At 33.9% G+C, this 143622-nt stretch overlaps 12 protein-coding genes, 2 long non-coding RNA genes and 2 pseudogenes across 26 annotated transcripts in view; 11 read left to right on the plus strand and 5 right to left on the minus strand.

Moving 5' to 3' along the window:
* Nucleotides 1–23171, plus strand: part of LOC100780733 (transcription initiation factor TFIID subunit 1) — a 26573-nt gene extending 3402 nt beyond the window's left edge. For 3 of the 4 annotated variants that reach the window (XM_041005104.1, XM_006587579.4, XM_006587581.4), the window contains 17 exons: nt 307–555; nt 1426–1544; nt 7958–8114; nt 8365–9481; nt 10260–10462; nt 10604–10841; nt 11592–11928; nt 12207–12416; nt 12855–12947; nt 13509–13712; nt 15454–15660; nt 16273–16759; nt 16924–17108; nt 17268–17390; nt 20392–20454; nt 20786–21838; nt 22586–23171. In XM_041005104.1, coding sequence (XP_040861038.1) covers nt 307–555; nt 1426–1544; nt 7958–8114; nt 8365–9481; nt 10260–10462; nt 10604–10841; nt 11592–11928; nt 12207–12416; nt 12855–12947; nt 13509–13712; nt 15454–15660; nt 16273–16759; nt 16924–17108; nt 17268–17390; nt 20392–20454; nt 20786–21838; nt 22586–22951 — 5411 coding nt within the window. In that variant the 3' untranslated portion in view covers nt 22952–23171. The remainder of the gene's footprint in view (nt 1–306; nt 556–1425; nt 1545–7957; nt 8115–8364; nt 9482–10259; nt 10463–10603; nt 10842–11591; nt 11929–12206; nt 12417–12854; nt 12948–13508; nt 13713–15453; nt 15661–16272; nt 16760–16923; nt 17109–17267; nt 17391–20391; nt 20455–20785; nt 21839–22585) is intronic. The other variant, XM_041005105.1, reaches the window with a different exon arrangement.
* Nucleotides 23172–23912: 741 nt separating this feature from the next.
* Nucleotides 23913–33722, plus strand: LOC100781274 (formin-like protein 14). The gene is made up of 17 exons (XM_003533417.5): nt 23913–24369; nt 24441–25144; nt 25520–25741; nt 25872–27424; nt 27644–27770; nt 28233–28304; nt 29429–29527; nt 29888–29929; nt 30006–30086; nt 30179–30229; nt 30304–30385; nt 30515–30609; nt 31120–31191; nt 31296–31412; nt 32546–32614; nt 32807–32873; nt 33129–33722. Exons 1-17 carry the CDS (start codon nt 24297–24299, stop codon nt 33281–33283), a joined length of 3681 nt encoding a protein of 1226 aa, XP_003533465.3. The 5' UTR covers nt 23913–24296; the 3' UTR covers nt 33284–33722.
* A 710-nt stretch (nt 33723–34432) lies between these two features.
* Nucleotides 34433–48468, minus strand: LOC100782358 (uncharacterized; the record flags this gene model as incomplete). Its single annotated transcript, XM_014762320.3, has 22 exons — nt 34433–35415; nt 35846–37032; nt 37110–37210; nt 37636–37740; nt 38244–38352; nt 38488–38681; nt 39016–39136; nt 39253–39340; nt 40027–40096; nt 40221–40341; nt 41742–41909; nt 43878–44063; nt 44286–44372; nt 44504–44646; nt 44747–44915; nt 45211–45306; nt 45960–46042; nt 47106–47223; nt 47323–47460; nt 47544–47612; nt 47744–48046; nt 48343–48468. Coding segments are annotated over 22 exons (4392 nt in total), but the record flags the coding sequence as incomplete, so codon positions are not given.
* A 9423-nt stretch (nt 48469–57891) lies between these two features.
* On the plus strand, nt 57892–67966 carry LOC100817635 (ATP-dependent DNA helicase Q-like 2). Of its 3 annotated transcripts, none has more exons than XM_003534277.5 (20): nt 57892–58062; nt 58215–58435; nt 59118–59264; nt 59378–59590; nt 60687–60791; nt 60899–61003; nt 61141–61263; nt 61779–61867; nt 62343–62379; nt 62468–62501; nt 63179–63231; nt 63562–63639; nt 63786–63851; nt 64498–64564; nt 64645–64698; nt 64872–64979; nt 65388–65452; nt 66343–66421; nt 66863–67080; nt 67582–67966. In XM_003534277.5, exons 1-20 carry the CDS (start codon nt 57999–58001, stop codon nt 67741–67743), a joined length of 2088 nt encoding a protein of 695 aa, XP_003534325.1. In that variant the 5' UTR covers nt 57892–57998; the 3' UTR covers nt 67744–67966. The 3 variants fall into 3 exon arrangements, with proteins under 3 accessions (XP_003534325.1, XP_006587645.1, XP_025979616.1); XM_006587582.4 differs by having other exon boundaries at nt 63786–63836; XM_026123831.2 differs by lacking the exons at nt 66863–67080; nt 67582–67966 and having other exon boundaries at nt 57903–58062; nt 66309–66421.
* A 4811-nt stretch (nt 67967–72777) lies between these two features.
* Nucleotides 72778–74476, plus strand: LOC100783435 (F-box/kelch-repeat protein SKIP25). The gene has a single exon (XM_026123832.2). It carries the CDS (start codon nt 72960–72962, stop codon nt 74064–74066), a length of 1107 nt encoding a protein of 368 aa, XP_025979617.2. The 5' UTR covers nt 72778–72959; the 3' UTR covers nt 74067–74476.
* A 9416-nt stretch (nt 74477–83892) lies between these two features.
* LOC100818162 (ankyrin-3-like) lies at nt 83893–86173 on the minus strand. Its single transcript, NM_001254637.2, is given in 3 exon segments — nt 83893–84425; nt 84771–84942; nt 85672–86173. Coding segments are annotated over 3 exon segments (519 nt in total). The 5' UTR covers nt 85804–86173; the 3' UTR covers nt 83893–84210.
* Nucleotides 85995–88343, plus strand: LOC121172856 (trihelix transcription factor GT-3b-like; annotated as a pseudogene).
* A 1117-nt stretch (nt 88344–89460) lies between these two features.
* Nucleotides 89461–92104, minus strand: LOC100306387 (uncharacterized). The gene is made up of 2 exons (NM_001364580.1): nt 91893–92104; nt 89461–89790 (listed from the first exon to the last, which is right to left on the minus strand). The coding sequence occupies exons 1-2, from the start codon at nt 92013–92015 to the stop codon at nt 89707–89709; spliced, it is 207 nt and encodes a 68-aa protein (NP_001351509.1). The 5' UTR covers nt 92016–92104; the 3' UTR covers nt 89461–89706.
* A 1159-nt stretch (nt 92105–93263) lies between these two features.
* LOC100783969 (uncharacterized) lies at nt 93264–100397 on the plus strand. Its single transcript, XR_001382830.3, has 9 exons — nt 93264–93375; nt 93574–93642; nt 94080–94127; nt 94224–94310; nt 96711–97124; nt 97204–97287; nt 97530–97775; nt 98067–98234; nt 100020–100397. It is a non-coding gene; the product is annotated as an uncharacterized lncRNA (long non-coding RNA).
* Nucleotides 100398–103188: 2791 nt separating this feature from the next.
* On the plus strand, nt 103189–104718 carry LOC102660230 (cytochrome P450 89A2). The gene has a single exon (XM_006588248.4). The coding sequence runs from the start codon at nt 103189–103191 to the stop codon at nt 104716–104718; it is 1530 nt and encodes a 509-aa protein (XP_006588311.1).
* A 4009-nt stretch (nt 104719–108727) lies between these two features.
* Nucleotides 108728–117845, plus strand: LOC100819230 (LRR receptor-like serine/threonine-protein kinase FEI 1). 3 transcript variants are annotated; one of them, XM_006586654.4, is made up of 14 exons: nt 108728–109088; nt 109653–109868; nt 110283–110418; nt 111027–111098; nt 111197–111268; nt 111715–111786; nt 112164–112235; nt 112340–112411; nt 112882–112976; nt 113342–113509; nt 113617–113949; nt 114967–115212; nt 116399–116532; nt 117138–117845. In XM_006586654.4, the coding sequence occupies exons 2-14, from the start codon at nt 109772–109774 to the stop codon at nt 117354–117356; spliced, it is 1788 nt and encodes a 595-aa protein (XP_006586717.1). In that variant the 5' UTR covers nt 108728–109088; nt 109653–109771; the 3' UTR covers nt 117357–117845. The 3 variants fall into 3 exon arrangements, with proteins under 3 accessions (XP_006586717.1, XP_040860768.1, NP_001239788.1); XM_041004834.1 differs by having other exon boundaries at nt 108876–109084; NM_001252859.1 differs by lacking the exon at nt 108728–109088 and having other exon boundaries at nt 109772–109868; nt 113357–113509; nt 117138–117356.
* Nucleotides 117846–120971: 3126 nt separating this feature from the next.
* LOC100819767 (SH3 domain-containing protein 2) lies at nt 120972–125568 on the plus strand. Of its 3 annotated transcripts, none has more exons than XM_006587585.4 (11): nt 120972–121214; nt 121383–121454; nt 121785–121898; nt 121997–122066; nt 122155–122303; nt 122884–122985; nt 123064–123264; nt 123467–123529; nt 123675–123818; nt 124340–124414; nt 125087–125568. In XM_006587585.4, exons 2-11 carry the CDS (start codon nt 121395–121397, stop codon nt 125195–125197), a joined length of 1089 nt encoding a protein of 362 aa, XP_006587648.1. In that variant the 5' UTR covers nt 120972–121214; nt 121383–121394; the 3' UTR covers nt 125198–125568. The 3 variants fall into 3 exon arrangements, with proteins under 3 accessions (XP_006587648.1, XP_003534329.1, XP_006587647.1); XM_003534281.5 differs by having other exon boundaries at nt 120972–121204; XM_006587584.4 differs by having other exon boundaries at nt 120972–121454.
* A 1263-nt stretch (nt 125569–126831) lies between these two features.
* On the minus strand, nt 126832–128008 carry LOC112997792 (uncharacterized; annotated as a pseudogene).
* Nucleotides 128009–130099: 2091 nt separating this feature from the next.
* Nucleotides 130100–131613, plus strand: LOC106794653 (uncharacterized). Of its 2 annotated transcripts, none has more exons than XR_001382831.3 (2): nt 130100–130797; nt 131148–131613. It is a non-coding gene; the product is annotated as an uncharacterized lncRNA (long non-coding RNA). The 2 variants fall into 2 exon arrangements; XR_005886406.1 differs by having other exon boundaries at nt 131195–131613.
* Nucleotides 131614–135203: 3590 nt separating this feature from the next.
* LOC100820300 (putative class VII receptor-like cytoplasmic kinase) lies at nt 135204–140165 on the plus strand. 2 transcript variants are annotated; one of them, NM_001253116.1, is made up of 6 exons: nt 135440–135865; nt 137532–137667; nt 137782–137915; nt 138037–138160; nt 138560–138942; nt 140106–140165. In NM_001253116.1, exons 1-6 carry the CDS (start codon nt 135440–135442, stop codon nt 140163–140165), a joined length of 1263 nt encoding a protein of 420 aa, NP_001240045.1. The 2 variants fall into 2 exon arrangements, with proteins under 2 accessions (XP_006586718.1, NP_001240045.1); XM_006586655.4 differs by lacking the exon at nt 140106–140165 and having other exon boundaries at nt 135204–135865; nt 138560–139238.
* Nucleotides 140166–141934: 1769 nt separating this feature from the next.
* The window catches only part of LOC100775393 (protein NUCLEAR FUSION DEFECTIVE 4), a 4731-nt gene continuing 3043 nt past the window's right edge, over nt 141935–143622 (minus strand). For both annotated transcript variants that reach the window (XM_003534283.5, XM_041005107.1), the window contains exons 2-3: nt 143355–143622; nt 141935–142792 (exon numbers count right to left, since the gene is read on the minus strand). The exon at nt 143355–143622 is cut by the window's right edge. In XM_003534283.5, the coding sequence (XP_003534331.2) occupies nt 142315–142792; nt 143355–143622 (746 nt within the window). In that variant the 3' untranslated portion in view covers nt 141935–142314. The remainder of the gene's footprint in view (nt 142793–143354) is intronic.

Genomic DNA, 143622 nt, shown 5'->3' on the forward strand with positions numbered 1-143622 from the left:
ATTTGGATCTCATAATTTATTCATTGAGGTTCTTTGACAGATTTACAGAGGGTTTTGAGAGTATTTCAGGCTGATCTTCAGTTATTTTGTTATTGTTATTTTCTGTTGGGAGGATTCTTGACCCTTCTGCTCTAACATTTCTTTATCCTTGGAAATTTCATTTGATAAAGCTAATTCACATCGAAGGCATTTGTTGTCTGTAAAATAGTATGAATTTGATGAAATGAAGCATTGGTTGCAAAATAAGCCATCTCTTTTCCCTCCCCTGTAAAATAGTTTACTAACTGTGATTCTTTTTAATCTTAGACTGTGATGTAAAAGCTGAAGACGCTGTTGATTATGAAGATATTGATGAAGAGTATGATGGTCCAGAGACAGAAGCTGCCAATGAAGAGGACTATTTATTGCCAAAAAAAGAATTTTTCTCTTCTGAAGCCTCTGTATGTTTGGAATCCAAAGCTTCTGTCTTTGATGATGAAAATTATGATGAAGAATCTGAAAAGGAGCAAGACTTTGTGAATGACGATTCTAAAGTTTATAACATCCCTTTAGCTGGTAATATTTTTTTACATGAATTGCACCACTTTGTTATTGCTGTTGTGCTTTGTTTTGTCTGCTTTTAACTTACAATATAGATTTACATGTTATGTTGGTTTCAGTTCTCATAAAGGTGAAGAAGCTATGGTTCATGTAATCTAGCTCTAGCATATTGGCTGGAGACAGATGTATTGTTTGTCATGCATGAGAATGCTTTGATTTTTTACTTTTTAATTTTTTATGGCTCTCCTTATTTGAACCTTTAAGATAGTTCTCTTTCACTTTCGCTGAGGACTGGTTTGGAAGTAGATGCTGTTTGATTCATAGATGGTCTGTTAGGCATTTTGTCCATTGCCATGTGATTGTTTAATCATATCCAGTATGCTTTACCAGGTCCTTTATGATTTATAATCCCTCCTGAACCTGTGGATGACATGTTTGCATTCTGTTTGACACTTCCAATTTAGAAATTGAATGTGCATGAGTGTGACTATGCACAGGTTCTATTGTGAACTAGTTTCATATATTTTAATTCAATTGACAAAGGCAAAGAATACCTATCCTTTGGGAAATTGATTTGCGCTGTGCTGGAAATGCATAAAAAAGATTAAAAAACCCTACTTATTAATGGTGGTATTTGAATCCAACTAGTGTATAGGTTTGGATCTTAACAATAATAGCTTTGTGTTTGAGCAAAAGCTGATACCTTATCATTCAGCGCAACTCAGCTCAATTCAACAACATATGATTTTGTGAGGATTGAGGATTGAAGCTTGAAAATCTTTGGAAAGAAAATTAAAAATGATTGGTTTTCCTGAATGAATGGTAGATGGACCTCATTTCATATTGGACTCTTGCAGTTTACATATGCCAGCTTTGTTCTTTCAGGGGAGCAGGAAGAGAGTTTTGTGGATGCATCTAAAGAAGAGAGTTCGCTTGAACATGAATTACATGTTGACTCACCGCAGACTGAAGAGTTGGATGCTGATGTACAAAAACTTGAGGAGGTTTGTTTCATTTTTGCTACCTCCTAAATATTTCTTTTTGCCTTTTGATGTTTATTCTCGTTCAAATTACAGGGTTTTGGGTATAAGGGAGGGAAATGACATAAAAGAGATTGAATGCATTGAGATCAATATTTTTTGAGTTGATTTCATGTAACGTGTTACAATGGTACAAAACATAAGGCAAAACTTGTTCAAAAAGAAAATGTAAGTCAGAACACATAAGTAATTTTTGACCTAAAGCTGCCTACTCAGCGAATGCATATGCCACATTAGTATACTTAGTACTCAAACTACACTGATGTGAATATTTATAGTTGTGTGGCTTGAGCCTGTGACCACATGATCATTCTTCATAATTTAGTCCCTTTTTGGTCTTGATTAATTTTAGGGAAACATAGCTCCCCCATACTGATCTCAAATCCCCCCCTGCCAAAAAAGAAAGAAAGGGTCTATCTGTTTAATAATAAGTTGTTTTGAACATCAGATAATATAAATCTCAACAGACACTAAATTGAAACCTAAAATGAAATGCTCTTGGGGACATTATGGTGCTGTTTGATCCTTGCTTTTTTTTTTTATCAGCTAAAATATGTATATATAGTATTAATAATGAGTAATAACTGTTAACAGTACCAGAGGTATTGTTTTCTGTACATTCTGCCACACTATTACCATCTCTATTCCAGTTTGGGAGTCTAATATATATTGCAAGCAGTATATTTTAGAGTGCCAAATCCCTGTGATGTAAAGCATGTTAAATCCCACCCGCAAATGAACCTTATCCCGGCTACAAAAGCCAAGCTTTAATATTACTGGTCCATACATGAAATGGTATTTCAAAATCCTTTTCCATGTTTTTCAGCCACAACCAACAAAAGAAAACCACCTCCTCCAGCACTTTCTGACCATCAAATTCTTCATTGGAGAAAACCAACCTGTTCCTATAATGCCATATACGCCATGTCAAAGCTACCCACAGTGTTTGCCACCTATTCTGAATCACACCTTCCATACAGCAGTATGAGTGCTGTAAGAAGTGTTCCTTTGGTGCTTGTGGCAATACTGTAGACACTCCTACCACATTGGTATGATCCTATTAGAGTTAAAGAATAAATGTGAATCTTCATCCATCGACAAACATGACGGACATCTGGAATCCTGTAGATCCACATTTCTTCTTAATAGATTCACCCTTGTTGGAATTCTGTCCCTCATCAATCCCATCAGGCCCTCAACCACGATCTCAAACAGATAAGGGGCTAATGGGTCCCCTTGCCTGAGGCCTCTTTGGGGGAGGAACTCATCTATGTATGGGGCTCCCATTAACCAACACTGAGACTGTAGAAGACTTCAAGCATCCTGCGATCTATCACACCCACTTTTCACAGAATTCCATCCTCTTCATCATGTAAAGGAGGAAATCCCTACACACAGAATCGTATGCTTTTTCGTAGTCCACCTTAAAAACTAAGCATTTCTTTTGTTTCTCCTCGCCCTGTTAACAACCTCATTAACAATGACAACGCTGTGCAACAAGTGCCTTCCTTCTATAAATGCGCTTTGACGCTCATCGATGATGCATGATAAGATTCTCTTTAGCCTCCTTGATAGAATCTTGGCCACAATTTTATAAATACACCCTACCTAGTAGATAGGCCTATACTCATTAAGACCCTGTAGATCTTGAACTTTTGGAATCAAGGCCAAAAAAGATGCATTGCTTCCTTTCGAAAAGATGCCGTTTGCATGAAATTCCCCAAGAAATCTAAGAAACTCTGATTTAAGAACCTCCCAGAATTCCTTGATGAATTTGAAATTGAGCCCATCTGGACTTGGACTCTTGGAGCTTCCACATTCCCACACAGCTGCCTGACCTCTGCTTCCTCGAAAGGGGCTATCAGCATGACATTATCTGACTGATCAATAGTCTTGAAATCAACCCCATCCAGCAGTGGCCTCAACTCAGGAGATTCTTGAAATCTGGTCCTAAAAAATTGCCTCACTGCCTCCTTTACGCGTTTAGGCTCCTCAATCCAAGCTCCTCCAACAGACACACCTCTCGGCATGTTATGACGATGTTTCCAATTGACTAGCAAGTGGTAATACCATGAGTTGCAATCGCCCTCCTTCTGTCATCTAACCCTTGTCTTCTGTCTTAGGATAGATCCTTTTGGGTGTGCTGCCTACCAAAGTTCACCCTGTAATTTCCTTCTTAGCTGCACTTCTTCACCACTCAGTGGGCCGTTTTCCCCCTTCACCTCAAGCTCATTCAACTTTTTCTCAATGGTGGAGAATTTTTGCTGAACATCATCAAATTGGTCCTTGTTCCACGCTTTTAGATGTTGTTTGAGCCTCTTCAGCTTTTCCTTCAATATATATCCCCCCAGCCGTGGACCAAACATCCATCCCAAGCTTTGACAAATTTCTTAAATGATGTATCTTGGAACCAACAATCTAATGTGCTTAAAGGCTTTGGCCCCAATTCGCGTTAGAAATCTTAAGCAAAACGGGGCAATGATCCGAGAAATTACAGTCCAAGATAAATTATGTACTCCCTTGCCATTTTAGTAGCCATTCCAGAGATATTTTGATTCTGTCCAGCCTGCTTTTTGCTAACCCATTCGGCCTGTACCATTATATTTTTGCCCCACAACATGGTACGTCCTCAATATCCATGACAACAATCTAGTCATTGAACTCCTTCATAGGTCCTCCTTCGTGCTCCCACTGATTGAGGCCCACTCTTTCTGATGGCCTTCTTATACTGTTGAAGTCCCCTACAACACACCACATTGCAACTTGACTTGCTTCTTTAATCCGCTTTATTTCTTCCCACAGATTTCTTTTCAGTGCCGAAACACATGGTGTATAAATATTTGCAATGGTAATTCTTTCGCCATCACACCTCCACACTCCCTCCAATACAATGAATCTAGTACCAATGATCTTCCTTTCAACAAAGAAAGTTGACTCATTCCACAAACACCACACACTTCCAGCATTATTGATTGTTGGACTCTCTGCCCAGCATACCTCTGAATCCCCCCACAATGCTTGACATACCCACTTATCCACCCAATCTCGCTTAGTTTCCTGAATACATAACAAATCCACTTGTTCCTTTACCACAATCCTGCACATAGAACTCCACTTAACCCCCCTCCCAAACCTCTAATATTATAAGTTATAATTTTCATTAATCACCCATACTGCTTCCCAACCTTTCCACCACTCCTCTGTTTTTTTCCTTCTAAGATAGCAATCTTGGACATCATTTTTCCTTCCTCTGCTTCATAACTGACCCCCATATCTTTTGCCATAGTCCAAGTGTTTGTTGCTTCCTTCAAGGTCTCACTTGAAACAGAAATCGAAACCTATTGCATTGTATGACCAACATCCTTTTTTCTGTTATTTCTGTCCCACAAGGCCACCTCTTTAAGCCCACTCCCGCCTTTCATCAAAATAGGTGATCCATTTTCTTTTGATGCAACAGGGCCTTCAGAGTTGGCCCAATTCTCCTTTTTGGTCACTATGTTATTTTCCCCTCCTATACCACCACTTGACTTCGAAGGCCCAATTTCCCCTTTTTGTTTTCTATTTCTACTATAAACCATCAATACAAAATTAGGCCCATTACTTTGCTCCAAAGCTGTTATTCTCTTAAAAGGACTTTCCTTGTCTGCTAACTCAACATTTGTTGGCCCCACTAAAACACCTGATTGAGTTCTCTCTCCCCTTTTGTCCTCACTTCCATTGCTTTTAGACTCAGGCTCGCCTTGAAATCTTCCCCTAAGAGACTACAATCTTCTTTTTTCTCTGCAAGAGTAGGTGCGCCGCGCTCAACAAAGAAGGGTTGTTGTTACCTGCTGATGTCGCCATGTCTTTCTCTGTATAGGTATGGTCACCCTGTACCCCGCCAAAAGCATGCACTTGCTCTTCCTTTTCTACTCCTCCTCGCACAGTTTGTGTGGGCTCACATGTCACAAAATTTTGAACCACTATGCCCTGGTTGACCGATTTCAACGTGACCGTTGTGGGAGCCCTTTTTGTCTCGCCACCCTACCTACTACCGTCCCTAGAGTTTCCCCTACCTTTTCCACCGCTGGCCTTAACCCTGACCGGTTGAAGTTTTACGTCGAACTGAGAGAACACCGACGCCACCTCCATACAGACATCACTCTTGCGAACGAGATTTTCTCCAATGAATCTAGAAAGTTCCACCTACTACATCTACATCTTCTTGACTTATAGCAAGTCTCCTCTACGATTTTGACGGCAAAATCGACGCCATTGATTTTTGCTGTCACGGAGTGGTTAGTCAGTGGTGACCATACTGTTTTGACGAGAACTCTAGTGCGATTAACTCTTCATAGGTTCTCAACATCATCATCAACATCTTTAAATTCTCCAACACTCCCTACTATCTTCTTGGCGTTCTCTGTATCCCAAGCACGAAGAGGGATACCCCAACACAACACTCAAACCATCCTAAAACTTGTTTTCATCTCCGGACTCTGCTTCTTAAGAGAATGGAACATAGATAGCCCACTTATGACACCCTCTTTGCAAAGCTCTTGGATTCTATCTTTGCACACCCTGTGATCAGAATCATATCTCCTCTGCACCGTCCTAGCAGAGTTCCTCATCCAAGTTGTCAAAGTACATTGGGTTCCTTAGGTACCCAACCCAAGCTTTTTCCAACCATGCTTTGGTTTCCATCGGCACCGATAGTACGATGGAAGAGTGCGACTTGTGAAATCCCCTATTTGAAGATGTCTTGTTTTGCTGGTTACACCTAGATAGCCACCTCTTCTCTGGGCCCTTGCTGCTACTCTCGGGTATTGCCGCCTTCGCGCTTGTACCTGCTTATTTGTTGTTGGTTTGTTTATCCTTTTCGCTATCAAGAGCTGTCGTTAGCGATGTTCCAGTGTCCTTCCATGCCACAGCCTTTTGAACAACACCTTTGCCAAGTTGCATGCTTACCTCCGTTGCTTTACCTTTATTGGAAAAAACCCAAGTCTTACATCGACTAAAGATAAAGCCAAGTAAGAGTATATAAGTGAGGGAAAACCCTCACCCCTTGAGCTAGCTTTTAGGGTTGAGTTAGGACTAAACTCACATTTTAAGAATCTAAGATGGTATCAGAGCATATCCAATATTATTCAAAAGGCTCACCCACCATTGTTATTCACGCACCAAACCCAAGAAGTGTTAGGCGTGAGGGGGTGTATTGGAAAAAACTCAAATCCCACATTGGCTAAAGATAAAGCCAAGTAAGAGTATATAAGTGAGGGGTAACCCTCACCCCTTGAGCTAGTTTTTGGGGTTGAGTTAGGCCTAAACTCACATTCTAAGAATCTAAGAACCTTTGTCCTTCATGATCGATACCGCCTTAGCAGCATCGTCTTCATTTCCAGCCTCCCTTTTGTCTCTACCATATTTTGGCACGTTCACGTGCAGCTTCAAGCCTTCGAGAATAATATTGTCAAGCTGTTGTTCCAAGTACCGGACGTTTGAAACACTTATGAACCTGACGAAGCCATATCTCCGACCACTTCTATTTTCTCACAATATAAACTTCCTTGACGTCCCCCCATTTCTTGAAAGCTCGCCATAAGTCTATTTCTCCAACTCTGTCAGGGAATCGGGTGAAATAGAAAGAAGATATGTCAGAAGAATCCCTCCAATTTCTGTTTCTCTCCGATCACTGCCAGTCATGTGCCATTGCCGTTGTTGTGTCGCCGTCGTTCCCTCTCCTGGTGAAGCTAACACGGGACTTCTCTCTCACTGTCTCGTGAAAACTCTCTATTTCTCTCTCTACCTCTCATTCTCTCTCTGCCTAAATGGAGCTTATGTTGATGTTTTGATATTTGTTGTCATGCTGTTCTAACCTCTATCAATGGTTTTAGACCAACTATGAAATTGGTGAAGGTACTAGTTCATAGTACATGGTTGAATCAGCCTCTTTTATCCTTGTATCCAACCCTGCCTAGTGGGAAAAAGCTTGGTTTTTGTAGTGGTGATATGGGGGCATGCTAGAGATATAAACCTGTGCCAAACTTAGTTTTTGGAGGTTTGCTACTTGAGAAATATGCAAAATATTAGGATGCTGTTTCAGTTTGGTACTGAATTGATTGTACATAACTAAAGTGGGGTGGGGGAGTATGAAAGAGTAAAAGGATTTCTGCATGATGAATGCAGCTTCGCTCCATTTGTGTGTGTTTATATTATTAATTGTAGGTTTAGTACATGTGTACTATAGGTGTAGTACCCTGCTACAAGCCCAGCCAATTAGTAATGAACACACTAACATGTATTTCTCTAACATTGATGATAATTATTGTTGATAGGATTATAAATTTCATGGTTGACTTTCTATTGACATGTTAATGTCTTAATTGATGAAAAAACAGGATGGCCCTGAAGTTCAGAAAAGGTCTATGGCTATGCCATTGCCTGTTTTATGTGTGGAAGATGGTGTGGCAATTTTACGTTTCTCTGAAATCTTTGGCATTCATGAACCTCTCAGAAAGGGAGAAAAGAGAGAGCATCGACATTCTATTCCTAGAGGTAGTTGGAGATTGGAAATGTTTATTTGAATTTTGTCTTCATTTGTCAGTCTATTATATCTTGTAGGAGAGGTATCGTTAGAAAACTTAAATAGTTGTTGCACAATTTATACAATATGTGAATGAAATTTAGAATTGTCAATGATGAGATTTGATTTGAATGGCAAAATGAATGCTATCTTTCTTCAGTGTTTGTCAGTGTGGCTTCTGCCTTAATTGACTCCCCCCCCCCCCCCCCCTCTTGTTTACAGATATATACAAGTCTTTCGATTTAACTGATGATTTTGTAGAAGAGGATGAAGAGGAATTTCTGAAGGGCTTCTCCCAGAGTCTCTCTCTTTCTAAACAGGTTTGTGTAGTTCATAATGATGTATCAGAAAGCAATGATGTTGACTTGGAGTTTCCAAAATTTGGATTTCTTCATGCGGATGCCTCAGTGGACAGGAAAGATGATCAACAATCAAAGGACTCGTGTCATAGTGCTGAACCGATGAAAGGGGATTTTGTAGAAGATCATTTCTGGAAAGATCATCCTTTCATGTTGGCCAACTTTTATCCTCTTGATCAGCAAGACTGGGAAGATAAAATCCTTTGGGGCAATTCTCCTGTTCCAAGTTATAATAATGTTGAAAGCTGTGAAATTTCTGGACCCGAGTTGGGAGCTTCTGGTGGCAGTGAAATAGAAATTGAAAGTGGGATCCATAATATTCAGATGGAGCCTCAGAAGGTACTGGAGGATAAAAATCATAATGTCTTAATGCGCAGCTCTCCTGTCAAATTGGAGCCCTTTGGCTCAAGGGATTCTTCTGGAGCTAAGACCAATTTAATATCCAGAAGTCTCTTTCACCCCCAACTTCTAAGGTTAGAATCCAGATCTGAAGTGGATAGTTCTAGTCTTGCAGATGGAAGAGATGCAGAGATATCTGAGCATAATCAAAGTGGTCAAGTGAAGCGCTTTACCAAGGTTATATCACAAAACAGAGACATGATGGAGGGCTCCTGGTTAGACAAGATAATATGGGAGGAGCTTGATCAGCCTTCAGTGAAACCGAAGCTTATCTTTGATCTTCAGGATGATCAAATGCACTTTGAAGTTTTAGATACCAAGGATGGTACACATCTTTGCCTTCATGCTGGGGCTATGATTTTAACTCATTCTTTAAAATTAAGCAGCGGGGATTCTTCTGAGTTACCAGGACATGGAAGTCAATATGGATGGCGATATGTTGCTAATGACAAACACTATTCAAACCGTAAAACTTCTCAGCAACTGAAATCAAATTCCAAAAAACGCTCAGCTCATGGTGTCAAAGTTTTTCACTCACAACCTGCACTGAAGCTGCAGACAATGAAATTGAAATTGAGCAAGTAAGAATTTATTTGTTTGGAGGTGGTAACACTTTTGGTTTGTACTTTGTAGCATGTCTAACCTCTTTTGAGACATTCTTGCTTAGTTAGAATATTGTGTTTTTTGAAATGAAGTTCTGGTTGATTCTTACATGTAAGCTTGTTTGATGTTTGTTTGGCTAATTGATACCTAATTTGGTTAGAGCACTCTATCTCCAAATATTTTGGGCTTTCTATTTTTCTTGGTTTTTATGCACTATTCTTGAAGAATATAACTTGAGTCCACAGTTTTTCATGAACCAGGTTCTTTTGGAAAAATTGTATTTATTCATCTGTCTTGGTGTAGGTGAACTTTTGTTGGTACCACAATGTTTTTCATAATATAATTAGTATATTCAATGTATACACCGAGCTTAATAGGGTACATTGTAGAATTTTCTTACTAATTGTCCTAGACTAAGCTTGACAGTATATATTTACAAAACATCCCAAAGTTACCCGAGATGTGACCACCTATGTGAACTGTACTGAAGGTCTTCATTGTTAATAAAGGATTCCATTGCTTGCTCATAATCAGTCACCATTAGACTAGTTCGTTCATTGATCTGTTAGTTATCTACAACAGTGTTTGGATTTCTTATGCCATATATCAAGTTCTTGCAAAACCTTTATTGATTTGTGTATAAGTGAGCCATGCCATTGCTTTAATTTTATCTGGCACTTTAATATCTATTGTGAGTATTGTCTACATGTGCATTCTAGATTTTCTGTCATTATAATCTTACCAACTCTTTTGCAGTAAAGATATTGCAAATTTTCACCGGCCAAAAGCACTATGGTATCCCCATGACAATGAGGTGGCTGTCAAAGAACAAGGGAAATTGCCAACACAAGGACCCATGAAAATTATTATAAAGAGTTTGGGTGGCAAGGGGAGTAAACTGCATGTCGATGTTGAAGAAACTCTCTCTTCTGTTAAAGCAAAAGCTTCCAAAAAGCTAGGTTGTGAATTTTTTCATGTATAATAAAATTTCTTATCTCTGTTATGGAATTAAAATCATAATTAAACTGCAAGTTTATTCTGGTCTTCAGCGTACTGTCTCCTCTTCTGTATGACTGACCTGAGATTTTTTTGGGGGGTAGATTTTAAGGTATCAGAAACAGTGAAAATATTTTATTTAGGGAGGGAGCTTGAAGATCACAAGTCACTTGCTGCACAAAATGTTCAACCAAACTCCTTGTTACATCTTGTTCGTACAAAGATACATTTGTGGCCAAAAGCACAAAGGGTTCCTGGTGAGAACAAGTCCTTGCGTCCTCCTGGGGCATTCAAGAAAAAGTCTGATCTGTCTGTAAAAGATGGACATGTTTTTCTGATGGAGTAAGTGACCTGAAACTCTTATGCTGCTATTACATGTTTGCTTTCCATTGGGGCAACATTATTTTCATATTTTGTGTTAAAATTATATAGTTTTAGATATTGAGGGAGGAAAAGAGATAAAAGAAAATTAAGCACTGAATTAATATTAGCTTAGAATTTCATTAGCATTTTGTGAATTGGGCAGTGGCTCGGTTATTGAAAGGGGAAATCCTTGAATATTCAATATTCAATAATAAAAGCATTCTCTTCTCATTTATTTTCTGGCTTCCTAACATACTGTGTAATAGTTAATCCCCATCTTAAAACATAAATTATTGCAAGCCTTGCAATTTATGTTTTTTCTGCATAGAATATATCTCAAGCATGTTATCATGACTCCAAATTTAATACATCCAAGAGCAATGTTGTTTCCGCAATTGATTTTAATATTTTGTTAATTTCTTATCTGCAATGGTCATACTCTTGTTACTTTGTTTCTCCTTCGGGCTTCTCTAAATGAATGAGGATTGTGGATACTCCACTGAGATTCTGTGGATTGCATTGAATATTATAACAGTGTTTTACTGTAATGTTGTGTGTCAAGGATGGCCACACTAAGCCTTTATTTATGATGAGCAAATAGGATTAGTATTGATTACATAGGATTAATCTAATAATGAGTTATAAGGACTAAATCACTAATTACTATCTAATCATAAATAACAGAATAATATGTAATCTTAATTCTTAACAAATATGTTCTCTTTGTAGGTATTGTGAAGAAAGGCCTTTACTTTTGAGCAATGTTGGAATGGGTGCAAGACTTTGTACATACTATCAAAAATGCTCACCAGATGACCAATCTGGCTCCTTATTACGCAACACAGATAGTAGATTGGGGCACATTATTTCCCTGGATCCTGCTGATAAATTTCCTTTCCTTGGAGATTTAAAGCCTGGTTGCAGTCAGTCATCACTAGAGACAAATATGTATAGAGCACCCATATTTCCCCATAAAGTTCCATTAACTGACTACCTGCTGGTTCGTTCATCAAAGGGAAAGCTATCATTAAGGCGCATTGATAAAATTAATGTTGTCGGACAGCAGGTCTGTATATTCTTGATAAGTGCTTTTTGTTAATTGTCTACTTTTAAGTTTTTTGAATCTTTGAGTTAGTTGTTTGGTAAAATCTTAATGGATGTGATATTTTGAGTAGTCATACTCATAATTGTGGTATTTATATCTTGACTAACTTTTCTTTGTTTCATATGCAATTTGCCTACCAAAGTCCCAAGTTATGTCTCTGAAAATTTGACAGTGGCATGAAAAAAAGTGCATCTTATAATTGTGATGTGTGATAATAATTTTTATACTATGCTTTGCAGGAGCCTCTCATGGAGGTATTATCACCTGGAAGTAAAAATCTTCAGACTTACATGATGAACAGGCTATTGGTACACATGTGCCGTGAATTCCAAGCAGCAGAGAAGCGACATTTGCCTCCGTATATTGGTGTTGATGAATTTCTCTCACAGTTTCCTTACCAATCAGAAGCATCATTCCGTAAGAAAATCAAGGAATATGCCAATTTACAGGTATAAGAGAGTCACAAAGCTTGCCACCCAAGCAATTTATAAGAAATGGATGCTTAATAGAATTCCTTAGGGCTTGTTTAGTTTTTGAAAATGTCTTCTGTTTTCATTTCTTGCTTTCATAAATAATTACAAAAAAAGTGACATTGTTTTCAAAGATTTACATAGGAAACAGTGGAAATAACAAAATTATTGTTTTCATTGTTTTCTGTATAGATTCTTGAAAACAAGAAATAAAGTAAAAACATTGTGAAATTTTTGTAATTATTTATGAAAATAGGAAATGAAAAAAAAAACATTTTCTCAAACCAATTATTTTCAAAGAGAGAAAAATGAAAATTTCTGCCAGACAATTTTATATTGGAATTACAATCTTTTTTTTTCCTGATTACGTTTGCTGTATACCTGAATGCTTCATTCAATATCTATTATTTACTGCAGAGGGGAACAAATGGACAGTCAATTTTGGTTAAAAAGCGAAATTTTCGCATTTGGTCAGAGGATGAATTGAGAAAAATGGTTACACCAGAGCTTGTAAGTTATATCATATGACATTCTGTTTTTTCATTTATAAATTAAAACATGTCATTCTGTTGAAATGCACTATTAATAGCAAAATAAATCATCTTTAAAACATGCAATGGAGATTTGGAACTTGCATTGTAAAACTTAATCCCTCAACAGCATGATTTGTAGAGTTCTTTTTGGTTCATATCTGATGCTTTTGGGTTGTTGAAAAAATGAGGCTTCAAAAAACAATACGGCTAAATTACTCTCTTGGTTCCTCTTTTTATTTAATTTGTTCAATTTGGTCCCTTAAAATTAAATAAAGAGAGGGACCAATGGAGTAATTTAGCCAAACAATAATGCATTTTATTGGATGCTCAGTGTGCTTTGTATGCTCGCCTTCTATTATTTTTTATGATTTTGTAAGTTTGATGGTCTGTAATCTACATGCTGCTTAGCTTGGGATGCATTTGTGTGTTGAAAGTGAATTAATTGCTTTGTTGTTTATTTGTTATAAGATCTATCTGTTATATTGCTTCATTTAATATGGTTTCTTCTTTGTCTTGTTTTTGTTATACATTTTTTTAGGTTTGTGCTTACGAAAGCATGCAAGCTAGCCTCTACCGTCTAAAACATTTAGGAATTACTGAAACACACCCGACTAATATTTCATCTGCAATGAGTCGTCTTCCTGATGAAGCAATAGCATTGGCTGCTGCATCACACATCGAGAGGGAACTGCAGATTACTCCTTGGAACTTGAGTTGCAATTTTGTTGCCTGTACAAGCCAGGTGATCTATGCTAAATCTGATTTTGAGTTTATTTGGCATTGGCATCTATCCTGGTTATGTGCTGAAAATTTGTTTATATATGTCCATTTGATTATTTTGAGGGTAGAAGTGAAAATGGGTTTATAAAGTAAAAGGAAAATACAGGAGGAAAAATTAAAGAAAGCATAGTTGACCATCAAGGATGAACCAACTTCTATAGAATGATCTCATTGTAGGTATTCTTGTCTGATGTAAAGTATAATTTCTCCATAATTATTTACTGACTTGTGTAGGTTCTTCATACATTTGCACTTGTTTAAAATTTTATACAAGATCTTGAAGCTTGAAAACATGCTATTGTTTTTCACTAAGAATCTTGTGCCAAGGCTTGAGAATTGTGTGCCCTCTAAGATTTCTTTAAAACTTTTTTGATAAACAAAAAATATTTTAAAATAGACTTTTAATTACACTTAGTCTGGACTGAGTGTAATTTTGGTCCCTCAAGTTTTTTTTTCATGACAATTAAAATGAAGCAATCAAAAGCAAAAAACTTATCTTTCTATCTTTTGACCTCTCATTTATATTTTGCAATTTGAAAATTGCACCAGAAAATAGAAGCTCACTGCAGTATGTTATAAAGGTGACCTCTTCTGCTATGTTATGTTTTGATAAGATGGTATTGCTTCTTGACATTTGCATGAAGCAAGCGACTTGTCCTGAAAGATATTAGTTCTGCATCCACAAGTTACCTAGAATTGCTGCAATTCTTCCATTTGAGTGTCATATGAATCCTATAAAATTTGAATGGAAAGTGTAAAAAATAGTTGTTATAATTGAATTTAGAAACACTCAGCAATGGAATTCATGCATCCGTTTACAATTGTAGTGATAATTTGCTTCTGTGTGTAGAATTAATTGGCGGTGCATTATTTATTTGAGAAATGTTTCTTGTACATAATTGTACAACAATTTGTACAACTAAAAGAGAGAGAGAGAGAGAGAGAGAAATTTGAGATGTAATAAATGATGTAATGAAGAGAGATGGACATAAAAAATGTTGTACAAATTATTGTATGTGTATTACATCTCTGTTTATTTATTTTTTATTTTTTGCTGTTCAAAATAGGAGTTATGTTTTCAGAAGATAGGGATTATTATGATTTATTTCTTCTTTTTAATCTAATGAAAATTTACAACACCCTATGATGCATAGATACGATACGAGTATCGGATGCAATATGTATTCGATACGACGATATAATTATTTAAAAATATATAGGATATGATCCATGTAGGATACATATTTAGAAATATGTACAAATTCATAAAACATAATAAATAAATATATACTTAAAATTCAGCTAATCCAATTTAAAAACATATTTTCTTGGATATTACTAAAAACAAAAATAATTTACATATAGGAACAGTACTATCAATCTCATTCCTTTCTTGAAATCATTCATAAATAGAACAATTTCAATTTTTGGTTCATTAAGGGACAATGTTTCTATATTATACATTCTAATGTGTTTGACTATTTGGATACTTCACCAATACGTATCGGTGAAGTATCCAAGCTTTTAAAGCATCTTATGAAAATCCAATAGTATCAGTATCCATTACAGATTCGTGAAACAAATTGAAAATCGGTGCTTCATAGACTACACTGCAATAAGTATGTTTGTTATTTTTTGTTCTAGTAGTTGACTAAATTAATCATGAGTTTTCATCCCCTGTTGGTGGAATTGTTTTTTGACAGGGTAAGGAAAATATTGAACGAATGGAAATTACTGGTGTTGGTGATCCTTCTGGTCGTGGCATGGGTTTTAGCTATGCTCGGGCACCTCCAAAGGCACCAGTGTCTAGTGCAATGGTGAAAAAGAAAGCAGCTGCTAACCGTGGAGGTTCTACTGTTACCGGTACAGATGCTGATCTACGTAGATTAAGCATGGATGCTGCACGAGAGGTGTGTGGTATTTTCGTGATCTGTTCTGAACTGTATGTATTTATGTAAGCTATAGAGCTTGACTTTAAAAAAGGCTTTACTTTCCAGCAGGTGAAGATTTTCCTCGCATATTGTACTTAGTTGTGATATGAATAAAGATGAGATTAGTGGAGAATCTTGTTTTGTAAACTTTAGAAATGAAAATTTGTGCAGCAAAATGTTCTGATCTCTAATGAATATCTATATCAATAAATGGTGTCTTGAAAAGCCGTGGATATTTGATTTCATTAATGTATTATTCTAGTATTCCATTTACTTGAATATGAAATTATGAATAGACAAGTATTTGGCAAGAGCCTATTTGATTGCCCTTCATTCTTTTATCCTTTTCATTAATCTCAGCTACAATTGAAAACTGAATTTGGTTCCGCGATATATGCTTATTTTGCTTATTAGTATTCTTTGTTTCTATATAGTATTTTTTTCTTTTTGTCCAGATTTTATTCCAAACACTAGTTTGGTTTGTCTTATTAGTGTCTAGTTGACTTCTGAGTGCAATTATAAGGATGGAATAGCATTGCATATTTACTTCCTAGGATTCCTGCTTTTAATCTCAAGTATGGTCTTATCCAGGTTCTTCTTAAGTTCAATGTTCCTGAGGAAGTCATTGCAAAACAAACTAGGTGGCATCGCATTGCTATGATACGGAAACTTTCAAGTGAACAAGCTACATCTGGGGTTAAGGTTGATCCAACAACTATCAGCAAATATGCTCGTGGCCAGCGAATGTCCTTTCTTCAGTTACAGCAGCAGACCAGAGAGAAATGCCAGGAGATTTGGGATCGACAAGTTCAAAGTCTGTCAGCTGTAAATGGTGATGAAAATGAGAGTGATTCAGAAGGGAATAGTGATTTGGATTCTTTTGCTGGAGATCTGGAAAATTTACTTGATGCTGAGGAGTGTGAAGAGGGAGAAGAGGGTACCAATGACTTAAAACGTGATAAGGGAGATGGCGTTAAGGGTCTTAAAATGAGAAGACGCCCAACTTTAGCTCAGGCAGAGGAGGAAATAGAAGATGAAGCAGCTGAGGCTGCTGAATTATGCAGGCTGCTTATGGATGGTATGACATTTCATTGATTATTGAACTATTATTTCCAGATCCTGTTAGGGCTGCTCTAATGTAATGACTATAAGTTATTAATTGGATCAATATTTTGAAATTGAAGTCAAAGACGCTACTTGTCATATTTGACTTTTTTTTTCTTTTCGCAATAATATGTCCAGATTATGAAGCTGACAGAAAGAAAAAGAAGAAAGCTAAAGTTATGGTGGGAGAAGCAAGATTGGTACCGAAGATGCAATCAAAATTTTCCTTTGACAATGCTGAACAAGTTAAGCAAATAACTAATACTTTACAATTAGATGGAACTAATCACTTGAAAGAGGATGCAATCACAGATCTTAGGGAGGTAAGATGATAATTAGTTTATTCGCATTGTCTTGTCATTAGCATCTTGTTTAAAACACTTTCAGAAGATATTTGAAGATCTGATCATAAATATGTAAAGAATTAATTACCTATAAATGAGGCCTAATTATTTTATATTTTTATTACACGTTTTTGGCAGGAGGAAAACGTTCCTGCTAAAAAAAGCAAATCACTGAAGGTCAATAAAGCCAAGAAGAATGATATTATGCCTATTAGTATACCCAATAAAAAAATCAAATTGAATATGGGAGAAGGAATTAAGGTAAGTGATCAATTTTAATCTGTTTCGTCACTCTTTTCTCCTCATAGATAAATCCTTTTAAATAGTTGAGTTTATGTATAAGCAATAGTATTAAACACTGATTATTTTGTATAGAAACACTATGAACACACTCTTATGGATACACTCTCTTATTGGTTGAAATTTATTGAAAATGACAATTTTGTGGGTCTCAAATCGTATTTAATGATGCTCTCTCCTAATTTTGTAGTTTTCAATATTTTTTAACCAATTAGAGAAAGTGTGCTTAAATGAGTGTGTTCTTAGCACTTATCTTTTTTGTATAATAGTATGACTGTTGATAAAGAGAGCAACAAGTGCATTCATGACTGTACCCAAGTTTTGTGGGTTTTTTGCTTTGTCTTTTAGTTTTTTGTGTTATAAAAATATTTTTTATCTCATATTTTGAATTACGACGAGGGCGATCACAACAGTAAAGTTGTCATGACCCTATCCTAGGATCGTGACTGGCGCACAAACTACAGTTTATCCAGTCTGGCTAGTCTGAGGGTAATACTATATCAAGACACAAATAAAAGATAACACGGGGTTACCGAAAATCTGATAAAGCCTCCCCTATAAACATAACAATCCATATCTTGATTCATCAACTGTGAAACCATACAAACTATATATAGATATATATCCAACCCAACAATCAAGTGCCAGAACAACTATAGAGAGCATCACAACTTATGTCCTTGACATACACATAGCTCACTATTTCAAGTAGTTAGTAATCATATAACATAGTACTAGATGGAATGGTGTAAGCTACTGCAGGAGGTCAGCAAGAGGAATGGTGTAAGGAATTATGGAAGATAAAAATCCCTAGTAAGATTGCGGTTTTTGCTTGGTGGCTGTTAAGGGACAAATTACCAACAAAGAAGAATCTGCTCAGGAGACAAATGCAGATTCAGGATATGTGTTGCCCTTTTTGCAGAGGTGCTGAGGAGGAGGTATCTCACCTGTTCTTCCACTGCATCATGATCCAACCAATTTGGTGGGAATCGATGTCTTGGTTGAATATTAAATGTGCTTTCCCCCTCAGGCCTACACAACATTTTCTCCAGCATATAGGTATACAGACAGAAGGATTAAGAGGCAAGAGATGGAGGTATTGGTGGTTGGCGATAACATGGGCTATTTGGAAGCTTAGAAACAGAATGTTGTTCTCCAATGCAGAATTCGATGCTAATCGATTGTTTGATGAAGCTATTTTCTTGACCTGGATTTGGCTTAGACATTTTGAGAAAGATTTCACAACCCATCTAAATCAATGGTCAAGCAATATTAGACAGGGTTTTGTTTATGTAATGGGTGATACTAATAGAACAAATTAGATGTTCTCCTAATATCTAGAATACCATTCATCTCTGGTGTCTAGATGTAAGGACTGTATATCCCTTTTGTATTAGTACCTCTGGTACTTTCTTAATCCTATATATATAATACATTTATTTTGCTGATAAAAAAAAAATATAACATAGTACTAATCATAGCTTTTTAAAACATCATAATTACTCGTAGAAATCAAAATCACCAAAATATATTATTTTGAAATTTACTTTCTTCTCCTAAAATCAATCAAAAGTTCCACTAAGTAGATTAGCTACTCACAACCGAAGAGAACCAAATCAAACTCTTCAATGCCGTTGGGAGGAGCAACCACTGTATTTTCCAAGGAATCTAGGCATTAAGATCAAAAGAACAAGAGATTAGACAAAATCCCCAAATTAAAATGCCTATGGTTTTTAGGAAGTCACAACAATTAAATTTCCAACACCTCACACATAACCCATTACTAATTACTAATCTATGCTATAAATTTACCATCTACCCTTATGGATTATGGGTTTACCTCCCAAGAGCTCATCTAGAGTGTTTTAAAGAGATTGGTATTGTTCCCTTTAATCACTTTCCCATGCTTGGGTACGACAAGGCTGTAAGGAACTTTTGAGACAAAAGGGGGAGGGAATGGGTGAGAAGGAAAGAGATGCATATGGGGTTGGAGAATGGGTCAAGTGAGGAATGAAGGGGGGGTTGTATTTTTAGAAAACATGATGTTGAGAAGTGGGAGTGGGGGGTCTCGGGTTTGTTTTAAAATAAACCAGGATTTTTTTCCCTCTTCTTCCACTTAAAGTGGAATGGTGCATTTCACAAATTGTCTTGATGACCAGTTGGTCATGGGTTCCGGAAAACTCTTCGGGCACTGAGATACGTTACTTAGTTATAATATTTTTTGAATTCTAACTTTAATTTGAATTTGTAACTGCTGCATGTATTTTCAAATGGAGTTTAAGTAAATGTTAATTATGGTTTTACTTGCCAAGCTTCCCCTTCCAAAAGTTACACAAGATCTTGATTTTGACAACCTTGGATCAACCTTAGGCAACTAATAAAGAGGGAATTTGATCATTAAGGTTAAATCCAAAGTGTATATAGTAGTAGTTACATTTTATTCTATTGAATGATGGAGAAATTAGGGCCGTCCTTCTTGTCTGGAACTGCTTATGATTTTTACAGTAATTGCTAGAGTGGAACTAAATACATGGAAGGTTTAATTACTCATTTGATGTCTATGGTTACAAAAAAAACTTTCAGTCCCTATACATAAAAACAACTCCTTTTAGTTCCAATACATATCATTTTTAATCCCATTTACACATATCATTTTAATCCCTTTCAGTCCCTATGGCGAAGACTAAAATGGATTTAAAATGGTATGTTTTTAAGTATAGGGACTAAAAGAGAAAGTTTTTTAACTATAGGGATCAAATGAGTAATTAAACCTACATGAAAATAGTCTTCTTGATGCATGTTCAGAAATGCAATATATTATTGTGTATATTGCAGATGTGCTAAAAACTTATTGATCTATGTATGTGTTTGAGTTTTGTGTTCACATTCTTTCAGGATGATTGTAATAATGTTTTTAAATTTTACTCTGCCTCCTGAAATTATCTTTGATTTATGTCTGAAGAACCAGGTATTTAAGGAGAAAAAACCATCAAGGGAAACTTTTGTTTGTGGAGCATGTGGTAAGGTGTGTATCTTGAGTTGTTTACAGCCTATTTACCCTTTACAATTAGTTTTTGACACATGCTGCTTATGGTTTGATGCTTTTGATAACTTTTTTTCTTACAAAAAATATTTTTAAAAAATCATTTCTGTAGATGTAAAGTTAAATTGTTACTTCGCAAGTGTATTTTGAAAACAAAGCATGATCAAGAAACCAAAATAAATCTAAATTTTCTACATTAATAAATAAAAAGATATCAATTAATTTAAAATAGAAGGGTATATTTAGTTACGTGAACGTTTTGCCCCATTCTTTGATATATAGTATTATTGTAATTATTTTGTTGATGAACCAGGCTGGGCACATGCGAACGAATAAGAACTGTCCAAAATATGGTGAAGATCTAGAAACTCAACTTGAATCTGCAGACATGGAAAAATCATCTGGAAAATCTAGCTTTGTGGATCCCTCTAGTCTCTCCCAGCATAAAGCTCCCTCCAAAAAGTCAATGTCTAAAAGCGCAACAAAAGTTGCTCCTGTTGACAATTCAACAAAAATTCCATTGAAATTCAAATGCAGCTCCACAGAGAAATCTTCTGATAAACCTGCAGTAGAAACCCTGCAGAGTTCTGACAAGCCAGTCACTTCTGACTCAGAAACTGCAAAGTCTGCTAAGGTTAATAAGATAATTATTCCCAAGAAAGTGAAACCAGATGATACGCTGGCTGAATCTCGTAAGCATGCTATTGTTATACGGCCTCCTACTGATTCAGGTAGAGGACAGGTTGATTCTCATAAGTTCCCAATTAAAATACGCCCGCCAACAGAAATAGATAGGGAGCAAAGCCACAAAAAGATTGTTATAAAGCGTACAAAGGAAGTTATTGATCTGGAACTGGACAGTCCTGGTGGAAACACTGGACTTCAACACAGAAAAACTAAAAGAATTGTTGAATTGTCAAATTTTGAGAAACAAAAGAAACAGGAGACTGTGTATGGAACTGAAGGTTTTAAAAAATGGAACAGTAAAGAGGACAGAAGATGGAGGGAAGAGCAAGAGAAATGGAGAAATGATGCAAGGCTTCGAGAAGAAGACAGAGCAAGAAGGCATCACAAAGAAGAAATCAGGATGCTCAAAGAGCAAGAAAGGTTAGACGAGATAAAAAGATTTGAAGAAGATATTAGAAGAGAAAGGGAGGAGGAAGAGCGACAAAAAGCTAAGAAGAAAAAGAAGAAGAAGAAACCTGAGTTAAGAGATGAGTATTTAGATGACCCCAGAGCAAGAAGACATGATAAGAGAATGCCAGAAAGAGACCGAAGTGGAAAAAGGAGATCTGTTACTGAGTTAGGAAAGATTGGTGCAGATTATATGCCGCCAACAAAACGCCGAAGAGGGGGAGGGGGAGAGGTACATTTCTATCCTTGTTCTTCATCTTCATACATGTTAATTAGACACAAATTAGCAATAGCTACTTGGTCATTTATGACATGAAAGTGCTAATATCTGTCCAGCAGTTGAGGAAAGTTGAGGAAAATATTGAGGACTGGAAAGAAAACAGTCCTGGAGCCAAATTCATGTCATTGCCATGATTATTTTTGTTGTGAATTCAAGATTTTGTCTAGAATTGTAATTCAAATGTTAGCAGCCTGCTTTTTTTCTTTTTTCTTTAGTAGTTCAAATTAAGCTACAAATACCTTTACATTCTGCAAAATGAAGATCATAATGATTTATTGATTTACATTAGGGATGTCATCAAGTTGAGTGCAGGGGTGCCCCTCCTGTGGGAGTATAACCTTCACCCCTTGACAGAGGCTCACCTTGTTTTCTTACTGAGCAGTCCTATTTTTCTATTTTCTCTATGTTTCTTGATAGAAGAGTTTAGTCTTCAGTATTGTTTCTTAAGCTTTGAAAGACTGCCATTTTTATTTTGAGCAAATAAACTATGCAAATGCCCAAAAGAAACAATGTCATTTAGTTGTGTTTATGATTTATGCAGTAAAACTATGATATATGATTTTGGTTAGAAATAGTTTTGAACTTATTTGTATGGCTGCGGTGCTAGTGCTTGTCTTTTTTACTATGGTTTTGTAGCATTTATTGTGTGTTTCACTTGGCTTGAGCTAGCTCTATCTTAACTTAAATTTTCCTATGAAGGTTGGTTTGGCAAATATCTTGGAGAGCGTTGTGGACACCATTGTGAAAGATAGGTATGATCTATCGTATCTTTTCTTGAAACCGGTGTCGAAGAAGGAGGCTCCCGACTACCTGGACGTTATAGAGAGGCCTATGGATCTTTCCAGAATCAGGGAGAGAGTACGGAATATGGAGTACAAGAGCCGAGAAGATTTCAGGCACGACATGTGGCAGATTACTTTTAATGCACATAAATATAACGACGGGCGAAATCCAGGAATTCCCCCGCTTGCAGATATGCTTTTGGAATATTGTGATTATTTGTTGAATGAGAATGATGATAGCCTCACTGAAGCAGAAGCTGGCATTGAAATTAGAGATTTCTAAGCCATTTCAAATTCAGATCATGATCTGGAGGTCTGTTTGGTAGAGCTAAATGATTTTTCAAATGTTGTGTAAATATGGTTTTAAAAGATACCAAAATGCCTCCTGTATTTTTATTAACGATATGCAAAGAGGGTTGCAAGTTGTAAACAAGGGTGATGTATCAACCATGTAGCTCGTTAAATTTTCAGCGTGTAACAATGTAGATTGAGACCACTAAAAAGAATTCTTTTAGATGATAAACAAACAAAATAAAAGCAGAATAGCAGTAGTTATGGACATATGTATTTACTATCAGTAATCTTTTTTTTTGGAGAACTTCACTATTATTTAACGATAGTTTTTCTAATGGAATTAATCCTTTAATTTTACTAATTGTTGCAATTAATTTTTTTCGTCATTTTCTTACTTCAAATTTCCGTAATTAAAACAATTGATTGATGTTGAACATTTTTCGTTCAAAACTTATTTACTAAATCTCATCTTTAGTTCTTAAAAATAACAATATTTTGTATTTTTAATTTATCATATTTTCTTAACTATTTTCGTAAGAAAATAAAATTGAGTGTTAAAAGTTAACGAAAATTGACAAAGACTTTTTTTTTCTGAACCTTGAGATAGTTGATTTCTTTGCGGTCTACGATGACCACGGCGGGTGCTGGTGGCAAAAGCTTGCAGCTTATGGAGGCTGGAGGGAAGGGTTGATGGGGACAAACTGGAATTACTAAGTTTGGGATCAAATCTCAATCCATAATCAAGGGACACAAGTGGTTTATAAGTGTTAAGTTACTTGTTCCAACAATTTTTATTTAATTATTAAGTTTAATAGCAAACTTTGAGTAATAAAAAATTGACAATTATTATTACCATTCATAATTAACCAGATTAAGATATCACAAAATTCACCAAAAGAAAGATTAAAATATCACAATCATGTAACTGTTGGGAGAGAAAATTGGATTAAGAACAGACCAACACAGATTTGTTGTGGATAGAAATAAGCTGGTGGAGAAAAAAAAATCAACTGTCCAATTCAAAACGAAAAATTTAACCCCTCCTAATCCGTTTTCCCCTTTCTTACCAAACAATACGTTACAAAAGTGAATGCAAATCATAACAATCGATCCAATTCCATTTCCATGCTATGGTTGGTGTAGCAGCAAAATAAATCACTCTTCCTTCCCCTCTCTCTCTCTCTCTGTTTAATTACAATCCCATTTCAAATTTCAAAACCAAAACTCTCTCTCTCTCTCTCTCTCTCTCTCTATATATATATATATATAAGAACTCCATAGCTTGGAAACTTCACTCTCTGAAGCTCCATTCTCCTTCCGTCTAAGCCACAACCATGTCCCTTCTCAGCCGATTCTTCTACAAGCGCCCCCCTGACGGCTTACTCGAATTCTCCGACAGAGTATACGGTAAATTCCCATTTCAAATTCCCATTTTCATTGCATCAAAATCTCATTTTTTTTTTTTTGTTTTGTTTCAGTCTTCGATTCCTGCTTCTCGACGGAGGCACTCCCGGACGGAATGTACAGCCTCTACCTCCGCCAAATCCTCTCTGACCTCCACGAGGACTTCCCGGAATCCTCCTTCGTGGCCCTCAACTTTCGCGACGGCGACCACCGCAGCCGTTTCTCCCGCGTCCTCTGCGACCTGGACGCCACATTCGTCGTCGACTACCCAAAGCAGTACGAGGGCTGCCCCCTCCTCCCCCTCTCCCTCCTCCACCACTTCCTCCGCCTTTGCGACTCCTGCCTCGCCGACCCCGGCGCCCTGATCCTCCTCCACTGCGAGCGCGGCGGCTGGCCCCTCCTCGCCTTCCTCCTCGCCGCCTTCCTCGTCTTCCGCAAGGCCGCGCAGACCGGGGAGCGCCGGATTCTCGAGATGGTTCATAAGGAGGCGCCGAAAGGGTTGCTGCAGCTGTTGTCGGCGCTGAACCCGCTGCCGTCGCAGCTGCGGTATGTGAAGTATGTGGCCAGGAGGAACATTGGGGCGGAGTGGCCCCCACCGGAGAGGGCACTGTCTTTGGATTGTGTTATTCTCAGAGGGGTTCCTGGGTTTGATGGGGGCAATGGGTGCAGGCCACTGTTTAGGATTTTTGGCCGGAATTTGCTTAGTAAAGGGGGGCTTTCAACACAGATGATTTATAATATGCATAAGAAGAAGAAGACTTTGAGGCACTATAGACAGGTTTTGTGTGTGGTTTTGGTTGTGGGACAACACTTGTATATACTTGTTTAAGTGCTTTTGGTGTTGTTCTTCAATTCTGTGTGTGTGTGTTTGTGATTGGTTGAGTTTGTAGTGGGGCAGAACTTGTATGCAGTTCTTTAGGTGCCTTTGGTGGTTTTCTCTAATTAGAATTGGAGCTTTACTTTTTATAATTTGAAAATAAAGGTTAACTTTGATTGCTGAGGTGAAACTCTAATTCTAATTGGAATATATAGTGTTAGATGTAGCTAAGGAACTGTATCTAAGTTTTGTCCTTTGTTGTGTTGGTTTCTAATTTTGTGTGTGCACGCGTGCATATGTTGAGGTTGGAATGAATGAGTTGTGTTTTTATCTCAGGCAGACTGTGATGTGATTAAGATTGATATTCAATGCCTAGTGAAAGGGGATGTGGTGTTGGAGTGTGTCCATTTGGATTTGGATCCGGAGAGGGAAGTGATGATGTTTCGGGTGATGTTCAACACGGCGTTTATTCGGTCCAACATTTTGATGCTGAATTCTGAGAACTTGGACATTCTTTGGGATTCGAAGGAGCGGTATCCGAAGGGCTTCCGGGCTGAGGTGAGTATGTGTTATAGTATTGTATGGCTTGTGAAAAGTTAAGACTTTGATTGCTTGTTATGTTGGTTGTGGTTTTTCTGCGGTAAGGTTATTGGTTGTTAATCTGATCATGAAAAGCCTTGAAATTTAGGTTTTGTTTGGGGAGGTTGAAAGCATAAGTCCTCCAAGGGCTCAAACAAGTATTTTAGATGGTGAGGTGAAAGGTGGATTGCCTATTGAGGCATTTTCGAGGGTTCAAGAACTTTTTAGTGGTGTAGAATGGGTTGAAAGTGGGGATGCTGCTGCTGCCTGGCTGCTCAAACAGCTTACAGTCTTAAATGATGCCAAAGAGCTTTCAAGGTTTCAAGGTAGAGGAAGTTGGTATTCATCACCTGCTGACTCTGACTCTGAAAATAATGAATCAAGCACAGCTGATAGTTCAGATGAGGCCTTTGATGTTATTCCCAAGTCTTATGCTGATCCTTCAAAATTATTGATATCTGACAACCCTGATTTGGTCCATTTAGCTTTTGAGAACAATGGTGGAGATTATGTAAATCTCACTTCAAGAACACCTGATCAGTCATTGACTGATAATGTTTCATTACCTCATCATGCTCCCAGAAAGGAATATTCTCCTTGTTCCTCTCCACCATCACCTTCACCAGTTCCCGCTACTCAACCTTTTCCAACACCGGCACCACCACTTCCCACATCAATGCCTATACAGCCAGATTTAGCTCCTCCCTTGCCTCCGCATCAGATAGATCAGAATGTGAACAGTGCTTCTACATTGCCTTCACCTCCTCCTCCTATAGTTTCCAATGCTCCTAGTCAATCTCCACCGCCTCCTCCTCCTCCTCCACTTCCTCCACGATCTGTACAAACTGGTTCAGCTCCACCTCCTCCAGGACCTGTACGAACAGGCTCGGTACCACCGCCTCCACCTCCTCCAGGATCTGTACAAACTGGTTCAGCTCCACCACCTCCACCTCCTCCAGGTCCAGTACGAACAGGCTCGGTACCACCGCCTCCACCTCCTCCAGGATCTGTAAAAACTGGTTCAGCTCCACCACCTCCACCTCCTCCAAGTCCAGTACGAACAGGTTCAGCCCCACCGCCACCTCCACCTCCTCCATGTCCTGTACGAGCAGGTTCAGCCCCATCTCCTCCTCCTCCTCCTCCTCCTCCTCCAGGTCCTGTACGAACAGGTTCAGCCCTACCTCCTCCTCCTCCTCCTCCACCTCCTCCAGGTCCTGTACGAACAGGTTCAGCCCCACCTCCTCCTCCTCCTCCTCCTCTAGGTCCTGTACGAACAGGTCCAGCCCTACCTCCTCCTCCTCCTCCTCCTCCAGGTCCTGTACGAACAGGTTCAGCTCCACCACCTCCTCCCCCTCCAAGTGTACGAACAGGTTCAACTCCACCACCACCACCACCGGCACCAAAACCTCCAGGTGTTCTTCCTCCTCCACCTGGCCGTGGTGCATCACCGATGCCACCTCCACCACCTGCAGCTAGGGCCCCTGGTGTGGCACCACCACCAGGCAAAGCTTCAACAGCAAATGTTGGAAGAGGTCGTGGTACTGGTGGTACTGTTAATGCTCCTAAGAAAACTTTGCTAAAACCCCTACACTGGGTGAAAGTTGCTCGAGCAGCCAAGGGAAGTCTATGGGCTGATTCACAGAAACAGGATAGTGGAACAAGGTACCAATTATTGAATTTTCATATGGATATCTGCATGATTTTCCTAATAGCTTTTTTATAATCACTGGAAATTGCCATTTTTTTTGGGATCACAATATGTATTGTAGTTGTGCGTACTTTTGCTTAACTTCCCTTCTTTTAATAGGAGTTGAGGAGGGTGGGATGCAATGCCTTTGCCTATTTAACATTTCTGATTTTAAATAATGAATTGTTTGTTAGGGCTCCTGAGATAGATATTTCAGAACTTGAGAGCCTGTTTTCAGCAGCATCTACTTCTGATGGGAGCAGCACTAAAGGTGGAGGTCGGCGTGGTCCTAATATTAACAAACCTGAGAAAGTACAATTGGTAAGCTACTCCTTGTTGGCATAAATTATTTTATCAACTGTTGCTGAAGAGTTTATATGCACGATTAGAATTATCCTATAATGGGAATTGGGAATTACTCTGGTATTAAAATGGTTATCCAAAGAGGCAATAAGCATCAAAACTGTTATCTCTGGTAGATTTTTTCTACTCTTGCTAATTGCGTGTTAAATAAGAAAGAAAAAAAAAACCAGAAAATTTTATGGCTAAAAAAGTTTATATCATATTGAATTGATGTACAGTTATCTGTTGAAACAAATATTCAATATTGCCCTTTGCCCTTTGCAGATCGCATGTGTGTTAGGATATGATATGAGCTGATAAACCTACTTGTATGCAGATACTGGAGCATTTTCCTTTTAATTTTGTCTGATTTATTGTATTTAATTAGAAAAAGAAATGTATAACTAATAAACCCAAATTCCTTTTTTCCTTTACTGTCAGGTTGATTTGCGTAGAGCATATAATTGTGAAATAATGCTCTCTAAAATCAAAATTCCTTTGCCAGATATGCTTGTAAGTTTCCCTATCCTTGTGCAAAGTTTACTTGGGTCTTGTTTACTCAATAAATTACCTCTTTTATATAAGTTTCTGGTGTTCTTTGCCGCATCATATTTCAAATCTGGAGTTGTCCTAAATTTTTTTAGCACAAACACTCACTTATTGTATTTAGAACAGATACCAACACGATCAATTTATCCATGTGAATGCTAAATCATATTGACCATATTGGAGAGTTAAGGCTCAACTCAATTGTATAAAAAGATACCTCATGGGATTGGATTTGACAACAGGATTCCTTGTGCTTCATTTCTGTTTTTCTCTGTTCATTCATTAAATTCTTCTTTTATCACAAAAAAGGACAAAATAAAAACCTAATGGAGGAATATGCATTATGTATCTATTTTTCGTAATTAGTGTGAATGCATCCAAGTATTCTAGTTTGGCTCTGTAGCAGGACATTTTGGAGTGATAAAGGACATTTATTGAAATTTTGTTGAAGGCTACTTGGAGTGGGAACTTTGATCCATTTGTTGAATTGTCATTACTTTATATTGAATCCTCAAGCAAAAATGGAATGTTAACAAGTACCGTGGCAGATTGGTTTTACTCCTTTTTTAGTTGAAAGCAAAGTCCAAGCATAGGTACTGAAATATAGCCACAAATGTCATTAATTGATGCTTCTAATTTTCTTCGAGTAAGTTGTTTATTCTTGTTTTGGTTTGCTTTAGTAACTGTCAATATGATTTTACTTACTTTTCTTGTTTATTTCCCTATACAAATTCTTTTGTATGAAAAAACTTTGTATAGGGTTTGTCATTTATTTGGAAGTCTATTTTTCTAGCTTCACTTTTACAAACCCATGCATTTGAGTTAATGTGAGTTCAGATTAGCTTATTTTGAGGTCAAATTTTTTTCTCTTTGGGAAACTTCCTGAAAGAGTTTTTGAGAAAAAAAGAAAGCTTTCCTAAACATTTTAAGAAAAAACTTGGGTAGTGAGAACATTTTAGTTTTATCTAAATATTAATTCACTGACACTTCCATTTGTGATGAAGGTTGATTTTAGATGGGCATTTTTTACCATGTTTGCTCTTTTTCTTAACTGTTGTCATTTTTGTGAGTTTTGTTTTTGATTTCAGAAAGCAGTCCTGGCATTGGATTCTGCAATTCTGGATATTGATCAGGTTGAGAATCTCATCAAGTTCTGTCCTACAAAGGAAGAGATGGAGATGTTAAAGGTTCTCCTCTGCCCTCCTTCCAGTGCAGGAACCTATAAAAAATTGTGTTAACTGTAATATGTGACTTCATTTAATATCATAGTATTTTGGTATTTTGTGTGAATAGTATCTTGGTTGCAATGTTTTAACCATATTCCTTTTTACTTGGTTCCAGCTTCAAAATCTTGAATCATATAATTGTATATTTGTTTGTGTATACATGGAGGTTGCCATCTTAGCTTCGTTCAATCGCAAATTTTAAAAAATACATGAAGCATATTTTCCTATGGCGTTGATGTTAATTTATTTTGTTAGGATTTCAAATATGATAATTTCTTCATTATATGATCTAAAGGATGGCTAAAATCTTTTTGTTTTCAGAATTATACAGGAAACAAGGAAATGCTTGGAAAGTGTGAACAGGTTTTTTCCCTGATACTCTTTAGTCAATGAGTTGTTAATTATTTGTGTTGATTTTAACATTTTTTTATCTCATCAGTTTTTTATGGAGCTGATGAAGGTTCCACGTGTGGAATCCAAATTAAGGGTTTTTGCTTTTAAAATCACCTTTTCTTCTCAGGTATGTAGTCTAGGTTATGAACTTATGATTATCTCTGTATGGTTTTGCTATAATATTTCATGCATAAAGATTTGTTTTTCATGCTTCTTCAGGTGAATGATTTGAAGTTAAATTTGAACACAATCAACAATGCAGCCAGAGAGGTACTGTTTAATTGCTCTTGGTTGACAAACATGGAGGTATTATTGGGCTGCTTCTTTATTACTCATGCTTACAGGTGAAAGAATCTGGAAAATTGCGTCAAATAATGCAGACCATTCTTACTCTGGGCAATGCCTTGAATCAAGGAACAACACGAGGTATCTTTTTGTTAACTCTCATTATTTGAGATGGATTTGTAGTTTCCATTTCACCTCACCATCATTGGCAAAATGGGAAAGTTTCTGCAATGCTGTTTAGGTTGAATCCTTTTATGTTGCTCATTGCAGGATCAGCTGTTGGATTCAAATTGGATAGCCTTCTTAAATTATCTGATACCCGTGCAAGAAATAACAAAATGACTTTAATGCATTATTTGTGTAAGGTAGATATGTCAAAATCTTCAAATTATATTTAGCATTTAACTATTGTATCTTTTACGTAGTTGTGGTCTTTTATACCCAGTGTAAATATACTCAGATAAAAACTATGTGAAAGAAAAGAATTGTACTGTTTCTAGGCATTATTCAAGGCTTATGGAAGAAATCTAAATCTCTTGTTTTCCTTTACATGGCTACATCTATCTCTCACTTAAGACCCAACTATTTGTATAGGATTGTAGTTTGTGCAAGGTATTATCCCAACCTCTTTTGGTCCCACAGGGAAAAAAATAATTCTACCAATTGGGAAGGGTCATGAGCCACACTAACTTTGCTATCAATTGAGTTCTTTGCCTGATAGTCAATTGTAGCAGTGTGCTTGGGAGACTAATAATTTATTAGCTCTATTAAGATTTTCTTTGGGCCTATAATTTCCTTATATTAACTATACAATATTCAAGTTCTAACATCATTTGTTTGTCATTGATTCTGCTTTTGATATGATACTCTTTTAGCTTCTTGCTGAGAAAATGCCAGAATTGCTAGATTTTGATAAGGATCTTGTCCATTTGGAAGCAGCTTCTAGGGTATTCTCTGTCACTAATGTTTTCATTGTTGATATTGATGTATTACAGATGATTTTATGTAAGATTACTTTGCTTATGATTGGTATTCTCTGTCCAATATCTAGATTCAACTAAAAGCATTGGCTGAAGAAATGCAAGCTGTGAGTAAAGGTTTAGAGAAAGTTGAGCAAGAACTCGCTGCTTCTGAAAATGATGGTGCTATATCTACAGGATTTCGTAAGGTGAGAAGTAAAAAATATTGGCTTTTGCCCATATGTGATATACTGCTCTTATCTAAGATACTTCTCTACTAGAGGGCATGAATGTTTGTCCTATTCAACACAATATTAGCAGCTTTAAAACATGCTTGTATTATATTTCTTTTATCTTTTCCTCAGCATCCCCATTTTCGGTACCTCAACACAAAAATATACAAAAAAGAAACAGAAGCCTCAGCAACAATTCTAGCTTGACTCTAATTCATTCTATGTAAAAAACTAGATGTTTCAACTAGATGGTTCCTTTGGCTATTTTGCTACATGATAACACCTACATGAAAACTAGTGCTGTGATCTTCAATAGATTGTAATATGGTTAGCAACTGCTAGCTATCATGTATCTAGGTAATTTTATGTCTTGTGACATGGCCCCATGGTGAAAACCTTTATTTGATTAATAAATCATTTGACTGTATACACTTGTGATTTTCTCGGCATAGTTATTAGAATCTTACTAGATTTGAATCCTATGATTTGATAGGATTTGGCTACCTATCAATTTGTATCATAAGATGAATCTCAAGCTCAAATGACTTCGAATCTTATGATACAAGAAAAAATCAATGTAATTTTGTATCCTTAATACGTATCAGACAATTCAACAATTTGTTATTTTTTTCATTTTTTTAACTTTAATTTTGTCAATTCTCCTGAAAGAAATTGGAAAGTCATAAAAAAAAAAAAAAAACTTCGTACCCCATTGCCCAGAGGCTCTTCGCTATGCGAAGGTATGGGGGAGGGATGTTGTACGCAGCCTTACCCTTGCATATGCAAAGAGGCTGTTTCTGGATTCGAACCCATGACCAACAAGTCACCAAGGCACAACTTTACCGCTGCACCAGGGCTTGCCCTCAAATTGGAAAGTCATATAAACTTAAATTGTTAAATGAACAGGAATTGAAAGAGCAATTTTGAAGTTATCCTATTTGATTATTCCACTACTTTATTTGTGACTCATCCATTCAATGCATGCATTCTATTTGGCTATTTCATTGCTTAATTTCCATTCTATTTGGCCTTATGATTCATGATTCAAAATTTAGCTTAGCATTCATGTTTTGGAAACCTTGTTTCACAGTTATGTTTCTCATGTTCAGGTGTTGAAGAATTTTCTTGATATTGCTGAAGCTGATGTGAGGTCTCTTATATCATTGTATTCTGAAGTGGTGAGTCCTGTTAAAGTTATATTTCATCTCTTCCTCCTTTTTCCTTGGTGTTGCTATTGACTTGTATTTTGCCTGCTCAGAGGAGAATTTGATGCACCGTCCCAGATAATAGTCATTAGTTTGGACTATGTTGATAACCAAGTCTGCCAACTACTTATTTTTTGGTTTTGGTCTTGATTCTTTCTTTTCCAGGGAAGAAGTGCAGACTCTTTGTCCCAGTACTTTGGAGAGGATCCAGCTAGATGCCCTTTTGAACAAGGTCTGATAGTCTCTACAATCTAGACACATGCACAACACCTGAGTTTTTTTAACATTGTTTTTGGTAGCAATGATTAATTATATAGAAGGGCCCTTGTTTTGCGTTGGGTTTTATGAAATTCAAAATCTTGCATTGCTTAAGCAGTGTGAATATGCCTGGAGGAAGAGAATAGCCACTTGACTGCAACAGTAAAGCTGAGTTTTGGTTTCTTTTATGAAGATTATGTTGACTGCTAAAGTTGTGGTCTTGTTGCAGTGACACAAATCCTTGTTGTCTTTGTCAAGATGTTCAACAAGTCAAGGGAGGAAAATGAAAGGCAGGCGGATGCTGAAAAAAAGAAATTAGAGAAAGAAGCCTTGAAGGAAAGGACAGCAAATAACTTGCATTCCAAAAAAGATGGTGTTCGATAGGATGCCTATACAAGCAAGCCGCATGGTTACTTTCAGTTCAAACAAACTGCGCTATACATTTTGGACTATCTCAAATGCATATTTGCATGCACCTTTGGGATTTATTCCTTCTGAAGATGATGCTGGCCGTTGGACGCAAGTGGTTTAGTCAGTTCCTTATAGTTGGATCAACGTGCCTCTCCCATTGTGCTGCACTGCTGCTAAAGGAGAAATACACCGCGACACGCTGGTGGTCTTTTGTAATTATACCACAAGGCAACTAATATAGAAACTTCACGCTTTTTTCCTCTTTAAAATATAGAGGCCATCATATATTATTTTAAGTTCAAATTTTCTTGTGCTTTAGAACATTGCACTTCTCAAAGCTGCAGATAATTCTTTGTAATTCAAAAACACTTTGGATATATGATAACGAGTTCTTCCTGTGTATGATATAAAACCATAATTTGCAATCATTATTATAGCTGTGTAAAGGTGTCAAACAGCTGTGTGTTTACAGAACCTAACCAATATCAGGATCTCTAGCTCTTGCAATTTCTTTTTCTCGCAGATCAATATCCCTTAATTTAATTTAATGGGCTTTTTAATTGAGTCTGACTTATTAAATATGAGAATTTTACTTAAATGTTGAGGATTTAAAACTGATTCTTGAAACTTCTTAAAAGTTTTATGAAAAATTCTTGTTAGTCTTCGTTTAAAACATAATCATTATAACATCAATGCAAAAGGTATCAATAACATAGTATGTCACTCAAATTTTTTATTTATATCTTTAATTTTTTTTTAAATGTCTCTTTTTCCTTCTTCCCCTCATCTCTTCTTTCCCCGTTCTTCCTCCCCTTTTATCCATCTGATTCAACCTTTTTCCCACTCTCAAACAAATCTTCATCTCCCTCTCCCACATTTAGCGAGAAACAACAACAAAGACACAACACATGAGAGATAGCAAGCAGCGCAACACAATGTGCAGCAGCACCACCACCCCCCTTGCATTGTTCCTTCTCAATGCACCACTCCTTTTCGCTTCCACACCAACCATCAGCAACAGAAGAATCATCCACCAACCCTTTCTCCCCCAAATTAATCAAAATATAAGACAAAATTACCCGAACAAAGTATTTTACAGTACATTCCTCACTCAAATTAAAATTCCCCATCCAAACAGTGTAGATTAAATTAAAGACCTGATTTTAAACAAACTACATATCATAGTTGTACAGAGTGACATTTATGCACAAACCTAAGTAGGTGACTTGACTGACATAACGTTGGTTAACCTCCAAGAAGGAAAAACGTAATGCTTCCATGTGAAGATAAAGAAACTAAGACCACAATATATCTAAGACAATTAACCACATTTCTCGTCTGTTTCACATCTACAATGTCTTCAATAAAAGGATGAATCTCAACCGGAATTTGGGCAAAACTCTCATGGGCTGATTTCTAAGATGAAGGGTGAGCTAACATGCTATCATGGTCAGAATGTTATGCATCAGCATGCTCCGGACATAAAGGATCACATTCAATTGATTTGTCTCTCGCGGAAACCCAGAGCCTTTGGAGCATCAAAGTAATTTTCAGGAGACGGACACATTAAAATTGCATCAGGAAATGCTAGTTCACGCAATTTGGCCTTCAAAGTAATTTTTCCAGCATAATCAAGTTCCTGAAATTGATTGTGCAAAGCATCCACTTCACGTTGCAACGCTAACTCGAGCCCCTCATTGTTCATTTCTTGGTCACTGAAGTTTAATGTCCTCCAATGAACATGAATTGCTTGCAAGGGAATTGGGTGCCACGTCCTACTATACTTAGCAAGTTCACACGCACAAGGTAGACCATGTGTAGTTCTAATTGTGCATCCACATAAAGAACCATCAATATCAATACCAACGGTCTTAACTCGGTCATAATGGTCAGCTATATAACTCAATGCATTCCTTGATACAAATCCCCGCAGCTTGCTATAGAATGGATCATTGTATTCCACAATGTTTATACTTTTCTCAAACGACACCTTAATCTGTGTGTGTTGCAATTTAATCATGTTGTTCACAGCATCCCAACAACTACACATATCCCCCCCACTATCTTGAAGCAAGTTCTCCAGCCTCCAATGTGCTGTTTCAAACCTGTGAAGTAAAACATAATAGTTATCATTATAACTACTAGGGGCTCTCTAATTTTTTCAAAAAAAAAAATAGAAGTAAAATACAGTTAATAAAAAATTACAAAATAAAAAAAAACTAATAATATAAAAGTAATGAAAAGTTAATGTAAGTTAGAAGAAAAATTTGAAATTTAAGTGGTTCAAGGGTAAAATTGTATAATGAAATGTGTGCACCAAATGGGGTAATTCTCATTATTAATATTTATTATAGGTTATTAATAGTTATAGATATTTATAATAATAATAATAATAATAAACGTAATAAATAGAATAATAATAATTAACATAATAAGCAGCATAATAGCACATAATAATAATAATTAACATAATTATAATATATTGTGATCAATTATTATTATTTATTTATTATTAATATATAAATTTAAGCATACCTGTCGATTGTAGTGTTACCCAAATGCATCACTCGATCTACCCATGCCATAACAAATTTTTCCTTGTGAGGAATCAGCCATGTATTTTTCACATAATCGCCAAAAGTAGGAAAATCTGAGCAAACCTTTTCAAGTAATGTCAACCGTTGCATATACTCACCCTCGTTGGGAGAATTCATCACACTATCCCATGCATCCATCACCAAGTCATATCTCTCCTTCGGATGAACTATCAACTTGCATTTAGCCTTCACATTCTTGCTTATATGAAAACGACATAACAAATTAGAAGAGCTAGGAAAGACCACCTGCACTGCATCCATCAGAGCAATGTCTCTAACAGTTATAATTACTGGAGGCATCTCGTTGTCTTTGACAATCAGTTCTCTTAGCTTCTGTAGTGCCCAAGTGAAGTTATCAACTTCATCCGACTCCATATAAGCAAATGCAACAGAGAATGTTAACTCTGTGGATGTAACACCAACAATCTCAAGCAGTGGCAATTGATACCTGTTGACTTTATAAGTATTGTCAAGGAACAAGACAGTGTGGAAAGAACCTAAAAGTTTGATGGCATCTGGATGTGCCCAAAATATATCTCTGATAGCATCAGAATCGTCCACCTTTCTACTCCAACACACATATTGATCATGTTCCAATAACTTTAGTAGGTGTTGCATTTCTGTCCTAGGACCTTTCTGAGAAGATCGATATGCTTGTCGAGCATTGTAAATATGCCTGATAGTAGTGTCATTATTGTGATCCTTCAATGTTAGTAGTATGTTTCTCGGCTCCACCATTTTCTTTGTCATATCAATGACCAATGACTTCTCTTCAGCAGTTAGTCGACCAGCATATGAATGACCCACCACTAATGTTTCCCCTAAGTCGTGGTTGTGATAACCACACATTACCTTAACAATCCACCCTTCATCCTTGTTCAAAGCTTTTCCCTTTAGCTTGAAGGGGCACTCACATTTTTTGGAACTAGTCACCTTAGATAATGTATTCTTGTATGGTCTATATTTTCCACTCCTTTCACAACCCAGAATTACATATGTCTTCCCTCTAATATTCTTTTTATTACTTCCTGTATGTGTTTCTGACCTCAAAATAGTAAGGACAAATCCATTCTCTTTTGCAACTTCTCGAGCCCAATTCAGCACAGCATCTCGGGAAGGGAAAAGCTGAAATATAGATAAAAGATAAGAATTTTATGGTCACATGTCAATAACATAACAAGATTAATTTACCGTTCAATTACCTCTGTAGTCTTGAATGCGTCACTACAATCAGCAATATTTGTCGCTCCATCAGTTGGCGTACTTGCCTCCTCAGGCGTCTGACTAACATGGTCTTCTATGTCTAGTCACAACAAAAAATGAAAATAAAAATTGTAACCTCTTTAAAAAATTATAATAAAACAAAACTTGAAATCATATATTCTGTGGGTCAAATATAGGTACTACATTCTTCTATAGATATGGACTACTCTCCATAAGTGATGACAGAATTCAATTTTTCCAAAGAAAACAATTGCATAAAATCTTCTAATGTTGAATCCCTAAAAAATGAAGAGGCAAAATTGCAATGGAGCTACTTCCATTGTAATTGAATTGTTTTGGTTTGAAAATTACCAATTGATCTTAATAGAAATATCAACACAAGCTACTTGTACATTTCCAATTACTTGAAAAACAAATTAAACAAATTGCTAATGACGATGAACGTATGCATGTGTCACGTAGATAATTCTACCCGCAATTCAAGGAACATTAGATTCCACTCACCACTTTGCTGTTCAATGGGAATTCTTAAAATCTGTGTTTCCATGGGTCCAGAAACCTCTTCTACTTCTACTTCTACTTCTACATCAGGAATTGGAGTTGCATTTTCTGCCAAAAAAAAATTGCAGAAAGTAGCACACCTTGATATACAATTGGCATTTTTAGGATTATTGAAGGCATGTTACATAGAATTCAGATGTAAAATACAACATAATTTGCAGAAGAAAACCAGTAGTCAGCATCCACTCTACTCAAGGACATGATAAGAGAACTAATACCCATGCAAAAAAATCAATTCAGACAATTCTCAACCAAGGGAAAAGAAACCATCGGCAGATAATAAAGACATGGAAACTGCGGAATAGAAATTGTAAGGTGAATATCCAAACCAAGAAATATCTTCAAAATTGACATGTTAGATCATAAAACAGGATTGTCTAAAACCGATAAACAAACTACAAAACACTATACTAAAGAATAAAATGTAGCATTAGCAGAGAAAATGATGCTCAAGAAAATAAGAATTGGACAATTGGTACAACGCATACATAAATATCATATATATTAATATTCATAAACCAGTCAAGTAAAATATTTGAACAAGGAAATACCCAAGCGGTCCTTGTAATTCTTCTCACTAGTAGATACTAGCTCCGACACCTCATCTTCCGAAGGCAAAATTAGTTGCAGAACTTCTCCATCAGTTCCCCATGTATCAAGCTGTTTAAAAAACATAAATTATATAAATATTAAGATCAAGTATCCAGTAAAGGATGGAATCAAGCAGGGGGTTTTCACAGTTTCTTTGACACGAGTTTCAAATTCTGTGGTTTCATCTCACAGAAAAGCACATACCATTGCACCCCCACCCAGCAATAATTGAATATGCAGGCGGCGTTTAGGTCTTTCCCATGACCCTTCAGTTTTCTGGACACTCACAGTAAGAACTGATGATTTAAGTTCAGCCACATAATGTGTTAATAAATAATTGCCTTTTGTGAATTCGTATCCATCACCATCATCTTCAAATAGAACACCTTCAGCTTTCCCTGTCAATGATTAAGGGTGCATTTAGGTAAAGAACTTAATCAAAAGTTCAATAAGTTCTTATCATGTAAGGGCTTATGCCATAAATTTAACCATAAAATTTATTCATACGTTAAAAAGAGCTTATTTTGATAAATTACGTCAAGAAGCTTATAAAAATAAGGTAAGAACTTATAGGAGTCATAAACTGTTTTCATAACCTCAAATTAGCTCCTCAAACAAACCGTAAATCTTATTCATACAGCCTTTAAGAGCAACATGTCAATCTGAAGAGTACAGACATTATCAAGATAGCTGTAAAAGCATGCCAAGGGAAAATTGAATGCATTGACTTACCATGATCATCTAAAGCCACAAAAAGAGTCAAGTCATCTGAAGGATTAGCCTCTTCAACATGTTCATGAGGGAGGCCCACAGGAATAATCGAGCCACCTTTTAAGTATAAAGCTGGCAAATCCTGACATGCCCCAGACAGAACAAAAAACAAAGGAAAGCAAATCATTTTTTGTGAAAGAAAATAAATTAAAATACTATTAAAACAAAATGAAAACCAAAAGAACAGGAAAAAAATACCGGATGTGCATCGTTGAAATCAAAATTCAGCCATATCCCCTTAGGTAAAGTAATCTCCAACTTATCCAAACCCTGTCTACGTAAGGTGCTGATCAAGATACAAATAACATGTTAAATCAGCACAAATTGTACAGCAATGTGTAATACAGCATTCTATCAAACTTGAGAGCTGCTACCCAAAAAAGCATCAGATCCAAAGACCACAAATACTTACAAATATGAATTGTTAATGAATAAGAGAAAACATTACACATTATTAATATTTACATTTAATAATGCAAAATGGACATGGTCAGATAAAGTTGGAATGGGGAATCAACTTAAATTCAAAGAAATGCACACAGACACAAGAGGAGCAGAAACCAGTAGTTAACATCCATAGACAGCTTATATCAAATCTCAACGAAGATAGATAAGCTGGGCTTTATATTACAGTAATTTATTTTTGCTTCTCTTGTGCAGTTGTGCTAAATAGTATCATTTCTAATTCCTATATGCACATTGTTAATTTTTAATGAATTTAATGTTTTCTTCTTAATAAAAAAATGAAGGATGAACATATCAGGGGATTTACCATGAGCAGATTTAATTGTTTTAAAAATTGGAAAAGAAATATGTAATTTTTTTTATCATTCATCCTTTCTCGATGACTAAAAGCTATCGGCAGTAAGTGTGCATAGAAGCATCAGGAAAACCAGCCTATTTCCTGCAAAGGAATCTCAAGAAAATATAGCAGTTTTATCTAGATTGATGATAGACAAGAAGTAGAAGAACCTTGCAAACACTAAGATTGGACCAAGCAAAAATGAATTTTCAAGCTTCCTCAGGCTAGGATCTTTTGGATCTGCAAAAGCAAAAAAAAAATATATATATATATATATATATATAAATCATGATGTACATGAAATATGCTCAAATATCATAACAAGCCAAAGACGCACAAATTAGTAAACAGAACATGAACCCACCAGCAAAGAAAGTAGGGGTTGCCACTGGTGTGCCCCATGTATGAGCAAAATAAAAAAGAGTGTAGATAAGTGGGATCAGGCGGTAGCGCCTCTTCAATGCCAATCGGCAAACTTCTTCACACTAAAAGTTTGAGCTGAAGTTAGTGATGCACAAATTACAGAACACCATTTCATTATGTGAGAAACTTAAAGACTGTAAATTGACCCATCTTCTCATTCATCACAGAAATGTGTCCTAAGCCTTTATGAGATAGTGCTAGGTTTGCATAGATAAAAATTAACGGTTTTTATAATAAAGAAAGAAGAGGGATCAACTTACTCCAAGAGTAACTCTTAAGAGAGTTACTCCTCATCCTCACCCTTCATTTTATTGTAATCTATTGTAATCTAACGGTTGAGATGTGTTACTCTTCAGAACCATTAGATTACAAAAAAGTGAAGGGTAAGGATGAGGAGAAACTCAGTTAAAGGTACTCTTGGAGTAACTTGATCCCTCCTCATAAAGAAATATATTGTTCATGTATAATATAGTCAGAAGGTGCTAGCAAATATTAACAACAAATTACTCCTATAAAAATAAAATCCAGATTAGGCCAGTAGCAGAATACAATTTAAAGTAAATGCTCTTGAATACAACGCATGATGATGAATGCAGTATTTTCTTATGTCATCCATCCTAGATTTCTTTAATGGAAATAAGTTCCACTGAAGGGAAAAAATGGCCCTAGAAAAAATTTAAATTTTGGCTTAGTGTCTGACCCATCCTCACAAAATTGGCTTATAAGGTAAGGATTACCCAAGCTTTATTTAAGCCATTACTCTAGTCAATGCGGGACTAAACACCACCCTTGAGGCCACAAGTAAGGTGGGCTATGAGTAACCACAAGGAAGCTTTAACACTCCCTCATGCCCAAGGCTACCAATGTAGAGCATGCAATGCAGGTGGCCCAACAATGGATCTAAGATAGGCTCTGATACCATCTTAGAATGTGGGCTTAAGGGCTAACTAAACCACAAAACTGGCTTGTAAGGTGAGGATTGTCCAAACTTTTTAAGTTCTATGTATGCCATATTTTTAGTCCAAACAAGGGAACAATTTTCCCCTCCACTCCATTCTCTTCCGTCAATTCAAACAAACCCTAAATATCACCCTTAAGGTTGTAATTAAGGCAACCCCAAAGAGGCTGCAACTAAGGCAGGCTAGGGGTGACTGCAATTAAGACACCTTGCCAATTAAAATAAACACATAATAAGATAATAACAAATGTGCACCCCCAGAACTTAAAGCACAAAATGAAATATATGTGAGATTATGCACTAATTGTCTCATGAACTCAAATTTGTTAAGTTGATACCAAGCTAATGATCGAGCTTAATTTACAGCCTTCATTATTCATTATTTTTACTCCACGTGATATATATTGACGAGAAATTTCAACTTAGAATTTAGATAAATGTCCAACATATAACAAGTTGGAAACCACAAGAATATTGATTTTATACACACAAAGATGAACTAACCTCTTCCCCAAAAGACCAAGGTACATGGTCAGTGGTGCAAGCTTCAGAATGCCCTCTGCAAAAGGGAAACAAGGAACCAACACCCATCCACCTTCCAAAAAGTCTAGGTGATGCATTTCCAGCAAATCCACCAATATCCGCACCTGAAAGTGGCTGACCACTAAGTCCCTGAATACAAGAAAAGCAAACTATTAGGGGAAATATAACATATATTCAAAGTGATTATTTAATGTCTTGAACCAACAACTACAAGAGCTTAAACTATTAGGAGTAGACAAATGAATGACTTTATAATATATTAGGAAAAACCCAAGTCCCACATCAGCTAGAGATAGTGCCGAGATGGAGTATATAAGTGAGGGGCAACCCTCACTCTATGAACTAGTTTTTAGGATTGAGTTAGGCCCAAATCCAAAATATAAGACGGTATCAGAGCCTTTAACGGCAAACTTACCATATTATCCATGCAACAAGCCCAATAGTGTTGGGCGTGAGGGGTGTATTGGGAAAAAACACAAGTCTCAGCTAGAGATAGTACCAAGATAGAGTATATAAGTGGAGGGAAACCACACACCCTATGAACTGATAGGTTTAGACAGAAGCTGAATAAGTTTCTCATTGATTGAAAAAAAATGAAAAGCCAAGTTACACAATTTTGTTACAGCTCTTTATATAGGGAGTGTAACTGAAAACTAACTAACAGTTACTAACTACAGTAGTTAGTAACCTAACAAACTGACAGCTGGCCATAGACTACAAACGAGTAAGAATACTCTAATATGAACTAGCTTTTAAGGTTGAGGTAGGTCAAACACAAAATATAAGACATTATATTTCTGACACACCGCATGCACGAAACATTTTAGACTTTTAAGTGTGAACAGCCCACAATTTTCCCTATCTTAATAAAAATTCATCAATTTATTAGAAGAATGGGGGCAGCAAGGAATGAACTCTATACAACTTGGTCATAGAGACTTTAATACCATGTCATGAACCCATAATCCCAAAATCTTAAGCTACTAGGTGAAGACACATGAATGGGTTTTATTTTTTTGTTTCTCATAGTTATCCTCCCTCAGAGGGAATCTTGTTCGAGGCACAGTTGATAACTAAATGTAGGCACCTCTGCCAGTGGAGGTTTTTTTTTTATCGGCAAAACTAGATATATATTATAAATAATAGTGAAAGCAGTACAAGTGGTACTGATTTACATACAGCATAGCATCAACAGGAGCAGAACTATGGTTAACTAATACAATATACAGAACAAGTATTAGGGAACCAAAGATCTTGCTGTAAACTAGGTAACCACCGACACACAAGATCTGTAAATTTTATATACTATTCCCCCCAAGTACAAAAAACATCCCTAATACTGCTAGACCAAGAATGAAATGGGATATCAAATCCTTAGTTCAATGCATTGTGACTTGTGAGAGACTAATCCCTTCTGCTAGACCCAACCCCAATAACTACATGAATGGTTTAATGTTACATATCTAATACACTTAGTTTTGCCAATATATATTTTACTGTAAATACAGCATTGTAATTCATTCAGATATTGTTCAGAAATAATATTATTTCCTATCATTCAGGTTTTATGCTTAAATATAAAGTAAATATTAGATTATAGGAAGACAATGACATCGAATTTCATCTGGAACTGAACCACATTTTAAAAATTATGAAAAAACCTGCTACCAATGAGACAATATAAAAAAAATATCACTCTCACTGCAGATAGTTCTCATAAAGAATCTTAGCAAAACTCCAATGCCAAAAGCATCGTACAGAATAAAGGACATCACAACTCTAAGAAAATGGAAAAGGACAATCCATGACAATATTAATATAGCCTTTGTGGTCATGACTGCTACTTGCAGTCAGACGTCTTGTCTTATGAGGATACTATCGTGTAGCACCTATTTAAAGTATCATTTATCATTTGGGTGACAAATGTTTCGAAAAATTAAGCTAACAACTATTTATTATAACTTAGATCCAGCTACACATATACTGTGTATCCATAAATGCTTCACAAGAAACTGCAGAAGTTAATTAATGGCACAAAGACAACATCAAACATGTTGCTCAAGGGAAGTAGGATCCTTTCCACTAATGTAATCTTACCAGCTGAAGTACCATGGAGATACTCATATGAAGATGCTCCCAGGTTGAAAGATTATCTCCAGTCCATGTTGCAGCATACCTTTGGCTGCCAACAAATCCAGCTCTTGAAAGAACAAAAGGACGCTTCTTTTCATTAGCCAGTTTCATGCCTTCATAGGTTGATCTTGCCATCAGAAGACCATACACCTATAGAGAACAGTCATAATAATTGAGAAACTTCATAACTACAAGGTAAGGCATCAAAGCACACAACAAATTTAAATTCAAACACTAGCAACAAAATCAAGATGCAGGCAGTATCTAATTATATAATCCAAGTGCCTCCCACGAATGTATGCATTGTCAAAACAAGCTTATCATGAAATAACGTGCGAATCCAAAATCAAAATAAAGGGCAAAGTATATTACATTGTGATAGAAAGAATGATTCTGACAGCCTCCAAGTTCACTATCTCCACTATGAACATTGCTATCAGGCATTGTTTTTGTTACATCCTAAAAAAGAAATGAGTGCAGAAGGTAGAAATGGAACAAATCAAGAGTCACAGACTCACAGTTAGTAGGATTTGGATCAAATATTGTTTCAAAATTATTTGAAGAAAAGAAACCAACGAGATTAGAAATACCTTAAAGATAGATGGTTCATTCATATCATTCCATATACCATCAGCACCTTTGGATATGAAGTCTTTAACTAAATTTGCCCACCATGCACGAACTTTTGACTGTGTATAGTCAGGGAAGACACATCGAACAGGCCACACCTCTCCTGATAATGTATATATGGGATAATGTATCACAGAAAGGAAAGAAGAAGGCAAGAATGAAGTACAGAAATATTTGTGTCTAAAAGACAAGAAAAAAATTACCAACATAAGGATTTCCATCTTCCTTTTGGACCCAAACATCTTTTTTAGAACCATTATCATATACAAAATAACCCTCTTCCTGCTTTATTCCAGGATCAAGCATCCAAATAGCTTTAAAACCACTATAATGGAGATCTTTCACTAAAGACGTGGGATCTCGAAAACGCTCCTGAAAGATATCACAATACTTACTTTTCTAAACAAAAATATATTGTCATAGACAATAAAATGGACAACCGAAAAGTTTACTAAGTATTTTTCAAATTACCTGTGCAGGTTGGACAACTAATGTTAGCCAATAAAAGGAAATTATATTATAATCTATGCAATACATCACTTTAATTTATGTGACACAACATAAATGTACTAAACACTAAATTAATTCATGTGCACAATTAGAAAGATTTATAATAAAAATTATGATACTGTAGTTGATTCTTTTTTCTAGGAGTAAAAAAACCTGCCTTGTCAAAGGTGAAACAACGAAAACCATCCATGTAACTGTTATCCATCCATATCACATCACAAGGTATGCTCTTTTTCCGGAATGTTTTTGCAACCTGCAAATTTTAATTGTTAACAAATCAAAGACAAAACATGCTTTGGAATAACTCACAACCAATAATGTTAGAATGTAAAGAACTAAGTTGATAGCAATGCAGAATTCCTAAATTCCTAGGTATTTTGAATGTCTACATGTAAAGAATATTATCTGGAATGCATGAAAATTTTGGAAAACCATGCTTAGTATGAGAGCCGAAAGTTATTAAAGATTCCCGACATGGGGTAAAGTCTAAATTTTGCAGTTCATTCAGATTTTCATATTCAATTACAAATGCATTATTTAAACTGTGTTTATATGCTTAAGATTCCCAGCATCTAAGATTCTCAGGTTTATTGAAAGGTATGCCCAATATGAAGAAATTCGATATCCTGCCACGTTCTTCTGTTTAAATATTACCTTGGCGGACATCAAGCATAGGCATGCAATCATCTCATCCAAAAACCCCAGATATCTTACACATTAAAATACAGGTATACCAAATAGAACTTTAGAAGATTTCAATTTTTCTTAACCAAAGAAGCAGTAAAGACAAAAAGACTATAGCAAAAACAGACAGAAATTGGAACACATGCATATTCAGAGTCTCCAGTTTTCTACATATGAATGCAACTAATCCCAGAATCACCCCACTGAGAAAACACCAAGTACCTCCAGAACTCTCTCGTCAGATAAATATCTCGAATGGCATTGATGATAGCCTAATGACCATTTTGGGGGCATAAATACAGTTCCTGACAAAGAACAAAAAATCTGTAAGAAAGAATTTATAAATAAAATGATGATACTAGAAAGTGTTGTACTATTGGGAAAAATCCAAGTCCCACATTGACTAGAGATAAAACAAAGATAGAATATATGGGGGGGGGGGGGACCCTCACCTAGCTTATGGGGTTGAGTTAGGCCCAAACCCACATGTTTAGCTAAGATGGTATCAAATACTATCCTAGATTCATATAAGTGAGTCACCCACCAAGCCCAAAAGTGTTGGGCGTGAGGGGGTGTATTGGGAATAGCCCAAGTCCCAAATTGGCTTAGAGATAAGACAAAGATAGAATATATAAGTGGAGGACAACCCTCACCCCATGAGCTAGTTTTTTGGGGTTGAGTTAGGCTCAAACCTACATTCTAAGATGTATAGAATAATGTTTGGGGGTGAGGGGGCAAAATTTACCACAAGCCAGGGACAAGTAGATTTGATACTTAGGACCAAATATTAGAGGGGGTGAATTTTTAGTTTTACAATAAATGTTAAAAGGCTTTGTCTAGTTTTTTGGGGGTGGTATATACTCACACCTAGTTCCATCCCTAAATTACATGCTTGAAATTTTAATTTGAAAATGATCTCTTCTTGAATCTTGTACATAAATTATAGTTATGGAAATATAACAGAATATAATAGTACACTCACATTACATGCTTTCTCAATTTGAAGATTATAAATAAATAAGCATATAAGATTATCAATATTATTCAATCATTGATAATGTCTTTATTTTTATATATAAAAATTAGCGGCTCCAAGTATAATAAAAACACACTACATGTTACAAACAAATGTTTATGAACACACATAAAACAATAACATGTGTTGCATATGAAATCATATTTTTGGTGGGTCAACTACAGGTACTAGATTCTTCTACAGAAATGGACTACTCTCCATAAGTGAAGACAGGCTTCAATTTTTACAGACAAACTAATCGCATAAAATTTCCTCCCCTCAATGAAAATGAAGAGCCATAATTTCTATGGAGCTACATTAATTATAATTGAATTTTTTTATTAAAAATTTACCAATTGCTTTTGATAGAGATATCAACACTGCCGTGGGTGAAGCAAAAGGACCAAATGTAATGACAGGATATGCGGATGGAGCAACAAACTGTATTGTTGATTCTTTCCTCAGATCAATCTGCTTACAAACAAAATAAATGACCATCAAACAGATTAACATTACAGCATAAACGTCTCTTCAAGGTTATAGATGAAGAAAACCCAAATGTTACAGCACCTCACAGCGCCTTGTAGTGTCGGCAAGAATTCCTATCGCCTCACCGTTTGGAAGAACAGCTAACACCCATGGATGTGATTGGTACAAGGAGGTAGTTCCCGGTCCATAACCCCATGCATCCGTGTTCCATGTGATAACCTGCAAATGAAATTTAATTGATGATTAGCCAGATAACAAGTAAATCTTTTTTTAAAACATGTAATTCCATAAGATTGACTTACTCTTTTGCCTGTCCTCTCGAGCTCACCACTAGCTTCTCCCGTTCCATAAAGGGAAGAACCTACAGGCAGCTGGTTCAAAAACAATTTAATTAATTTATGAAGACCAGAGAAAAAGATAGTACATAAACACATTATCAACATTGTACGATGACAAGTTGACAACCAAAAGATATGAGCCAGAAGCTAATTAAGTAACTAACCTCAAGTTTGACAACCTGCTTCTCTGAACGACACGCAAACGTCGGGGTATAGAGCGGAACCTTCTCACTATAGATAGATATGTCTCTATCATTGGTATTCAAAAAAGAAATACTGGGGGGTACTGCATCTCTAACATTTACAGAACAATCAAAACGGAACACTCCTTCTTCCAAAATAGGCTCGAAAGTCATAGTCCCGGGTCTGACATTGCTACCACTGGTAAACCTCCGTCGTTTGGATCTAGCCATTTTGGATACAAGCCTCTCACAAACCCCTTTTCTTCTGCAGATAAAAAAAGTGCCCTAGTGACAACCATGCGCGTGTTCAATACAGTTGTTGTAATCAAAATAAAAATAATCACGACAACACTTTCACTTCAGAAAGAACAGTTAGCAGTAGCGGGAACGAGTTAGTTGGCTCTCTCTTGCTCGATTCCAAGGAAATCACTTAACGCTGACTGAAAAGTTACTCGAAATTTCACTATCTAAACTACGATTGGCGGCTAAACAATGAAAAATTAAAGAAAACGCTGGCATTGCAAAGAGGAATTGCAGTAGCACAGTGTGACGCGGAAAAGCGAACGAAAGAAGGAATGAACCTGAGAGCGTTTATCGTAGACGAAAATGGCGTGTTCGGAAGAAGATGGAAATTGAACACCGGCTTTGGTCCGCGCTAGGGCTGTTCCTGTCTCGCTGATTTGCCCGGACTCCAAGCTAATTTTTATTCATCGGGTTTATAAGTTATGTTATATCAATATTAATACTTTTTATATTGATAAAATATAACCTTTTTTTTGTCTCTAATAACATTCTTTTAAAAAGTAATTTAAATAAGATTTAATTATTATCTTAGTTCCTAAATTTAAGGTGTATATTTTTTATTCCTTAAAATTAAAAATTATTTTTTCTTTAAATTTTGATAAATTATTATTTTTAATTTCTGACTTAATAAATTTACACTTTATATAATAATTTTTAATTATCATAAAATAATTTTTATTTTTTAATCACTTGAATTTACATTTTTAAACTATGATCACGTGCTAAAAAAAAATACCCCAAAATGCTAAAAAATACCATAGTGTTAATTTATCATGTTAGGAACTAAAAAGAATAATTTGTCAAAATTAAAAAAAAAAACATTTTTAAATTTTAGAAACTAAAAAAAAACACCTCCAAATTCAGAAACTAAAATAATAATTTAGGATTTAAATGATTACACATAAATAATATAGCTTTTTGACTTAATATATAATATATAATCGTGCGGTATATTATAGTTGAGATGGGGTTACCAAGTGTAAGTCTTTTAGACTTATACCAAATATTAGCAACTCAATCTAGATTTAAACACTGAAATTAATTATTTAAAAGTTTTTAAAAATGCTTACTAGTATCTCAGGTGACATGATTTTGTCTTATCTAATTAAACCTCTAATTAAAAGTTGTTGTTATCATATTTGGTAAGATCGGTTGCTAGGATTTTTTTGTGAATTTCTTCAAAAATTATGGTGGAGGTACTTGAAAATATACTCTCACGTTCAAGTTAGATAATTAAAAGTATACAAACAATAGTATAATAGTATGTGAGTTTAAATTAGAAAATGTTTTATCAAAGTCTCAATGGTCTCTTATATAAGGAGAGATTGGATTATCTGATTTTTATCTTCTCCTTTTAGATAATGTGAATAGGGGGTAATGTAATTATCTCATCTTTTCTCTAATAAAAGATATTTTAGGATATTAGCATTATATTTTTATCTTGTAGCTAAGAGATAAAGTTTCCCTCTTATTTTATTAAAATCATCTAGATATTTGGGATCTTATTCGACTACCGAGTACAATGATTATTGAGTCTGAGTAAATAAAAAACTTATCTTGTAACACTAGGATCAACAACAGTTGATACAAGTTGTGTCATTTAATTAAGTGGTTCAAGTTCAAATCACGTTATCCCTTGAGTATGAAATAAATAAATTGTGTTAAAGGAGAGAAATATCATCATTGTATACTCATAGTTTGTGATAGATATTAATCATCATTTTTAACATGGGAACTAGTTGGTACCAATAATATGGTAAGAAAAAAAAACTTTTAGCACTAGGACAGTATTTCCCAATCTTATTTTGATCAATAACATGTATTATCCCGTTTGCATTTACATTTCATCAAGTCCTAATCTGGACACAACAACTCCAACTTCAAAATGTGGTCTTTGAAATAGACTATAAGTTCATTCAGGATACTCTTAAAACAACAAAACAAGGTCTAAATGAATTTCATACTATTCTAGCCAGATGTAAGGCTCTTTTAAATTCCCTGCAAAAACTTGTGTGACTCTTTTAAATTCCTCGCAAAAACTTGTGTGAGTTTAGTTAAGAGGCAAGCCAATGTTGTTGCCTACAAGTTTACGAGGGCATCAATACCCACAAAACGTGGCATTTCATCTGGATTCCTCAATATGTATTATTTTCTTTTATATCCTTAGTGAAATGACATTAGTTTGTTTGCTTAAAAAAATGTTCAGATCTCGCTTTGCTAATCGGAGATTCTACCAATTGTTAAGCTAATATTGGAATTCTTTTTGGCCATTTTCCTAATCTATTTTTAATTCATCAATTTTGCCCAAGAGTGAAACAAAAAGGATTGAGTAGGATCACCATTCCTATTGGCTTGAACCGCATAAGGTTGATCTAGATGAATTGTTTTTATGCATATTGATCACCGACTCATTAGAGTTTCTTGGAGATGGATTTCAAACAAGTAAAAAAGGAGTGATAGGCCTCGTGGTGCTTGCTGGATTCGAGGACCAGCTCCTCCAGAAAAGGGATTAAGGAAGAAGAAAATAGCACAAGGGAAATAGAGGTAATAGTATGATTCTTATTATCTTGCTTGTTATTACATAGCATATATATAAGGATCCTCGTAACAGAATTTGTGTTGATGTGTGCCTAGGAATATTTTCATAACAGATTTGGTTATCCTTGTCCCCCTGAGGGTAGACAATTGCCAATCAAGCAAGATTGCACTGCTAGCTTTGTCCTTTTCCTTCAAACGTAGTCATTGAGGTATGTAGGCTTAGTGATCCTCCTTTTGGGTTTGTTTGCTACTTGCACCCCTGTTTCTGCCTTTGTGTTCATTGCTTGAGTGATTCCCTTTGCTGCCCCTGTTTCTGTATCATCCCTCGACCCTTGCAAAGTCACCTTGTCCTCAAGGTGAAAGTCCTGACATAGCTGGGGCCAATCCTCCCAAGATGTCTCGTATGAGGATAGGCCGTGCCATTGCACCAAAACTTTCCAAGTGGCGTTAGGTTCTGAAGATCTGCGACGATAGTCCAGAATTGCCAAGGGAGAGATAAGAAGTTGGTTGTTAGTAAAAGTTGGGGGTAGCTCTATTGGCTTTGTCTTTTCCGGTGATCCTTTGAATGGCTTGAGCATGGAGCAATGGAAGACAGGGTGAATTCGCGCTCCCTTCGGCAATTGTAGGCGGTATGCCACTGGGCTTATCCTCTCTTTAATTTGGAATGGCCAGTAATACCTCTTCACCAATTTGCCTGTAATTGCCTGTGTTCCTTTAGCAGATGTCTATTGATATGGTCGGAGCTTGACCAAGACCCAGTCATCGGAGCCATAATTGACCTCCCGGCGCTTCATATCAGCATATGTCTTCATGCGTTCTTGAGCTTTCAAGAGCTTCTTTCGAATTGCCTAGAAGGTGGCCTCCCTTTCTGATAGAATATCTTCCATAGCTTCCACCTTTGCAATCCCCGCAATGTATTCTGGAAAATTAAAGGACTTCCGGCCGAAGGTTATCTCAAATGGAGTGGTGCCTGTACCTGCATTCCATGATGTATTATGGGACCACTCGACCCATGGGAGAAGCTTGCCCCAAGCACTTAGCCGGCGGTGCACGAAAACCCAGAGATACTGTTCAATGATGCGGTTCAGGATTTACTTTGAGGGTGATAGCCTCAACTCATTCGCAGTTGGGTGCCACTCAAACAGAAGAGTTCTTGCCAAAATCTGTTGATGAACAACGGGTCCCTATCGAAGACTAAACTGTTAGGGATACCGTGAATTTTGACCATAATTTTGACAAATAAAGATGCCACCATGAGTGCAGTGTGAGTCACTGGTAACATACCCAAATGGATCCCCTTGGAGAACTTATCCACAATGACGAGAATCACGGTGTTACCATGATAAGGGGGTAAGCCGACGATGAAATCTAATGACAGGTCCACCCATGGTCGAGAAGGAACGGAAAGGGGACACAATAAACCCGCTAGCCTCTTGGCTTCATATTTTGTTACTTGATAGTCCACGCACTTAGCCACAAATTGAGCAACATCCTCGTGGAGTCCTGACCAGTAGAAGTTCTCTAACACCCAAGCTATGGTCTTAGCAACTCCAGTATGACCTCTGGTAGGTGTGGCATGATATTCAGTAAGCAAAGTGGCGATCAATGGAAGTCCACGTGGTAACTAGAGGCGGCCTCTGTACAGAACAAAGTCCTATGAGATAGAGAAATCATGGTGATTAGCTGGGTAATCACGGATTTGTTGAAGCTGATGTTGGTACTCTGGTGGTTAGCAAGCTGTCTGCGAAGTTCCTCCATGAATGTTAAACAGGGCATTGATAAAATCATAAATGTTGCTTGGTCTTGCTCTGGCAATCGCGACAAGGCGTCAGCTTCCTGATTATGGTTGCCAGAACGATACTGAATGGTGTAGTCGAATCCCATTAGGCGTGCCAAGTACATATGTTGCTCTCAGGTTTGTATCATTTAGGTTAGTAGCTCCTTGAGGCTTCAGTGATCGGTGATGATGGTGAAATGATGGCCAAGAAGATACTGCCTCCATTTCTTGACCGTCAATGTGATAACGACTAGTTCTCGGACATACATGGACGCTCGAAGGAGCTTTGGAGTGAAAGGTTTGCTAAAGAAGGTGATGGGGTGTCCCTGTTGAGACAGAACGGCCCCTATCCCTACTCCCAATGCGTCTGTCTCCATGATGAATGGAAGTCGAAAGTCCGGTAAGGCCAGCACAGGTGCAGTAGACAAAGCATGCTTGAGGTCGTCAAAGGCTAACTGAGCCTGGGATGTCCATTGAAAGGGTTTAATGGTGGTAACTTTGACCAAGGGAGCTGCTATCATAGCATAGCCGCGAATGAAACGGCGATAAAATCCAGCGAGTCCAAGAAAGCTCCGCAGGGTTGTGGCCATTGATGAATAACAACAATTTTCGAAGCAACAGGTTCCACTCCCTGGTGTGAGACCACATGGCCTGGGTACTCGACCTGAGATTGAGCAAACAAGCACTTAGATAATTTCAAAACAAATTGGTTGTTGAGAAGCACCTGAAAAGTGGTATACAAGTGATGTAAGTGATCTTCGAAGGAACCTCTATAGACAAGGATATCATCAAAGAATACAATAATGAACTACCGGAGGTGTGGCCGGAAGACGAGGTTCATCGTCGCCTGGAAGGAAGAAGGCGCATTGCACAACCCGAATGGCATTACTTTAAATTCGTAATGGCCATGGTGTGTCCGAAATGCTATCTTAGGAACATCATTTGTCTGTATTCGAATTTGGCGATAGCCCTGTAGCAGATCCAATTTCGAGAAACATCGTGTTCCCCCCAATTCGTCCAAAAGCTCATCAATCATGGGAATAGGGAACATGTATTTGATGGTGAGTGCATTCAAAGCGCGATAATCAACACAAAATCGCCAGGAACCGTCGTGCTTCTTGACTAACAGCATCGGCGATGAGAACAGGCTCGTACTAGGTTGAATAAGGCCTTTCTGCAACATGGAGTCCACCTGAAGCTCTATCTTGTGTTTCTGGTAGTACGAGTACTGTACGGGCGTACGTTGATCGGAGTTGATTGCGGTAGGAGATGGATGTGGTGATCAGTGTCGCGTGCCGACAGTAAACTATGGGGAGGCTGAAACAGGGAATCGAATTTAGTGAGGAGAGCTTGTAACTCAGGGGTAAGGTTGTCATAAGGTGTCTTCACAACTTAGTCCGAGAGAATGGAGATATGGAAGCAAAGTCCATTGCCCTGTTTACGACATAGTCGTCGGAACTGGGGTGAGGTCAGCAACCCCAAATTCGCATCATGGTTCCCTTGTAGTTCAACCAACTGCCCCTCATGGAATAACTGCATACAAAACGTGTTAAAGTTCGTGAGAATGGGGCCCAAAGATTTGAGCCATTGGACACCCAAGACAACATTGGCACCAACTATCGGCAAGACATAGAGGTCCACCATGAATGGTGTTGCTTGAATGTAAATTGTAATAGCCTCACAAAAGCTAGTGCATTCCAGGTGTTGACCGTTTCCTACCATGACCTTCAATGGTGTGGTGTCACGACAGGGAAGACCGAGCTGGGTAACGAGAGCCTGTTGAATAAAATTGTGGGTGCTCCCCCCATCCACCAACAGGAGCACGACCTGGCCGGCGATTGTTGCAATCAAACAAAGTGTTTCCGGTGCAACGTGGCCCGCGAGCGAATTAAAGTTGATTTAGGTCAGGTACAGGTCAAGCCCTTCATGTAGAGCTGGAGTCGGGTTAGTGGGGTCTATATTAGAAGGGGCTGGGTCTGGCAGGTCATCCTCTTCCGCGATTAAGAGATGAACCCTAGAGGCGCAACGATGGCCTCTATGGTACTTCTCATCGTAGGTGAACCAAAGCCCACGCTCGGGGCGTGAGGCCAATTCCTTCAGTGTCAAGCATCAAATTGTCAGAGCTGGAGGTGAGCGCGATGAAGAAGGCAACAGAGGCGGTAAAGGCGGAAGACAAGGGGAGGGTAGTGAAAGTGGTGGCGAGGGTGGCGGTGGTGACGGTCGGGATCGTGGTGGCAGGCGGGAATCATGGAGCTTCTCTTCTTACAAGCGCGCAAGGCCTGCAGCCTGGACCAACGTCAAGGGTTGGTGGGCTTGCACCTCCCGTCGGATATCGGGGGTGAGGCCAAACACAAAATAGCTCAGAAGAAACGGAGCCGGAATACCAACGACGCGATTAGCCAAGTCTTCAAACTCATACAGGTAATGAGCGACTAATCCCTTTTGTGTAAGTTTGAACAATGAGCCTGTGGGGTCTTCGTACTGGGATGGGGCAAACCTAGTTTGCAGAGCTTGTAGAAAAATAGGTCAAGAAGTAAATTGGTCGTTGCTTGTCATCCATTGGAACCAAGCAAAGGCCCTTCCTTCCATGTAAAACCCCGCAATGGTTAAACGATCATGATCAGTGGTTCCATGATATTTGAAAAACTGGTTAATCTTGAAGATCCAACCAAGTGGGTCAGTGCCATCGAATCTGGGCACCTCTAACTTCATTTTGTGGGTTGATGCAAGAACAGGTTGGCGGTGGTGGAGGTGGTGGGGAGAAGGTTGGGGAGACATGATTGAGAAGTTCCTCAATCTTGGAGGTAAGGTGAAGTTGTTGTTAGGTGAGGCGAAACAAAACATCCCCAAGGCGGTCTGATGGAGGAGAAATGTTTGCAGAATCAGTCATGGGAGCAACAACGAGAACACCAAATGATAGGCCTCATGGTGCCTGCTGTATTTGAGGACCAACTCCTCCAGAAAAGGGATTAAGGAAGAAGAAAAAAGCACAAGGAAAGAGAGGTAATAATATGATTCTTATTATCTTGTTTGTTATTACATAGCATATATATAAGGATCCTGGTAACATAATTTGTGCTGATGTGTGCCTAGGAATATTTTCATAACAGAATTGGTTATCCTTGTCCCCCTGAGGGTAGACAATTGTCAATCAAACAAGATTGCACTACTACCTTTGTCCTTTTCCTTCAGACGTAGTCATTGAGGTATGTAGGCTTAGTGATCCTCCTTTTGGACTTGTTTGCTACTTGCACCCTTGTTTCTGCCTTTGTGTTCATTGCCTGAGTGATTCCCTTTGTTGCCCTTGTTTCTGTATTAAGGAGCAAGCCGTTTAAAGGGTCGACTGCGTGTAAGATGGGAAAAAAATGTTTTATGACAGGATTCTAGACATACCTGACTACTTATTCATATTTTTTTAGTCTATATATATAATGGCCCGTTCGATCCATTCGGATTAAAGGTTAAACTTTGGTATAAGTCTAAAGACATTCACATGATATAAATGGATATTATCCCATTATAATTATATTATATTATAATATTTCACACATTATAATATGTTGATATATTAATTGCCAAAAAAAAAAAACCCATAATAAACGCAACCTCGTTCTACTATTTTTTAATAAGAAAAATGAAATTTTCAAACATTTATTATAAAATATATCTTAGTTTTTGTTATATATTTCTTTAATTTTACAATTTAATTATAGATAATGGCGAAATTAACATATTATCTATAACCTATAACTATTAATAATGAGAATTATCCCATTTGGTGTATATATTTCATTAGACAATTTTACCTTTAAACTACTTCTTAAATTTTAATTTTTTCTTCTAATTTACATTAACTTTTTACTAATTTTATATCTTAGTTTTTTTATTCTATCATTTTTATTATTTGTATTTAACTTCTATCATTTTTATTATTTGTATTTAACTTCTATTCCCTAGTGTTCATAAAATGGATTAAACTATTTTTATCTCGTTGCGGTTTGGGTCTTAATTAGATCAATTTTGAATTTAAACATATGATCTATCAAAATTACAGGTTGGATAAGGACACAAATATACTTCTTGTTTTTTGTCCTTAGTCATTTGATTAGCCTTGGAAGTACCATATATATAATTTTATGTTAAATTTCAGGTGGCTTTTTTAGTGATATTTATTGTTGTTGGAGTTCTCATTGATGTCATTGGAGAGTTTTCCAATTGGCTCTTTGGGTATGCCATTCCTTCGTTTTCGTTTTGCTCTATACAATCTGAAATTTTTACGTTTAGACCAAGTGTTTGCATCACCAAAGTTGCTTGAATCAACAAAATTGAGCCAAAGCATTTAGCTGTTCAAACCAGGTGCGACGCTGATGCGACCTATCCCTTAGGTGAGTTAAATGCTTAACAGGCTCCCCCATAGCAAAATCTAAGGTCCTTCCAAAAGCTTGAAATGTTGAAACCTAGATCCCAAAGAGAGAAAGCGAATAACTATCGAAGACAAGATACAAAAAGAGTTTTTTCTTTGTGGCCCTGTTAGTGTGCGCGTAGGATGAATGAGGAGGGGCAACACATGGAAGGCTAACTTTGGAAAGGGAACAAACTTTAAAATGTTAAATTAAAGGGTAAATAATGACAAATTTATTTCAAAAAATGAAAATTTAAATTTTAGTTTTTGAAAGGGAAAAAATACAACAAATTCATCTATATATTAATTTCCTTAATGAAAGAGTCTAACTTATGCTTATTAATTAATATTATGTTTATTAATATGTTTATTCTAATTTATGTTTTTTTAATTATTTTTTTAAGTGTTTATTGTAATAATGTCATGCCTGTAACAATTTAAAAAAGACTAGATGAATATCAAATCATATTTTGATTAAATAGTCATTTTCATTCTGAATATGTAAAATATTCACAAATTAATAAGCATAAGTTAGACTCTTTTAGTATCGATAATGAACAAAACTAGTAAATAAATTTGTTACACTTTTTTCACTCTTGGAGAATAAAATTTAAACTTATCTTTCGGAAACAAATTTATTCATACTCTACATATTTAATGACAATAATAATTACTTTTTTTCTATTAGATCAAACTTTGACAGTTAAATGTTGCTTTCTAAAATTTAATGATTTGAAAGATAATTCAGGATGTACATGGCTGAGGATATATTATATTTCATTTCATTTTCAATATCTATAGTCTGAATTTTAATATGCTTAAATAACGTTATCAATAACTAAAAACATCATATTACAATATAAATTATTTACCATAAATAAAAAACTCAATTTAATTAATTTTAATATAATTTATATATTAAGAACTGTTTTTCCTATAAATTTAATCATACGAAATAAATATTTATTCTATGCAATGTCGATACTAAAATACTAGCATTGTAAAAATTATCATTCAAAGTTAAAATATTTTTAAAAAAATTGAAAGTTGAAAAATGATTTTTTTAATAATTTTACACTTTATTTATTTATTTTTCTTTTTGAAAGCTGCAGGCTGCTGCAATTTTTTCTTGCAACAATACATAAGCATCGAAGTTCAAGCAAGCGTGGGGGTTTTAGGGTTGCTTCGCCGTGCCCTCACACTCACACTGTTCTGAGATGGAGAATAACGAGATTCTAGAGGAGCTTCTCAACATCGAGGTTGAAATTCAAGATGTCCAAGGTGCTTCTTCCCCCATTTCACTCAACATCACTATCAATGTTAATAGTTAATGCCATGAACGAAACGGTTGCGGTTCATGCAAATGACTCTGTTCGCCAAATGGTGCAGACGAAGTTGTTACTATTTTAAAATGAAATTATGTATCTGTGCAGAACAAATAAGGGCTTTGATCGAGAGGCAAGAGAGTTTGTACGAGAGAAAATCGGAGCTGAGTGCTATTCTGGAAGCGTGTAAGGAATCTGGAAACGAGGCCAATAATGCGGCTTCGAGCGCTGCGGAAAATTGGAGTGGGGAATTTGAATGGGATTCTGAAGCTGATGATGTTAGGTTGAATGTTTTTGGCATTTCCTCCTACCGTGCAAATCAAAGAGAGGTAATAACTAAAGGTGGAAGTTTGAAAATAAAATAAAATTCAAAGGGATAGAAAAATGAGAATGTCCATCTCTTGTTCCTTTGAAATGAACTGAAGTTATCTGGAAGTTGAGGATTGAGATTGTACATTCTCTCCCTCTTTCTCCATATCCATTAGCTGAGAGAAAGGAAGTGGGATATCATAGTAAAGGGAAGATATGAATGTGCTGTCTTATGTAGAATTGCACCTCTTGTTAAGAGTATAAATGTCGTATTACCGTGATTTCTTAATTTTGCATTGGCTGCTGGAGCTCCAGCTTCTTGCTAAGCCTTGTGGTCTGGGTTCAAGGCTTTAAGCCCCATGCTGTTTGTTATTGATTAGTTAAAGAATCAGGCTTTAAAATTTTTCTTAATAGTGATATAATATCTGTACAGGGTTACTTACCTGATTTACGTGTCATAATGGTTAGTTTCTTTGTGTTTAACTCTTATTTTAAGATTTGTGATGCTCTCATTTTTAGACTCTATTTGCTTTCTAAAAGTTGGGTAGTGTATTCTTTCTGTTTTCTAATGCTGTCATCATAAGTGTATTGATTATCAAAGAATCATAATCAAGGGCTTTAGTTTATGATTTTTTTTTGGTATATATAGGGATTGTGACTTTTGGGTAAAACTTTGTTAACAAGTAGTAATGTCGATGACAGATAATTAATGCCATTATGAGTGGAAGAGATGTTCTGGTGATTATGGCTGCAGGTGGTGGCAAGAGCCTCTGCTACCAGCTTCCTGCTGTTCTTCGTGATGGAATTGCTCTAGTTGTCAGTCCTTTGCTTTCCTTAATTCAAGATCAGGTGCATTTCATTATGTTAAAATCCAATACAAGTTTTTGGTCAATGAAAAATTTCTTGAATTTAAAATGTGTTTTCTGCCTCTTTTATTCCCCTGGGTGGGGGGATTGCTTCAGGTAATGGGTTTGACCGCTTTGGGCATTCCAGCGTATATGTTGACTTCAACTAATAAGGGAGATGAGAAGTTCATATATAAGACTTTGGAGAAGGGAGAGGGGGAACTCAAAATATTGTATGTCACTCCAGAAAAGATTTCAAAAAGCAAGAGGTTTATGTCAAAACTTGAAAAATGCCATCATGCTGGTCGTCTCTCTCTAATTTCAATTGATGTGAGTTCATAATCATATGCTCTATAGACTTGTTCTGAATTATATTTGTCAAAATCATCTTTTTTATGAATGCCTATGGTTGCTGACAAGTTGATTTTAAGAATGAATGCAAAAGCGTTATGGGGATATTTTTGTATTTTGCATCATTTGCTGGTTTACTTATTAGCCTGTTTTGACTAAATGCAACTATGCATTGATTCATCGTAGATTGTTAAATTGTGATTATCAACAATGAAGACAAAGTTATCTGGACATCTGGATTGTTAGTCACTTGTCTTTTGTGTTTGTTTTGCAGTTTAGAAGACTCTGATTAGACTTTCCATGGTGGAGAGTTAGTGGCTCATGAATATTTCCCTTCAAATAATACTATTAACCTTTAATCTATTTAATAATAGGATTTGACAGAAAGGATTTGGGTCATTGCCCATATTTTACAACATCACTTGACTTTCATATCTAGTTGTTATTTATATAATTGCCTAGACTTGGATGACATCAGATGGTATATCATATGTTAGAGATAAGACCATTCCTGTGCCTCCACCTACACTTAGTAGCTTAAGTTTTTTGGTTGATCTAGTTCTTGACTTAGATTGGAGTACTATGGTCAAATGATTAAGAGTTTTATCCTTTCTGATCCCATTCTTCAAAATTAAATGAAATTAAATTTCAGTACAAATAAAGTGGGCTTGTGTGTGTTGTCCTTTCTTCAAGGCAAAGGTTATTGCATGAAAGGGGGGAGTGGTAATTATAAAAGCCTCCTACTAATAGCTTATTAGAGTTTGGTTTTCTGTTAGCACAAATCCCCAAACACAAAACAAAAAAGTAATAAGGTCTGTTAAAATAATGCTCCTTGCTTCCACAAGGTTTATTTGGCTCTTGACTCAGGACCTACATTTGCTTAATTAACTTCAATATTTTTTTGTTTTTGGCTTCTAGCATGTTGTCTGTTTTTAGCTTTATTCACTATTAGCATTTTACACATCTACATGTCTAGACTCACTATTTCCTCTATCCTTCAACAGTCTCAGAGTTTCATAGCAATGCTGTGTTAGTTGTATGACAATATAATTCCTGGTTATGGTTTGCATTGCAGGAAGCACATTGCTGTAGTCAATGGGGTCATGACTTTCGACCTGACTACAAGAGCCTCAGTATTCTCAAGACACAGTTCCCTCGTGTTCCTATTGTTGCTTTGACTGTACGTCTTTATCTCAAGTTTCTGTTAAGTATTGCAAATAAAATTATTAGATTTGATATGCTTTTCATACTTAATTTTGATTTCTATTAATGACATTTATTTTTCAGGCAACTGCTACTCAGAGGGTCCAAAATGATCTGATAGAGATGTTGCATATTCCTAGATGTGTCAAATTCGTCAGCACTGTCAATAGGCCAAACTTGTTTTATATGGTATATTTGTAATTAATATCTATTAACAGAATTTTTTACTTTTTATATTGATGCTCCCCCCTCCTCCAAGGAAGTTATACCCTTGGCTTTAATGACAAGTTTAAAGGAATTGCATAATTTCGTATTTTATACTGCAGGTAAAGGAAAAGTCATCCGTTGGGAAGGTAGTCATTGATGAAATTGCAGAATTCATTCAAGAATCTTATCCAAATAATGAATCAGGGATTGTATATTGCTTCTCAAGGAAGGAATGTGAACAGGTATGCTTGATTATGGCTTTCTTCTGACAATTAGGCCTATGTATTTTGAATGTCAAATATTGCCCTCAAGGAAGCACAATCCACACATTTCTTTTGCCCTTAAATTTTCTTTGGGTTGGGATTGTGTTTTTTTCTCCACCTTTCAGCCTCTTTTTGGTGTGCTACCCAGCTGTTTTGTGACATCCACATAATTAACATTAGAGTTTTGGTGGTAAACATCAAACAACAAATCAACTATATTACTTTTGTCTTTTAGAATTACAAAAGTTTTCTTCCATCGGTTCCATAAGGATATACTAACTAACCATTCACTTGACTACATCAAAGCATGCTGCCTTATTGTTCATACATTTGAATTTTGCATTATAATATAAATATTCTCGCAAGTTAAACTATCTTCTAATATAGTGTTTGCTCTATTTTGTTCAAATGTGGATATGTGAGTGCCCCTTTATCATATGTTCCTTGTGAGGTAGAGTGGATACTTATCCCTTTTGTTGTCAAGATTATTTTAGGTTGCAAAGGAGTTGAGGGAGAGAGGAATTTCAGCTGATTATTATCATGCCGATATGGATGTAAATGCTCGGGAAAAAGTCCACATGCGGTAAAGTAATCATCAGAATGTTGTCAGCTTTACATATTGATACAAATTTTCTTCAAAAATAAGTAATGTGGTAATGCCTTTTCTTTTATGTGTGTGTCAGTGCTGAATATGTCACTGAATGCCTAAGTTTTACTTGCATGCGTTTTAGGAACTAAATGAATACAGTTGCCTTGATTTCAGTATTGGCCGTGACTTGTTAGCTCTGTCTTATCCATTAATCCACGAATACTTAATTTAGAAGAACTTGACTGAATTTGAGTATAGGTTTCAATTGGCCTGTCTGGGCCCTGTTAAATGGTATGAAAGCAGTTTGAGAGACAGTAATATGGCTCCTGTCTTAGATCTTATCATATCATTTAAAATTTGAGGCCCAACTGGTTTTTGTGCATCATTCATATTTGTGCATATATAATAGATTGTAAGTGATATGATGTTGGCATTACCAAACGAGTTAATGGAGATTTTGATCACACAGGTGGAGCAATAACAAGCTGCAGGTCATTGTTGGTACAGTATGTATCATTACAACTGTCACCCTGTGACACATGCTTTTGTTACTTTTGGCCTTTACAACATTGAACTTTTTTTAATACATTTCAGGTAGCTTTTGGTATGGGAATCAACAAACCAGATGGTTAGTATTGCAATGCTGTCTCAAAATTCTTCAGCAGTATCTTATCTATAATTGATGTGTTATGCTATTGATAACATTTTTGCAACTGTAATTGTTTTCTATATGAAAAAGATAAATGCAATGGAACTGTATAATTTCAAACTTCAGTGTCATACTATTGTATTATTTTCCTAGCTTTTAATGCAGATATGAACACAAACATACACTTAACTTCCAAACTTGCGCCTTCTCTCTTCCAGTTCTCTCCCTCTCATTTTTTTTTTTACTTTTATTTTTTCATTGTTAACGTGCATTTGTATTTTACTTTTTTGCATTACTGATGTATTGTTCGACAAGGCTTCTTTTTATGACTGCATAAATCAATGTTTTTTTTTGTGTCTGTGTGTGTGGGGGAGGGGGGGGGGGGGTATTGATGTGATGACTTGTAATCAGTGATGTGATGTCTCTTTCAATCTGAACTCTGCTGGAGTCTTGGAGATATCTTTATCAAGATTCCTTACATGATTGAATTGTTTCAAATTGATGCTTGCATGGGTGGACTATGAAGCTTATTTTGTTGCATAGAGAAGCCTGCTTATGAATGTTTTTGCAACTGACATCCCCAGTGGACGTGCATATTGTATTTGCTTTACCTTCATTGAAGCTGATAACATTTAATGCTAGATATTTTCATGTAGTCAGGTTTGTCATCCATCACAGTTTGAGTAAATCAATGGAAACATACTACCAGGTTTTGCCCTGATCCTAATAATATTTTCTCCTATTAGCTAACCTCTCTATGTTATCTGTCAAGATCCAATCATCCTAGAAGCTTAATTTGTTGGGTGAAGGCCTTGGAATGGTTTTTATCTAACATAATCTCATGCAAAAGTATTTTGGGCTTGAAGCATGGATAAAGCCCATGCTTCCCAAACCTTGTGCTAAAAATCAATTTAATGAAGATAAATGGGGGCTGCATAGACGTTTTAATAATTAATACAAAGAACCATTGATCTTAAATGCTTAAGCTGGCAGTTGAAAGAAAGCCAAGGGATGGTTTTTATGTAACTTTTCTTGACAGGAAAGTGGTCGAGCTGGCCGAGATGGACTTCCTTCTGAATGCCTACTGTACTTTAGACCCGGTGATGCTCCACGTCAGGTGAAGCTTTGCAACACTTTTCACTTTGAGTTTGTGCTTATTTCTGTCTATTTATCATTTTCTGCAAAAAAATGGAGCTTGCTGGAGATCAGGCATATTGTTCCATTGCTGAATTATGTGATCAAATGTCATAACAATTTTCTCAGAGCTCAATGGTCTTCTACGAAAATTCAGGACTGCAGAATCTCTATGACATTGTACGATATTGTCTGGTAATTTTCTTCTGTGATATTTAACTTTTGCTGGTAATTGATCTCCTCAGTCAATACTTATTCATTCCTTCAAAGTTTTTAAAGTTAGAACATTGATTTCTTTCTCCTTCCTCTTCTTGTTTAGGTGAGGGTTCTTAAATATTTAGGCTTATTGATTGCCTATCTGTGGATGTGTGAATACATACAAAACAACATATTAAAGTTTCATTTTCATCTTTGATGATTTCATGAGCATATACATTCAGTTTTAGTCCTTTCTGTATGCTGTACTATGATCGGACTGAGTGCCTTTCTTTCACCTTTTCATTTTCGTGATTATGGAAGATGATTATGCACATTAAGTCATAGATTTTTCATAAATTAAATTGATATAATATCTACAAATAAAGAAGAAATGATGCATAATTATGTTACCCATTTTTAGGACCCTTGTCTTATTCTTAGGGATTTTACTTTCGGGATTTTATGAGTTCCTTTGATTAATCAGGATTAAGAACCAAGTATTTAGCATAAATAGAACTCTTTGGTTAGTATTTTGTATCATGTCACAATACATAAGAATATTATTTGAGGTCTCTTTTCTCTCTTTTCATTCTTACACTTTACTTTCAACAATATTTGTAATTTTCACTCTCTTTAATGCCAGTCCAAAAGACAATGCCGACGAAGTGCCTTTTTCCATCATTTTGCTGAGCCACTTCAAGAGTGCAATGGTACCTTTCAATCTTGTCATTTACTTCTCTTTTATTCTTTGCCCTGTTGCTGCAGGCTTTATATACTCTCAATGTTACAGGGATGTGCGACATCTGTGCATTCTCAAGTGAGGTGAAGGAAGTAGATGTCTCTGGTGTGTTGTTTTGACTTTTGGCTCAATTTTTACCTTCTACATCTCATTTCCCCTATATTTCGTATTATAGTAATTGATTTCCTTTGTTTTTTCTTCTTTCGGATCTCTCAACTTTTTCCTATTTTCTTCCTCCTTTTTTATTTACACAAAATTTTGCATGGGGGTATTTCCAGGTCATGCAAAACTGATGGTTTCATTGTTGCAAGATATGCAAGCAAATGATCAAAGGTCAACAATGTTGCAATTAGTTGATAAAATGAAAATAAAACAGAAGGAACTAGGTTGGTTTGTACTCTGCTCTGTTTATGCTTTATATTTGGCTAGATATATTTTCTATAAAGTATTAAGAACTTTGGGCCTAATCAGTCTTCTGCTCTGGTTTTGTCCAGCCACCTAACATGGTTTAACAATAAGAATGGAGGAGTTACATGAGGCATAAAAGTCAAAACCCAATTGTAGTGTGAAGAGACCAAATATAAAAAGAATAAAAAAAGAAAACAACACCAAAGCTGCTGATGTGTGTGAACTGCTCTTGTAAACTTCATTGAAAATAGAAATACTCTCCTCCTTTAGTTTCCATAATTCATGAAAATTGCAATATTTATCTTATATCAATCTTAACCTGTTTCTTGAATGTAATTTATCACAAATATGAATCTCATCTCATCTTGCTACATTGAATTGTCCAGGTTCTGAATTGAAACGGGAGGAAATTGAGCAGCTCATCTTACACCTTTTACTGGCACGGTTTTTGGTAAATATATTGTTCCCTTGATACTGAAAGTTAGAAACATTTCTTGTTCTTAAAATTAATTGTGTATATGGTAGACAAGGCAAGACAACTTCATTACATTTAAAAGTCAAAATTAAAGAGCAAACACTAATAGACATATATGAAGACCATGCTTGAGTTTTCTGATTTTTCCTTTCATCAACTTCTGAGGCTAAAATGTATGATCATTATTGATGTCCATTTGTTAGTCTGTTGTTCTGTTATGGTACAAAAAAAACAGAGCTGTGGGTCAGAGACAAAAGTTCAAAGTCCTTGTAGGTAATAAACTTATTGTCTATTTGTCTATACTCTATACCATACAAAAACAATCCCACTTTCTTTGCAACATTTGAAAATCACCAGTCTTAGCTTTCTGTTTTGCAGTGAAACTTCACTTTTTTTCCCATGATTTGTACTGAACAGCTAGAATTCAATCTCCAATTCGTTTAGTCCCTTGCGAAAAACAAGATTCATTTGAAGCACAAATGTGTACCTCAAACACGACCCAGCTATAAAACTAGTGAACAATGAATTTTCTGCTTTCCATTTACATCTTAGACATGGAACCAGTTTTGCAATCACAATATCATGATTATGCTATTAGTTTGATTCAAAAGGAAAAGAAAAACAGCAACCCCAACCCAACAAAAAAAAAGTAAGATAAACACAAAACATTACTTTACACCATGTGAAATTTGAATTGTAAATATAAAGGAATGTATTCAATAATAATTTTTCTCTGGATTGCATTGACTATCAGTTCTAACTTCTAATTTTAAAGCATCAACCATTCACAGTTGACCTTATAGTAAAAAAATATATACTTCAATATTTTTAGTGGGTGATTTAGAGCCAGCCTTTTCTTGATGTAGAAAGAAGAATTTCAGCATACACCTTATGCCACAAATGCTTACATTGCTGTGGGGTCATTGGCCAAGCAAATATTGCAAGGTATGCATGATTTCCTATCAGAGATGTTAATCTATAAAGCTAAATTTATCATGGCCAAAGCCATTAAAGTAGTCTTTTGTGTTACGTCTGTGCTGTGTTATTTAATTCTTTATTCAACCATGAAATTCTTTAATGATTCAATGAATTTGGTTGATTTTTCTGATTTATGGCCAAGCTTGCACAAATTTATCTAGTAGCACTGAACACTTCTGATACTTTCTCCAAAATACTTGTGTGTATGTGTCTGCATTCGATTTGTGAAATGTCATGGACACATGTTGATTATACCTACTTGTAACCTGTCTTGTTATTATTTAAGCTGCCCGTACCCAATAGATTTGAAAACATCAGAATTTCCATGTTACATTTTGTTGGCACTTTATTTGGTGCACAGTCCAGATGTACTTGACTCTGCCCTGATTGTCATTGTTTTATGTGCAGGGAAGAAATCTGTGAAACTTGAGATTTACACTGAACAGAGAACTAAAGATGGTGTAAGGTCAGCGAAACAGTGTCTTGGGTCCTCTGGTTTGGAGCTAAAGCTTGATGAGCTGAGAAAAGAACTGTCCTCTGCTCATGGAGGAATACTCCCACACTCTGTCTTGTCCACTGAACAAATCATCCAATTAGCTTCTCAAAAACCAAACTCGCTGGAACAGGCAAGTTCTAAGCTATGTAGTTTAGTTTTGTGCTCGTGTTTTGATCTATATCTAAACTAAACAAAGATTTAATTTGAGAAAAATTGTCAGAAGCAACTTTAGGCTATGTTTTGATATATAATGTTAAGTGGATTGAAATGAAATGGGGGATGGAAAAATGGAATAAAGTGGAATGGAAGGAAATTATCAAACAAATTTACCATTTCATTTTTTAGATATTTTTATAATGATAAGGAAAAAAATAACGGTTCCATACTTCCAGCCTATACCCTCTCAAACTAGAGAAGAAAAAGGGAAGGGGTATGGAATAGAAATTAGAATTCATTCCATGAAGTTCCTCTCCATTTCGTTCTAATTTTAACAATCCAAATAATGGAACGTTATTTCATTCAATACCATTTCACTCCATTCCATTGTCCATATATCCATTCATAGCATAAGGGCTCCTAGAAGAGCATCGATGTAATCCTGACCAGAGTTATGATTTTTGTGTGTGCACAGTTGGAGAAGCTGATTGGAAAATTGAGGACAGAAAAGTATGGAAATAGAATACTAAAGCAAATTGAAAAATATTATGATTTCGAGCCGACTGATAAACAAGAAATTGATGCTAGGGCCGCAAAGAGGTTGAAGAGCAAGAAAAATCTTGTTATTATTGAATAGTGAAGATGAAGAGTGATAGCTGGTGGTGTCCCTGCGGCAATATATGGTTTATTTGTATAGCATGGCACTATTGAGTATATTCATTCTTACAAACCGTGCTTCTGGCTCATCCTAAAGAGGAAAAGGAATCTGGATGACAAATGGCAGAGGGTCTTGACTGTCCTTATCTATAATAACAGTTGATAAAATCGAAAGTAGATTTATGTAGGGCTGTTCAAATAAACTACTCATTCCACGCATTATAATTGTTGTCCTTAATTGTTTTACTCAAACCAAGAAAAACTAATAAATGAATTAAAAAATATATTAATTTTACAAAATGGACTTTATCTCATTAATTCATTTTTAGTTTTTGTTACTCCCATCATTAATATTATAAGGAATAAGTGAAAAAAATAATTAATGTTATATTATAAAGTTAAATGGTGATTATTTTGAAATATTTTTTTCTTACACGAGGTTATTATGAGGAGGGAGTAAAAAGTAAAAACCATCAACCTAACTATGATTGAACTAAATCTAATTATTGATAACTGAATTGTTTATAAACAAAGTTGCACTGAACTAAGAGGTTGATTAACTGAACCAGTGCAATTTTGAGTTACCAGCTTTAGATTGAATTTCACCAAACTAAAAACCAGTTCAATTTGTCCGAATCATTTTTCCAGTTCAGTTCTTACACAATCTAGTTTATTTTTAACACCTTGAGCAGAATTGCTGTAAAAAAAACACCTTGAGTAGAATAAAGACCGTATCATGTTCAAAAAGAAAATTTGGGACACGGTAATTTAATTAAGGTTAAAATATATTTGTGATTATTAATAAATATTTTTTTAATAAAAAAAATTATTTTTGCTTTCTAATAAAACAAAAATTATTTTTGGTACATGATACTTTTATATTTTCTGATGAATTAGCAAATTTTATATTTATTTTCTGATAAATTTTTTTCATCTGTTATTAGTCTCTTTAAAAAAGACTAATCACAAATAATTTTTTTTTGTTAAGGAGCTATAACAAAATTTACTCTTACAATGATTTAGTCCGACAGTATTTTTTAATGAATATCTAAGACAAGTGTTGATTGGATAAGTACTTAGGTATTAAAAATAAAAAGTTTTTTTTTATCAAAAATATTAATTATCTTTGTGTTTTTGTTGTAATTTTACTGTATTTATTAAGTGATTTTAATAAAAAAAAATATTATTAATGTCTTAACTCTTAAGTAATACTCTTGTGACACTAATTAACAAGATACTCTAAATCGTCCTTCAGGTTATTGTATTTGGACTATTAATATTTTTAAAAAAAACATTAACAATAAATTTTATGAAATAATATTGTCATACTCTATCTTAATTTTATGTACAATTTCATTTTTTTTTCTAGTAGAATTTTTAACCAGCAAATTTTTACATTCTTTAATAATTTTTTTAGCTGTTAATATAATTTTTTATTTAAAACCAATTGATCAACCGTGTTTTTTTTAATTATTTGAGGATGAAATTGAGTTTACAGTCTTCGATTAAGGTTTAGGGTGTGCAAATTATAATCTAAGCATACACTTAAAACGTTAAACCATAATATTGAAGGTTCACTTGTTAAAATTAAAAATAAAAGTAAATTAATATTTATAAAATAGGTTGTTTTTTGTTTCTGGTTTTTTATTCAAAATTCATTCATTATAAATTTTCAAAATAATTTGAAACCTATTTTTTTATACATTCTTATTCTCTTAAAAATTATCCAAATTTATCAAGATAGTTCAAAAATATTTGAGAAAAAAACTGAAACTATCATGCTCTTAAAGAAAAAGTTAGACATACAGCCAAAAATTAAAGTGTATATATAATGGATGGAAGAAAAAAGAGACATACAGAAAATAAAATAAAGGAAGAAGATGAAATTAACAAATATGATAAATTATGTTAAAAGTGAAGAAGAAGAAGAAAAAACTGAATGTACAATATAATAACACCGCGCGCTCTTAACTATCTAAATCAGTCATTGCTTATGTTGTAGAAGTGGACATGAACAGAAAATAGAAAGAAATAATTAATCAAACAGTTGTGCAATCACTGTCGTTGCACGTTATAAAATAGAATAAACAAGTGGCTGAAGCAGCATGCGTGCCATTGAGGGTACTTTTTGGAACCATTCATATTATATTACTACTAGTCTGCGCATAACGTATCCTATGTAATTTCTAGCTCAACTGCCCCACTTCAACCACACCAATATCACACCTTTTTCCATTTAGCTATGCTTGAATTTGGGGTACTTAGGACCAAACAAACGGAATTTAACAACAAAAGAATATCGGTTTGCATCAAGTCAAAATGTTTGGTATCAGTAAGGGTTAGTGTTGGTTCATGGATGATTGTGTATTGTCAATAATGTAAAACTTTTTTCATTTTATACTTATTAGTAAATACCACTAATATGATTATCTATGTTTTATGTTAAGAGTTTAACAATTGGGTAAACAATATTATTAATATTTTAAAAAATAATTATTATAAACGTTAATTAATAAACTTATTATGTATAGTAATTTATAATTAAACACCAGGATATAAGTAGCTAGCTAGCTAGCACCACTAATTCCCCCGTTTTGTTTGTCTTATATTTATTGCTTAAGTTGTAAAATTAAAGCAGCATTGTTCCGGTTCATTCCATGGTGCATGCATGATGCATCCATAACACTCTTTAATGCACTCGTGAGTCGTCGTGCTTCACACCACCCACGTGCACTTTCCTGGAACTTGCCGGAAGCCATTGCAAAATTGGAATGGCAAAGACAAGACCTCAACTCTCAATTGAAACAGCTATGTACCGATTATCAATACCTCAAAAAAGTTAATAAATTAAAATACCTAATACGAGGAAAAAGAACATGCGGTTCGTTAACAAGGACAAGAATATCATACAAGGTTTTCACCATTAGAATATGATAAGATTATTATGCTTTATAAAGTTATTGTTCAAATTATATTTAAAATGAATTTTAGTTAATGGTGAACTTGTGACAATAATAATACATATGATTGTGGTGATAATAATAACAAATATGGTAGCCATAAAGGGTTGAAACTCCTCCTTCCTTAGGAAGAGTCAAATTATATCATATAATTTTAATAATTGTTATATTATTTTTATAATTTTATATATAATATAATTTTTATTCATCTAACCATTGAAATATATATGTATTATTAAGATCATCTATGTCAAAATTGAATAAAAAACAAGAAGATAATCAATATAGTTTAGTATATTTTGAAATGATTATATTAGGTTGATTTTAGTCTATATGAACAAGTTATCAAATGATTTTGGATTAATATGAAATTTTGCATATACAATCTATGTAAAAATGAACTTTTAATTCAATAGTGAATTTTAAGAAAATATTATTCAATTGAAAGTGATAAATAGATGTAATGATTATTAAAGTTATATTGATCATTCCTCATATATATATATATATATATATATATATATGTGTATATATGAAGTTAATTAATATAAAATTAATTTTGTATGTTTTTATTATAATGATGATTAATGTTAATTAGTATAAAATTAGTTGTGTTTTTTGTTTTATTATAATGATTAAAGTGACAACCATTAAAAAAGTATGTAAACTAATTGTGTGTTTATTGTTATTAAAATAATAATTAAGATTATCATCATTTAATATAAAAATTAGTTTTAATTTTTTTTCTAAAAATAATAATTTTTTTTTTAAAAATATTATTTATTAAAAATTAGACATTTAAATAAAAATTCAACCCTCCTTTTATAAGATTTTTGGGTTTGATATTGTTCTTGGTTTGCTTGTTGGTGGTACTTCGGTTGCCTATCTAAGCAACCTCTTTTTGACGATATAAATCCTATGTTTTAGTGCATGTTTCTAAAAAAGTCACCACATTCATTCCCAGGTATAAAATGTCAAAATTGTAAGTTTATTATTTCAACATTTTGTTCACTAAAATTCGTGTGGCTACATTTTCAACTCAGAACTAAACATGTTGTTAGTGTGTGTTTTTTGTTCCCACTTTTTTGCTTGTTTTTTTATTTTTATAATTACGATGGACTACTTTATTGCTTTTGTATAAAATAATAATAAGGATGGGCATGCTTACATTATTGTCATAGGCGGCAAAAGTGGATTCAGTAGGGTTGTGGTCCAGTGCAGGCTATAATGATAACAAAATACTAGGGATATTTGACGATGAAATAGTTTATGGCATTATTAACGATAATATATAATATATGATACGTATATTAGTTTTTATAAGAATTATTTTAAAATTTATATTTATCGTGATTAACAATAATGCATGTTGGTGTATAAAAATTATATTATTGTAGATTTGACAACTCATTATTTAAATTAATAATGTCATAAGTATGCCAACAAAAACGTTTTTTTCATCCAGCAAAAACATTTATTATCGACATTATAAAACAAATCCTGTGAATTCACTTTAACTTTTTTTCTTATATTTGAGATGAAGGTAATATATTTTATGGCATTATTAATGATAATATATAAGATAAGTATATTAATTTTTATAATAATCTTAAAACTTATATTTATCGTGATTAAAATTGTAAAATTCTTTTATAATGTTAGTATATAGAAATTATATTAACTCATTCTTCGAATAATGTCATAATTTAATATATCGATGCAAACTTTTTGAAAAAACATTTGTTATCCACACCATAAAAAACATTTGAATTCATTTTAAAATCAAATATATATTTTTTAGATTTATCAGATCATTTTATTACTAAGTTGTAATATTTAAAAATTAATTTACATAAATTATATTTTCAAAGATCAATTTTATATTAAGATACAAATTTAAAAACTAATTTATGAGTAAATTATTCACAAAATTAATATCTAATACCTTTTATCCATTAAAAATTAAATTAAATTTTTATATTTCAACAATTAATTTATTACTTTGTCACGCTTTCTTCAAATATGAAAAAATGATCATAATATTATCCGAGAGAGAGAGAGAGAGAGAGAGATGTTTTTTTGGTTAATTGATTATTTGTTATGAATTGGACAGCAGAGCAGTTGGAAAGATGGGATATGTTTTAATGAAGCAAAAAGGCAGAGTGAGAGTGTCCCTTACTTTAGCTTTTTATTTCAAATCCAACATTACTTTAACTGTCTTCCACATAAATCCACCATGGCCGACTCTTCTTCTTCTTCTTCTTCCAAACGCCAAAAGCAACATGATGATGATGATGATGATGTTGAAGAACAACAACCTCTGATCCCAGGTCTCCCCGACCACATAGCAGAATTGTGTCTCTCCTCCATCAACCATTCTCTCTTATTCTCAATCTCCCACTCCTGCCGCCGTCTCATATACTCCCCTTCCTTCCCTCCCTTTTTCTCTCTCTACGCCATTCTCTCCCACTCCTCCGCCACCATCCACTTCCACACCTTCGACCCCATCTCCGCCACCTGGCTCCCCCTCCCTCCCCACCCTCCCCTCCACCACCTCCTCCTCCGCCGCCACCCCTCCTTCCTCTCCCGCAGCCTCTCCGTTCAGTCCGTCTCCTCCTCCAACCGCCTCGTCCTCCTCGCCGCCACCACCCACAACCTCTCCCCGGCCCTCCCCCAGCCCCTGATCTTCCACCCCCTCACCAAAACCTGGTCCTTCGGCCCCACCCTCTCCACCCCGCGCCGCTGGTGCGCCCTCGGCTCCCTGGGCCCCACCGTCTACGTCGCCAGCGGTATCGGCTCCCACTTCTCCATCCACGTCGCGCGCTCCCTCCAGAAATGGAACCTCCAAAACCCCAACGCCGTCTGGGAAAAGAAAACGGAGCTCAAGGACGGCAGGTTCAGCAGAGAAGCCATCGACGCCGTTGGATGGAAGCAGAAACTCTGCATGGTCAACGTCAAGGGAGACGCCGCGAAAGAAGGAGTGGTCTATGACGTGGCGGAGGATGCTTGGAAGGAGATGCCGGAGGGGATGCTGTACGGCTGGAGAGGACCCGTTGCGGCCATGGAAGAGGAAGTCATGTACGTTGTGGACGAAGCCAAAGGTGTTCTCAGAAGATACGTGGAGGAACAGGACGCGTGGGAAGACATTCTCGAGAATAAGAGACTCAAAGGAGCCGAACAAATCGTCGCTCAGAGAGGAAAACTGTGCGTCGTTTCGCCTTCTTCCGGGATCTCCGTCGTCGATGTCGCCGCTGTGCCGCCGCGGATTGTGCCGATTTTGCTGCCGGAAGAGTTCGAGCCGGTGGCCGTTCACATCTTACCCCGGATGCCAGCCGACCAGTGATTGCATGTATGATTGACATGGTTAAGAGTAATTAATTTTATCTGAATCAAACATGATTATTATTAATAACAAAAAATAAAATATAGGTGTTATAGGCTAACTAAGTGTATGATTACAAAGAAGAATCTTGATTGGTTAGATTCTAGTCCTAAATCACATGTTGAAGAGATATAAATTAATTACTTTTCTTAATTAATTATTTTGTAGGAAAGTAAAAATACAAAATTAAATGAGAAGAATCTAGTATTCCTGGGAATTGAAATAATTTTGGTTGTTTTGTGGGAAAGTGAAAATTTGTCCGTAATGGTGATGGGGGCACGTATGGTTAGAAAGAAGGGGTGCGTGAGATTTTTTATTGAGTTGTGGAAATGCCTAAAATAAGAGGAATATAAATCAAATGTTGTTGCTTTGTTGACTGGCCAATGCCTAAAGAGATGCAAATTGCCCACTCATTCCTTACTCTTGCTTCATTCAGTCACAAACAAACAATATATCTCAGCCAGAATTCAACATTTATTTTTAGCCTTTTTTTAGTATGCTTTTATTGTCACGTTAAAATTTTAAAATACTTTTTTTATTTTTAATGATACAATCTATTTGCCCTAATGCTGTTTTTTAAGTTACTTATCCATCAAATAATTCCGTTAAGTAAAAATCCACAGGGATTGGTCTAAAGAGTTTTATTAGTTTAAAAGAGGTCTTAGATTTGTTATAAAAAAAATTCAATATAAGTAAAATAGGTTAAAAGTGTTAATTTTTCTTATTTATTTGAAAGAAAAATAAAAAATATATTTTTAATATATCCAATATTATGTAAAAATGAATCTCTATCAACCTATCATGAAAGGGGAGAAAATGTTAGTTGTTATTTTTTTAGTTTTTCTTAATTAAATAAATTATTTTGAAACATAAAAATCAATATGGTGATAAAACTAATTTTTAAGTTAGTATAAAAATATATTATTAATTTATCTTTAATTATTTTTTTACTCATTCAAATGAATGAAAGAAAAACTTCTTTGCTTTATTTTTTCATTTCTATTCATTTAAACAACGCATTTTTTTTTCTTTATTTCTCTTTTGCCTTTACCTTTCCTGTTTCTTTCTTTCTTTTATTATTTTCTCTTTATTTCACTTTTAATTCAAACAAATCATTAAGTTTTCAAATACAAATGTTTTTTTTAACTTTATTCATATTTTTTATTTTATTTGATAAAATGTCAAAAGACTAAAATGAATAAAGAATACATTTAAATACGAATATATAATATATGCACCACTAATGTAAAGTTTTTTTTTATTATTGTCATTCTTCAATTAAAACTTTTTAAATACGATAAATTTATTGATTTTTGGGTAATTTTCATAAAAATGTACCAAAAATGATTTTTATCTATTGATAATATAAAACACTTTACAATATTTACAATATTGACATGGTCTATTTAACATATCAAATAGGACAAGAGTTGCCTTTTGGATTTTTTTTTATTCATTACAAGTTGAATTGCATTTTGCATCACTAAAATGTAAGACTTTTTTAATTGGGGTTTTCAATGATACTCTTGGGTATGTCTCCTCAACACGAAGGATATTTATTTCTTAGTTTGATGAAGTTTGGAGTCCTACCAAACCTTTGAGAGCCAATTGGCATCGAAACCGGGTAAGATATTGGTGTGATTATTATATTACAAATCAACTTTTGATGGAGGAATGCATTCTTTTGGTTGGCTGTCAAGAATTGACTTTAAAATACGCCAAAGTCCAGAAAACGACTTTTGAATATTTTTTATTTGAGCAATGTTATTGTTAATAACATTTTGATTAATTATTTTGCATAAAACAGAATTAAATGAAAATATATATGTATTTATTGTCTTAGAATATAAAAATTATTTAATATTATTCATCTAAAAAATTATTTAATATTTAAAATACGTCAAACTATTATTTAATTATTTTGATTAATTAATCCCACCGCTCACACCCTCGTCGTCAATGCATCTGTTTCTGTTATTTTGCTTCTTTTTTCTTTTTTTTTTACCTCTTTTCTCTTGTTACAGGTTGTTGTAGTTAAATTTATTGTGGCAATTTGTTTCTTGAGTTGAAAAGTTAGGAAGAAACAATAGTTTGTAAAGACACATTTTTTTATACTGATTTTGTAAAAATACATCGATGTTGTTTTTTACTTTTTTAAAATTAATGATTTTGTTTCATGGGATTTGGTTATTTCTGTGATGAAATTTGATGTTGCAATTGTGAATCTGAATATATTTTTTGATTCCTTTCACCAAGATATTATTTGGGCCATTTGGAAATGAATTTTGAAGCAAATGTTGAAATATTAATGACTTAAAAATGTGAAAATGTATGGATGAAGTCGTAGAAGGTGGTAGCTGGGATAGAAGGTAGTTGCTGGGATGAGAAGGTAGTGGCTGTATTTTGAAGTTTTTATTTGCAATTTTGTTTAAAAGAAAAAAAAAATAGTTACATGCTACTTGTTCACTATAATGCACCCTCACATCATAGAACCTTCATTTTAATCATAGGGTACAAATTAATTTTTCCACCATGCAAGACCTATTCCACTCACATATTAGCCGTGGTCTCCTAACAAATACTTAGTTTGAGTAAAGGAGAGTAAGATACTAAAGTGCGTAGCTTATTCTTAAAAGCTACTTAATTAACTTTTTTTAAGGTTATTTTTTCTTCTCTTTTTCTTTTGTTTACAAATAAGTTATTTAATATTTTTAGCAATTTTCTCTAAATATGTTTAGTTCAACTTTTCCTTTTTTAAAAAATAAAACTAGGCCGGGCGTTATATTGTCTAAACATTTCCTATGGTGCTGACATATTTATTGATGCTTTTTCTATTCACAGATTCATATCAAATTGAACAAAGAAAAAACAAATTAATCATTGAATACATAGATTAACTAACACAATATTATTCAAACTTAATTAATAATCATGAATTCAAATACTATTTGAGTATTTAATTGTGTTAAATATTTGAAGATAAAATATTCATATAATCTAAAAATAAAGACAAAACAAATTAGAACAATTGTTATTCACATGGTCATTAATTGATGCGTTTGGTAAAGTTGCACAAAATTGCTCCCAAATTAATCACATTTTGTGATGGCACCCAAAACTTGTTCCTGTCTCTTTTTACTTGTTGCGACTAATAAATTACAATATGTCCTTTGATGACTCTAATATACCCTTTCTCTTAACATTTAAAATATTTTGCCTTCAAAGCATTTTGATAACCCAATGGAATCTTCACTTATACGTAACTTTTTTTTTTCTTTTCAGATCTCCTCCTTTAGAAGTAATCTTATCCAAGATATGGTCAGACACTAAGCATTAATACTTCATTCAACATAAATTCAAACCTTAATTTTTTATGTTATAAGAGACTAATCTCTTGTGTTAAATCTAACTCCTGTTGATATTTATACACGATTAATTTAGTTGTCTTTGTTTTGTTTTTGACCCAACTCTTTATGGGCCACTTGGGTTTGAACTTGACTAGTCCCTTAGGTAGCACTTTGTGGTCTTGTGCACCCCCACTTGTGTATCTTGATCAAGTTGTCGAACATTTGTGCGCTCCTACAAAACCAAGTCGCATAAGTTTATAAAACTTGCATGATATTAGGATTGTCAAATTGAAATGTCAACACATAAATAACAAGAATTTGATCCCTTGATGTGAAATTGTCTGGCACTTTCTCTCCAACTCCAAAATATTGGCTCATTATTAATTTTGCCAACCTTAGTCTCTTCAGTCTCTTCGTACTTTCCATTCACATTCATTATTTTCTTCTTACGGCTTAAAATCCTTAACGCAGGTTTCCTTTTCTGTGTCTTTCCAATTTCCAACTCCAAATTTTATTTTCCCCCTTTTGCTTTATCTACTATGTACAGAAGAAGAAGGTAAATGTCCCACACGTGTCTAGCATGTGAGCCATCAATCCCATGCTTTACTTTATTTCTCCTCTAGCTAACAAGCCATATAGGCTTCACATTATATCCCGTTAGTTTCTACTGAAAATTAATTGAAAAATTTAACTGGTTATCTTTTATGGATTTTTTCATTTTATTCATATGTTTTTTCATCTATGAGACTAAAAAAAATAATTATGTAAAAAAAAATAGTACATTAAAATATATGAATCCAATACCTTTTAAATCAACGTAATATTCATAAACTGCGGTCAATTTGATTTCTAATTTTACAAACTACTTTTTTATTTAAGTCCTGTTAGCAAGGAACAACTTGACTCCTAATATGGAGAACTATTTTTGTTTAAGTCATTTTAACAAGTATTATTGAAAGATTAATAAATATTTAATAAATATCATTTAATATTTTTTAATTCTTTTAGAACTAAATATTAATTTTTATATTTTCAATATAATAAATATTTTATTTTTTAATAACATTTTTGGTTTTTTTTTTCCTGAACTAGTACATTAAGATCACATATTACCGTTTACCTTTTTATTTCTAGAAATAATAACATAAAATATTTTGATATCTATTTTTATTTAATTATTTAAAAAAATGTTCTACATAATTTTTTTAAAATAAAAATTGAGAATACATTTTATTTGTTTATCTTTTTTTTTTTTAGAAATCAAAGAGGGAAAATTTTTATTCAAAATTAGGAAATGATTAAATTATTTTAAAAAAATTACATAAATGGGTAAGTCATATTATAAAACATGACTTTATATTTTTTTTAACAAATGGAAGCCATTTTAAATTAAATTTTTGCAAAAAAAAAAACATAAGGGAGTCATAATTCAACTCATGACTTTTAGGAAAACAAAGTAAAAAAAGAAGTCATGTTTGGTAACACAACTTCAAAAATAAAATAAAATAAATTAAAAAGTTGTGTTACTAAACACAATTTTTTTTCTTAAAAAATATGATTTATTTAATTTGAATTTAAAATATGTATACTTAACAAGTTGTGTTTGGAAACACAAATTCTAAATAAAAAGTCATGTTTTAAAATACCACTTATCCATTTTTTAATTTTTTTTTAAAAATTTATGTTGGTATTTTTTTTAAAATTATCCCCTAAATGTTAAAAAAAGCCTTTATCTTTTCTTCAATTTTCCTTCCATCATTAAGGACGAAATTGTAAATACAAAAACAGCAACAAAGCTAGCTTCCTCACCTTGCTTTGTTTGTCACAAGTTTGTCCTCACATTACAACTTAGGTGTGATCCACTAATTTCATAGATCGCCATATAAGGCTATTTTCTTTCCTCTGTTTTTGAGTGTGACACACACCTTGTATTTCGATTCCTAGCAACGACAATTTTATTAGCCTTTGCTGTTGATACACGTTACCTATACTTAAATCCATATATTTTCAAATGGTCTTACATTGATTGAGTAGAGAAGCTACTTTTTGCCTTAATTCATTTTTCATATGGTCCTCCAATTGTGCCATGGATTTTGAAAATAAGACTTAGGGTGGGGTGGGGATACTATAATGGCAGCACAACTACCGTGCCTAGCCATAGCCCATAGGAAAAAAGTATACTCTCTTTTTTTGGTGGTGTTTCACATACATGAAGAAGGCACAAATGCATAATCAAAGGAGGGATGCATGGAATCAAATCGATTTTTAATTCAATTTAATTAGAAGCAATTTAAGTCATAGCATTTTCGATAAGAGTTGGTTATAGCCTTATAGGTTCTTAAACTTAAGTGCCATTTTATTATTTGCTACCAAAAAAAAGTGTTTTGAGGCGGTCAAATAAGCAGGTTCTGACAGCTAAAACTGTCATAACTTTCTGGAGGTTAAATAACTGTTAGGACCACTCTAACTAAACATATAGTGGAGGTTTAACCGGTACAAAGTGATTAAATTTGGGAATTTTAAACTAGTGACTACTTCCAAGAGGCCACAAAATGCAAGGAGTTCAAACACTGACCAATCAAAGATTAAGAAGAAACATAAAAGTTTGTTAATTATTAAATGCCTTTGAAGACATCTTGTCTGGTACAAAAGAAAATGTTGGGTAGCTTTCCTTCAGGAACTAGTCTGGTCTGGTCAAGGCTAACAGTCACAACTAAAATTCCTTCATCACTCATCACTTGACCAGTAAATTTAAGAAAAATATAGTTGCTGCAAGGGAGAAGGATGATGTGTTTGGGATTACCCATGAATCTCAAGTTTGGGATCCTTTGTCAATACAAACAAAAATATTAGGCAGGAAGGGAAGAAGAAGATCCAATTGTAAATAAATCTAAGAAAGGTCCAAGTTTAATATATTAAGACGATGTTCTTTCTAAGAAAGATAACTTTTCAAAGTAAATCTATTAAATCAGGACTTTTAACAAATCAAACATCTTCAATGATAGTGCATTATTGATACAGACTGAGGGTAAGGGCAAAGAGAGAGCAATACCTTCTTTGGATGCAACTTAAGATAAATATTTAAGACTTTAATCTATCAGCTTGGCTTTCTCTCTTGAAGACAGAAAAAAATTATATAAAAGAAGTTCAGAACAGAAACCTCCAAGAATAGCCAAAATAGCCAAATTGAGATGAATACGAGTCCTCCAGGGGGATATATGGAACCTAATCCATTTTCATTTGTTTCATGGGAATTATCTCTTTAGACTCTCTTTGAACAGAGTTAATCCTAATTTATCAGATGATTTTTATTTTTATCGATAAATATTAATTATTAGTTATTAATTTTTATTAGTAAGAAGGATCTAACCCTTGTGACCTTTCCCTCTCCCATTCTTTCTTAGTCATCCGATCAACCTTATATCTCTTTACCCGACTGCAAAAGGAAGTTGAAACATCTTAATCTTAAAATAAAAATGAAGAATTGAGATTGTTTTATTAAGTCTGGCAGAGAGTTCTCATGATTTACACTTCGATTTCATCTTTCTTTAATACGGATCTGCTTAATGCTTAACCTCAAATTCATAACTTTGGAATGGTTCACGTGACTGGCAAAAAATGCTTCTATCTCATCTTCTTTCTCATCACTATTAACCTGCCAGATCTTGAAATTGAAGAAATAAGAGGTTTCAACAATGAAGGCTTATTGATAATGTCACGTCTCATAACATTGGAATTGGCAACATATAGTATAATCTTAATTTACTTGATTCTCATGTACTGTTTGCTTAAAGATATCAAAAGCTAACAGCCTAAAAAATTCACAGGCAGCCTGCCATGAACATATAAATTGTTGTGGCTTCATTGATCAATTCATCAGAACCAAAATTTTGATAAAAATTGTTTTGGCTTAAATAAAGGAACATGGCAATATAGTAATTGTTTCACTAATTCAAAGCTCTCTTTGCCATTTGCTTACCAGTGGGACTATTTGGCTAATGAAATTGGTGAGTAAAAGTCCAATATTCTTTCCCAATTATCCTGCATTTGGTGTCAAACCAAAATGAGTTCATAAAATCCAAATAGATATGCACTGATTTTAGATGAATCTCAGAAGTCAGAACTGCTTTCCAATCTACTCTTAATAGAAATTATAAGCTAAATATTATGTATTTGTTGCTGTTATATATTTCCCATAGTGCAAATGTGGTAAAATGGTAATGACAGAACAAGAGCAACTAAGAACTTGTTACCATGGAAGCACATACCTTCAATCATCTCCAAGAAGTTTCGCTGCCTTCCATGCTTATTCCCTCTAGTACATATATCATATCTTGATCTGGAATCTAAGAATTCAGATAAAATAGTCAAACAATAAACAACTATATGGTTAAATCAGTAAAGTCAGTTTATTAATATTCCTAGAAACATTTTTCCTTTTGTAGTTATTATTTAAAACTTAATTTCATAAAAGGGTACGAGCTTTGTTCTTATAAACTTTACTGCCATCTGGGCAATAAGAAGGAAGTACACACTTCCTGAAAATAGAAAATAAGGGGGAAAATATGCTTCAGATTGATAAGAGAATAAATTTGATCAAAGAGAATTTAGAGTTTAATTATGTATACACAGCTGTAAATGTTTCAAGTGATTATAAATTGTTCTGTACAATTATTCATCATTCTGCCCAACCCAACTGTAAATAACAAAAAAAAGAGAAAGTGACATAACGAGTCAATCGCTATGAAATGATACTCTTACATAAGTAGCATAGTTGATACTTGTTATTAGGCGTGTAAATGAGCCAAACAACAGAAATTTAAGCCATTTAAGCTTGGCTTGTGAAAAAAAATAAGTTGCTGAAGTTTAACTTATTTATTTAAGTAAGTATAATTAAAGCTTGAACTTGGTTTGTTTATAATAATAAAGTTTAAAATTAACTTATTTAATTGATTTATAACTTAATTATTATTAAATTTGTAAATAAACTATTCACAAACTAGTTGAGTCCTTAAAGTTAGGCTTGACTCATTTAAATAATTGAGTTCAATAGTAAGTTTAGTTGAATTCAAATAACTTTAAATAATTTGACTTATCTATCTTCTTATTTATTACTTGTATTGTATGAGCTGCAATATTTTGTGGTTTATAATTATGGATGTTAAACTTAAAATTATTTTTATGAGCATTTAAATTATTTTTTAATTGTTTCATATGTGTTAATAATTTTGATGACCTTCAGCCTAAAACTTCCAAATTATACAATAAAAATAATCCATTACACGTCTTCTTAAAAAATTTAGGGCATACTTACTTAATTATTTTTTACTATCACTTTATCATTAAAATTGTTTAAAATTTTCCATTAAAAATTATTTTAGCATTTTTAAAATTTAAAATATTTTTAACAAAGCATCATAAAATTACTCTTTCAAGAGTCTTATTCAAACATATCATTTTCATTATTCTCTACATAAATTTTTATATAAAAAACTAAGCAAAAACAATAGTATTTTTTGAAATGAAAATAGAAAATATTTTCTCTACCTCCTTTTTCTATTATATGAAACACAAGCATGTTAATTAAGAATTTAAAACGAAATCATTCATGCATTTTCATTAATTGTGTTTTTTTGGCTTAATTGTACTCTCCAAACTTTTGATTTTTTTTAGTGAATTTTATTTCCAACAAATTAATTGTGCATTTTATGTTCAACTTTTAAAAAATAATAAATTTTACCATTAATTGCTAAGTTAAACTGATGTGACATGAGTTTGGAGTAAACTTGCTAAAATAATATAAAGTTAAGGATAAAATTTACCAACAAATCAAAAAATTAGATAAAATTCATCAAGAAGTAAAAAAAATTGAGGTAAAAAATGCAATTACCCAGCATGCACGTTAACTCAACTGCCAGGGAAAAAATTTTAAAAATTTGAGATAAAATATGTCCAATTAGTTTATTTAGAATAAAATTACTTAAAATAAAGAGTTCAAAGTAAAAAAGTGCAATTAAATATTTTTTTATCATTCAAGAAAGGAACTAGGCCACAACATTCTTATTAATCGTAAATATTATATTGCTTCACTTTAATTTTTATTTTTTGTCTTAAAAAAAAAGCATTTTCTCATTTTTTTATACAATTATTTGAAACCAAGAAACAAAATAAAAAATAAATAATACTTTTGTTTAGCAACGAAGTCTAATATAGTCTAACATAATTGGTAGATAACTAAACTTCGTAAACATATTGTGTAATATCAGGGGTTCCTTGGTGAAAACTTAAAAAAGAATACTTATTTTACCAAATAATTCATCTAGACCAGACAAGCATCAAAAGACATGAATTCTGAACTCAGGTTTGTAAAACATATTACCACAGCATAACAATAGCAATACTTTCTGAACTGGCTCTGAATTCTGAACATAGTCTACAAGTAAAAGAAAACATCAGCAATCACAACATATCACATTAAAATCGTACATGATTGTTTCCATAAACAAGAGATCGAACATGCTAAAATAGTTACACATACATAATTGTTTTATTTCAATTCTACATTTATTCCCACAATACAGATTCAGTGCATGTCTGGATACGCTTTCTGAATGCACATATCAACAAATTTTCATGTCAAATTTATAAAGGTGACGCAGAAGCTAGTCATATTAACTCTGATCTGACACACATTGATCTCCTCTGAACGGCATCCAAACACACACTATCAAACACCAACCAAGTCCCTGAAAAGCAAATTAACTTTCGGAGCTGTAAGATGTCTCTCCAGCAGACAAATCTTCTTGACGAAGTCGCTTCATCTCCTCGTAGGCCCATTCCAGCCCGGGACAGTAATGAAGCGGTGGGTTAAATCTGCTATCACTGATATCAGGTGGCATGAAGGCTCCATTCTCTAACAAGAATTTCACAGCATCCCTCCTCCTTTCCTTGGCTGCAATGTGGAGCGGTGTCCCTGGTTCAAGAGAAGAGCATCCTCGTCAATGTGAAAATTTAAAATTTTGAATGTGCATAGACATTGTAGTATTAAAGTAATGTTTGACCCAACTTATCTAGACTTTCTCTTCTCAGCCAGACAGGTTTTTTTAATAAAAAAAAGAAGCTTTTCATAAAGTATCTTTGACTTTCAATAACAACACACTACCCAGGAAATTTTAACTTAAAAGCAACATTTTAAGCTTAAAAAATTACAAAATTGTCAAAAAGCATTATCTAAAACTCTTATTTTTAACTTTAAAGTAGTTTTTAAGCTTAAAAAAATAAGGCCAATAAGTTTAAAGAGGAAGCATAAATCACTTACAGCCACAGGCACCCTTAGTTCTGGCATCAATGTCAGCACCACGCTCAAGTAGTACATCCATCACTCCAATGTGACCACCTTCGGCAGCAAGGTGGAGAGGGGTCACCCCTTTTGATTTGGGGCCCCAAGCAGACACATTGACATCCATTCCTTCATTGATAAGTTTTTTAACCTATTCAGCAACACCAAAAGATACCCCCACGTGACTAAATTTGACAAAATTGAAAACCCTTTTGCTCCAAATATGATACAAATTTAACTCTTAAAAGAACGATAAAATCATGAATAACCCAACAGTTAACAAATCATCAATGACATGAGGCAAAGTATTCAAGCACTACAAGAATCGGTATAATCATAAGACTTGAAAACATTCAAATTCAGTCAGGAACCCATAATCGGTGGACCAGAGAACACGGTTTAAGCTCCCAACAGTGTGGGATGTGGGATAAGTCAAATGTGTGAATCCATATTCCAGGATAGAAGAGGCTGTGGCTGTTTAAACAACCAGAACAGTGTCAACTGGTCACAATGCAGCAACCTTATTGCTGACATGGGTTTGTTGTACACTTGAGGCAACACATATACTGCTCATCTTCTACAAAAGAACTCCTCAAAACATTTAGACTAAAAAAAGAATAAATAAAAATTGGTACATTTGAATGAGATCATGTAGATTGCTAGTAAATGCAACTTCTTCAAACACACAACACAAACATGAAGAATATAAATTCAAATTAATTAAGCTGAGTGAAACCCTAATATATTGCCACATAAATCCAACCAATTGAAAGCCTCAAATAATAGTTCCCTTATTCCAACCACAAATTTCAGAAATCAAACATGCAACAACGCATATCATCATAAGGCGCGGGGATAAAAAAAAGAGAGAAGAAAATACCAATTTGAGTTCGCCTTTTCGAGCGAAAACATGAAGCGAGGTCCAACCCCTATCATCGGTATCAAAGGCAGATCTCAAGCGCCTCCTGGAAGGGCTCTTCCTGAACAAAACAACAGGCTGTTCCTCGAGCATGTTTCTATCTTTCTCAGCAATTAAAGCAAAAACGACCACAAAGAAAAAAGCAAAACGACCAAGTAAAGTAACCCCGAAAATCGGAGAGGGGAATTGGTATTTAGCGAGAGGAAAGGGTGTGATTGGCGATGCAATAAGGTGCGAAGGGATTCAAGCCGGGACCAAAGACGCGAAGGTTGTGAGAGACGAAGATGGAGTTCATCATAATAATTGGTAGAGGATTCGGAGAAGGTGAAAGTGAAGGAGGAGAAGGGGCGAAGGGGAATCGGATTCAGATGAAGCCTGGTTTCATTGCGACGGAGGTGATGGAAGAAGATGAAACCCTAGCAGAGCAGAAACGCACCGATGGAATCTATCTATCTCACGCCTCGCTAGTGGAATAAGGAGAACCCTTTTTTTTTCTTTTCTTTTCTAATAATTTTTTAATTTTATGAGACTATTTAATATCAATAAGGTTAATTACATGTAAGAAAATTGTTTAATTTTGTATCACAATTTCACAGGTGATACTTAACTTTATTTTACAACTCACTAATGCTGCTGCTGCTGCAAAGTTATAGATTATAGACATTGTTAATTACATGTTAAAACTATTGAAATATTTAATAATAATTAATTATATTTACATATATAATCTATCATAATTGTTTACATTTTTGGATGCACCAATATAAGTACTATTTTTATTTAAGAGGCAAAGCCTATCAGGAATTCTTTGTACATTGATTTTAGTCAACACTTGTAAGACTTTTTCTTCCTAGATTCTTTGTAAATTTTGGATTAGGTAAACTGAAATTAAAACTTTTATTCTAAATTAACCTTTTGAAATGATAGAAGGTGTACACTGAGATAGTTGGGGTGCGAAAAGAAAATGCGCACCTGCTATTTCTGTCTGAAAATATTCTCCATTGTGGTAGCCCATCATGTGGAATGAACCTCGAGTCCGGTCCAAATTTATTAAAACAAATTCTTTTTAACTTTTTATAATAAAACTTATAACTAAAATTATTATATAAAGTACTAGTATAAACTATCAATGATAATTTATTAAATAATCAATTCATTGAATTATTTATTTAAATGCATTATAGATATCCTCATCCCACGGTCATGGATAAAAGAAATCAGGTTTTGAATTTTAATACCCTTATCACTTTGCCCATTTGAAGATTGGTACATTTTACTGATTATAGGAACAAATTAAGAACTAAAAATCAAGACTTGCCAGTCAAAGTGAATATTCTGCCAAAGAGGGGCATGAGTAAAAAATGTTTAAAACATGACATCACTTACAAAGTTTCAACTTTTTAAAACATGAGTGAGAATACAATCAATCAGTGAACATGAATTCAAGCAAAAGAAAGAGATGAATAGGGAAACACTTGAATTTGTGGACAATGAATGATCAAAGAAAATCAAATCATTTTATTAGATAAAACAATTTTAACATTGAGAGTATTCCATCATAACCACAGAAACCAAAAATGCCATTTTGAGAGTATTTTTATCTTTTAAATAAATATTTTAAGTTCAAACTATTTAAATGTATTAAGTTAGAGTACAATGCATTTAATTTAAAGTTTTATTTGTTTATTTGAAGTTGCTTTTCAATTTGATTTATTCCACGTTCAGTGCATCCAAATCCAAAGACGGCGTAACTTTTTACACCGTAACTGCTTTAATTAAGGAAGGGGCACAAGCGTAAATCTAATAAACAACGTTGCCGTTTTGAGGAGACAGATTTTCACACATAAATAAGTTGTCCGTGATTGGATACGATTTGATTATTCATAAAAAAAAAAACATCCAAATTAAATTTATAAAACATAGGTGGACTTTACTGAGTAAATTACATGTTAATATTTATGCAGGGAAAAGAGACATCTGACCCAGAGCATGGCAAGCAATGTCCATTTTTTGAAGAATTGCATGCAGTCTTTACCCAAAGGGCACATAACATGCAACGATTACTTCTTGAATCTGAAACTCGTTCAGCTCAAACCAATAAAGGGGTGAAAAGATCAAGTGGAGAACAGTCATCAGGGGAACTCTCAGAAGATGACGATGAGGTTGAATACGACAGTGAAGAGGAAAAACCTTCCAGAAGCAATACCCGCAAAAGGAAAGTTGACAAAGTTGGAGTGGAGAAGTCTTCAAGGGCAAACAGTCCATCAAATGCTGCCAGTAATAGTACTTCACAACGTCTAAGACAAATTAAAATATATAAATGAGAAACAACCCTCACCCGTTTGAACTAGTTTTTTGAATTGAGTTACACCTCTCACATTATTCATTCTAAGATGGTATCAGAGCATATTTAATTCCATACTAATCCAAATGGGCCACCCACCATTCATTAATGAAAGACAGTTGTTTGAACTGGAATGGTGGCAGTCAATGCAGAAGCTTGAGAGGGAGAGGTTAATGATTGAACATGCATGGAGGGAGAGAGAAGAACAATGAGAGAAGAGAGTAGGACAGGGAGAAGGGATGCTTTGTTGACGACCCTTTTGAAGAAACTCATTAATGAATCTAACTAACAGAGGCAAATGGCTTGGATTACTTGTAGCTGATTACTTTGTTGTTTTCATTTATTATATGATTCTTAGTTTAACACAGAATGAACTAAATTTCACAGTAGCTTTTGATTACAGAGAAAATTGGAAAGGAGAATCTGGTTGATGAAAGGAGTATTTATAGGGGCATATGAACATTTTCTTTTGAAAATTGATACAGATAGAGTTTTTACTATTTAGGGATACTTCTGATTGACAATATGTTCTGGGACATGTAACTAACGACAGGTATAGTATATAAGCTGTCGGTATGATTTTTCTTATTTATTATATATGTATATATATATATATATATATTGTAGGGATGACAAGTTTGTTTAATAGTTGATACTATTTTTTTATGGAATGATCCCAATGTGATTGAGAATGTTTTTGTTTTAGCGTTTAAAACGCACGTATATGAATATTCTTGTGTCAAATTGGTTTAAAATGATGCAGAGGCAACTTGGAATTGCTTCAAATGATGCACGTCCCTTTTTGCACAACACTACACCAAACATGCATTGAGATGAAATTTTAACAGGATGATCATGAAAAGGCATATGGTTTATAGCTTTCAATGTTTAACAATACCTCTAAAGTCTTGGTGTTGGATGACTCTGCATATAAGAGTTGTCTAGATTTGTATTGTTCATGATTTCATTTTTCACTTCAGTGTGCTGTAAAAAGAACTAAAGGTACTCATTTACCAGTTCAGACAAAGGTGTTAGCGATATTTATTAATTTGTTTATGGCTATTTGAAAATTAAAGTTGATGGAAGAAATGGAAGATGATTATCAGTATGTTTTCATTGCGATGAAAAATGCTAGTTGGATACTCTTTGAATGCATTATTCACGGTTGCCTTCAATTTATTGAGAATAATAGTCATTTAAGTTTCACTCTTTATATAACGAGTCCCGTTCATTTTTTAAATTAGATCTAAAATCTGATGGAATCCAATAAAAAAAATCAACATTTTCGTTTTATGTTTTCAGTTTATTCAATTTTTAGTGTTTATTTTTTTTGTTTGTTTAATTTTTGTGGTTTATATTGGGATTGGTTCAATTAACAAACCCGTAACAAAATGGAACATGAATTTAAAAATTAAAATCCATTCCGTTTCTGTCTTGGCATCAGACATATTCAGCAACATGATAATATTCTTATAATGATAGACGCAGTTTTTATGATCCTTTGTGATCTCACAAAAATGCACATTAACATGGTTAAATTAAAACATGTTGCAACCTGCCTGCAAGCAGGGAATTACATTAAAAGCATGAAGGCACACCTAGAGAGAAATTTTTTCTTTGTGGACTTTTTGTACCATTTGCTCTAAATATAACTAACTGGTCTCTGCAGGGGGTTTCTCCTTCGGATGTTTGGAAGCATAATGATCAACAAGTTGGTTTTGATTTGCAAGTTGGGCCTGAAAAACAATGTGCAACAGTATGAAGAAACAGCTTAAGAATGCAAAAGATCTTCAGAAACACAACGATCCACAACTCAAAAATTTCCAGGAAGTGTTGAAATTGAATGTGCCCATTAACCAATTTAACATTAGTATCCTTGCCATCCCAACTGAACGACCAACATACCTTAAAGGCTTAAAACAAGACATTAAATATAAAGACTTGGCCTCTACTGTGTTTAATGTAAGTTCCTCAAACTTAGAATTTCTAATAATATAGTTAGTTCTTATTTGTAAATATGACAAAGCTCTTTATTTAATAATACATAAACATTCAACCACTAATACAAAGAGATCTTATAATTTTCTTCTTCTAGGGAGATGCTTCAGCAGTTCAGTTTTGAAAAATGTATGGGAAAAATATGATCTTCCCTCAAAAGTCTTTGTAGGTTCAGTTCATGCATAACTTCTATTTGCTAGTTATAAGTTTTGCTTGCAAACCCATACATCTAAGAAGCACTTAGAAGAAGAAAAGTAAACTGTCAGGTATATAAAGCATGCCCTCAAAGCCAGGTCAACTTCAGTATCATTTCACCACTAGTGAAGATGATGACAGTTCAGACTTACAAACTGCAATAGCAAAGTTTTTAAGAACCATGTGACATGTCCCAACCTGAGAATCAACATATGAAACTCACTCCACCATGGAACAGGAAAAAAAGCACATAAATTCAAGTTCCAACTCAGTTGGATCATCATCTAAATCACAATTTGAACCAGTATGATGTACTTTCAAAAGCAATTATAGATGTTGGTAATTATCTGACAATAAATTTGGCCAAAAATTACTTCGTCCACAAAGATTGGCGTGAGTCTTGAAAAATAATAGACTTCAATGTCACTTACTGGGTTTATTTTTCTCTTCAAAAAGAGAATGAATTTTGAAAGAATAAAGCAATCAATGCAAAGAAAGGACACTAACAACAAGTTGTCCAACAAAACACGAAAAAAAGGCACAAGAATAACTAGCAAAAGCTAAAGATAAAAAGCTCTCTTCCCTTCAAATATGAAGCGAAGAGCACAAAATAGTTTGTTAAAGAATCTAAAACCCATCTCAAACTCATTGAACAACAAATTACAGCAAAAGTAATACATTTCCCCCAAAAACCTTTCCTTGTGTTACAAGTAACAGCGGTAATGCTACGCTTTGGATCTCTGTTTGTCCCCCGAAGTTAAAAAGGAGGACTGTATCATAGCAATCACAATTTACAACTTCAATGCTTTAGTGTGTAAAAGAGTATATTTACTTGTCCACCATTAACCTAATCTCCAATAAGCATTGCAAAATGCAAATGTAACATGCACTTAATTCTGGGTTGGGGCCACGCCATTGGATAGGAAACCCAACAACACCCATTGCAAAGGTAATCCTATTTTAAATCCTAGCATATGTAGTATCATTTTTGAATAACGCATCAAATAAAGACACACTAGATTATCATAAATCACAACAAAATGAAGACTAACACGAGTCTCTAAATAAGATACTGCACAAGTTGCTCTGACATTCCCACCAAGGCACGCACCAACAGCAGCAGTAGTAACGTGCCTTCCATCACACATTATTGAAATTTGAAATCTTTTTGCTAAAAAACAAACCACCAGTTTTATAACCCGACAAAGAGCCAACTAGGCACAAAGTGTAACAAAACATATCTGTTAAATAATTGATACCCAACTAGCCTATAATTAACCAAATAATAATTGAATCACTTGAAGCCAAATACTAATCATGCCAACCCCCTTGTATCATCAACAAAGCCTTCACCTTTAAGAGCTGCTGAAAGAGCGTCACTTTGGAATTAGAAAAATACAAATAATTATTTTCTTAAAGCAAAAAGAAAAAAAGTAATAATCACAAAGCCCAGATCGGCTGATTTAATGCCATAACATAACCCAACAACCAATTACTACAATACAAAGTTAATAACACCGCCAGGTGATTACAGGCAGACAGGGTAATCAAATTCAGAGGTACCCAATAATCAAAAATCAATTTTTTTTTAGAAAATAATGATAAGAATGATGGGAAGAACGAATAAGAAAGAAAAGACGAAAACCTTGCAGATGGGGCAGATGACTTTGAGGCCAACGGCTCTGGCCTCGAGCTGAGAGCCCTTTCCCTTCTGATTCCTCTCTGCGTTTCGCTTCTGCGCTTCGATCTTCTGCTTTCCCCGCGTCATCTTCTCTCTCTTTTTTTTTTTCTGTGTGCGCGAAAACTTGAAATCGGACGATGAACACAGAAATGAATAAGAAGAAGACGAATGGCGGAGACGTAAGTGGGTCCCACTTTCGTGCCTTCCCTATGAATTATGATTACTACTTCCTATGTTTTTTACCACGTAATTCTATTTCTCTGTAATTTATTGATTATGTCACATCAATATGCTAATTAGTAATTAGTGGTATTCAATGATCTTTATCTGTGTGTTTTCCCATAGAAAAAAAATTCTTACTTACTAACCAGTGCCGTTAGCATTTGCCTAACAAATGAGAGTATTTTATTTTGCCTGTTTTGTCAGTATGTTCAATGATTATATTTTTTTATTGTGGTCAGTGCTGGGTTAATATTTATTTTAATATGATTAAATTTCATTGTAAATAAATATTTTTAAGTATGTAAATTACATTTTAATTTAAATTATGATATAATAGATTAAAACAGATAAATGATTAAGAACCTTAAATATATAACTAAAAAAGGATAATAATTTAAGGATGTAAAATACACTTTTAAATGAATTATAAAGAGAGATGCAGACATGGTGGTTGTGATTGTTTAATTGAAGTAGTTTTTTTCTTCTTTTCTTTTCTGCATATATCAGGAGCAAAAGCCCGTAACAAGGAACAAAACTAAAACAAAGATAAAGAAGTTGCAGCATCAAACGGCACCAAAGGAATAATGAAATCAGGAGGCTCCTTAAAAGCAAAACTTAATTTTTAATTTTTACTGCAATTGAAATATTTAATCCTTAAATTATGTTTGGCATGTCATTTTTAATTAGTTTTTATTTTTTTTAAATACTGAAAAATTTGTTTGACCTTATAAATGTGATTTTGTTTCCAAACATATACGTTTGAAACACTTCCCCCATTAGAAATTCAAACATACCATATATTTTACCTTTATACTATATGAAGAGATTTTGGTAATGCTTCTTGTAATCGTTCAATATGGAGGTCCTCCCACTTACAGTGAGATGATTTGAGATTTTAGTCTAGAGAGACTCTAAAGACTATTAATTTCAACAACATAATGGCATGTATGTTCAAGATATTGACTTTTATATATAATAAGAAATTTAAATATTGTATCTATCATAATTTATATTAAGTCTTAGGAGTTGTTTAGGGAAAAGCCTATTGTGTCCATATTCCATCTGTTGACATGTGTCTATTTTAATGGTTTTTTTTGGTCATTTTTGCTTCAGGCTTTGGTTGTTCCACGTCATTTTGGCCTTGCTTCGTTGGTTGACAGGTGAATTTTGGGTTTGCTTCATTTGTTGAATGGGTGCCACTTTCCTCTGCCTTCATCTCAGACTGGTGCTTTCCTCTTTTCTCCTCACCACTCTCGAAACTTCCATTCTCCCCTCTTTTCCATCTTTTGATTTGTTAATGCTACCACATTTCACCAATTTGATTGCCACTTTCTTCGAGTATTCTTTCTGTATGTATTATTATGGATTATTATTTTCTTTTCTTCACTTCCCATAGTATTTTTTTTCTCTCATTTTCTCACAGGCACCGACCCGAGTAGAGTCCAGCTCCGAACCCGTTCACGTTTTTCTACCTCGAATGGACATTCAATTTGTAAGTGCTCGATTCCCTTTCGATTCATGTCACAATCGTTGTACTTGAAGCTCTCCATAGCTCTGAGCGACGATTGGGTTTTTTTTTCTCCCCTTCGATTTTGACTTTTTTTCCCTTTCTTTTTTGTGTTTATGGGTTTGAATTTTTAGGGTTTCGAAGTTTCTACACGTTGCTCTGTTGTTGGGTATTGATTTTGGAGGCGGGGGATAGTATAAATAGGGTTAGGGTTTTCTTCAAAGCATTGGTGGATTGTTGTTAGGGTTTGGTTATTCGTGTTATTGTTGCTGCTGCGCAGAGACGTTTCTTTTTCTTTTTTTTTTTTGTAAGTTTTTTGTGTGCCTTATTTTTTGTTCTCTATTGTTTTTTTTCCTGGTCATGGGTATGCGATTTCTTGGTCCAACAGTTTTTTTTTACATGGTTTTTTGTTGCACATGCAGGTTGTGGACAATGTGAACACCATTATTGCTCCTACTTTGGTTGGCGAGGTTGGTTCAATTTATTCTTACTGACTCAAGTTAGGACTTGCTAAAGGTTATTTGGCTCTGTCTAAATTTTATGTTGCTTTTTGTGACGATGAGCAGGACCCAACTCAGTAGAATGCTATTGACAACTTAATGGTTCAACAACTTGATGGAACTGTTAATGAATGGGGTTGGTGCAAGCAAAAGGTGCTTAGCTGATGGAACTGTTATTCCACGTTACCACGAGTTTGAATTATCATTTTGTTTTTGAATGCATGTTTGGATTTCCTTTTTTTTTTAATTATATAGGTAACCCTTAAATTTTCCCTTTAGTTTTTGCATGTTTGGATTTCCTTCACTATTGTACTCTTCTCTTTCTTCCTGCTTAGGGGGCTCTATTCATTTTTATGGAACATGCATAAATGCTTTCTTCTATGTTTTAGAAAGTCTTGGAAGAAATTGTGGTTAAAAAATTTGTATTAAAAAAAACAAAAAGCAAAAGAACAATAGATACATAGATTTAACATGCAGGCAGAGAGAGTTCCTTATTTTCTATTAGAGAATAGATACAAAGAGTCTCACATGACAGAATCAATGATACAATGAAAATCTTTCCTTTTCAAATTTTAAGTTCCAAAAAGTATCAGATTGGCATAGAAATCAGGCAAAACATTAACAAAGTTCTAGGAATCTCAACATATATTGTTATTATACCTTTGAGATAATCGCTTATGTCTGTCTCCTTTTTATTTGGGTTTTTTTTGCCGAGTTAGTTCTTTTGGTTGATGAAAATAGAACAATGGGTTAATAAAACTATTTACAATATGCAATCCTGTAAAAATAAGAGCAGCATCAATGGTAAATTAAATAGAGACTAAATGTCAGATTTTCTATTGAAAAGATTAAAACATTGGAGGCGCGAAACATGCTATATATATTAATGACTCAGCCTTGGTTTTGGATCTACCTTGGTTTCTTCCTCTGAGTTTCCAGTGACTTCCCTATATTCTATATTTTTATACGGGCATTAAAGCTAATCGATGAAACCTTAATGAAATTGCTTAGTACTTTACTGATATTTCTCAATTCTTCCGAACACGTTCTTTGCTTTGCTCTATTTTTCCTTTTTTTTCCCCTAAATCATGCACATATATTGGCTGATATTAATGTATTGTTGCAGGCTTTAATATGTCGAATTGGTTGCCTCGAGCAGCCAGTGTTAACATGCAAAGCCGGGTGGGGATTCCCATGATTTGTCAGTGTTGGGTTACAAGTGTGAAGTGAAGTTCCACATCGGGTAGAAATGGAAAGGTTGAGCACCATATAAGTGAGGAGAAGACCCATAAACTTGAGCCTTAAGGTTTTGGGTTAGAGTGTGGTGTCAGGTCTCCTTATGTGGTGGCTCATGGTCCACAGGTGTACCCCTCAAATCTCCCCAACAATTGGTATCAGAGCCGATGGTTCAAGTTGGTGATCGGCTCAGACGAGTATGCAAGTACCGCAGGTGGCCAGAATGGCTAGCGGCACAGCGTGCCCCGCAGGTGAAGCGGGGTGGCCAAAATGGCTAGCGGGCAGGGCAAGTACTGCAGGTGGCCATGGCTATACTTGTGGATGATAAAGACTTCCGCTCGAGGGGGAGACTACCATGTGGAAGAGACTCACACTTGAGGGGGAGATGTGTTGGGTTACAAGTGTGAGGTGAAGTCCCACATCGGGTAGAAATGGAAAAGTTGAGCACCATATAAGTGAGGAGAAGACCCATAAACCTGAGCCTTAAGGTTTTGGGTTAGAGTGTGGTATCAAGTCTCCTTATGTGGTGGCTCGTGGTCCACAGGTGTGCCCCTCGAATCTCCCCAACAATTGGTATCAGAGCCAGGTTCGGAGTTGGTGACCGGCTCAAAACGAGTATGCAAGTACCGCAGGTGGTCAGAATGGCTAGCGGCACAGCGTACCCCGCAGGTGAAGCGGGGTGGCCAGAATGGCTAGCGGGCAGGGCAAGTACCGCAGGTGGCCATAGCTATACTCGTGGATGATAAAGACTTCCGAGGGAGAGACTACCATGTGGAAGAGACTCACACTTGAGGGGGAGACGTGTTGGGTTACAAGTGTGAGGTGAAGTTCCACATCGGGTAGAAATGAAAAGGTTGAGCACAATATAAGTGAGGAGAAGACCTATAAACTTGAGCCTTAAGGTTTTGGGTTAGAGTGTGGTGTCAGGTCTCCTTATGTGGTGGCTTATGGTCCACAGGTGTACCCCTCGAATCTCCCCAACAGTCGGCTAAGGTTGCCAAGAATTCTTACAAAAATGAGCAAAGGAATCAATTGTGATTAGCAAAGGGGAGGTAAAAATTGCATCTGTAGGCTCTTCTTAGATGTGGTTTAATGCTGATGACTCAAATGGTTTGCCTGAATTAAGAAAGAATTACAACTATATAATAATTGCTCGGCCCTTGCTATATGGATGCAGGGATGTGCCGGTAGATGAACGTGCAATTATGACAACTTTCTCTTTCTTTTTCCTCCTTTTAAGATCTTTTGAATTTTTTACAATTATAGTTACTGCTTTATGTATCAAAATTGAGTGCTTTTTCTTATGCATCAATATAGGCCTCTGATTTTGTGGCAAAAGCTGTGGATTTAGCAGCCAGAGAATTAATAGCAATTGCATCACCAGGACAAGGTTTAATCTGCGTTGCTTTTTGTCTCTTGCTGTGAATCCTGGTATGTGGCAAATTAAATATAGGCTTCCTGACTCCATCTATTTATAATTTTACCCTTGCTGACTACAAACCAATATCAGCAGTTAAAGGAACTTGGATGGATGGTGAAAGTCTCAATGCTGTACTTCATCTATTTATAATTGGTTCTGATGTTTCTTCACCTGGAAAATTAACTTATTTTTTGTTCGAACAACGTTTGGGATGTTACCTCCTTCATGTTAGAGGGGATATAGCAAGGGTATTAATCTTGAACTACTTGCTTTGCCTGATGACGACGTTCCTAAATTACCCCTTCATATCGGTAATTTAAATTTTAATTCAATTTAGCTATTCTCTGTGGCTTTTGTCGAATTTTAATGGCTTACGTATAATCGACGTAGGTTGTGGATTGGGACTTAGAGGTGAGACAATCTCGGAGAATGGACACCATTGGATTGGGCTTGATATTTCAGCATCAATGCTTAGTATGTTATGTTTTGAAATACTATTTGTTATTCCTATTTATTTTGAACTTTTATATATTTTTTGCTAATTCTATTTATTTTGACCTTTTACTTGGTGACATGGGTCAGGTATATCTATACTATTTACCTTATTTCTGCTTTTGGTGATGGCATTTTCTTTTGCTTCTATTTGCCTGATACTTATACTTTTTGTATGCCTTCTTGCATACTGTTTCGTAATAATTATTTTATTTTATTTCCAGTCATTCTGGCAGTCACATAATAGAGCACTTGCCAGAAGAATCCAGATCCAGGAAGATTGGTAGATTTACTGGAGAGAGCTAGAGTTTCATTGCAGATGATAAGATATTTGGCCTTAGATGAGGCAGATAGAATGCTGGATATAGGTTTCGAGCCACAAATAAGGAAGATTGTAGAACAAGTGGACATGCCCCCAGCAGGTGCCAGACAGACTATGTTGTTCAGTGCTACATTTCCAAGAGATACAGGTTTCATATTCTCTCTATGTTGGCAGGATGTGCCTCACCTTACGTTGTTAGTTGTAAACAATCTTAGGTCCATGTTTTTGTGCATAATGTATTGGCATTCAGGGATCTTTTGATCCTTGATCACTCTTTCCACCTTTATTCTTAGAAGGATTAACATTATTAGAATTGAATGATTGGGATGATAAGTGGCTTGAGAGGTCTAAATAATGCACATGACATGAATATTATTTGTTGGATATATAGCTTACTCATTTCATCTTTTTATTTCGTTGTTTTACTGTTAATATGCAGAGACTTGCCTCTGATTTCCTTTCAAATTATATTTTTCTGGCTGTTGGAAGAATGGGCTCAGGTACTGATTTAATTGTCCAAAGAGTTGAGTATGTTCAAGAATCTGACAAGACAAGTCACCTCATGGATCTTCTTCATGCACAGAAGGCAAACGGTGTACAAGGAAAGGTATTCTCACAGTTCACTGAAAGTGTTATTTTATTTGTTTTTAGCAATTAAATGCAATGAAATACACATTTCCAAGGGCTTATTCGAGTTATTTTGGCCTCAATCAACTGATGTATGCTGATCCATACATCCAGTGGTCTTGGGAAAATGTTCCAAATCAATTGAAATGGGGATTATGCTATGAATCCAATGATGATTTCTTTAGATGATATTATAATAAAATATGAGATATAAGATAGATGGATCAAAAGGTTAAAGAAAAAGGGAAAAAAAATGGCATGAGTTTATTTTTTTTAATAAAATTAATATTTTAATAAATTAATATTTATTGATAAAAAAATATTATGATAGAATATTTTTGTACATGTCTTTGAGAAGTCTTGAGTACTCTTATGTTAGACTGGCATGCAGGTAGTTAATTTGACATGTATCAGTCGACTTTTATTATAAATATAATTACGGTTGCATGTAAGCATAACATATATATAGAAAATTATATTTGAACACTCCTTGAAGTGTAGATATCTTAATAGGGATAATAAGAGAAGAGAAATAAGTGATTGAAATGATTATTAACATAATGTTACAAGAAGAGAGAGCTAAAAATAAATGAAAGATATTAATATTATTAGTGTCTAAATACCATAATTCTGGCATATATAGTTTCTCCATCACAAGAAATAGTGGTTGATAAAAAAGGCATAAAAATGAAAAGAGAGGGGGACAGAGAGAGGGAGAGGGGACAAGTCATATAAGAAATTAATAGTCATTGTTCATTGTTAGCATAGAAATCAAACAAAATTTATTTGTGGATAGCTGGAGTCGAAAGAGAGTAGAAAAAAAAGAGTTTATTGATGATGTATTATTAGTGTACATTTTTTGTGTTGCCAATTAATAAAAATTATCATTGATATTACTGGTTTTTAATAAAGTTATTACAATAAAATAAATTTTTTATTATATATGATGATTTATAATTAAATGATAATCTGAATTATTTTATATAAAGAATACATATTTAATTTTTTTTCAAAAAAAAAGTTTATATGTTATAAATAATACAATATGAAAAAAGGACTGAGAAATAAAAAGTGTTTATAAGGTGTTTGTATTATAATAAATACTCTTTTTAGATAGTATTATAAGAAATACTTAACCAGTGTAATATGATACAGTTAATAAATAATATTGTTTTTTAAAGTATTTTATTAGAAATATGATTTCCATACCTATGTATAACAAAAAGTATTTATTAAGAAAAAAGTTTAATGACTATAATATTAATATAAAATATTTTTATATTATCAATTTATTAAAAATAGTTATATCTAATATCAACAAACTTATTATATATAATAATTTATAATTAAATACACATATATAAATATTTTAAATTTTCAATCAATAACTTATTTTTTTTTTAAAAAAATAAATCATTAAATAAATCTCAATTTAATCTCTCACCGTTAACTAGATATATCTTGCTTTTTAAAAAAAACTACATTAGATGTCTTTGTATATCTTATCTGATCATCCGTAATATAATGGAAGGAAACGTTGATTTGAGGGGGACCCTATCTGGATTGTTACCATGTGGAACAGAAGAAGCGTTGACTGAGTGTAGAGGAATCAGCGTTGAATATTGACTAACTATAGAAAGCTATTCATGATAGCCTGTTGTATTTTGATGATCTTGAAAATAAATTTCTTTGCCTTGCTTTATTTTCCCATTTTTTTCCCCTAAATCATACACACATATCGGCTGATATTAATGTACTGTTGTAGGTTTTGATATGTCGAATTGGTTGCCTTGAGCAGCCAATGTTAACATAATAACATGCATACACAGGAAATGATGTTGGAAGAAAATTTTTGCTTGATGGAGAGGTCACTATTGACACAATTACCGTACTCTTCTCTTTCTTCCTGCTTAGGGGGCACTGTTCATTGTCATGGAACATGCATAAATGCTTTTTTCTATGTTTTAGAAAGTCTTGGAAGAGATTGTGGTAAAAATTTGTATTAAAAATAAAAGTCAGCGAAAGACCAATAGATACATAGATTTAACATGCAGACAGAGAGAGTTCCTTATTTTTCTATCAAAAAATAGATACAAAGAGTCTCACATGACATAATCAATGATGCAATGAAAATCTTCTGGTTTCTGTAACAACTTATTTTTGTGAAGGTCTTTTTTTTTTCTCTTCATATTCTCACAATATTTCATTTGCCATTTACTTTTGTAAAAGTCTCACAATAGATACATATTTTAAATATGATTTCAGAGTCATCACAAAATGTCATAACTTTAAGTTTAGTGATATCAAATATTTTCGGAAATTATATGATCAGGGGACTAAATCTCACTCTCAAATATTCCTCCATCACCCTCAATATTTTGTTTAATTTGATTATCTTTTGTAATATTTTGTATAAATAGTATATTTTATTTTATTCCTGTTATATAATAAAAAATAAAAAATCAACTGACACGTGTTTGAACTTATGTATCTTTTTTACTTTTCTGAACAATTTGAATATTTGACTTTGAACACTAAATATATTATTCATATTAAATCTATTATTATTTGCACGTTGGTTTTTATTTATAAACACCCATTTGGGTAACACCATCACTTGATGCCTACCTTTCTATTAAGAGTGAAAAGGAAGAAGAATTGAAGAAGGAGAAGGGATAAAGCAGAAACACAAACAAAAGCTAGAGGAGCGTGAAAGGTTAACGTCTTATTTATTTAAAGAGTGAAAAGGAAGAAGAACTGAAGAAGGAGAACGGGCAAAGCAGAACAAAACAAAACACGTTGTTAAATTTTTTCCAAAATTCCAATTTTGTCAACTATAGGCGTCCACGTGTCAAATTTTTAAGCTACATTTCAGGGTTTTTCATGTACTTCTCTTTTGGCTTTGCAAATGTGGCTGCAAGTGTGTTTGTTTAGGGTTACAAAACCTTCATTTTTCTGTGGATCATTTGCCTAAGTTTATGTACTTTAACTTGTATATCATTTTAAATTTTCACAAAAATGTAGATATTTGACTTTGAACACTTAATATAATATGTATATTAAATCTCATTATTTTCAAAAAAAAAAATTATTTCCCTTGCAAGACGCATTGCGAAATGGAAGGAAAAGAAAATAATAATCATTTATCATCAATATTTTGTAGTTTCAAACACAATCTTATTATAAATAAATAGTAAGTTTCTTTACTGTTTCACACTATACTTCATTTTATTCCTATTATGTAATAATTTTTTTTTCTATTTTTAGATTTAGTTTCTCTCCTGAATTTTTGTATGAATTTACAAGAGAGCAAGATTTTGAAGTTTTTATGGTTTATGTGGAATCCTCTTTCATGGGTCAGTGGCATCCCCTCATTTTTTAAAATTCATCAAATTTGTAAATAAAATCTTATATTTTTTTAATTTTATTTCATCTATATTTATATAATTAAATCCACTAATTTTATTTTTTATAATTTACTTTCCGCTGACTTAGGGTCTTGGGTGCCATTGCTTTGGCCCATGGAGGAGTAAGTTGATGTATACTTTTAAATTTTCATTATATATTTTGTTGGAAATATTTATTTTGATATTTATGTGTGAATGCACATAATAGAATAGACTTTCAAAATAATGATTTTCATCCCTGATTCAAATTTGTCTTCTAAATGAAGTTTTGTAATAATAATTAGACTCATATGACATTTAAAAAATAAATTCATGTTATTAGTCATATTATTATTATGTGTAGTTGATTTAACTTTAACAAGTGTATTTATTTTTTATTTTATTAATTTGTCAACTTATTATATATTTTTTTTAATGTTTTATTTTTTTATCAGACAGGCAAAACCAAAATAATTCTCGAGTTTTCTTTCCTAATTCTTTTTATTCCCCCCCCATTAGAAAACAAACTAAGAAACTATAAAAGAACATAACCTACATAATAATAATAATTATTATTATAATAATAATAATACTAAGGAAAAAGAAACTAAACAAAAATAATTCGCAAGTTTTCTTCCCTAATCCTTTTTTTTCCTGATTAGAAAACTAACTAAGAAACAATTATTTTCTCTCTTATTATTATTATTATTATTATTATTATTATTATTATTATTATTATGCAGGCTTTGTTGTTCTATAGTTTCTTAGTTTGTTTTATAATCAAAAGGTAACTTTTTTTCTTTTATTTCCTGTAATTTTTATCATGTATTTCTTTCTCTTATATGTTTGGTTTCTTTGAGCCAAATCATTATTTTCTTTTGCTTTTGATGAATGTCTAACCTCTTTTATGTAGTTTTAAGCATATTAGAAATCAAATAGTAAGTTTACGGTCAATATATGAAAAAAGGATTATAGAAATTAGTATTTAATATTTTATAATTTCAAGCACAATATTATTATAAATAATAAATTTCTTTATTATTTCACATTATATTTTATTTTATTCAATAAAAAATAAAAACTCAACTAACCGTAGGTACACGCATGGATATGCACGGGTCACCAACTAGTTTTTAACAATGGACAGTATAAAAATATTTCCCTTTACATTACATGAAAATTATTTTCTTTACAAGACAATTCTGAAAATTTTACTAATATTAAAACAACTAAAACCTTTCATAAGTTATTTATATTATTCTGTAAGATTATTTCACATCTTGTAGTTATATTAATTACTAATATCATACATTATATGTAGGGAGTTTCCAATAAGTGATGAGCGTTATTAGAATTAAGAAACTACTGAATATCCAATAAGTGAGATGTATATAACGGTGACAAATATTATAACAGTGAACTTCACATAACATAACCTACAATATATAAATTCTCAAAATGAGCTTGAACTTTCTCAAGAGAGGAAATTAGACTAAAGAAATAGAGATTTTAGATTTCATTATAACCAAAAACAAATAGAGAAAAAAAATGGGATTATGGTTTTATCTTCTTGCATGTATTTCTACCTATATACTTCTTCAATCCCTTCACAAAGTCATCCGCAATAAGAGGCTACCACCAAGCCCTCCTGCCATACCCATCTTAGGTAACATATTTTGGCTCCTTAAGTCATCAAAGAATTTTGCTGATCTTGAACCTGTCCTTCGCTCTTTACGTTCCAAGTACGGTAACATTGTTTCCATTCACATTGGTTCTACACCTTCCATTTTCATAACATGTCACGAAGCTGCTCATAGAGCACTTGTTAAAAATGGCACTATCTTTGCTGATCGTCCTTTGGCTCTTCAAACCACCCAAGTTTTCTTCCCTAACCAATACACCGTTACTACTTCTCCCTATGGCCACAATTGGAGGTTTATGCGCCAAAACTTAATGCAAGTAATTCAACCTTCTAGATTAAGTTTATATTCTCATTGTCGAAAATGGGCATTAAGTATATTAAAGAAACATATTCTAGATGAAATTGAGCTGGGGAATAAGGCCATAGCAATTGATAGTTATTTCAATTCTACATTATATGCTTTATTTTCATATATATGTTTTGGAGACAAATTTGATGAGGAAACCGTTAGGAATATCCAGAGGGTGCAACATTGTTTTCTTCACAATTTCATTAAATTCAATGTGTTGAATTTCGTACCGGTCTTGTCTAAGATCGTGTTTAGGAGATTGTGGAGAGAGATCTTGGGAATTCGTCAAAGTCAGGTGAATGTGTTCCTCCCTATCATAAAAGCACGCCATGAGAAAATAAAAGGCAAGGTAGGTGTTAAAGATGAGAATGAAGAAGAGTTTAAGCCTTATGTGGATACCCTTTTTGATATGAAACTCCCTAGCAATGGATGCAAGCTAAAGGATGAAGAGTTGGTGAGTATGTGTGCTGAGTTTATGATAGGTGGCACAGACACAACGGTTACGACGTGGATATGGACCATGGCGAATTTAGTGAAGTACCAACACATACAAGAGAAGTTGTTTGATGAAATTAAGGAAGTTGTGGAACCTGATGAGGACATTGAGGTGGAGCATTTGAAAAGGATGCCTTATTTGAAGGCTGTGGTGTTAGAGACCTTAAGGAGGCACCCTCCGGGGCATTTTATATTGCCTAGGGCAGTCACACAGGACACTGTTATGGACGGTCATGATATACCAAAAAATGCAATTGTGAATTTTCTTGTGGCTGAATTTGGGTGGGATCCAAATGTGTGGGAAGATCCTATGGAGTTTAAACCAGAGAGGTTTTTGAGGCATGGTGGAGATTCTAAATTTGATCTGAAAGGGACTATAGAGATCAAAATGATGCCTTTTGGTGCAGGAAGGAGAGTTTGTCCTGCAATTAGTATGGCAACACTTCACCTTGAGTACTTTGTGGCCAATTTGGTGAGGGATTTTAAATGGGCACTTGAAGATGGGTGTGAAGTTGACATGAGTGAGAAGCAGGCCTTCACTATTGTGATGAAGAATCCTTTGAGACCATGTGTGTCTCTAAGAAGCACTTGAAGACACATAGATACCAGCTAGGATCCCAACTCATCTTTTCCAACCCCTCTTAAAAAAAGAAAATAAAAAATAGAAGAAAAAGTTTTATTTTATTTTATTTTGTGTAATCTTGAAGGATCAGTTGTAATTTGTAAAACTTTTTTATACTATCCCTGCACAAGTTTGACAACTGTTTTGTTCTCATTATGTGTCATGCCCATATATATAGTTTTATACTATTATCTGCAGAGTTTAAACATTCTTTGCACTAGTAAAGTTGCTTTCAGATGTCAATGCCCAGGCATGCTTGCACACAAATCCTCATAGTTAGAGCAAGCATATATAAGATAATGATATATATATTGAGGTATTAAAATGTTGCAAAGATCTATTTAATCTTTTCAAATTTTTTATCCTAATTGTTACCTTAAAGAGGTGGATTACATGCCAACTAAATTCATACATGCAAAAGAAAATCGTTCATACTCAATTCATGATGTGTTGAGCTAAGTCCCATTACGGTTTGAATGAGCTACCATAAATGTAAGTTAACATAAATTATGATCTGTTCTATTACCCGTTTTAGCATAAATGTAGCTAAAACAGAGTGAATCAATTAAGGATTATATTAAACGGTCTCATATTATACTTTTAGGCTTTTAGCATATAAATTGGTGCTATGTACTAATTGAATAACCAACTCAATAGTCCCGAATCCTCCCTGAGAACCAGAAAAGATTTCCTAATGGTGGATCATGCATGAACCAAACATTGGATTCAAGTTAAGAGTCTTGGCTCAGAACTATATATCCTCACATGTCAGGTTTATGATTATGGTCATTGCACAGTTTAACGTAAATTCATATGAATTTAATGTGACACTCACGCTGCTATTTCACCTCCTGAAATTAAAGGGTGAAAGATGTTATTATATTGATGTCTTGAAAGCTGAAACTAATATAGTTTGGTAGGTTGGCTATGAAAGATTTCTAGCAAGTAAATGACAAAACATTTGTCTTTGTTGCTGATCATACGTTTGGTAAAGGATTGATCACATTTGTTTTGTTACTCTTGTTCTTTCACTTCTTTTTTCACGCTCCTTTCTTAATACAACTACTAATGGTGGTAACAATAATGCATGATGTTTTTATCTTTGAGAATTTGGTATTGTATGGGTCAAACTGAGGCAGAATATGGTTTCAGTATGAAATGATTAGCATTCTTTAATTTGTTTATGGTTAGAATTTTCGTACCAAATCACTCCTTTACACATTTGTAATCAGCTTACTTCTAATTCCTCACATGCTGTTCCTCATTTATTTATGTTTGCCTATGATCCAAGTGCAAAGCATTCTTCACATATCCAAGGACATACAACCTCATTCATAGCCACGTCTCTTTAGTCTGTAGTATATAAGGATAAGTAAGTTAATACCTAGAAAATTTGAGAATACAAAGCTTCTTAATTGACAAGGTAACTTTCTTGGATTGATGTTCATCACCTCATTATTTTCCTAATTGATTGTCCTTTTAAATTATTGTAATTTCTTTAGCTACCCTATATAGTACCGTTACTAATGATATATATTTTATACTTGATAAACACTAATATGCATTGCACTTGAGATAAATTGTCTGCATATAGTTTTTGGTATCATAGTTAAACCAAAGTAGTATAAACTGTCCTGTAGCTTCTTCTATAGCAGCTTTATAATTTATTAGTCTATCTTCTGAAGCATTGAGAAATAGGGTCTAAACTACATTGAATATTCTAATGCTTTAGTGCAAGTCTAACATTCATGTTTCATTTACAGGCCCAAGGTGAGGGACATCGAGATCAAACATGTAATAGTGTGTTAAGATGATATTTCTAAATCAGGTATATATGAACCTAGACATAATTATACTTGTATAGAAAAACAGATCACAAATGTGCTAATTAATAAGATTAAAAAACCTTTTGACTTAAATTTGTTTTATGCAATTTGTAGTGGACGGTTAAATGGAGTATGCTGCAGGGCACATGGTTATTTGCAATATCCGTGAACTGTTACTTGTTTTGGTGATGTTTGTATTTGGTTGAGAGAGAGAGAGAAAGAGAGAGAGATTAGTATAAGGTGTATAGACAATGCAGTATTAAAGGGTCCCATGAAGAATGGGCATCCACTAGCAACTTGGGCGCAGGTTTTGTCTCATGTACACTTATGAAATTTAAACTATCTATTTCAATTTTCAAGTAATTTTATATTATTATCCAACATTGTATTATTATATCATTAAATAAATTCATAAATATATTTAATATTAAATTTATTGAATTAATATATTATTAGCCAACGGTATAAACTTTTTTACATTAAAATAATTTATATTTTATTCTATATTTAATTTTTATGAGTTATTCTTTTAGCAAAATTTATAAGTAATCACTTACTAAACACAGATACATGCTATTTTATCATATATTGTTACATATTTATTTAATTACTACAATTAATATGTAATGATTTTATTTTTATAATGTTATAGTTATAAAAATATCCAAAAACTATTTTTCCTGAAATTTACATAATTTTATAAAATATAACAAGCAGCAAGTTTGATATCAATTTTATAAACTAACGAATAGTAATTAAATCACATAAGTAAGAAAATGATACATACATACATTCGTATACATATATATATATATATATATATATATATATATATATATATATATATATATATATATATATATAAGTAAGAAAAGGAGAGTTCGAAAGCTTGTTTTAACTTATATTTTAGTTTCTTTAAATTTATAAATAAATTTACATTTTGGTATGCAGTTTATGGACATGGAACAGCTTAAAAATGCTAGTTATACGTTATCCTACATATATATATATATATATATATATATATATATATATATATATATATATATATATTATTTTACAGAAATAAAGTTATTTCGTTTCAATAAAAATAAAAACAACAAAACCAAGTTGAGGATACCAATAAAAAGATGGGTTTAGAGTCACTTTTATCATAAAAAATGTAATTCAATGTCAAAAAAAATCTTTGAAATTGTAATTTGTTTGATACTTTAATCTTGTAAAAAAAAAACTTACATTAAAGTTATATATGTAACATGATATCTAAAGATGTATACGTAGATGATAGACGTTAGTCTAATTACTATTATTTTGATTCTTGACCCGAGTGTCAATTGTGTAAAATAATTTATTAAAAATATTACGTGTGTAAAGTGCAACGAAACATGAGAGAGAAGAGGTTGAATCATATTTTTTTAAGGCTTTTTGAGTTCAATTATGTTTTTAATTCTTGAAATTTAATGTGAAATCGGTTTTGGTCTCTCAATTTTTTTAAAAAAATTTAATTCTTCAATTTTTTTTAAAATGTATTTTAGTTTGTTTGCTTTAAAATATGTATTTTAAAAAATAATAATAAAAATAAGATTTTTTAAAAACATTTAGAAAATTTGAAAAACAATTCATTATAATTTATTTAAATATTAATTATGGATATAAATTAAAAGTTCAATTATATATATATATATATATATTATATCAATATATATTTAATTTTTTAAAATTAGTATATGTTTATATTTTTTTAATGAAATATCTAAATTGTGTCATACTATAAGAAAGAAAAACTATTTATTTATATAAATATTACATAAATAACATTAAATTCGACATTAATACTTCATCTTGATTCTAGTGTATTTATTTACATATACAGAGTTATATAGATAAATAGATATACATTTGTTTTTTTTTTTTTAAATGTGTGTGATAAGCTCATTTGTTTAGATTTTGAATAACTAAAGTTATCCTATTATATAAGGAAAAAAAATATATTCACATACTTGTATTAAATGTTACATTAACACTTCTTATCCAGTTTAGATATATAGTTGTAAAACACATAATCAAATACAATAATACTACCTTTGAAAAAAATGTTTAAGCGAAAAAGCAGGGATAAGTGTTGTTGTAATGTAATGCAATGGTATTACAGGCGTCATTTTGGTGTGCTGTGTGAGCTGTGACGGGGTTGCGTAGGCGTCGGTCGCACGTACGGCGTGTGGATGTTCTCACGTGCGGAACAGCCTTGCTTTGCTCCCATTGGTTCCCCTTTAATTCCCCAACATAGCAACAACTAGCACAAGCATTAACATTAGCAACCATCTATTCACACGCTCACACTCACACGCACACTCTTTGGAATCACAGAAAGAAATCTCAGACACACACACACAACGCAGTGAGAGAGAGTGAGGGTTTTTATTTTAACGTTTTCGTTGTTATTCCTTTACAGCTCAACCTGCATTTCTCTCTCACACACTCGCATCTCAGATCGAAATCGAGGTCACTGAGTGAGTGAGTCGTGTTTAATTTTCTCTCTCTTTCTCAGCTTCCTCTATTTTCGCCATCGCTGTTCCTGCAATTCTGGCGCCGGATTAATTTACTTTGATTTTATGTTTTGCGCATTCAATGCTTTTGATTTCGATTGAATTTCTCTTTACTCTACTGTGTGTGCGAACTGCGAAGCTTTTCTAGCTGTTTACCTAGTGTGCTTCCGTGCTACTTTTTATTCTTTCGCTATCTAGATAGAATCGTGCTTGTGTTGCTGAGCTGAAATTTTTTTAACTGAACTTGAAGCATTTGCTCCTATTGTTTTATAGTATTATTGATTTTGTTCGTATGCGTCGTTTTTAATTACAATATAGAAAACTAATTTTGTGTTTTTATTTACTCGGTGAGGTTATGTTACATGTTTACTGGTTTTTTTAGTGTTATGTGAATAACTGCCGAAACAGAATTTATTTTTTGTCCGCTGTTATTAATTTCCGTTGATGAGTTTGTAATAAATGATATAATGATGATTCTTGTCTGTTGTAATCTCAGCATAGTTTTTTCCCCCCCCTTTTTTTGTTGTTGCAGGAAGTGTTTACGTTATTCTGCGCTGTTGATGTTCATACAAACTAGATAGCTACATGGTGGAGAGAGACATTTTTCTCATATGACTTCTATTAGCTATATTATTATTGAGCGGTGTTGCTATGGGCATTTGTCTTTGGAAATGGCAATGGCCGTGGCTTCTTTATGTTCTGCTGATACATGTTGTAATCTATAAAAGCGGAGCAATCACCCCCGATGGTATGATCATGATTCTTATATATATATATATATATATATATATATATATATATATATATATATATTTCTTACACTTCGATTTAACTATTATTTTAGAGGCTGTTGTTGAATAGGATATAATCTTGCTTCCAATATGATCACTCACATTAAGCATTTCTATTACACATCAAAATTTGGACATAATCATACATATATTTATAATGTTCCTCAGTCTGACTGAAACTATTCATTATGCTTCCATAATAATTTCTTTGAACTAGATTTTACGAAATTTACTACACAACTTTACTATCTTATGCATTCATTCTTTCATGGGACTGGATTGAAATTAGCATTTAACTAGTTTCATTAGGAAGATTCCTTTTCATGTGCACAATCATTTTGATAGCATATTGTATTCTCTCACATGTGTAGGTGAGGTGCTTCTCAGCTTTAGGACATCAGTTGTTAGTTCTGATGGTATCCTATTACAGTGGAGGCCAGAGGATCCTGACCCATGTAAATGGAAAGGAGTGAAGTGTGATCCGAAAACCAAAAGAGTAACACATCTGTGAGTTTTGTTGTAGATCATAAGACATTTCTTGTCTAGCACCTACTATAAGACAGTTTTCTAGAGATGAAAGTGTTTGATTGACTGATGTAGTTTGTCACATCTATTAATTAAAGGGTAAATAGATTGTATTGTGTTGGTTTTGTTTATAAATATGGCATACCTGACTTATACTATGCTTAATTCGATTTTTTTTACCACATCTATAACATATATAATCTGATTTAGACTATAGGTTTTGTGAACAAATCTATTGCCTTAGTCTTACATCTAGTGCTGATTGTAAATTTCTCATAAACCATTAGGCCATTTTCAGTTTCTTATTGCTATAGTCTATATGATGTTGTTATAGCTCAATGCCAGACTTAAATTCTTCCACCCTAGTGTGTTCATCCCCCTTTTCTTTTATGGGTTTTGTATTGGAGTAGGGCTTTTGTTACAGCAGGATAGGATGCACTGTTTTTAGGTGTAAATTTCCTTGAAAGTTGAAAGGTTGCATCTGTATAATACTTTGGTTACAGAACTTCTTAGTTTTAATGACAGGAGACTTGCTGACAGTTTTGTCTGGAATTCTTTATCTAACATTGCTTTCATTGGTGATGTTGTAGGAGTCTATCTCACCACAAGTTAAGTGGGTCTATATCACCTGACCTTGGGAAGCTAGAGAATCTGAGGGTTCTGTATGTATTTTTAAAATTTTGATTGCATATATCTTTTATTTTAAGTTATTTGATACATTTACGTAATTGCGTATTTCATGATAATGTATCTGTTGTAGTGCTCTTCATAACAACAACTTCTATGGGACAATTCCATCAGAATTGGGAAATTGCACTGAATTGGAGGGAATGTATGTATTAACTTTGGTTCATTTGCCAAGTTCTGTTCCATTCTTTTTTGTTTTTGTATTTACCTCAGAAAATTATCTGCTTTTATGTTAGTTGTTGATGATATTAAGATAACTCAAACTGCCAAAATCATCTCACTTTTGTTAAGTGTTAACTTGAATTTAATGTACATACTTATTCAGATTGCTTGTTACATATATATGTGTGTGCGTGTGTGCAATCTCTATTGCATTTACTACAAGAATTCTTATATTCTTCATATTTACTCATTAACTTATAGTATGGCATTTTGCTGTTAGTGTCTCCCATAACTTCCTTTTCAGAAACAAATCTCTCTAATATAAGTTATATAACTACTTGATCTTGTTCTTTATTTGAGGTTTAAGTTTGGTAAATCCAATTGTTCTATGTTGCTACTTGGTAATAACTGCTAATTTTGGTTGTACAGATTTTTACAGGGTAATTACCTTAGTGGAGTGATTCCAATTGAAATAGGAAACCTTTCACAGCTTCAAAATTTGTGAGTTTGTCTTTTAGTTTATGCTTCTCTTTGTTGTTTGTATATAATTATTGGGTGTGGATTAAACACTATGAATATTGTAGAGCACATTCATTCTGTTTTCATTTGAAGAATAAATAGCCTAAGAGTGGGCACTGAAAGAAAAAAGGGAAAGAAAAAGTAATATTTGAGATGATTATCTGGCATTTATGAGTGAGTGGTGGGTATATTCATGCATGCAATGTGTCAGCTAATTTGGAGATGGGAGTAGTGTGCAGTAGTTTAGTTATTTGGTGATCTTTCTAGTTCTTCCTTTTTTAAATAAATTCAAATTTGATAGTTTTGGCATTACAGTCTTACAAAGATCATATTTATCAACATATCACCCTATTTTACAGGGATATATCAAGCAATTCCCTCAGTGGGAATATTCCTGCATCACTTGGGAAGTTGTATAATCTCAAAAATTTGTATGTAGGCTTTCTTTTCTGCCACAATACTTCTTTCTTTATTATTTTGTTATTTTATTTTAAACAAGAATGAATCTTTTACTATTGTGGTCATGTCTCTGAAGCAATGTGTCAACCAATTTTCTGGTTGGACCTATACCTGCTGATGGTGTCCTTGCCAACTTTACTGGAAGCTCGTAAGTACAACCTTTTCTGTTTATAGATGTTCTGTTAGTTAAGTGCTGATGCTTTCCTTTTATTAAAGTTGAATTTTAGTTAATATATTTATATTAATCTATTTTTTTTCCTGGTTAGCTTGCTAGTTACTCATTTAAATTGTGAAAAATTGCTCATTGTATTTTCTCTTTATTAGGAACATGAAATAACATGAAATCGCAGATGTCTGTAAGCATAAATTAAATATTAAATATTATATATGACTATGCATTAACTTTGTCTGGATTTATGATTATTTTATTACGTTATGCCGTTTGGTATTTTTATAGATGTATTAAGTCTTGACATTAATATTGTCAATAATTATGTTTTAAATGTTTATATCTTTATCTTTTGTGATTAATGATATTAGACTATTCTAATGTAATAGTCAATCTCTATGGAACTAGATCTATTTTCCAATTATTGAGACAAGTGTGCCTTGTTGCAGATTTGTTGGGAATCGTGGTTTGTGTGGAGTGAAAATAAATTCAACATGTAGAGATGATGGTTCGCCGGATACCAATGGTCAATCTACTTCCTCAGGTAAAGCTGCATGCTTTTGAATCTCGTGTTTAACCCTTCATTTGATCTCATGCCCACTTTCTTTGTTTTAATGATGCATTCTTTTTTTAATATGATTTTTTTAAAGTAGAAACGCAAGTAATGGAACTATTGCTTTTGTAATATTTACCCAAGTTTCTTTTTCCTTTCTTGAATATTTCTTAATAATGCATGCGGACAATTTCATAGTATGTCTCACTTTTGATGTTGGCACAAGCCCTAAATGGACTTAACTACTCAATATTGTGTTCACGACAATGGTTTTGACTGTATTGTATATAGTACTTACTGTCAATTTAATCACATTGTCATGCATACCATTTTGATTTTATTGCTTCTCTTTTTAGACCAAAATCAAATAGGAAAGAAGAAATATTCTGGCCGGCTGCTCATCAGTGCATCAGCAACTGTGGGAGCTCTACTTTTGGTGGCACTTATGTGCTTCTGGGGTTGTTTTCTTTATAAGAAGTTTGGCAAAAATGACAGAATAAGTCTGGCGATGGATGTTGGTTCAGGTTTACTCTATCTCTCTGTAGCTTGCATACAGACCTATTTGAGTTATCTTTTTTCTACTTTACATTGAAAAATCCTTAAAAATTAGAATGCCCAAAATGTCTTGTAGGTGCATCAATTGTGATGTTTCACGGAGACCTACCATATTCTTCAAAAGACATCATTAAGAAACTAGAGACTTTGAATGAGGAACACATAATAGGGATAGGGGGATTTGGAACTGTTTACAAGCTAGCAATGGATGATGGGAATGTATTTGCTTTGAAAAGGATTGTAAAGCTGAATGAGGGGTTTGATCGTTTTTTTGAGAGGGAGCTTGAAATTCTTGGTAGCATCAAACACCGTTATCTAGTGAATTTACGAGGATATTGCAATTCACCTACGTCAAAGTTGTTAATATATGATTACCTACCAGGTGGTAGTCTTGACGAAGCACTTCATGGTAAGATCCCTATTTGAATACTTAACTATATTTTGATCATCATATCAATGCATGAAACAGCTGTATTTTTGGGTACAAGTGTGGGCATTTAAAGGGGGGTATGTGGTAATTAAAGAGTAGATGCTTCATGTGATAATTATCATTTGGTGCTCCTTATAAACCAGCCAAACTCTTAAGAACCCTTAGCTACTCTCTCAAAATAGGTCACAACAACATAAATATCTATGGTAATTTGTTATGAGCATTCATTATTAAACAAATATAGCAATCTTTTCTTCATCGTAGCAGCTCATGTGAATTTTCGATATGAAATGCCCACTCAACTGAATTATTTTCAATAGAACATTTTGCTGCATAATGATTAGGTTATTATAACTTATATTTGCTTGGGATATCATGGTATTATGCTTCAGATGTTTGGTTTTTAAATAACATTATCTATGCTGCACTAGTTGATACAAATTCAATTAACATGGAAGGTAAGATAGCAACTAGCAAGCATTGTGGCTCTGCCTAGATGACAATCCTTCCAGTCCTAAGAGCACAATATCATATTGTATGATAGATGTAGCAGACATCAATAATCTGAAAGTATTATTTCTGAATGGTATGCTTTGTACAATAGTGTTTACACCTTATAGGTAAATGCCCTTTATAACTAGTTTCCTGGAAAGGGGCTAAAATTACAAGGAGCAAGATCTGTCCTGAAAAAGAAGTTTCATTATTTTATTTTATTTTTAATTGTTACTTCTTAAATCCTGTTCAATCTGGCTTTCTTTGGTTGCCAATACGATGCACTATTTTTTTAGTTTGTTCAATTGGGTATATTCCTAAAGCTTGTTCATTGGCAGAAATTTCATACAGATTCTAATATGTTTGAAGTGGATGTTATGTAGCAATCTCATTTATAATCTTATCAGAAGATGTGTTTTCCTTTTGAAATTTACATCTTCAGTGTATCGTATCTTTGCTTAAATCAATTTGGGGGGATAATGATGTTTGTGATGCATTGAACAGAAAGAGCTGATCAACTAGACTGGGATTCGCGCTTGAATATAATCATGGGAGCTGCAAAAGGGCTTGCCTACTTGCACCATGATTGTTCCCCCAGGATCATACACCGAGACATAAAATCTAGCAACATTTTACTTGATGGAAACTTGGAGGCTCGGGTCTCTGATTTTGGACTTGCCAAACTTCTGGAGGATGAAGAATCTCACATCACCACTATTGTTGCTGGAACATTTGGTTATCTAGCTCCAGGTAAGCAAAGCACAATGAATATGATATTTGTCAGATAGATAGTTGGCCGGGGCATGATTTGTGGTATTTAGCATTTAAACTATTAATGAAGTTCTTTGTTGTTGAAGGACTTGGCCTTGATTAACCTTGAACTAGAAAAAGTGTCCAGTTCCTCATGAGAGCACAAGAACAACTTAGAAGAGAGAGGAGAAGAACCCTAGTTGTTGCAAGAGAGGCAAAAGTCTCCCTTAAGGGTTTTTAAACCCTTTTTATAAGTAGGGTTTCTAAACCGGCCCTAAGGTATAATAAAAACAAAAGATCATAAAGGAGGCCCAAAATACAATAAAAATATCAGAGTTCCTAAGTTAGGTCCAAAAACATAAAAACTAAAATATCTTAATTAATCCTTACACTCCACAAGTGTCGTGCACTCCACCGGGAGATGTGATCTATAGCTTCTTGTTTCCATACTCCATTCAATCCCAATTACTTCCATCTTATACAAAGGTTGAAATTCCTTCCCACATAGAAAACAAACAAAAGAGCAGTAACATGAACTAAGAAGATAAAACTATGTAAAATTACCAAGAATATATATCCCCAAATGCACTAAGAATCTGAAGAAAAAAAATCAGAAATAATAATTAAATTGAGATGCATTAGAGAGGGTGAGTGAACCAATGTTCCCAAACTAACCAATGAAACATGAGGAAAATGACTGAATATGATTACAACTTTTATTATTTTTAGTTAACACAAAGTAAAGTAGCTGCTAATGATCATAGTGTTGGAGATGAGGGGAAGAACATACACACACACTAGAGAGAAAATGAGAGGAATGGTAGAAAATCTTATTGATCACACACTCAGTTATGTTCACTGTGTTACACATAGGTATTTATACACAAGTCACTTATATTAGGTCGCATAACAGTAACTACTGAGCTAACCACTCTAACAAATAATGTTAACCACTTATCAATAAAACTGTACTTAACTATATGCCTAACAGAGTTAACCACTAAACACATGAGTTAACACTTTGAATTACCCTGCAACACATAGATGTGTTGGGCTTTTCACAATTTTGCGACATTAAAAATGTGGGTTATATGTTTGGGGTGTGCTAAAATTTGGGTATCTTTAGACTTAGTTTTGCATTTTAACTTCATGGTTGTCTGAGCAAGCTTCTGTTACTTCATGACAGAGTATATGCAAAGTGGCAGAGCAACTGAGAAGTCTGATGTGTATAGCTTTGGTGTGTTGACACTCGAAGTGCTGAGTGGAAAGCGACCAACAGACGCAGCATTCATTGAAAAGGGCCTCAATATTGTTGGTTGGGTATGTCATTCACACAAATATTAGATTTTAGTACAAGTTATGATCTCTTTCTAGTTTTTTGTTTTTTTAAATAACTAAATATTTTTTATTTTAATTTTTAATATAAACACACATTGAGTATCTTTTGTTAACTGAGACTATACGACCTTATGTTTTACAACGGGCTTCCTTATGGCTGCCACTAATCAGCAGAGTGGGTTGAGTGAGTGTTACATGGTAAAATAATTGTAATTTATTATCATTTTGTTGGGTTTGGCTCTTTTAAAATGCATCCCACACTTAGAGGGTAAAGTTTGGAGTGATAATCTTTCACTTGTAATACAATGATTGTGATTTTAACAATTTCGTAATTTGCTTAACACATGCATATATTTTAACAATTTTACCACTATCAACGGATGATTTTCTAATCAATGGTGATCACTCTGCACTATACCCTCTAAAGTGCACCATGCACTTAGAGGAGCCAAATTCCATCTTGTTTTAGTACATACATAAGCTGTGTAGTTGTTATGTGATTACTAACCAAGCCAATCATGTCTTAGTTGCTATTCTAATGAGTAATCGATCACCATTCTAATGCCACATATTTGTCATTGTTGCAGTTGAATTTTCTAATTACAGAAAATAGGCCGAGGGAAATTGTCGACCCTCTATGTGAAGGGGTGCAAATGGAGAGCCTTGATGCCTTGCTCTCTGTGGCTATTCAGTGTGTTTCCTCAAGTCCAGAGGATCGACCCACTATGCACCGAGTGGTGCAATTGCTTGAATCAGAGGTCGTAACTCCATGCCCTAGTGACTTCTACGACTCCAACTCCGATTAGAAAGCTTGCAAAGACAAACTTAAATTATGTTGTTGTGTTTGCACCCATGTCACTGCAAATTCCTTGCAAGTCAGAAGCGACTATAGAGGCTCAGAATCTGCAGTGTTACTTTTCATCTCAGTTGCATTCATTCTTAACTGGAATTATAATGAAAGAGGCCCTTCATTACACCACTACATGATAGAAGTTGTTTTGGTTCTCAGTCACATGTCATCATTGGACATGTTCATACATTTTCGTCTTTGTGAATGGAGTTGCATGTGTTACTCGATCGGTGGTCTTCCTCGTGTTTATTTTTCCTCTATTTTTTTTCTCTCTCTCTTTCTCTTTGCTAGCATTGTAATCTTTGTTACATTTGTTCACTCCAATTTAAGTGTATATGAATGTGTACAAGTTCAGGTGACCCACTCTTGCAAGTGATTCTTGTTATTTATTTTTGTAATATATGTCCCATAAAAGAATCCATCTAATGAGTGTGGTTCTCACTTCTCAGGTTGTGTTTTTATTTTTTCCATCCATTTGTGTTTTTATTGTTTTTCAATCTCTCTTACAATTACAGACTGCAGTCTTACTCTTTTACACTTATTGCATTGGGCTGACGAAAGTACACTTTTTTTCTTTTACAAAAAACAAAAAAAAAAAGTTGTTCAATAGCAAAGGGTTCCACTAAATGGGAGCACTTTAAGGATGACCCATACTAACGTTTTGAGAGGACCCACATCTGAAAAATTTGCTTGTAATTTCTATTAAAAAGGGTGGAAATAGATTCGCTTAAAAAAAGGTGGAAATAGATTAGGCTTTACTAGACCTATCTGTGACTAATTAAAAAATTATGGTTTGACTTGTTTACTTGTTAAAGATTTTTTTAAATTGTTTGACTTTGTCAAAAGGCTTTTTTTTTTTTAAAAAAAAAGGGACTTAACCTTCATAAAAGCTTGATCTGATATATAAATTTATTTAAGAGTTTACTTTATGATAATTTAATATTGAGATAAAGATGAAAATAAATGTTTGGTTTTATATATCGATTTTAATTTATTTAATGATAGAAACATATTTTTAAGAGGTCTAAGGTCTAAAATGGCATTGACGATTACTTTATTTATTTTTGGATGAATTATGATAATTTACTTGAAAACATACTTTGCTATAAGTATTCTAAATGACATAAATATCCTTAAGTTTAAAAAGATAAATAAAATAAATGTAAGGTTTTAATACATTTTAATAATAATAATAATAATAATAATAATAAATGCATATTTATATTTATTTTAATGCTAGCTTGTTAAGTTTAATTTTTTTAATGACTTAAAGCTTGATGTTTTTAACTAAATAATAAAAGTCTTAATAAAGGGAGTGCGTGCAATGTGTTATGTGATAAGATTTTTTTATTAATATTTATATAAAATAGTTAACTAAGTGTAATGATATATTTATAGAATAAGAGAAGTTTTATGTAAATTTCTAAAGTAAAGTCATTTTTATATAAAAAATTATAAAATAGAAGGAAAATTAGGATAATCTATTATACAATTTATAATGTTGTTGATTACACCACTGTACGACAGAAATTGTGGTTCTATCTTCTATGTCAGGCCAGGTGCCATCACTAAACAAGTTCACGTGTTCCCTAGTCTTCGACTCTTCGTGAATGGACAAGTTCATACGCAACCCTCTCTTTCTCTTTTATCATATATTCATATCATTTGTAATGTTTGTCGCATTTAGTCGGTCCAATTTTAAAGTATATAAGCTTAGGGACCCACTTTTGCAAGTGATTCTTGTTAGAATATTTTCGTAACATGTTTTCATGAAAATGAATATAATTACTTCATCAAATTGCGGTCTTTCTTGCTAATTAGTTTGATGGATTAGTAAAACATATCCCACATCTTTAATTCTTTATTGTGCTTTCCTTTTTCTTGAACGAAAATTCGTTCTATCATTTGTACGATTCTAACTAAACAAAATCTGTAAATCTGACTCATGTCCAGCCGGTCAGAGTGAGATTTGATCATTCACCAAGTATTGTGTTTTTTCTGTTGTTCAATTATGAACCATTATTTTATGCTGATTTTGAAGCTTTGTGAGGAATAAAAACAAAAATTTGTGCCAACTGCAAACAAATATTAGCCAACAGTTAAATTGAACAACTGCTATTATCGATTTATCGACAAATATTAAATTACTTGCTTGCTATTATCATGAAATGCTATTTGCATATTTCAATGAAAAACAACAAAGAAGGTGTAACTGTGTAAGGGACTAAAAAAAACAGAAACTATGCATTTATAATGTAAATCACAAATTATTAAATATAATAAATTTATTAATTTTTAGTATGTGCACTATAGAAAGGAAAAGAATGAAAAATTAAAAAAAATTTAATTGAATCTCACACCTTGACCATATTGCTTTGAAAAGAATGAAAAATTTAAAAATTTTCAGTGAATCTCACACCTTCACCATATTACTTTAATTTAAATATTTTTTTTTTTCAATTTCATTCCATTCATTTTATTTGATTCCACTAAACCAAAGTATGCCTAAGGGTCATTTTGGTAAAGAAGAAAGGAAAGAATTTTTGTAAAAAAAATTCAAATATTAAGTCAAATATTTATTCTCCATTACATTCCACCCAATCAAAATATGCCTAAATGGGCTTGAATTAGAGGACAAAAAGTGATTTTAAAAATTCAAATTTAACATTTGATATTAAAATTTAAAAATAATAAAAATTTAAAACTAAAATTATGAAATTAAAAAAATTAATATTTAAATTTTTCAAAAACTTAAAACCCATAATCATAACAAAAATGTTGAACATTTATTAATTAAAAAATGTTCCTTATAAATATTAATTGTATATGACATTAGAAAGATAAATATCGTTACCTTTAAAATCAGTAATCTTTATTATTCTATAAAATGTTTCAAAATTTATTCTGAAAAAAACAAAAAAATTATTCATAAAAATACTTGTATAAAATAAAGATTAGTTTTTCCAACCTATTTTAGTTCAAATGAAAATAATTCACATTCTTCAAGTTGCTATCGGGATTCTTTATATATACACACACAATCAAAATAACTTTAATGCCTAATCATATATTTTTAAAATAGTATATTATATTTTTATTATTAATGTTAATATTTTATAAAATAAATATATTTTTAATTATTTTATGTACAGCATATAAAAAAGTATTTCCTTATTAAAAATGTATTTGTATATCGATTCGTCCATTGTAAGTACTAAATACATATGCTAAAGGCTAAGAAATAAAAAAAGTGTAATATACTTTTTTATTATTGATATAGTTATTTAATTTTTTTACTCCATTTAACCATGTCCTGAGAAAATCATTTCGTAGAATGTTTGATTTGAAATATCAGAGTTCGGTCAATTAGGGAAAATTAGTTTCTTTTTTTGTTATTAAAAACTCACATCTTATTTTTATTTTTTGTTATAAAAATCACATTTGCAGTAAAAAATAGTTTATTTTTATTTTATCATTTTATGTTTCATTTCTACAATTAAAAATAAAAACAAGAAATATTTTCTGTGCTTATTTTATTTACACTTTATGTCCATAAGTCAAGCGCGTGTCGTATCCAGTGTGCGGTGCAGTTAAAGTCCAAAAAGGACGCTCTTTCTCCCCCAAGATTTTCTCTCCCCTCTTTCTCTTAACATGATTCAGTTTTCACTTTCATTGTCACAACTCATTCATTCAATTCAATTCAATTATTATCATAATTTCTGTGTTCTGTTTCTGTTCTCTTCTAAGTAACTATTTGGAAACCTCTCTTTCTATTTCTCTCTCTAGAAAGTCCCAGCCAGCCAGGTAGGTAAAGGTTGTAATCAATCAATCAATCAATCAATCAATCAATCCTCTTCTTCCCATCCCTGCCTTGCTTTTCTGCCTCAACAAATTCAAACCCCAGCACAAAGACTATGTTTTTACTATCATTTTCTGTTTGGCCTGCAAAAAAGTAACTGTTTTTATTGTAAATAAATGAAAGGGGTGAAGAAGAATGGATGCTATAAGGAAGCAAGCAAGTAAATTGAGGGAGCAAGTTGCCAGGCAACAGCAGGTCATCATTCATATTCTTCTTCTTAGATGAAAAATGGGAAACTTTTTTGTGGGGTGCTTCTCAATTTAGTGCTGCTACTATTTACTGTTTAGGTTATAACTGATTCTGTAGCATGTGATCATAATATCAATTTAGCTTCATTTTTTTTTAAATGGGGTTTTATAGAAAAAGGCTAATTTTTATTGGTTTGATTTGAACTAATGGGATGGGATCCTTATGCATAAAGTGTTGATTCTGTGTGTTTCTAGTGGTTTTATATGTTTTGTCAGTCTAGTGTTTTGTTTGTTTGACTTTGGTCTTCTGTCATAAATGGTGTTTTTTTTTTTGCAGGTTATACTTAGACAGTTGGGCCAAATTAGCAATGAACCGCTCATGATTGATGAATCCGAAATTGAATGTCACCAGCAACTTCAAAAGTTGTACACTTCGACAAAGACAGCTAAGGTGTTTTTTAATATTTTCACTCCATGTATCTTATTTAATTGGTTCAAGAAGCTTTGCTTGGTTATGTTTTTAACCAACGTGTTGCTCGATGCTCACAGCATTTTCAGCGGCATATTGTTCGTGCAATTGAAGGATTCGTTTCTGTTTGCTCCAAGCAAATGGAGATAGGTGAATTTGGCTTTTGGCCTTTTGCGCTTATGTTGTTTTTGTTTATGCCGTGAGGTTGATAATTGATATTTTGTTCTCTATAATTCAGTGAGGAGGATGGCTAGGGACTGTTGTAAGTATGGGACAGAGAATCTTGGTAGTAGTTACCTCCTTGCAAGGGCTTCTCTTCAATTTGGTAACACATATGATACAATGGAAAATGAGAGAGAGACTCTGCTCGGGATCTTAGGCGATCAGGTAATCTTTTGGGGAATTTCCTTTGTACTCTCAAGCATAGTCTTTAAGAGTTCATTTAGTGAAATATAGCTTTATAGTGGAGCATACGATATATTAATATGTGCAAATTAATGTTCTTTAGTGTAACATTTACCTACCTTATTTATTGGTGGTAGCCTTGCTGCAAAGATTTTTGACCAAGACCAACACATGTACATGGTTTCTGGAATTCAACTTGACCAAAAGCAAATCAATAGAAACATTCACGTGCTTCTCCATATTTATATTAGGACTTTTTTTTTTTCTTGATATGGAATAAGAAGCCCTAGTTCTTCCAAACTATTCACTGGGTCAAGTTAAGAAAAGTGTTTACTTGCTAGTGCTACTGCTACTTAAGGGAAACCTAGTTCTTTGGAATTATTACTAGATTACCATTTATCTTGCATGACAATTTTTTTGTCTTTTATCTTTAGTTGTATGTTAGTTATATACCAAATTATTTAGTCTTTCATTCTATATATAAAAAAAATGGTGACTTCCAAGTTCCAATCATGTCCCCACCTCCCAATTTTTATGCTAATTCTGCTTCAGGTTTGTATAGATCTCTGAGCCACTACGGGCACAGATAACAGGAGCTCCTTTGGAGGATGCACGCCACCTCACTCGCCGCTATGACAAACTTCATCAAGAGGTAGAAGCCCAGGTAATGATTTTCTCCCACAATGGCATGCATATGGTGGTATGCTTTGCATGGTATTCATCATAGATATCTTCTCATCAGGCTGCTGAAGTTTTGAGGCGTCGATCAAAGTTGAGGAATTCTTCTGTTTCTGCAGAGAGTTCCGCGAGGCTTCAAAATGCAGAAACAAGGTTGAAAGAACTTAAATCTGCCTTGGCAGCACTTGGTAGAGAAGCAACCTCTGCTATGTTGTCTGTCGAAGAACAGCAGCAACAGATGACTCTCCAGAGCCTTCGTACAATGGTATTGCTAGATTCCTTTTGGAAGTAATCTCTTGCATATGTGATTACTGATTTGAATTTTATGATAGTAACTAATGTTTGCTTGACTGAGTATGTTGGTTGATTTTTTTTTTCTAGTTAATTTTTGTATTCCTGAACATTGAGAAGATCCTGCTCCCCTAAACCTTTTCTTTCTTTTTTCATTTGTTCCCCGTTTTTGGCAGGTGGATGCTGAGAGATCCTATCATCAGCATGTCCTTGTTATTCTAGAGAAACTATATACTGAGGTTAGTCACCATATAGCCTGAATGCCTGATTCTTTTTTTCAAATTGGAAGAATAATTACTAGCTTCTGGCATGATATTCTGACCATTTTTTTGGGTGCTGATCAAATTAATAATCTGTACCTTAAATTGGATTTTTTGGAGTTAGATAATTGAGGACAGACAACCAAAAGAGGCTACATCATTTACACTGCCAAAAGATGGATATAATCAACCTGCAGATGAGAATGCTAATTCAAGTGGCATTGATTATAAACACAACAGTCAAACAGCCACATACTTTTTTGCAAAGGTTAGTCATGTGTGAACAAATGAATAAAATTTTCTCTGCAGCTCCTTCATTACATACAACTATATTCTTGAAGTTTACTGTTGCTCAAGATGAAGCCTATACTTTCACTTGGCTTTTGTTGCAACTGATATCTCATCTTGATCTTCTTATTACTATTACTTGCTAATGATGAGTTTTCTTGTTTCAGCATATTTGAATTTATGGACTACATTATATTTATGCAATTATTTTAAGCCATAAAATATATGGCTTCTCACTCCAGATACCTACCTCTTTTCATTACCAAATTGTCATATACTTTATGATGAAGGAACTACAGAAAACAAGATGTGTAGAATAATGAATGTTATCATTACATTCACATTCATACACATAAAACATTGACAATTCTTTGTGCTAAAAAAGAAAATAAAGTCTTTCCATAGGATATAATCCAAAATTTGTTTGAACTCAGTGCAATGCAGTTTCCATTTACATTAATCTCCTAAATTGATTCATGTTCATCATCATTTGTCTTGTAGGTCGTACATCCATTTGATGCTCAAGCTGAGGGGGAGTTAAGCCTATCAGTTGATGATTTTGTTGTAGTTCGTCAGGTATTTCCTTGATGACTGTTATGCTATTTATGATTCATCATCACCTGTACTTCAGATAAACCAGATTCTTTAAAAGCTTATTTTTTTCTTGTGTAAATAACTTAAAGATAGACTTTTTGGTGTCCATAATTATGAGCTATTGGTTGGGATCGTAGTTCATAAAGCACTCGTCTTCTTGTGATGCAGAAGCAGAGGGGCAAAATAGAGATTTAATACAAATTTAATCAAAATTCACTTGTATAAAATTTTTATCCCAAGACAAAAAATGAATAATCTTATGGAGTTAATTCTTTTTATTTGATTTTCATCTGCTCTAATACCCATTGTCTGTTATTTAAACATATGAAACTAATAACTTAAATATTGAAATCTTTCACTGCCGAGGTGTATGGTTAGTATGCATTTTCCTATAGTTGAGATCTCATATTGACTATAGATATGATTAATATAATCCTTATAAAGCTTGGATAGTTGTCACCTTACAAGTCCATTTTGTGAGGTTGAGTTAGGCTCCAATGTCAAATTCTAAGACCTACTAGTGTCACTATTGATTTAGTATTTACAAAAATGTCATGATCTTTTTTTTCAGACTTTTAAGTTATAATCTTTATTGCCAATATCAGACTGATTTGAGCTGTATTTTTATTATCCTTTTGGTTGTTACATTTCTAGGTTGGACCCAATGGATGGTCTGAAGGAGAATGCAAAGGCAATGCTGGATGGTTTCCCTCTGCTTATGTAGAGAGACAGGACATGATACCAGCCAGCAAGATAACAGAATAACTTCACAGGATACCAACATTGGTCTTTTGATTAGGTGAGGCAAAAATTGTATATTATAATCACGGAATAGATGCAGCATTTGAAAAGCCATAGCATGTGCTTGCCATTATTTTTGGGTGGTTCTATCATCTCATCTGTGCAATATGTTGTATATGCGAGTCATAATTGAAATAGGAAATAGCACTGGCAGTTTGAATATGTAATTGATATGTTTATTATTGGCATTTGCTTTGGCCCTTTGGTCAGGAACTTAGTTTTATGCTGTTCATATTCTATAGCATTGTTTGTAATTCTAAATGAAGATATGGCGAGAAACATTGTATTTAAGAAATCTTCCTATGCATCAATATGAAAAAAGTAATTTGTATCTATTATTTTTTTAGTTGCATGATGTCTTTCTAGTCTGGCTGAAATAAATTATGGCCTATGTCATTGAGTCCAAGGGATTTAAATGGTGTTAATAGATATTATCTATCAAAACAAGACTCGGACCATAGATTAAATAAATTGGATTCCACCCCTCAAACACCAACCTTAACAACTTTCTTTTTTTTCTTTGCTGCATAACAATTCTGTTGCGTGGTACAGTCTGTTGGCATAAATAAACGACAAAAGTACTGGCTTAATGTATAAACCTTTGTTGAACTGTATAAAATTTTAAAGTTTTTCTTTAGATGCGAGCATAAGATATCAAAGAATACGATGAATTGATATATTGGACTAATTAATTCAAGAAAGTTAATCACATTATCGGATTTTCTTTTTCATACTTTATTTACACTTGTCCAATTCAGTTTCTGAAGCTGTGGCTGCAATACCTGCTGATTTATGTACCAAGTGAAACAGGGAAAATTATAAACTTTCTTGTTTGTTTAAGATCAGAGTCAGCTAATAAACAGCTTAAGATCATATATGACAGATTTATTTTATATTTGCTTACTCCCTGCCAAACAGGTCCATTTGAACAGGAAGAAAAGCCTAATACATTCACTAATGGTTTCCCTTTTCATTTTGCTAACTTTTAAGATGAATTCCCAAGTTAAACGACCCCGCATGTTTGGATGATTTCCTTATTAACAAGCACCTCCGAAAAGTGGCTGATATAACAATATAAACAATCAGTTGCAATCGCATGTACAAAACGGGATTGAATGCAGAATAAATAAAATAAAGTGAAGAAGAGTGTTTATGAAAGGACCATAAAAGATGACCATTATTATATGTAAGGACAGTATTAAAAACGATTTACTTAATTTAAAACTTTTTTTCCACAGAAATAAATTGAAAATAAGTGCATTGCATAAGAACAAAAATATATTTCAACAACCCAAAGAACATAATTATGCTTGCCATTGATTATCACCTTGACACATCACATGAAGTCCAAAACAAACACCAAATTCGTTCGAACTAGGATTGTTAGTGTATGTTTAATTTATAGTTAGAATTATTATGACACAATGTGCGTTTTAATGTAAACCTAGCAGATAAAATAAAATAAATACAAAAACAAGAGTTCTAATCCATTTTGACAAAATAATTTTTGCCTCAAAGGTAAGTTTATAACAAGAACTAAACATACACTTACTCTGTAACAAATAATAAGTGTAGAATTACGATGTAAAGCTACAAAATACAAAAAGTAATTATCATTTAAATATATCGAAGACACTATGCAGATCATCAAATCAAAATAAAATTGCCAAAATATCTCCGTTCTTCATTGTATAAAGGCAGTACAGCCATTCCCAAACAAACTATGTAAACATATTTGTATCGATCTAAACACAGACAAATTGATAGTCTCCCACTGTCCCCAAAAGAAACCAGAAAACGCTATATACTTTGCAACAGCTTATAACACCTAATTTTCTTCTTCTACGATTATACGAAGCCTAAAATGATATAGATAGTGCACTGTAGTCTGTACTCTACTCATCATCAATCACTGAGCTGATCCCCAAGGTTGAACCTTGCAGATTCTTGCTTGGCCCACTGAACAATCTTTTCAGCCTCGCGGCTAACCTTCTCTTCTTCCTTCATCGCCTTCTTCGGCATTTTTTGTTGTTCCTTCCTCGAGAAGCTTCCTAATTCCGACAACAAGTGATCATCACCCCAATTCTCCTTGCTTTTTTTCTTGGGAGAGAACCACAAACAATCCTTCCTCCGTGGAGGCGAAGGGGAATTCGAAGATCTCAGAGACAGAGTTCCGTTTGGAACCTTGTTCCTTTTGCGTCGGTTTGAAAATGGAAGACATGGAACTTTCATCAGAGGAAGGGGAAGACGCAGAGGCAGAACCAAAAGGGGGCGAAGAAACAGAAACAGAAACAGACCCATGGTCGGGCTTTTCATTTGGGTTATGTTTGGATGGTGAAAAATTGGGACTTGAAACAGACCCTTGCTCGGGTTTTTCATTTGGGTTGTGTTTGGATGGATCAAGATTGGGACTTTGGTTGTTTGTGGAAGAAAAAGTGAGAGCTTTGGTTTTGGAGGGAGGGAAGAATTTGAGGTTGCGGAAACGGTTTCGAGGTGGGAGGGGAGAAGGGATTCGTCGGTGAAGCCGGAGAAGTTGATGGCGGAGACTTGCTCCAAAACGACTGCGTCTTGGGCCAGCGAGGATGGCGGAGTCGTTGTCGTTGTCGGTGTCGGAGAGGTCGTAGAATCCCACCATCGTTGTTGTTTTGTTGTGGAGTGTGGGGTCCACCCGCGCATTCTTAGGGACACACTACCCCTCTTCCTACTTGGGGATTTTTTTTGGGTGGCAAACTCAAAAATAGAAGATTTTGGGAAGGCAAAACTTTCTCAACTCACTCCTAAATAAGGCCCTAAACCTCAAGAAAATCCCCCCCAATGGCCAGGCCAATACAGTACTTTTTCTTAAGAATGCTAGTATCTCTTTAGATTTTTTGCATTGCACAAAATACTCTTTTTTTTTAATTTCTATATTAATTTTTTGAAAAATATTACCCTAATCTCTTTAATGATTTTTAAAAATATTAGTGTGTACTTTTATAAAAAAATATTGTAATTAATAAATACGGATATCTTGTACACTATAAAATAATATATTAGAAAGTATCAATGTAATTGACTCATTTCTTTTTTAAGGTGAATCATTCCAGATATAAAAGATGAATTATCAATTGCAGTCTCCTCGAAATACGTTGGGTTTAATTTCTTAAATTCAAACCCGTCAAAAGTTGTTTTAAGCCAGGCTGGTTTGGTGAGACTGATGGATCAAGAGTATTTTTTTTTTTTTAAATAGCAATTCACACTTTTTTTTGGGGGTTTAATAATAATAAAATATTGAATTATAATATATTTTTAGACATATTATGTAAGGATGTGTCAATAAAAATCAAATCATTTAATCTAATTCAAACTGTATTTTATTGGATTATATTGAATTTAATATCTCTTTAAAAGAATAATCTGTATCGTATCAAAGCTTATGTTATTATATTGTAAGATGGGAAGATTACTTTTTACTAAAACTAATCTCAACAAATACGAGAATGCATATATATTAACGTGTATTGGATTAAGATTTTTTTTATAAAATGTTACGTAGTATATAATTAAAATTTTTAAATGACATAATTAAGTCTTATCATATTTAATTAAAACTTTTAAGATTTTTTAATGAGAGCAATAAAATTTGATGGTATTTAATTAAGTTTTTTTTATAACTTATAAAAAGTCTTGTGATATTAAAAAATATACAAATTTTTGATGAATTTCTTTCTTTTTTATTGGTTATCAGACTTTTTTTTTCTCTCATCACACATATTTTTCTCTCTCTAATATTCTTTAAGATATGTGTGTCATGTATGTTTCTTCTATTCTTTTGAAATAAAAAAATACAAAATATACTCCGCCTTTAGTCTGTTTTTTTTAATTAATATTTGTCTTATGTGCTAAGATTAATCATATTTTTCTTATATTGATTATATTTATCATTTGTTCGATATAATATTTTTGTGACTATCACCCTTAATTTTATTGTTCATATAACTCATTAACTCTCCTACTAATTTTCCATCCTCACCCGTCACTTCTACCCAATTAAACATGTCATTGGATTTATCATGAGATAATTGTAGTAATTAAAAAAAAATAAAAAAAATCAACGTATAAATCTATTGTTCAAATTCAAAAATAAGAATGAGAAAATATTATTACAATAAGTGTTAGTATAAGAGAACATAAAGCTATAATCAAAATATCTATTAAAAATTAAAAAAAAATTATATTAATTTTACCTTTTTTTATCCCAACTTCATCATTTCTTATTATTTTTTCACTAACTCTTGTAATTTTTAATGTGTTTTTAAAAATTTATAGAATCCTTTCAGATCTTATAAATTTATAAAGTCCTTTCAAATCTTTTGAATTCTTATGATATAAATCGATTAAAATAAAAACTATGATAAAAGTCTTATAAAAAATCTCATAAATCATAATATTTATAAATAATCTTTAAAATCTATAAAAAATTTTAATGATAAAATAATCTTTCAAAATCCTAATATAATACATCCTAAATCAAGTTTATGTCCATATATTATTCCTTTACTTGTCTTGATTATTGAGGTGCATCTCCTTATCCGATCACAATTTTTTTTTATTTTCTATAAGAAAAATGATATAGAGAAATGAGTAATGATTCAGGATTATAATTAATCATAATGGAATAGAATCAATTTGATAATGCCAAAGAAAAAATTAAACATATATAAACTTTCTGCTCTTTCTCACTTCCAATTTTTTCTCTCTATCCCTCTCTTCATTTGTTATCATATCACTTATCACATATACATTATTTTCTCAATCTTTCTTTATTTTTTTTTATTGTCTCTTTCTTATTTTCACTTATATCCCAAAATTAGGGTATACGTTTATCTCACTACTAGCTGATGTCATAATTAGTTACTCTCCATCTCCAAAAAAAAATAAAAAAATCAACTAGCCGCCCCACATTTTGCTTATACGAGATTTGACTTAAACTCTTCACCAGCTCAAACAATGGTTACAATGTCAATGGAATTGCTTAAACTGGGTCCCAAGTCCCAACACGTTATATATTTAGCATGCTGACAAGGAACAAGACCCCACACTTCCTACCTTGTTTCCTTATCCTTCTAATTCATTCAAATAACGTACACCTCATCTCAACAACTCCACATTATCACATTAATTCATTTTCACACTTAAAGGGTATCAAATTCCCTAACCAAAGTTTATTAAATAAATTGCATGATGGAGCCAGAGTACACAGGAGGATCAGCATGTTGCTTTTGCTTCTCCTCCTCCACCAAGAAGAGTGTTGCAAGGAATGGTAAAAGAAGCACTGGAGTGTTGAGTTCAGAACACGTTGTTGAGTGGGGAAAGAATGATGAAATACTCTCAGACATGAGCACCTTTTCGGTGAAAGAACAAGAAAGTAGGCTGAAGAAAGCGTTGGAAGAGGAAGAGAGGGTAAGCAAGGAAGCAGAGAGGCTTGTCAAATGGGTGAAACAGGAATCAGCTAGAATTGATGTTTCTACAATCAAATCAATTCTCAGTGACGATGAAAATGAAGCAAATGTTAAGTAATACTTGTGAGTTGTTTATATTTGGTTTCTGTTGTCTTCTCTTAAAATTACTTTTCCTAAGTTGTGATTACAGGAAATTCTAAAGTGTATAGATTATAAAAAAATAACCAAGTTTTTTTTTACATCAATAACTATTATAAAAGGAATAATTTCATCCGATATAAATGGAACAACTATTATAAAAAGAATAATCACGTTTTACTCTCAATTTTTATAAATCAGTACAATATTTTATTTTAGCTTACAACAATAATTACATCTTTCAAAACAAGTTATACCTTAACTACGTACATATATAGTTAACCATAAATATTGTTGATATCAGTATGTAGACAGTTAAAATCTTTGACAAGTAGTTGTCTACTTTATTTTATTTTGGGTGGTGTGTTCCTTTGGCTTCAAGTTAAGCATCAGATTGCGACGTAAATGGAAATAACGAAGAAGAAACATCTGTTGACCTTGTCCACGAAGGAGTTGTGTTGGACTCGTCTATCAGCTCCATTGTTCCCAGTCACATATATGAAGAAATATCTACATGCTTTCACCATTGGAAATTACATTTGGTTATAGGCTATGTTGGTTATGAAGTATAAATTGATGAACTAATTAAAATTGGCTTCTAGCCCCTTAAATTAAGTAGTGGTAGAAAGTTAAAAAGGTTGAAAGAGATGCATAGGGTTCGGATGAGCTGTCTTTCTCTCTTCTATATCTGGAATGAGTGTATACTTTTTTTTTTGTTTTGTTTTTGAAAAGTGTATACTAATTATTTTGAAAAGTGTATGGTCATGGATCATGTAATAGTTGCAATATGTTGTGATCCAATTCTTCTTTGGTGTTGCAAACATTGACTTTGATATCTATATTGTTGAATTTTATTTTTTTTGTTTGATTGCTAGAGTAGTTTTTGAAATTCTACAAAAAAAAAAAAAATTATTAGGATGTGTTAGATTTAACATAGGTTGAACGAACACATTCTCATACATGTTTGGTAAGAAATAAAAATTCGTAACTTTTGATTCAACGATCATTTGGGATCTTCTAAGGATAAATCAATACATAATAGTTTGAATTATTTCATATGATTTTCATGTTACACGTAATTAAATAAAACTTAATTACATGTTATGTGGAGATTAATTAAGAATATTGACACTTTATAATCTTAAACCATACAAATTATACACTGATTTCTCCGGTGACGAATAAGAGTTTTACTCTCTAAATCATGTATTGTAATTTATTAACATAAGGGATAAATTACTTGTGAATGGTGATTAAAGCGATTGTTTTTAACAGAAGGGATAAGTTACTTGTGAATGGTGGTTAAATTAAAGGCAGCCAGTGGGCAAATCAGCATACATCTGCATCATCCCTCAATCTTTTTTTTTTACCATGATTTCTCCTAAGCCGTGAATTGCTAGTGTAAAATTTGTGCCTATAACACATGTTTTCGATAAGACTTCAGCTTGGATTCAGACCCAATGGCTAGCTGCTGATGCATCAACTATTCATAGGCAAATGCTTTCTCACCTTAAAATTTGCTTCATGCACCTTTTTAATTTTCTGGAAAGGCTAATCTTGAATGTAAAATTAAATTCTGGATTAGCCTTTCCGGAATGTAAAAACTGGCAAGGCTAATCCGGAATGCAATCTTACATTTAGAATTAGGTGCAGGAAACAATTATAAGGGTGTAGAAAGCTACTGTGCTATTAATTTCTTCGGTGGGTTTTGGTTTCTATTGGTTCCTAGCCACTTAGTACACCAGAAAAAAAAAAAAAAAACCTTAATGCGCACTAACTCTGATAGCCACTAGCTCACTAATTTCCTGAGTAAACATAGAGCATGAAAGCTGCATACTTTTTTGACACTGCAATATTAACTGCATATTCAAGCAGAGACCAGAGTTAATTAAAGCACGCGTTTTCTAATTTTATTTGTATCACAAGGTCCACCAAATTATTCAAGAGTATAAGAAAGCGATTACCGAACTTAAATGATCCATATTCCAATTAAAGTTCATTATGGAACTCCATCTTTAGTGTTTAATACTTAGTAACCAAGCGGGTTGGTTTCATCACCTGTACCCGTATTAACTGATTTCAAACAAATTGCAAATTTCAACATGATGAGGCAATGTTTTTGCTTGAATTGAAAGCCAAGAAGAGCTCCTGAGAAGTGTTTTTGATCCCCTTCTTTTCTAGATGACCAAAATTTGTTATTTACGTATCCGTTTCATACTATTTTGGAGAACTAGTTTTCCTCAGTGATTTACTAGTTTCTACCAATAAGCAACAGAACATATATAGTGTAATATAAAGTTCAAAGATCATAATTTTACTGTAATGTGTCTGAATCTTTTGTTGCAAAGGGAGGCTGTTATCTTTTATTGTGTAATTTACGTTTATCTCATTAACAAAATAAAAATGTGCTGGAATATTTTAATTGAAAATTAGAAACAAAACCACATGTTACAATAATGTTTTAGCAAAAATTAAATTCAAAATATATATATATATATATATGTGTGTGTGTGTGTGTGTGTGTGTGTGTGTGTGTGTGTGTGTGTGTGTGTGTGTGTGTGTGTGGTGTGTGTGTGTGTGTGTGTGTGTTGTGTGTGTGTGTGTGTGTGTGTGTGTGTGTGTGTGTGTGTGTGTGTGTGTGTGTGTGTGTGTGTGTGTGTGTGTGTGTGTGTGTGTGTGTGTGTGTGTGTGTGTGTGTGGTGTGTGTGTGTGTGTGTGTGTGTGAGAGAGAGAGAGAGAGAGAGATATGTACAGTACTGCATTAGAGCAAATGAATGACAATATGACTACCACATTTTAGCGGTTGGGATAATATATATAAAGTAGAAGGTGGTCTGTGTGCATTTGTCACGGACAACAAAACTCAACAACAGAGAAAATGAAGAAAATTATTTGTTTAAGAAACATAAGTTATTTTCACTTATATCAAATGTTGATTCTAATATAAGTATATAACTATTGATAACACTAACAAACCCACCTCCTTAATTATATTGAAGCATATAAAATACGTACATTTGGTTGCAATAAAATCAGTAAGTTTTTTCTCATACTAGTCTAGTGAAAGCAATTTTGGGATTAATTTAATATATATACACCTAGAAAATATAAGATATGATCGGTAATCTTGGTCCCTATTATAATGGTACTAAGACAACTTCTACAAGGTATTGGATTCGAACCCTGTCGGTACAAAAGAAAATATAATATATGAAGAATTTTCAGAGTTTAAATTTCTAGTATTGAAAAGGGAAAATAAACCCCATTTCATAATACTAGAAATGCCGTCCAAGATAGCACATGGACATAGCTTGATGTGGATCGGTCAAAATCGTATGAACGGCAATTCTTGTTAGGTTGAAAGTGATTCAAATGATACTGCCGTGACCAACGCGCGTTTTCAAAGATCAAAGTTTGACAAAATTAACATTAGATTGATCGATGTTTTTTTTATCTGGTAGTTGAGATTAATTGGAGTCAGAAGACTAGTGTATATCTCATTCACTACCTAGTTTTTTCTTCTCTTTAAATTTTACTTTATTTTCTTCCTCTTTTGTATGACTTTTTGGACTAGTTTTGTTCAATACCTTATCCAGCACCTCAACATGCAACTACTCCTCTTCGTATAACACCTTTTATTACTTTTCAGTAGTTGTATTTCTCAATAAAGACAGAATTGATGCTATCATTCCCTTCGTCACTGTTGCAGTTTATACGTTACTTAGGTTACCAAATCATTAGCAGACATATATATTAAATGTAAGGGGTACGATTAATTAAGTTATCTTAATTACATCTTTTAACATCAATTATGAATGGAAGTTAAAACAATTCTCCTCATGGATTAGATAAGGTTCTATCCAATCACGGATATTTTACGGTTTAAATTAAATGTATCCTTACGCCACCTATAGCCATGATTAGAGTAAGTAGAGAGTTACAGTATATAAGTATATTAATTAATCACAACTTGAGTTGAAAATTAGTAACTTCTCATTAAAATTATTTTTAATTATAATCAATAACTTCTTGTAATACACTCATCCAAGACACTATAAAATACATACCAAACTTTTAATACTGGCAAACAGCACGCAAAAATATCAGTATCCATGTCCATCATGATTTGGACTGATGATCTATAATTTCCAATCTTCATGTTTAAGATAAATACTATGTTATATAAGTTATTTTTATTTAATTACCAAAAACCAAATACGTACATACCCTTACCGCTTAATATTTGGAGACAAATAGTATTTTAATTTAGAAAGCGTAAAATTAATCAGAGTCAAAATGGAAAATATTACTCTAAATGGACCTAATTAATACTACGTACCAAAAGGCAAAAAGACATTGGTGTATTGTGCATGAAGACACCACATAGATGCCAAATTAAAGAACAAAACATTAACGTATATAAGTTAATAAACATGACAACATATAATGCCCCAAAAAAATTACTAGAGTGGTTAGAGCAGTTGAAGAAAGAATATCTTTTCCTCCGTCTCTATCACATAGAAAAAACTTTATCATATATTATATGATCTATCTCGGTCGTACTTATACTAATTTCACACAACACCTCATCCCTAAGTCCCTAACTCCTTCATTCTTTGGCTAGAAAATGAAGCAACCATCATCAAAATCAAAGCCATGGAGACCATTCACAGCAAATTGCTGCTCCACAGAGGACCAAACCATTTTTAAAAACTTCAGCAGGTGCAAGCCATCACGTTCGGATTTGTCAAAGAACATTGCACCTTTGCCATCATTCAGAAGGCTCTCTTTCTCGGATCTCAGCCGTTCGTCGTCGACGCGAATCAACGAGGATCTTGCACAGTCTTTTGGGTCGGACTTGTTTGATTTTCAGCTGATTGAGCTGCGTGCCATAACACAGAATTTTAGCAGCAATTTCTTGCTGGGTGAAGGTGGCTTTGGAACAGTGCATAAGGGTTACATAGATGACAATTTGAGGCTGGGTTTGAAGGCACAACCTGTTGCTGTCAAGCTTCTTGACATTGAAGGTTTACAAGGACATCGTGAATGGCTTGTAAGTGTCACATATCATTCTTTATTGTGTTTAATTTTGATACATCAACTATTATAATTTTTTTTAAATTAAGACTTTTATTTTCACATGTATGGACCCAATATTAATTAATTAATTAATTATAAGTTATTTTAAATATTACTTCTAACATAAATATTGCAAGGTCCAATAATATTATCATGACCTGCAAATAAATGATATATACATATATATACAAAAGTTGGTAATTTTTAATTACATGATAGTGAATTCAATGATATTTTTAATTAATAGATATGAATTGAAGGATATTGACTTTTACATCTTGGTGTATATTTTTAATTTAAGTTTTTTAAGGAAGTATTTTTAATTAAGTTATGCTTTATTTCTTTGGTATATATTAATGAGGAATGAAGAGTACTAACTACACCAATTTAAGAATTAGCTGTAATAAAGGTTGTGACCTTTACCCACTCTAATAATCTCAATTTAGCTGAAGCAATATTAAGAAGAAAAAAGTATTCAGAAATTAATTAAGTTGATTATAATATATTAAGAGGAGATGAGTTATATCAGAATTAAATTCTTAAGTTTACTGTACCATGCATGATTGCATACGTGGTCACAGTAAAACAAATTTAAAAACTCATGCATGTATGTGGTCAAGTATTGGTTGCTGCTTAAGTTCTGATGATGGTTCATAACAATAGAGATTTGAGGAAATTAGGCCTTTTATTCATTGTAATTAAATTTACAAGTCATTATCAGGGTCGTTTAGTTTTATTGTAGTTGTTAGAATTAGAATCTTCGCAATTCATTTTTAATTACGATGAGCGTGATCCCAACTAGTGGGAGTGGACTAAACACTCCCTATTGGGGCATCCAAAAAGAGAAAAGTCAGGGAATTTTGTAACTTGCAAGACTTTAACACGAACTACTTTAGGACTAAAAATAACTTACTACAATATCTTATTTTTTTATTCTTGGGAGAATGGATGCGAGTCAATTACTTAACAAGATTTTTTTTAATTGATAAATGTTAATTTTTGTTAAGATATTAATTTTGTTAGTAAAAAAAATCAAACCTGTTACCTAACAAGAAAGATGAAATATAATAAAATATGCTATGAGAACCCTTAAAGACCCAAGCCCATTTTTATATCGACAGGCCTGAAATTTTGAAACCCAATGCAGGCCAGCGCAAAAGCTTTTGTGCTCTTGTAAACTTATTTTTTGGGGGGAAAATGCACTTGTAATTTTTAATTTATTATTAAGAGCAGTTTATTCCAGCATCATCTGTTTGAGTTGTTCAGTTTTCTCTCTTGCAATTTGAATATAAAAAAAATTAAATTATTATTATTAAAAGAACTTTTATTCCAGCATCCTCTTTTTAAGTTGTTTAATTTTCTCTCTTGCAACCTGGATATAAAAAAGTTAAATTATTGGTTTGACACTTATAATTATCTCTATTTTAAGTTTTAGTCCAATGTAAATTTTTATATTTACATGTGCCTAATTATTAGAGAAAACTTTTTCGCAAATAAGATTGTTATTCATAAAAATTTTCTAGTGGTGACATAAAATCGTTTATTAATCTATAAAGAGTTTTATACAGACAATATAATAGCAAATTCGATGTAAACTTTTTTTTTTTCTGAGCCAATTGAATAATTTGATTGGGTTGCAGGCAGAAGTGATTTTTCTTGGGCAGCTAAGGCACCCCAATTTGGTTAAGTTGATTGGATATTGTTGTGAAGATGAAGAACGACTACTTGTCTATGAATTCATGCCACGAGGAAGTTTGGAGAATCACCTCTTCAGAAGTAAGCATCAAAATCCTTGTTTATTTTTATCTGTGAAACATATGCTCCATAGCCTCATTTACTTTAGCAACTATTTTGTTGTCTCTTTTTAACTTACTCAGTTAACCACTTCAGGGCTAACATCACTGCCATGGGGAACAAGATTAAAAATCGCAACAGGTGCTGCGAAAGGCCTTTCCTTCTTGCATGGAGCTGAGAAACCAGTCATTTATAGAGACTTCAAGACTTCCAATGTTTTGCTTGATTCAGTGCGTAATTAAGAATTAACTAACCAAACATTGTCTTTTTTTTTATTGATTAAAACTGTAAAATAACACAAGAAACTAAATCCAATGAGTTTTATGCATCATGTGCTTTTGTCTAAAATAGGACTTCACAGCAAAATTGTCAGATTTTGGACTTGCAAAAATGGGGCCAGAGGGATCAAACACACATGTTTCAACCAGAGTCATGGGCACTTATGGATATGCAGCCCCAGAATACATCTCCACAGGTAAGATTAATAAATCAGTGATTTGCCTCTATATTATATGTTTACTATTTCTATAAGGAGAACCAAGTGGAATTCAATTAATAACCGGTGTTAATAGGGGAGAAATTATTACGTGATCTGAAATCAAATGATCTTGACCAATCTGCACGTGACACATTGTTAACTCTTTTTGTAAATTAATAAATATATTATATGTCACATGGAGATTATTCAGATCAATCTTCATATGACACCTTATTAACTCTTTTTTTAGCTTTTAAAAAATCTTGTAAATTAAAAAATATGATTATTTATCACATGGAGATTGATTGGATCATATGGTTTGAGGAATCATGTAATAATTTCTCATCAAATTGGGTATAATCTGCTGATTTTAATGCAACATATGATTGTTTACAGGGCACTTGACCACCAAAAGTGATGTCTATAGCTTCGGGGTAGTCCTGCTAGAACTGCTTACAGGAAGGAGAGCAACAGACAAAACAAGACCAAAGACTGAGCAGAACCTTGTGGATTGGTCAAAACCTTACTTGAGTAGCAGTAGGAGGTTGAGGTACATTATGGATCCAAGGCTTGCAGGCCAATATTCTGTGAAGGGTGCAAAGGAGATGGCACATTTGGCATTGCAATGCATAAGTTTGAATCCTAAAGACAGACCAAGAATGCCAACAATTGTTGAAACTCTTGAAGGCTTGCAACAGTACAAGGACATGGCTGTTACCAGTGGACACTGGCCAGTGTCATCAAAATCTACTAAAAATAGAGTCTCCAACAATAATAACGTGAATGTGAAAGCTAGAGCCGGTGTAAACCACAAGCAACCTTCTCCAGTTCCGAGCAGAAAAACTTGATTGCTATCTTTTACAAGAGTGGTTTTAATTAACTACCACATGTGGTATAAGACTAATTGTCAAGCCACCCTTTATATGTGTATAATTAAATGTATAAAATATATATGCTATATAGATAAACTATTGAGTGTACATTAATTTAAAATCTTTCTTTGACAATTGAAATCTTCTCAATCCATGATCAAAATGAAAATCAGCTAGATGGGTTGAGCCATCTTTTTCTAAAATATCTGCATCCTCATCCATCCTTAAGTCTAATTATTATTATTAAGATATCTTCCGAGAAAAAAAAATGCCACTAAATTCCGTGATTGGTTTAGCATGAGAACATAACTATTTTCTTCAAGTTAAAGTCTTTCCATGTGATTTACAGATCAAGGGAGATTCCAATAGCAAGTAAATGCTGCTATTTACTCAAAGTTATAAGCCAGGAAGACGAGTAAATTTTCAACTGCTTTAGGACTGGACAAATCCTACAGTTACGTCACATAATTTGACTACACTTAATATATTGCAAAAATGGTTAACCTTTCAAATCATGTACGCAAATTGCAGTTAACTCTAATATGCTCAGCGGTCCTTCAGGAAGCACATGCGTCAAACCAACCGTCTTAATTGACTTTGACTTCTATTATCAAAATAGGCTTCTTAACAGGGTTGTTTGAGTGAGAATAATAGAAAGTTGATATGACCAAATTAAATTTTAAACAAGACCTACCCCATTTTTTTTACCATGATCTACTATTCAAGTGATATAGAAAAGTTAATGTGCAAATATCTTAGGCCAGCTACTCTGCTTCAGTTTGTGTGGCAACAGAACATGTAGTTCTAAATTATAAAGAGAATTAAGTACTAAGTAGTAGTAAATTTCTAATTAACCAAAGGTGTGGTTTCTTTCTTTCTACATAAAATTTAAAAGACAAAACTTAACCAGGAATCCAGCATATTAAAAATGATTCTCAATTTCTCTCAAGTCCATTTTGGAACGGGTGTGCTAGCTAAATACAGTTTCTAATTCACAAACCTACGAAACCTTTGCCACATGAATCCACTTTTTATCTCCCTCAAAAGGGGCGTGAGAAATGCAATTAAAGCAAAATCCAACCCAACAAACGCACTTGGTTCATTGCATTCATGCCTTAGTGCCTTTCTAGCCCCCATAGATAATTTCCCAACAACTTCCACCTCAGAATTCAAACACAAATAAAATCTACGTCCAAAATTTCAGAATTCCATTAAGAAATGGCCTTCGACAACAAATCCAAGAAGTCTAGTTCCCCTTCTAATTCTACTTTCTTCATCACCCTTGTTTTCCTTGTCCTCTGTACCATACCAGTATTTTTACTCCTCCAAACAACCACCACCCTCTCCAAAACCTGGTCAGGCGATCTTCGTTTAGCTGAATTCGCATGGAACAAACTCCCATTTCTTGAACACAACCCTTCACCCGTACCTCTCAAAATCGCTGTCTTCTCTAGAAAATGGCCTATTGGAACCACTCCTGGTGGCATGGAGCGCCATGCATTCACCCTTCACACCGCTCTAGCTCAACGTGGCCACAAGGTTCATATCTTCACCTCTCCACCACAAGAAGAAAGTGCTTCAGACACAACAATCAATCACCAAGCAGATGCTAATGCTAATGCACCCTCTTCACCTTACATCCATTGTCACGAAGGGGAGCCGGGTAAGTGGCGCTACAACAAAGCATGGGAACAGTTTCTGGAACAAAACCAGAAAGAACCATTCGATGTAGTTCACTCAGAGAGTGTAGCACTTCCTCACTGGCTTGCTCGCGAACTTCCCAACCTTGCAGTTTCTTGGCATGGCATAGCTCTTGAAAGCTTGCAATCTAGTATCTTCCAAGACTTGGCTCGTACGCAACATGACGAGGCTAGTTCCCCAGACTTTGACAAAGGCTTACAAGGGGTTCTCCCTAAGATTCTAAATGAGATAAGATTCTTCAGGAAATATGCACACCATGTTGCTATCAGTGATAGTTGTGGTGAGATGCTAAGAGACGTGTACCAAATTCCCAAGAGAAGAGTGCATGTGATTCTCAACGGGGTAGATGAGGATGGCTTCAGAGAAGATCTAGAATTGGGAAAGGAATTTAGAACCAAAATTGGCATTCCAAGCAATGCTAGTTTAGTGCTTGGTGTAGCTGGAAGATTGGTGAAGGACAAAGGTCACCCTCTCCTTCATGAAGCATACTCTATGCTAATAACCAAGTACCCCAATGTGTATTTGATTGTAGCTGGGTCAGGACCATGGGAGAATCGGTATAGGGACTTAGGGAGGCAAGTTCTTGTTCTTGGATCAATGAGTCCTTCCATGCTACGAGCATTCTACAATGCCATTGACATCTTTGTCAATCCTACACTTAGGCCACAAGGGCTTGATCTTACTCTGATGGAAGCCATGATGAGTGGGAAGCCTCTTTTGGCATCGAGGTTTCCGAGCATCAAAGGTAGTGTTGTGGTGGACGATGAATTTGGCTTCATGTTCTCTCCCAACGTGGAATCACTCTTGGAGGCTCTCCAAGCTGTGGTGAAGGAAGGCAAGGAAAGGCTTGCAAGGAGGGGAAAGGCATGCCGTGAATATGCAATTTCTATGTTTACTGCAACAAAGATGGCCTTGGCGTATGAGAGACTATTCCTATGCATAAAAGAAGATAAATTTTGTAACTATCCTTGAGGTTTAAAATCTTTTTCTTTCTATCATTGCCTTTTCTGCTTCTTTTATTCGAACATGACTGTATCAAAATTATAAAAAAGATTGTCAGTTTGAGATATTGTTTTGGTAATTATAATTTTATCCTGAATTGTCAAGTGATAGCTTTTGTTTTAACCCAAAAAATGAAAAATATTTTTTTTATGCCGAGATTTGTAAATAAATCTCTTAAAATTTATAGACTATTTCATGGGCAGGTGGCATCTTAAAGGCCAAAGCATATATATTGTATACATCTTGCCTCTGCTTGTTCAGCAGCTATTAGAAAACATAAAACTATGTATACTATGTACATAGCAGAGAGTTTATCTGCTCACATTGACCCAACTCATGGTGGCAAGACCTCACTCAAGGTTTCATTGTTGCATATTTCTTCAAACCTCATGCTTCCAAAGCTTCAACGTTCCATCCTTATTTACATGCTTTGTTTTTAATTGTTTTCCTGTTTGGTGCATTGCCAGAGAGAGAAACAAAATCCTCACTCTCCCTTGCTTCAGCTCTGCCTAAAAAATCATAGCTCCTATACAATCCACCTTGAACTATCAACAATTCTATGACCTGTGCTAAAGTCTAAGACACAACTGATTGCGCTGAAATCCGATGTCTCTCGAAGCGATCATACGCGTGTTTGGTTCTCAAGAACAACAACACACTAGAAGTAAGTCCTAGGACAGACATTCCTCCCCACCAGACAAATGTCCAGAAGTAGCACTTTCTTCCCATGCACACCAGTGTGTCAGCCATTAACTCTCCCGGGACATTGTAAGCATTCTCATCATAAATCAACGCAGCCAGAAAACCATACAGAAGCGACCCAATGGGGATATTTGTTATGAGAATGTTGTGATTGACACTCACACTGTTGGGTCCAAATAGCTCCGATGTAACTGCCACAGCAGCCGCGAATATGAAGCCAGAACTCAAACCAATCAATGCAGTGCCTGTTTTAAGCGCAGCGGCACTGTCTGATACAGCAAGCAATATGAACGCAACTGGGGTTGGAACAAGTGCAATGGCTAGCCATCCGGTCCTTGCAAAGTAGAACTTACTGCATTTTGGAAAAATACTATCATCTTAACTGCTACAATATTATTTTACAAGATTTATTCCTGAATCAAGAAAGTAAAAAAGAAGTTGTTTTTCTCCATACTAGAAACACACTTTTTCTAATATAGAATCACTGAGTATAACTCATTAAAGTATAACCAACATAACATTGTGAATTCTGATAAATTTCAACCAATAACAAATAGTGTGTTAGAGAATATGTTATTAACAATTTTTTTTAGAAGTGCTAACCACATAGTCTCTAGCACAAGAAACTATTGCATAGTCCGAGACAATGTCATCTTGACCAATCTCCATGTGACATGTTATTAACTATTTTCGGTAAATTGAAAAAATATGGTTACATATCATGTGAAGATTGGTCAAGAACATGACACATTATTAATTCTTTCTTATAAATTAAAAAAAAAATGCGGTTAGATATCAGGTGGAGATTGGTGCAATACAGTTATTTCTCCTCTAACATACCCCTTATGGCACATCATTTATAAATAAGCTCCATAAACATGATACAAAAGATAAATGGTGAGGATAATACTTACTTTCGAATATAGTCTGGTACAGCTGAAAGCAAGCGGCCAAAGAAGGAAAATGCCGAGTATAGTGTGACAAGGGTAGATATGCTTGAACTGAGGCCTAAAGATTGAGCTATCTGCCCCAGATTATTGCTGTAAACAAGTCCAATTGTGCCTCCACAGAAGTATGTAACATAATAGAGCCAGAAATCCAACCTCCGGACAACCACTGCAGCAGTGTGCTCTTCACCTAGCATTGCCAACTGATCCTGGCCAAACATCTTGTCACAACACA

This window comes from Glycine max, chromosome 9 (assembly GCF_000004515.6).
Source record: "Glycine max cultivar Williams 82 chromosome 9, Glycine_max_v4.0, whole genome shotgun sequence".
NCBI lineage: Eukaryota > Viridiplantae > Streptophyta > Magnoliopsida > Fabales > Fabaceae > Glycine > Glycine max.

Excerpts from the sequence above, each read along its gene's own strand:
- LOC100781274 (XM_003533417.5), top strand. The coding sequence starts at position 24,297 with ATGTCCCTTCTCAGCCGATTCTTCTACAAGCGCCCCCCTGACGGCTTA. Across the intron at positions 25,742-25,871 it reads CGAAGGGCTTCCGGGCTGAG|GTTTTGTTTGGGGAGGTTGA; the intron begins GTGAGTATGTGT and ends CTTGAAATTTAG. Across the intron at positions 27,771-28,232 it reads AACCTGAGAAAGTACAATTG|GTTGATTTGCGTAGAGCATA; the intron begins GTAAGCTACTCC and ends CTTTACTGTCAG.
- LOC100817635 (XM_003534277.5), top strand. The coding sequence starts at position 57,999 with ATGGAGAATAACGAGATTCTAGAGGAGCTTCTCAACATCGAGGTTGAA. Across the intron at positions 59,591-60,686 it reads TCTCTCTAATTTCAATTGAT|GAAGCACATTGCTGTAGTCA; the intron begins GTGAGTTCATAA and ends TTTGCATTGCAG. Across the intron at positions 61,868-62,342 it reads CGGGAAAAAGTCCACATGCG|GTGGAGCAATAACAAGCTGC; the intron begins GTAAAGTAATCA and ends TTGATCACACAG.
- LOC100783435 (XM_026123832.2), top strand. The coding sequence starts at position 72,960 with ATGGCCGACTCTTCTTCTTCTTCTTCTTCCAAACGCCAAAAGCAACAT.
- LOC100306387 (NM_001364580.1), bottom strand. The coding sequence starts at position 92,015 with ATGACGCGGGGAAAGCAGAAGATCGAAGCGCAGAAGCGAAACGCAGAG. Across the intron at positions 89,791-91,892 it reads TCATCTGCCCCATCTGCAAG|GCCCAACTTGCAAATCAAAA; the intron begins GTTTTCGTCTTT and ends ATTGTTTTTCAG.
- LOC102660230 (XM_006588248.4), top strand. The coding sequence starts at position 103,189 with ATGGGATTATGGTTTTATCTTCTTGCATGTATTTCTACCTATATACTT.
- LOC100819230 (XM_006586654.4), top strand. The coding sequence starts at position 109,772 with ATGGGCATTTGTCTTTGGAAATGGCAATGGCCGTGGCTTCTTTATGTT. Across the intron at positions 110,419-111,026 it reads ACCAAAAGAGTAACACATCT|GAGTCTATCTCACCACAAGT; the intron begins GTGAGTTTTGTT and ends GTGATGTTGTAG. Across the intron at positions 112,977-113,341 it reads TGGTCAATCTACTTCCTCAG|ACCAAAATCAAATAGGAAAG; the intron begins GTAAAGCTGCAT and ends TTCTCTTTTTAG.
- LOC100819767 (XM_006587584.4), top strand. The coding sequence starts at position 121,395 with ATGGATGCTATAAGGAAGCAAGCAAGTAAATTGAGGGAGCAAGTTGCC. Across the intron at positions 122,304-122,883 it reads TCGGGATCTTAGGCGATCAG|ATCTCTGAGCCACTACGGGC; the intron begins GTAATCTTTTGG and ends AGGTTTGTATAG. Across the intron at positions 124,415-125,086 it reads ATTTTGTTGTAGTTCGTCAG|GTTGGACCCAATGGATGGTC; the intron begins GTATTTCCTTGA and ends TTACATTTCTAG.
- LOC100820300 (XM_006586655.4), top strand. The coding sequence starts at position 135,440 with ATGAAGCAACCATCATCAAAATCAAAGCCATGGAGACCATTCACAGCA. Across the intron at positions 135,866-137,531 it reads AAGGACATCGTGAATGGCTT|GCAGAAGTGATTTTTCTTGG; the intron begins GTAAGTGTCACA and ends ATTGGGTTGCAG. Across the intron at positions 137,668-137,781 it reads GGAGAATCACCTCTTCAGAA|GGCTAACATCACTGCCATGG; the intron begins GTAAGCATCAAA and ends TAACCACTTCAG.